General features: G+C 30.2%; 2 protein-coding genes and 2 non-coding genes across 4 annotated transcripts; 3 read left to right on the top strand and 1 right to left on the bottom strand.

Annotated features, from left to right (window-relative positions):
* Positions 1 to 1,183: 1,183 nt before the first annotated feature.
* Positions 1,184 to 2,520, bottom strand: Ktl (BTB/POZ domain-containing protein Ktl). The gene has a single exon (XM_075371440.1). The coding sequence runs from the start codon at positions 2,462 to 2,464 to the stop codon at positions 1,763 to 1,765; it is 702 nt and encodes a 233-aa protein (XP_075227555.1). The 5' UTR covers positions 2,465 to 2,520; the 3' UTR covers positions 1,184 to 1,762.
* Positions 2,521 to 66,323: 63,803 nt separating this feature from the next.
* Positions 66,324 to 133,483, top strand: LOC142327742 (kelch-like protein 5). Its single transcript, XM_075371046.1, has 13 exons — positions 66,324 to 66,457; positions 69,470 to 69,542; positions 100,349 to 100,527; positions 103,494 to 103,655; positions 107,422 to 107,618; positions 109,986 to 110,102; positions 113,013 to 113,108; positions 116,962 to 117,151; positions 118,768 to 118,995; positions 121,321 to 121,483; positions 123,371 to 123,583; positions 124,238 to 124,409; positions 129,769 to 133,483. Exons 2-13 carry the CDS (start codon positions 69,487 to 69,489, stop codon positions 129,838 to 129,840), a joined length of 1,845 nt encoding a protein of 614 aa, XP_075227161.1. The 5' UTR covers positions 66,324 to 66,457; positions 69,470 to 69,486; the 3' UTR covers positions 129,841 to 133,483.
* On the top strand, positions 95,491 to 95,572 carry TRNAL-AAG (transfer RNA leucine (anticodon AAG)). The gene has a single exon. It is a non-coding gene; the product is annotated as a tRNA-Leu (tRNA).
* LOC142328495 (small nucleolar RNA U3) lies at positions 97,210 to 97,425 on the top strand. Its single transcript, XR_012757290.1, has one exon. It is a non-coding gene; the product is annotated as a small nucleolar RNA U3 (small nucleolar RNA).
* Positions 133,484 to 144,179: the final 10,696 nt, after the last annotated feature.

Below are 144,179 nucleotides of genomic sequence, written 5' to 3'. Positions count from 1 at the left end.
AATTTAAAAATAATAAACAGGGTATTATATCCGTGTTCAATACAGAGAAATAAAATTATAGAACAAAACGTTATTAAAACGTTTGTGACAATTGACAACAAATTTTATTTCAGAAATTACATCAGTAAAATTTTTCTAGTATTTGTTTAAAAATAAAACCAATTTTATGTTAGTATGTTTAATTTAACAAAGCTTAGATGATCTTTATTAATGATAAAATCAGCTGATGTATAAAACCTAGACAAAAATGGTAAAGCTTACGCAAAAGATTATTCCTTTCCTCACCACATAAGTACTAGCAATTATTTATTAAAAAAAAAAAAACAAATACATAAAAGTTATGAAACAAAATACATGAGTTATGAAACAACGGTATTCATGATCTAGTATTCAAATTCGAATAAAAGTAAAGTACCTTTATTAGGATTTAAACCTGAGAACTTCGATTCTAAATCAGTTGATTTACGACGACGAGTAGACCAACCCGGTTGTTAAATTTAACTAAATTTATTAATAACAGAAAAATTATGTATTTATAATAATATAAATTTTTAATGTTAAGTCGGATATTTTGTGTTAAATGTAATAACGAAAATTATGTTATTACATATAACGGCTTAAAATAAATTTGTCTTAAAAGGCAATTTTTTTTCTTTTTAATTTGCTTCCATTTACAAATAATAAATGAACTCTCCGTAAATAAATTATATAAAAAAAAATAGAAAGTTAGAATAATAAAAATATGATTATTTTCATACAATTTTTTTTTTTTAATAAAATATGTTTACATCATATTCAGACTTGTTGAATAAATAGATTTTTTGTAATTTTAGAATCTTGCAATTTAATAATGTAGAACTTTTTTATGTTATATATCCTTTTTTCAAATGAAAATTTACTAAAGCACAGTATTTTATTAAATATAAATATTTTATATTAATATTTTTAGTAGTTTAAAAATTATCTTACGTATTTATTTCATTTATTTTTTATATAAATGTTTCCGTGAAATCTTAAAATAAGTTATCATCGGAAAATTTTAGTAATTTTTCCAACGATAAGATAAACAAACAAAAGTATTTTCCCCTGATTATATTTTGTAAGATTAATAACAGTATTTCTTTATAATTCTTCATTTTATTTAAACTAGAATAATAAAATATAATAAAACTAAAAACGAAACGTAAATTAATTATTCATTATAATAAAATATTTTTAAATATTTAAATATTCTATTAATTTTATAAACATACTTAATCACTCTATATGTATTTTATTAAATAAACTATTAATTATTTCTATAAATTAGAAATAGACTTACATTTCTTCTCCATTTTTTTTTTAATGATAAACTTGTTACATTTCTGTAATTCGTCGTGATAAAGGTGTTTTGACCGTTTTCTCTTTCTTCATATTTATGTGTAAAAAATTAAAATAATTTTACGTATGTGTAAGTAGTAACATTTTTATTGTCATATTATATGTACGTGTATGTGTTTTTTTTTTTTGTTAATAAATGTGTGTTTTGTTTTTATAAATGATAATTTATAAAATATTTAGTTTAAAACTTGTATTAATATGTTTGTAGATAAATGTATTACAGGAACACATCCATCAAGTCGTGTTTTTCACATTTCTATAAATATATATAATTTTTTTTTATTATATAATTTTATTTGTTAATTTATTTATCCATTTTTTATTTACTTATTTTATTTATTATATTCATCCATACATTCGTTCAAAACAACAGTTAATTAAATCAGTCACGGACGAATACAAACTCGTTGTAATGATTCCAGCGACTTTCTTCGGAATCCACTCCTGGTTTAAGATCGGCTTGCGAACCTCCGGCCGTACCGGAACCGCAGCTTCCGGCCATGTGGAATCCTTGTTCTTGAAGCATATCGAACGCCTGTTCGATAGATGAATGTTTAAGGAAGAATCGAGCAGTATACCTATCGGTCAAACCGTGATCTGGATCGCGACTTTCATTCAAACTTTCACCGAAGACATCTCTACAAAGGGTTACGCGGCCGCATACAAGAATTCTTGTAATTTTACGGAATTTAACGTCGGCGAGACCATCTCTTCCGAACGCAAAACTACCGCGATAACCGATCGTTATGTAACCCGGTTGTCTGTTGGGTGCGGAAACCGCGTCGACCATTCCCGGTAAATTATAATATGTAGCTTCTTGACGAAGACGTTCTCTTTCTCTGAAGCTTTCCGGAAGAACGAGCGCTTGGTTCCTTAAATAATCCAAAACGTAACGAAATAATACTCCGTCTCTATCGATAAAATATTTACCTTTCGAATCTTTCGGCCACGATGACGAATCGTTTACGATGCCGGCCAATACCGAATCCGGTTCTTTGGCTAAGGTTTTCGCGGCCGTCGTATAGAAAACGCCGCCGACGTTGAGTTCTACCACAGCTGCGTTACTGTCCGCCATCGCCTGCATCCGCGCCTCGACTGGACGGATCAATAGCGCACTATTTCTGAGCCCCCATATTTCTCTCGACGCGCCGGCCCGGTATCGCCGCGCGCCGCGCACTCTGTTCTTCGTTCTTCCGTCGGTATATACGTTCGTTATAGAACCCTCTCTTTCCAACAGTTCACTCGATTCAACTCGCCGGATACTAATATTGTTTTTTTTATACAAACACCACACATCACCACACGCTCTTCTTTGACTAATGATAGACCCTTTCAGTCAGTCATACCGTCGTACGGAAACCCCCCTTCATTTAACAACAAACCCGCCTTAACTTCCTTTTACCGCTCTCCCCCCTCTTACCGTGCTTAACTCACGAAAAGTCATAACATTCTTTGTCCGATGTGTACGCGGTGCATTCTTTACTTCCTTTTCTACGTGTTATTTTTCATTAATACAAAACATTCCTTCTCTGTCTGCTTGTGATGAACAGAAAATAAAAAGTTTCATTAAAAAAAAAAAGAAAAAAGTTTTACGTACTTAAAAATTTACCTAATTAGAATAGTTACAATGAGAAATTTTTTAATTATTTTTTTACTTTGTTGTAAACTGTTATAAAGAGAAGTAATAATGATGTAAATAATATATAAAATTCTTTTTACACACATGTATTCGTTTGTAACGTAATTTTTAGTCGGATGTGGTATTTTTTACTTTATCAACTGTTAAAATACTTCTGGATTTTTGTATTCCTCAACTTTTCTCTTACGTCTAGAGATATTATTTATGTTTTTTAATCTTTCTTAAAAACGTTTGTTCATATGCCCGGGTGTATTCGTTTATTTATTTTTATGTTGACCGATGATTTATACCAGAACTATCTTATTATTTTTATTATTATTTATTTTATTTTTTTAGCTTATTTCTGTACGTAATCATTCTTAACATTGAGGTGTTCATCATAGTGATCCACCAGCATTAAAATACACTCTCATAATTAATCACCACAAATTTTTCGTTACTTACAAATCGTCTGCCGCGTAAAAACGTTAACTTTTTAAACGAATGGAACTCGGTTAGACTAAACCTGAATTGTACAATTGTTGAATAAAAATATCCATTTAAATTACCTCAATCAACGATGTATTAAAGCTATGTATATGGATAGAGCGTTTATAGGGGGCTACAGAACACCTTATTCAAACGTCCGATGTTGGAAAACGTGGCGTGTGGTATTTCATAGTAAGTTTATAAAATAGTAGTTGTTGCTTATAGCATTAAATCGATCAACAGGTGATAACTGAACATTAACCTGATTTCTCTTATTAGTTTCTTTCAAACTTTCCGAAATATTTGAAAAGATTTTTTTATATATTTTTTTAAGTTCACAGCATTAAATCATACATCGTAACCGGTGTTTATAAATTTCAGCCTGTGACATATTTTTAAAATTCTCGTTTAAATTTAAAATTCGGTGATAATTTCAAATCAATTGTCTTATTCATTTTAAAGCTACGATTAAAATTTAAATGATTTTTAGAAAGCATAGCAAATAATAGACTACAACAAACTAAACCAACATTTCATCATGTAGGTGTGCCATCTTTCACAAAAGAAATTACTGAAGGGATTTCTATAAAGTAAAAATATTTTTCTCTTATTTCAGATAAAATCTAATTACAAAAAAATGTGTGAAGGACTTTACATTTTATTAGGGTGACTTAAAAGTCTAATTAAAAAAAAAAAAAAACACGCGTATGATGGAGTAGGATAATACTGAAGAAAGAGAATATGTTGAAAAGATTAAGTATTATTGAAAATTTGACTTCTAAGTGATTTTCATCTTTTTACATTTGATGAATTTGTTAATAAAATCAAACATTTTTGAAAAAAAAATGTTCAAAAATGTATATTCTAGCCTGAAAACATTTAATTTTATTTATAATATTTATAAGCTTTTAAAATGGGTTGATAAAATGATGAATGAATAGGTGTTCCGGCAAATTGATGAAGAAAGAAGCATTTGGGATAGTCGCTTTGATATTGGAGGGACAGGTAGGTGGGAAAATTTGTGCAGGCAGGCAACTTTTGGAATATGTAAAACAAATAGTTAGAGGTGTAGGATGTAGGGAGTATACCGAAAAGAAACGACGCATTAGAAAGGGAATATTGAAGACCTGCATAAGACCAGTCAAATGACTGATGGAAAAAATGCTTTGATTGTTTGTTTGTTTAGGATGAAAATGTTTTTATTATTTGTTTTAAGGAAAATTTTTAATTTATGATGCGTTAGGTTCCAGTTTGAACGAAAATTAACTGTTTTTTACCCGGTAAAGAAAAACATTTACTATAATTCAATCTTTTTAGTTGATATTCACTAAGACGTCATCTTCCTTTTTATCGATCACCATCAACAGTCAATTAGAGTTTTGAGTTATTTTTTAAAAACACTTTTTTTAACATGATACATTATTGTGTACGTTATCAGTATTTCAGTTATAAAATGTTATTATTATAAATAAATTCGGTTGTATCAGTGATAATATGACTCATTTCATTATTTAATTATAAACTGATATTCGTTAAAGTTTCTTTAAAAAAAAATTCATCCGGTAATCAAATAGTTATTATTTACGTGTATTAAGATCAATTAATTTCAAACAACATGAGAACACTTTTTTTACATAAAATATTATTACTTCGATAACTCAGGCTAAAATAAAAATTTACTCTCTCTCTCTCTCTCTCTCTCTCTCTCTCTCTCTCTCTGTGTGTGTGTGTGTGTGTGTGTGTGTGTGTGTTTTATAAATTATTATTTGCTAATTTTTTTAATGTAATATCTGTATACTCCATTAGATGAAATGATTTTTTTAAAGTATACAATAGATTTTTATAAAAATTTAACCTAATTCTGATTTATCATAATGTTTTGTTCTTTTGTTATGGTTGATATGTAGATTAACTTTCTTCAGTCCTAAGCCGCACATCGACTTACACAAATCTGTACATCGAATCCAGTTTAATTCCAAATAAATAAAAAGTCGAATTTTGGGATTTTTATTGACAATTAATCAAAAATAAAAAGTACCATAACTGAATATGATATAATCGACAGTATAACGGAAGTAAATTAAAAAAAATTGGAACATAATCAAAAAAAATAAATAAATAATTGGATATGACATTAATATCTTGTCAAAAGAATTGAAAATAAATATCAGAGATAAAAGTAAAAGATGGCATTTTTCATACCTTAAAAAAAGTCCGTATTATAAAATTTAAGCTTAAATATAAGAATAGAATTAAAATAACTGTTTTTTATTATTTTATATATATGTTTTTTATTACTTTATATATATATATAAAGTAATTTTACTGTAATTACTGGTATAGTAAATATATCCCAATGAATCCAAGGGTAACTTCATTGGAAGAACTAGCAGGAAAAATAGGCCTAAGAATATCATATGAAAAGACTAGAATAATGGCCATAAATCCCCTGGTATTGAACGACGCAATCATAAACAGACACAAAGTCGAGGTAGCTGAACGGTTTAAATATTTAGGACAAAATATCACACATGACTTCAAAGAAAAAAATAAACTGGAAAGAAAGATCGAAAAAGCTCAATTATCCATAAAATATTACCAAGACAACATATAATGATAGATGCATCTCAATAAATACCAAACTTAGACATTACAAAATTGTAATCAGACCTATAATATCATATGGAAGCGAAACACCCTTCAAACTAAAATCCAACATTTCCTACTCAGCAGAGAAGCAAAGAATCGAAAGAAGAATTCTAAGAATATGCATACATAAAAGATGACTAACTGATGGGAGAATGGAGACTCATACTAAACCAAGAGGTACATAAATTGGTAGAACCAGCTCTAGACTGCTTTAGAAAGAAAAGAATCTCCTTCTGTGAACACATAATAAGAACAGAACCGAACGGCTAGTCAGGAAACTGGTCGAGAAATAGTGGGAAATGTCCAAAACACAGACCTGGATAACCGAAATTAAACAAGATATGCAAGAACTAGAAATCACAATAGAAGATTTACGAAAGAAAACTGACAATATAAAAATACTAAAAGAAACAAATTCCTGATTTAAAATTAAAGAAAATAAAACAACAGCGGGGGTTTGATCAGAAGAATTCAAAAGAGCATGATCTGACAGAATGAAGAAGTATTGGGAAGCAATCAAGAAGAAAAATAAAAATAAAAGACGAACCAGAGTTGACTAAAGTGATCTACTGTGAACTGAAAATCCTCAAAAAAAAAACATATTCTTTTTCTAGTTTTAAGTTTAAAAACGTTTTTTAAAATTATTTTTCTTATAATTAAGCCAAAATCAGGCATTATAAAACAGTAATCAAACCAGAAGGTCTGCACCCATCAGGATGGATCTTCAGTCTGAAATCGGGTAAAATAAATGCAATAAAAAGGTGGATAAAATAGGTAAACTTAATTTTTTACAAACACAAAAGTAAGATAAGTTCCCTTTTGAAAACTCCTCATTTGAGGCATGGCATTCAAAACCGAGATCCCGGCTGCCTTGGCGGGGCCTTGCGTCCTTCCGAGGTAGTTTGAGGCGAAGACACCCCCCCCCCCCCGGAGCAGAGTTTATGCTTAAATGCGTGTCCGGCCCCGGGATTCGGGGAAACCACAGATGTATTGGTTTGCTTGGCATTTCTCCCGCCACCACTTCATTCGGTCGGCCTAAAGCACAAGACCGAATGTCAGTGCCACAAACGGCTAATGAGCCTCGAAACACTTTTGCTACAGTGTCCTAACAGAGCTACAGAGCTAACCTAACAGCGTGAGCGGACTTAGCGCGGTACCATACACCACCGGCTTGCGCGTCCTAACCGCTCACTTGTCATATATTTACTAAAATGGCTAAAATGGGTAGGCGCATCCCGTCAACTATTAAAAATATATATGACATCCATAAATTAAAATTTACTTCATCTAGACAGCAATTAACTGCCACATCTAGGTCGCTGAATGCCAGCAAGTACCTGTCCACCATATTAATGCGCTTGGAGCCTTAATTGGTTAGTAGTCAGCCATATATATCTCTAGGTTAGCTTCACACAGCAGTGCGGTAGAAGTCTTTTCCCTTAGGTAAACTACTGATATCGGTTGAACATAGAAACCGCATCAAGGAACTCCCATACGGTCCGACAATGCGACATTAATTCGCCGCTTGTGAGTGGTCAATTTTCCCCTTGACCTCTAAGTTCCAGGGTGGACCGGTCTCTGACCCCCCCCCCCCCCAGAGCAGGAAAGTCAAACATCAGGTGTTCATTTGACTGAGCCTCCCCGTAGACGCACAACTCATCAGCTTCCAGACGGAACCCAAACAGATATTGATTTAAATTAACATTGGTTTAACACGGAGGAACCACAGATGCATAAAAAACAAAAACAAAAGTAAACATAAATCCGGTTATCGTGTATACATATGGATAATAGGCTTTTGCTTCAGTTTCGTAAGAAGATCGCATTGCAATTTTTATTAATTTACAAATATCAAGATTATAATTATTAGACCTTGTTAATAAAAGTTAAATTACACATTTTATATGAAAATTGGGAAAAATTAAATATTCTATTAAATCTTTATAAGTCTCTCCTATCACAATTATGTTAATTAAAAACAAAAATAAGTCGCGCTATGTTGTAAATTTCATTTACAAGATAAAATAAGCTAAATTCTAAAAGACTTAAAATTACATCTTGAAAATACTTTCTCCGTTTAAGCTATACTGATCATCCAGTTAATACGATTTTCTGAATTTTAAGAAAAATTAGTATAAAACTGGTATCAATAAATATTCTGATTTATGTAAAAAGTAGGATAGTTTTAGCCTTTTTAATTTTTAAATAGCTCGTAATCACGTTTAAAATCATTCATTCTTTAGTATTATTAAAGGTAATGGATTTATTACACTGAATTCTTTAATACTTTTGCAACAAAGGTAATTTAAATGAATAACGTATAAGACACTAAAACAATGGTTTTTAAATATTAAAAACAATGGAAGTACATTTTGTAGTAGATAAAATCAATAGTTTTAAAGTAATAACATTATGAATGAAGTTTTTCTTAAAAGATATAAAATAACATTCATTTTTAACTTATTTTTATAAGAAAAATTCAGTACATCATAGAACGTCATTTATAGGAAAGTAATACACATTACGAACTACTTTTTGTTTTAAATTTAGTTCATATTATAACTTTATAACATTCATACATTTAATATTTTAAGATGAAATCAATTTTCTTTTTACAAGTAGTTTTAAAAAGTATTACATTTTCATACGTCCGCCTGTAAGTTTATTTTATAAATATACGTTACTATCTTGAATTATCCGTATCAGTTTATCGGTAAGAGGAGGAAATACCTGATAAAAATTATCGAGCAAAAAGCTTTCCCTAGAAAGATGATTGGATTTTACTTTCTCATATCGGTTTATTAAAGTACATTCAAGCGATAAAATATAATAATTAATTTTTATCACATATTGTTCTTACTTTCACAAAAATATCTACTTCTATAACTAGGTCTTTTTTTAATGAAACTATACAGCTGCCCTTCTAATCTATTGAAGATAATGATTGATAGACAGGGAATTTTATTTCATTGACTAATATATATATATATACATCCTAATTTTTAATTAATGTTTTAAATCACTTTTAACTTAAAAAATCTTATGTTGACACCACATAACTTCCTTGTACGCCTATTAAATTACATATACACATTTTTTTTAAATGGAAATTACATAAAATTTTATTTCATTAATAGCTTCTGACATATTTTCAAACTTTTTTTATTATTATTATTGAATTATTATTTATTGTAATTTTTTTTACAATAGAAGGTTGATAATTATTAATAAATCAATATATTTAAATTAATAAAAGAGAGGAAGTCTAATTCGAACCGATGTACGCCTAATCCAAATATTTCATTAATTAAACTTTTAATTGGCTATAACTCTGGAACCTATGAAAATAAGTACCACTTATGATATATCGTTGAAAAGATCTTAATGAGGGCTTATTACTGCAGTAGAAAGAAAAAGTCTAAAATTTAATTTTTTGGGGGTTTTGAGCTTTTTGGACACTTTTGGTTCAGTCGATTACAATGAAAAGAGAAGGTGCATAACTAAATGTTACAACAGCCCTAAATCCAAAATTTCAACATTTTTCGGTTAATCGTTTTTGAGTTATGCGAGATGTATACGTACGTACGTACGTACAGACGTCACGCCGAAACTAGTCAAAATGGATTCAGGAATGGTCAAAATGGATATTTTCGTTAAAATCTGAAAACCCAGATTCTTTACAATCACAATACTTCCTTTCCTTCGTACAAGGAAGTAAAAACCGTTCCAAAGAAGTAGAGATCTCTGGGAAAATGCCTGCAGAAAGTAACAAAAAAAAAAAGCTGACATCACAAATTAATTTAAAATATTTATCATTTTTTTTAGATATAATATTTTTTTCGTTTATTTAATTCACTGATTCTAACTAAAGCGCGCGCGCATATCTTATTTAATTGGTGTGGGTGTGCCGGTACTAGCGGCGTCGGTGGCATTAAATAAACTAATGTAATGTCACAACTTACATAGAACAAATATTGCTACCGTACAGGTCGGCAAACTGCTGTAACCGCGAGATTTAATGCACCAGGTGCCGAGTCAACACAGAGATCGAGTTCGAGACTCAGCCAGACCGATTTACTGTTTTACACTTTGAATATTATTGATTTATTTAATTCTACCGCTCATCTGTAGCAACACAACATAACAGATGACTACAACAGCTGAAAATCAGTGCTACCAACCTTTGAAATATCAATTAAATTAAATAAAATAAATGATAAATATTTAAATAAAAAATTATATGGTTGGCAACCCTGTGGAATATCATTTTTCCCGGTCCAAGAGGACGAGGGAAAAGTGAATTTCCAAGATGGCAGAATTCAAAACTAGCGCTCCATGTGGTGACAGGGGGAAAAATATTTTAAATATTTAAAAACTGAATTTCTTCTGGGTGTTTGTTTTAAAACGCAACCCAACCAAAATACTTTTTAGAAAAATTAATAAAATAATTTCGGATGAACATGTTGGCAGCACTACCTATTGTTGTCGTATAAACAGCTGATATAATTTTTTATTTCATTTTTGCGAATAGATAGTTATTTTTGGTTATCTGTGTGTTTACTTCCTTGTACGAACTAACGGAAGTATTGTGATCACGAAAAATTTCGGTTTTCATATTTCAATGGAAATATCCAATTTGACCATCCCTGAATCCATTTTGACTAGTTTCGGCGTGACGTAGTACGTACGTATGTATCTTACATGCCGGCCTCTGTGGCGCGAGTGGTAGCGTCTCGGCCTTTCAACCAGAAGTTCCGGGTCCGAATCCCGGTCAGGCATGGCATTTTCACAACAGCACACGCTACAAATCATTCATCTCATCCTCTGAAGTAATGCTGAACTGTGGACTCGGAGGTTAAAAAAAAAAAAAAAAAAATGTACTCAAAAACGATTAGCCGTAGATTGTTGAAATTTTTGATTTAGGACTGATGTACCATCTAGTTGTGCACCTCCCTTTTTTATTGCAATCAACTGACCGAAATGAAATTGTCCAAAAAATCCAAAAAAACAAAATAAATTGGATTTTGGACTTTTTCTAAGCTATAGTAATAGTACCTCATTGAGAGCATTTTAACGATATATCATAAGTGGGTAATTATTTTCACTGGTTTAACATTTATAATCAAATGAAATTTTAATTAATGAAAAATTTGGATCTTACAAGGGCATATCGGTTCGTATCAGACTTCATCTCATTTTTTTTAACTCTTTTTTTTTAATTTATATATAATGATTTATTAATAATTATTAACTTCTGAATGTAAAACATTTTTACGATAAATAATAATTCAATAATAATAATAATAATTATAAAAAGAATTGAAAAAATTTCAGAAGTTATTAATGAAATAAAATTTTACGTACTTTTCATTTTAAAAAAAATGTGTATATGTAATTTAATAGGCATACAAGGAAGTCATGTAGTGTCTACATTACATTTTTTATCTAGAAGTAATGGTTTTGAACACGAAAGAAAGAATTTTTATTATGGAAATTTAATTAACAAGTAAATCTTTTATTTTTTCGCAAGAAGTTTTTCAATTGCAGTTCCCGGGTAAAAATGTACCAAATAAATCTTCAGTTAATCGTTTGATAAAGAAATATAGAGGGACTACTTCTGTTTGCAATCAGAGACATAGACAGAAATGTTCAGTATTTAATGGTGAAACTTTGGAAGATGTTAAACTTGCTCAACAGAAAGGAATTTCTCTGTATAGTGTCTTTAAAGTTACTCGGCTGCTTAACTTAAAGCCATATCGAATTCATGTATGACATGAATTACACCCAATTAATATGCTGCTGGGCTCCACTACCGTCAATGGTTTAATCAGTTTGTTCATTAGAGTATTAGAGTGTTGAATAATGTATTCGTTACAGATAAGGCTTGATTTCATTTGAATCGTTACGTTAGTAGTCGGAATCATCGCTACCAAAAATCCTCACAACGTCTCCATCCACTGAAAATTGGTGTTCAATAACCAGGCGAAGAATAATTGTCTCCATGTTCGTTGAAAACATTCTTAATCCATACCAATATCGAGAAAAGATTAATGCAATTTATTGCAAAGTTAGAATGAAATAAAAGAGATTGTGGTTTCAGCAAGATGTGGTCACATATAACACAGCAAGAGCGACAATGGACCTTTTGAGGGATTTCTTTGGTGAAAGAATAATATCGACTGGCTTATGACCAGCTGTATCACCTGAGCTTTCTCCTGCAGAGTTTTTTCTCTGAGAATATCTAAAAGATTGTGTATTCAAATCCCACACACGATTTTAAAAACTGAAAGCCAACATAACTTAAGAATTACGAAATACTGGAAGAGGTACGCTTCGTAAGTTGCACCCCGAAATATGAAAAAAGAGGGTAAAGGCTTGTACTGATGAAAATGGTGAACACTTTCAACGTTAGTTATAAAAAAATCTTATCTCAATATTGTTTTGCACAAATACACTATATGTAATATTTATAACTAATCACATTAAATATACCACATTATTTTTGTTTAAATTGGGTTGACTTTTTTGGATTGCGTTTGAAAATAAACGTTATTCTGTAGTTATGTGATAAAAATAACTGTCTGATTAAGAAAAATAATAAAATAAAATTCTACTCGATAATCTGAAGTAGTAAAAAGTTACAAAATTCATAAAAATCAAACTTATGTAAGAGGACTTATGATACGTAGACTTATGGTTTGGGGTTATTTGGATACAAAAAAAAGACTTTCTTTGTTATTATTCCCATTGTATTTGTGATTAGACTAATCTTAATAAACTAAAAAAACATACGTATAAGTAAACTTTCATTGAAATATGACAATCTTTAAATATAGCACATAATAAGCTGAATTAATCGGCGACTTTTTTTTTTAGAAGGAAGCTAGTCATATTGAAAACAGAAAAAAAATTCGTATGAAAATTGCTTTGAATTGTATTTAAATATATCTTCAGTAAATATGCCAGCCTCCGTGGCGCGAGTGCTAGTGTATGCTCAGCATTTCATTCAGAGTTCCTGGGTTCGAATCCCAGTCAAGCATGGCATTTTTCATACGCTAAATTTCCATATCCCACGCACAAGCTTCAAGCTTATATGGTGGTATCAAAGAAAATATAAAAAATAAATAAATAAATTATGAAAACATTTCCTACAAAATTGATGAAAGGAACCCAATTATGTATTCTCTGTTTACGGAAAACTTGTTCTTTGCTTTAATTTTGATTTCTTGAATTTTTCATTAAAATACATTTTTAGTTGATAACTGAATAAAATTTGTTTTGCTAATAGGGTAAACATCAACTAAAAAAAAAAATTGTTGTGGACATCACATAATTTCATTGTTCGCCTATTAAAGTACATATACAAATTTTTTGCTACACTTCATTTAAACTTATTTCGTTTGAAAGTGAGATGCAATCCTCCAGTTTTGTAATAAAGTGAACGGTTACACAATTGCATTATGGTGGAAACCACATTGCATCACATATTTTGTGGTGTCCGTATCACCATTTTTATAGTTTATATATAATATTTTTGAATTAAAATGAAAAGTATATAAAATTTTATTTCGTTAATAACTTCTGATTGTTTTCATTTTTTTTTTATTGTTATTGAATTATTATTTATTGTAAAAATTGTTTACATCAGAGGTTAATAATTATTAATAAATCAATATATTTAAATTTAAAAAAAGGTAAAAAATATATGTATATGAAATCGGATTCGAACCGAAGTGCCTTCCCCTTGTTAGTTCCAAATATTTCATTAATTAAAATTTTATTTGCCTGTGGTCTGGAACCAATGAAAATAAGTACTACTTTTGATATACCGCTTAAAAACTCTCAATGAGTGCTTATTACTGCAGTTAAGAAAAAGTCCAAAATAAAAAAAAAATTGAATTTTGGGCTTTTTTGGACACTTTCGGTTCAGTCAATGCAATCAAAAAGAGAGGTACACAACTTGATGGTACAGCAGTCCTAAATCCAAAATTTCAACATTCTACGGCTAATCGTTTTTGAGTTACAACGTCACGACGAAACTAGTCAAAATGGATTCAGGGTTGGTCAAATTCGATTTTTCCTTTGAAATATGAAAACAAAAATTTTTCGAGATCATACGTCCTTTACTTCGTACAAGGAAGTACAGATAACCAAAAATAACTAAGTATTCACAAAACAGAAATAGAAAATTATATCAGCTGTTTGTAAAACAACAATAGGTTGTGCTGCCAATTTCATCCGAAATTATTTTATTAACTTTTCTAAAAAGTATTTTGCTTTTGGGCTGCGATTTAAAACAAACACCACAAGAAATTAATTTTTTAAATATTTAAAATATTTTTCTTCGCGAATATCTTAAAATAGATTTGTGATATTTACATTATTAAAAACATAAAAGATTTTGTAGAACATGTCTCTTGGAAAATTCTTTTAACATTTACTCTGTAAAATGAAGAATTTTTTCAAAATATTTCAAGAAATAGAACTCTAAAAGATTAAAATTTTTTACGGATGTTTATTTTTACATTCTTGCATTTATTTGGCATTCACATTCATATATATCATCCTCATTCATCCTCTAAAGTAATATCTGACGGTGGTTTCGGAGCCTAAACTGAAAGAAAAAAAGAGGAGTGGGGATAAAAATCCAATCTTTTTGAGAGTTTCGTAGGCTCCACGGTCTCAAAATTTTACTCGAAGAGTAGAATTTTTTTTTAACATATTTCTATATGTCTTAGATGCTTATACACTTTTGGTTGTACTTTTTTTTCCACAATATAAAAGGATATCCATTCTGTATGAAAAGAAAATACCATTCGTAAAAGTTTTTTTTAAAGAACCAAATCGTTGGCGATCTTTTTTTTCTGAAGAAAAAAATTCCGCTTTTCTTATTAATCATTCTTTATTTATTGCTCGATTATATCTTTATCTTAAATCTTCCATTTCAAAATTTCGTTAAGAAATATACTTCGATCATTTCATTGCCATTAAGAATACAGAATGTCCTTTAAAAGTAAGGCCAAACTCTAGGAAGTGACTTTACTTGATATACTGAATAAAAAATGTACACTGAACATAGATCCGAAAACGCATATTTTTATGTCTGTCCGCCATTTTATGTTTTTTTTAAGAAAAAAATATTTTTCAAGAACGGTTGGAGATAACGCAGTAAAATTTTTTTACTTCATTTTAAACTAACATTTTTTAATAGGAAAAAAAATAACGATACTCTTCGTTGACAAATTTCAAAATGGCGGTCGTGTCAATTTTTCATTCTTAAATATTTTACGAATTATTGCTTTATCAAATTGTCTTACATTGTAAAAATTATGAAGGATATTTTTGTGAACTAAACAACAGCTTAGTCGTAAAAATCCGACGACAAACAACAGAGTTATTGCCAGAGGTAAGTCTGAACCGATATGGCGGCCATCTTGTGATTTGTTTGTTATCGTGGTTCCTGATTAAAATTACTAATTTTAGTAATTTTAATCGGATAATTTGATTTAGTTATCAAGTGAATCACGATAATAAGACAAGATGGCCGCCATATCGGTTTAGGCCTACTTTTTGCATTAACTCTGTTGTTTGTCGTCGAATTATTACGACTGGGGTCATTTTGTTATTAAAAAAAAACATGCTTCATAATTTGTATGATACAACACAATTTGATAAATCTAATAATTCCTAAGATATCTCAAATGAAAAATTGACTCGACCGCCATTTTGAAATTTGTCAGCGAATAGTATCGTTATATTTTTTTCCTATTAAAAAATGTTAGTTTAAAATAAAGACCAAAATTTTTTTTGCGTTATTTCCAACCGTTCTTGAAAAATAAGTTTTTCCTAAAAATCACAAAATGGCTTGACAGAAAAATATGCGTTTTTGGACCTATGTTTACTGGACAGTTTTTCTTCAGTATGTTAAGAGTTTGGTTTCACCTTTAAAGAACACTGTTTAAGTTTCACAACGAAGTTTTTTAATCTATATCCTGATTTTAGTTATTTTTTTTACAATTTTTACTTAATTTATTTTAAAGTCTTTATCATTCCCTTGTGTATCACTTTATTACCGAATTCATATTCGTTTTTTATTTAATCTTTCTGCATTTTTTCTCTTAATTTTTCCAATGAGAATCATGCAAACCACTTTGCAATTAATCTACTCGATAACAGCAGAGACGTCCGACGGTTGAAACGAACCCATGTACTGTACTTAGGGTCTGCGTAACAGTTTGGAATCTAACACCGTCAAGTTTAGTGGTGTCGTATCTAATTTCTTGTTACTTCTCTTTCTTTTTCTTTTTTATTTCTTATTAATGTTTGTTTTGTGGACTATATAGTGCTGAAATTAATGGTTTGTGATTTATGACTGAGCTTGAAATTTCACATTTGACTTTAAGTTTGCTTGCAACTATTTATTGTGTATTATTTATTTTGGGGGTTCCTTAAGGACCTTCTTATCACGTGCTATTGTCAGGAAACTTACTTATGGCTCCGCAGGAGAGCCGATTGTAATTATAATTGTTATTGAGCAAAAAAAAAAATTTCCATTGAGTGATTTTTATTCACCTGTTTTCATTGTTGTGTTTCAGTCAGTTCCCTTTAAAATATCTAGAGTTATTTCTTTATGTAATGAATAATGTTACTTGAAAATTTATTTATGAACTTTTTTAAATATTTTTTTCTCTTTTGTTATATTTTCTAAATAAAATTTTTATTTATTCTTTTTTCTTTATAATTCAACATAAAATATCTGTTCTGGTTTCTACGATTCGGATAATAACGTTCTTCTTATTCATTAAATTTAAATAAATAAATGACTTGAGTTTTTATGTAATAACCGTAGCTTATTAATACCGTTGAAAGATACTGGAAAATGAAATACTTTTAAATTCATTTTTTTTCTTTTTCGTTTTATTTAAATGAGAAAGGAATTAATGACTGTGCTTGAAAATAATCCCTTGCTCGACGATTAATTGCTAAAAACAAAAATTTAGTAGGAAGAAAAGAGTTGACAGAAAGATAGATACAGAGATAATTTAAGAAGATTAATATTAAATAAAGTTAATAAATATTAAGTACTATATTTTAAAACTGAATTTAATTTCATTACTGAATCCGATGATTTAAAAAAAAAAATGACTGAACTAAAAGCTAAGAAAGATTAAAATAAGAATAATAAGAAAGAAATAATGATAGAAGTAAGAGGAAAGGAAAATCAACGAAGAGCAGTATCCAGTTTAAAGTATAGTAATATAGATTGATAGGGTGGTGGGTAGAACACTGTCGGTTTAAGGGGAGTTTTATTCTAACGGGAACAACTTGTAGAAAAGACTGTTAGTTGTTACCACCCCTCCCGTACTTCTACGTCCTTCTATTTCCCATCTTTCTCTCTCGCTTTCCCCCCTTAACAAATCCGGATGGGCAGTCTTTAATGAAGTTCACTGATTACTCTGAAGTAGATAACATCTGGTACAGTGCACAGTAAGCAACAGCAGGGACAAAGTAATGTCATTTTGATAACGAACCCGTTAGTTAACCTTTATACTAGTGGTTTATTAAACCGTTACTTTCAACTATATTCGTCAGCAGAAAATCGATTTCGTTTTCTTTATTAACTAAATATATGTTTATTCCAAAAATTGTCTCTGTAGAAATAAAGAAATACATATATTTGTAACAGTAATTCTAATAAATTAAACGATTGAATACTGATTAATTAAAAATTTAGTGAAATAAAATAAATATAATTTCTTTTTTTTTGTTATGAAAGAGTGGATATCAACAACTACGGTCATTAGCCTGGTAGAAATTGGTAGCATATAAAAAGATGCCATGCCTGACTGGAGGATTCGAATCTAGGACCTCCGTACGAAATGCCGAGACGCTACCTACTCAGCCACGGAGGTCAGCGTAACTAAATAATATTTTTATATTAAGTTATTACAATAATCTCTTATTTTTACTTCCTTGTACGATGTAAAGGAAGTATTATGATCGAGAAATTTTCGGTTTTCAGATTTCAATCCATTTTTACCATTCAAAATATCCAAAACAATTGAGTCCTTATTGAAAGCTTTTCAACGATATATCGTAAGTGGTACTTATTTTCACTGATTCCAGAGTTATAACCAAATGAAATTTTAATTAATGAAATATTTGGATCTATAAGGGGAACCCACATCGGTTCGAATCAGACTTCATTTCCGTTTTTATTTTTTTTTTATTTATTTTATTTTTTTAACATTTTTTTTTTTAATTAAATATATTGATTTATTAATAATTATTAACCCGTGATTGTAAAAGTTTTTGCAGTAATAACAATATAATAAATCAGAAGCTATTAGTGAAATAAAATTTTATGTACTTTTAAAACTGTGTATATGTAATTTAACAGGCATTATTACCATATGTGTATATGTAATAGATTTGGTGAAACATCGAATTATTTAACATTATTTAATATTAATTGAAAATTAATTTGTTTTTTCTTACAGTTGCATCAACAATTACAATCATTAGCGACTAAAGTAACACTATAATGTAGTGCTACATAAAACAACAAAAAGAAACAGGAACAATAAAGAATAAACGTAGACAAGTAACAGCAAAAAATACAGACTACATAAATCAGACCAAAAAAAAACTAAATTGTATTCTTTGTTCCACTGTGGAAGAGGAACCGCAACAGACGTATTATACCTTCTTTCCGGTTTAGTAGAAATTTCATATCTGAACCCATGTCTAATTTTTGTCGGATGGTTCCAAAGATTGGGCGATCAAAGAGCAGATGGTGCACGGAGCATTTTACCTTGCAAGCCTCACAGATTTTCTGAGAACAGCTAAATATATGAACGTGGGTAAGCCTGGTGTGTCCAATCCTTAGTCGAGTTAATATGACTTGGTCTCTTCTCTTGCTCGGGGAAAGAGGTTCCTCGAGCACTTTCTCCCCTATGTTACGTAATGTCGTGGGAGGACTCAGCAGCCAGAACCTATTCCACTGAGCCCGCAATTTTACACGGACCGATCTCACGAAGTCTCTCTCACATGTCGATTATACTCGGATGCCATTTATTGCAGCTCTCTCGGCAGCCTCATCGGCTCGTTCGTTCACCAGGATGCCAGAATGGCCAGGGACCCATAGCAGTACCACAGTCTTATTTATCTTTGAAAGGATATCATTAATAATCTGGACAATGGATTCAGAACGGTTGCATTTCAAGCTCTCAAGTACACTACTAGAATCGGTAATTACTAGGAAGCTGTCATCGCTACAAGTTTCGATAACTTTCGAGGCGGAGTAAACTATATGGACCTCGCAAAAGAACATAGAAGAACAGGCATTAAGCTTATATATCTCGGTGTCACAGAGTACAATAGAACAGCCACATCCGTCGGCCGAGACAGAGCCACCTCTGTAGATGAGAGTGTACCCATTGTACTTCTTAGCCATGTTGTTAAATTGCTCTCTAGCAGACTGAAAACCAGGGTTCCGTTTACGACTTCCAGATTGTAAGTATACACCCACCGGGTTGGTCTAGTGGTTAACGCGTCTTCCCAAATCAGCTGATTTGGAAGTCCAGAGTTACAGCGTTCAAGTCCTAGTAAAGCCAGATATTTTTACATGGATTTGAATACTAGATGGTGGATACCGGTGTTCTTTGGTGGTTGGGTTTCAATTAACCACACATCTCAGGAATGGTCGAACTGAGAATGTATAAGACTACACTTCATTAACACTCATACATATCATCCTCATTCATCCTCTGAAGAATTATCTAAACGGTAGTTACCGGAGGCTAAACAGGAAAAAGAAGAAAAAGATTGTAAGTATACGACAAATTATAATTTAGAATCATATTATCTTTGGATTTTCTACTTTAATTTCTGTTTAATTTTATCTACATTAAAGTTAACTACAGAGTAACGAAAAAGATCCTTTTTCCTGTTTAGTCTCCGGGAATCACCGTCAGTTATTTTACTTTAGAAAATGAATGAGAATAAAACGTATTACAGTAAGTGAAGTATAGTCTTGTACAGTCTCAGATCGACCATTGCTGAGATGTGTGGTTAATTGAATCCCAACCACCAAAGAACACCGGTATCCACGATCTAGCACTCAAATCCGTATAAAAGTAACTGCCTTTACTAGGATTTGAACCTTAGAACACTCGACCAACTCGGAGTGTCATTAGCGACTTATCAATGTAATATAACTGTACAGGTAAACGAGTAGTCTTAAACAAACTCAGGCCAACCAATCCTGATACGTGTTATTAATTGAAATCCACCACCAATGAACACCGGTATCCGCGATCTATTATTCAAATCCGAATAAAAGTAACTATCTTTATAATGATTTAAATCTGAGCGACAACGAGTTTACCTGTGGACCAAGCCAGTATGTTTAAAATAAATATATTTCTATTTATCCAGTTACAAATAAATTTCGCTTTTTGTTCGTAATAGTAATATTTCAGAAGAATCGATAATGGCAGATAATTTATTCCCTTCTTTTTTTTAATTTTATTGTTTCCATCATATAAAAATTAAGTAATATTAAGTAATTATGGATAAATTACATCATGTATTTTTTTAAATATTTTAATGTTTAAAATAAAAAAACAGATATTTTATACATACATATTCAAATTTGAAAATAAAAAAGCTATATAACTACTATTTATTTTAAATATAATTAAAACCGAAAACTAATTTTTTTAAATAGCACCATTAAGTAAATAATACTAGGAAAAATCCATCACCACTAGGAAAAAACTACTACACTAGGTTAGGTATAATAAAGAGACCTCCGTACAAGATGTGATTTTTCAACAGGTTACCGCACAGTTCAAACGATCTGAAAATAAAAAATTTACTGCGGAATTAATATCCTTTTTTATTTCAACTCTTTTTAAAATACTTTATTTATTACTATATTTCTATTTCAGCATGTTCTTATGTTGACATACTTAAAGATTGATTAATCTGCTGTTTCCTTCTCTCTGTCTCTCTCTCTCTCTCTCTCTCTCTCTCTCTCTCTCCCCTCTCTCTGTCTGTTGCAATATACTAAGTGTAATAATAAAATAAATCGTTCATTGTGGTTAAAAAAAATGTATTGTAGTGGTTTAATAATGAACAATAAGTAATCAGAACTTTTCAATATTGATACTATATCTAAGAAGATTTGATATTTTTCACGTAGTTCAAAAAAGGTTCTCAACTTGACCTGTTCATTTTTCTTTTATTTGTCCGAGCAAACAATTTTTCACTAAGTATATCTAGTTCCTTTTCTTTAAACAATATAGAGTGATCCCACAGTTGTTCCTTGTCCATAATAGATCTAGTTTTTTTATTAATGATCCAGGAGTACTGAATCATTGTAAAAAAAAAGACAGCTGGCAACACAGTTGTAGGATGCTCTCGGGAAGGTTCCACTACTGTAGGTTGTTTCTGATGCATGGCTTACGCATACACATACACATACAACTTAACTTAAAATATTTATCATTTTATTTAAATAGAATATTTTTTCGTTAATTTAATTCAATGATTCTAACTAAAGCGCGCGCTCATACCGTATTTAATTCGGACGTGTGTAGTGGTACTCATAGCGACGGTCGGCACTAAATAAATTAATGTAATTTCAAAACTACATAGAACAAATTTCGCTAGTACGGTAGGCAGACTGGTGTAGCCGCGAGATTTAACACCCAGGTACCTAGTCAACTGGGCGATCAAGTTGGAGACTCAGTCAGACCGCGTTACCTTTTTACACTTTAAATATTATTTAAGTACTGTTTAAAATATTTTAAATAATATATAATGTAATATAGTATAATACAGTTTATAGTATTATGTTTATTAATATTATTTAAAGTACTGTTTCTCTGGATATGGTACCGGTGGTGGCGGGTCTTCCGCTACTGTCACTACTGGTAGAAGAAATAAAGAGCATCGCGAACAATTGCTCAGAAGTAAGAGGAATGCTACTAAGCAGCTGATAGGAGAGGTGGGATTTGTCAAGCTGTGGTAGATGGACATACAGGCTCATTCCTGACATCCGGGAGTGGGTGCTCAGGAAACATGGGGAAATAGATTTCTGGACGGTCCAGTGGCTCATGGGCCACAGGTCGTTCGGGAAATACCTGTCTTTTGTAGGAAAAGACCTTCTCCTGAATGTTCGTACTGTTGCAGGGATGATAATGCGACCCATACTTTCTTCGAGTACCCAAGGTGGGAGAGGTTTCAACCGATTAACGAGGATCTTGACTCACCGGGAATCAGTCGTTCGGATTATGTTGCAGGGCGTGCGCTGTGGAGAAATTTCCACGAATAGTTTAGGAAAGTTCTTAAGCAATAGGCCTTGGAGGAGAGAATGGAAGTCGGGAGGGATGGTGAGGGAATAGCCCGTGCATGGAGGTGGTGGGGGCCTCCGGATCTCCAACATTTATGAAGTGTTTGGAACTTCTCGATCCACCCGCTCTCTTGATCTTCAATGAGCCCGTTGTTTGGCATCACCTAGTGGTATGGGGTAGAGCGGCCTGTCTTCTACATCTCCCAGAGTGCTTTGTATGTAAAGAGCAGAGGATACATCCAGAGCAGAGATCCTGTCCAGCAGGAACATCAATGGAAAGGACAGCTCGTATAGGGAGGTTGCGGGATTCCTCGGATCGCTGCCATCGATGGGCTATGCGAGACTCCTGACCCGGTTTTCAAGTGACCCATGTGGTGAACAACGCGTCCCGCTATCGAGGCAGGTACTGGGGCGTGTTGTTTCATACGGGGAGCTTTTTTAGTGAGTCCCCATCTCTGACGAGAACCTCACACACCCAGTAGTCCAGGCTGCTGGGCGTCTCGACGCAGATTTTTCCTTCTCCTGCGAAAAAATAAAAAAATATTCATTTATTTAATTCTACCGCTCACCTGTGATGTCATAACATAAACTATAATAGCAGTTATTCGGGTGGAGGTACGGTTTTGCAAAAATTTCTTTTGCAAATATTGTTTTTTTTTAATTGTTAACAAATGTGCCTAATAAAAATATGACCTTATTTGAGCGAAATCTCGAGATACTGACGATGACCTTGCTCTACAGTCTCACTTCCTTGATCTTTTAAGTTGAAAATCTAATGTCATCAATGCCCCATATGTAGAAGTAATCTGACCTAGTTTGGTCAAAATCGGTCCGGTACTTCTGGAGATTAAGGTTTGGAGGTCAAAACCGAACACCTATACACACGAACATTAACATCTGGAAAATTTCCATCCGAATTTTTTAGATTCCTTAGATGTCAAAATGTCAATATCAGTGAAAACCGCCAATGCCCAAATTGGACCGATTACAATACTTTCCCTTCTAGAGATATAGCTCTGCTATAACGCTACCTAGACGGAAAAATAAAAGAAAATTATTGGACGAAAAACTCCAAACTAGACAGTTATTAATTAAACATTTTATCATGTATGATCAGTAAAATCGTACAATATTTTTTTCATATTGAACTTATAAAAGCTTCTGCATGAATTAATTGACTGAATACGTGCCTTAGATTATTTAATACTTTACGCAGTCTCTATTAACGAATTTATCTTTCATCAGCTCTTCCGTTTCGTAATTTTTCAGATTGATGATCACTTTTACAGTTGATGAACGTTCTTCAGGTATTTCATTACAAGTAAGTTTATGAATACGGCGTAATCTTTGTTCTTCAATTTCATTTGACAGGTTCTCGGAGCTCTAATCATGTCGACATTCCCTTTTAGACTACGTCTCTTTTAAAAACTTACACGTCATGAATTCCTGAATTAAACAGCCTCTTTTCACGAATATTATTCTCTTTACATCAAATCCTATACATTCTTTCGCTAGAATCTTTAAGTCGTTCTGAACCAGTCTGTTTTTTGTTTCAGTTTCAAAAGAATTTTCTTTTCTATTACGAGCAGTCTCTTTTATAGCCCTACCCGTATGTCCATTTGGACGAAGTTACAAAGCTAAAAAGAATAAAATAATTTTTTTTTAAATGAACCGACTCCAAAAAAAAATTAAATTTAAAAAAATTAATATTCCAATGAAAAGAAAAAAATAATATTTCTGCTATTAGATCTCCAATACAGTCTTTTAAACTTTAAAAGTGGCCCCAAATTTTAAATGAATTACTACTGCATGAGATACGAATTACGAAATTTATTTAAATTCAGCGCCGACTTCAAAAAATAACTTTCAAAAATTGTATTGAGGATATAGTAGAACATTTTTTTTTCTTTTCGGTGTAGGTTCAATTTTTTCACAATTTTTTATTGTGTATAATATTTGTACCAGTTTATTTTATTTTAATTAAGTTCTAATTTTTGTAATGTTTCTTTGCCAATAAATAACAAAAATAAAAATATATACCGAATGATTGGTACTAAAACTAAAAATTTATATAAATAAAAAAATTCGTTTTCTACTGTGTTTAGAAAATAAAAATCTGATGTGGACACTACATGACTTCCTTGTACGCCTATTAAATTACGTATACACATTTTTTGCTGCGCTTCTTTTCTTTGCTGTCCTCCAATTCTTTAATGAAGTGGACAGTTACACAATTGAATTGTGGTGGATACCACATTGCATTACAATTTTTTATGGTGTTGGTATCAACATTTTATATTAGTTTATATATTAATTTTGTTTCACGTCGCTCAAGTAGTTATGTGGTGTAAGTGGCATCGTATCGGATCCATAACCATGCACACATCGGTTTGACTCCGACTTCGTATGCATATTTTTTTTAACCTTTTTTTTTAATTTAAATATATTGATTTATTAATAATTAGTAACCTCTGTAAAAATTTTTGAATTAAAATGAAAAGTACATAAAATTTTATTTCACTAATAACTGTTAATTATTTTTTCATTTCTTTTTTTTATTGTTATAATTGAATTATTATTATTACTTATTATAAAAAAAATTTACAATCAGTGATTAATAATTATTAATAAATCAATTTATTTAGATAAAAAAATAAGTCGGATTCGAACCGATGTGCCTTTCCCTTGTAAGATCCAAATATTTCATTAATTAAAGTTTTTTTTGGCTATAACTCCCAAACCAATGAAAATAAGTACCATTTACGATTTATCGTTGAAAAGCTCTCAATGAGGGCTTATTATTGCAGTTAACAAAAATTCCAAATCCAAATATTTTAAATTTTGGGCTTTTTGGACACTTTTGGTCAAAAGCGGTGCACAATTAGATGTTACTACAGTTCTAAATCAAAAATTTCAACAACCTACGGCTAATCGTTTTTTAGTTATGCGAGATACATACGTACGTACAGACAACACGCCGAAACTAGTCAAAATGGATTCAGGGATGTTCAAAATGGTTATCTCCATTGAAATCTGAAAACCGAAATTTTTCGCAATCACACTACTTCCTTTACTTCATACAAGAAAGTAAAAATAACTGTTAAATTTTATTTTTGCAGTATATTTTTATATACTCGTAGAATTCTAGTTGAAAGCAGAAAGATAGCCTAAAAAATTTCCTTCCTTTTCACCCTTTTATAAACGGGGTTTTCCAAAATCCTTCCTTAGTCGGTGCCTACTTTATAAAATCAATATACCATCTGAAATTAAATCGGTCAGGACAGTTTTGTATCAGATATTATTCTTCTCTCATTTAATTATTTTTGTAAATATTTTCGTGATTACGTCATGTAGATGACGTATCATTATTGTAACTTTTCTAATTACTTTATAATATTTTTTTTTATCGGAATAACATTGAAATTTTCTTTTCAGAAACTATTTTATATCCACTTTAGTTAAATTAATTGTTTAGATAATTTTGATTTATTATTCTTAATAAAATAAATTGTATATAATGTTCATAAATTTGTATCTTCACATCTGCGTGCATTTATATTCAAGTATTAAGAGAAATCGTTTGATGTCTATTTCAAGAAAATCGGTGCTGCCGTTCTGGAATAATTACAGGGACACAAATAAATATACCATCTAAACATATTACCGTTTTACATTCCTTCATTAAGATAAAAATAGAGCGATCATAATATTTTTAATTTAAAATTATTACGTAAGGCGTTCTCGTTGGAAATTTTGATTCACATTAAAATCAAATTATTGCTTGATAAATTAATAAATAATATTCTATAGGCAAAGGTTAACTTAAACAGCGGGAATGTTCTATTCAATAAATTGTCAACAAATCGATATGACATTGCCGTAGGCTTAAATAATTAATATGTTCCTATAAACAATATCGATTACTTTACTTTATTATTGTCGTTAGAAAAACACACCTAATAATGTTCTTTACTATACTGTCAAATAAATAATCCAGAATAACAGTTTTTGTTTCGGATTTCAGGAATCAATTATTCATAAAATCGTAGTAATTTTTTATTTCAATCGAGAATTGACGATAATAATAATAATAATGACTATTCTGGTGTATTTTATTAGAATAATAATAATAATAATTTTCAAAAGAATATTTATGAAGCTTTCAGCGTTTCAAAAATTGTTTGTACACATTTATCATCAGGAAAGAACCATCCAGAAATTTTTTTTTTTAAATTTATTCATAAGTCCAAATTTATCCAACAAAATCCTTTATTTTTATCCAACAAGATTCTGCTTTACAGCCTTTCTTTAAACTGGTATGGATTTACGGAATTGAACTCTGGGGCACAACCAGCAATGTGGTGATCATTCAACGGTTCCAGAATAAAATAGAGTCCGGCAGAAATAACTCCCCGATTTGAAATGTAAATAAAATAGACATTACAACAAAATTATAAAAAGGTTAAATATATTCTGAAAACCAGTCTGACATTTATTCTCACATAACTTTTATTAATTTTTTTAAAATTATGTCGTTCATATGCCGATTTCACTATCTATACATTTCTTTAATCTCTCCCTGAAATTCCGCACTGCTTTTCTTGTCATTGCCAATGATATCAGAAAAGATTTCAGCCTTTAGCTGTCCCCAGAGAAAAAAATCACATGCTGCAAGATCAGGAGATCGTGCAGGCCATAGGGTATATCCTGGTTGTGAAATAAGATGTCCGGGAAACATTTTTCTGTGGAAATTCATCGTCTTGCTACGTGAACAGTAGTCCCATCTTGTTGAAACCATAAGTTTTCGGCATGATTTCCAAGTTCATTAACTCTTGGTAGAAAGAAATCCCGTAACATTTTTATATTAAGTTCAAAGTTACTATAACCGATTGCCTTTCTTCCTCAACAAATTATGCCCCTATTATTCCAAATTCAGCAACCGCGCACCAAACAATAACACGATTTAGAGTGCAGAGTGGTGCTCATGAAGTTGTAAGGGATTATTTTCTGCCCAGTATCGGACGTTTTGACGAAGCCCATTTACATTTTTCGGGTAAATGTTAAATAAAAATAAAAAATGGGCTTCGTTACTTTCACCTGTGAACGTTTTGTTTATTTCTATGTTGTGACTACCCTACTTGAGCAAAACCATTCTTTAAGTTGTCTGTGATGTGAAGTAATTAAGCAAATTTCATGTTGTAAATAGGGTTCTGTGAAAGTCTATTTAATTTATTATTACAAAATCATATTTTTTGTTCCGTGTGTCTTGAATATATAATAATGTACACAAATATAAGAAAGAGTTCGAAAATTGTTTCTCTTTCTGAGCATATCAGTATGATACAATGAAAAAGAGCTTCTGAGTATGGTGTTGGATTAGGGACAGTGAATCTTATTTTAAAACAATTTAAAGAAATCGGTTTCATTTCACCTCAAAGTAAAGGCCTTTTTAACTACTACTACAACTCTAACACATGATAGGTTATTAGTGAGAAAAAGCAAACTTGATACAAAATTATCTGCTGTGAACTTAAATTGAGAATTATCAGCCAGTGGAACAGATTTATATGACAACTGTTAGATGTCGACTTCTTGCAGCTGGATAGAAAACTCATCAGCCAGTTAAAAAGCAGCTTTTAGTACCAGCAATGTGCATAAAAAAAGGCTCTTGTGGGTTAAAGCAAATTCTAACTGGACCGATGAAGACTGGAAGAATGATATGTTTTCCGATGAGTCATATTTTCATTTTCAGGGACAAAGGGTTCTATGCATTAGAAAAAAATCAGATTATAATACATCACCGGTTCATTTTCAACAATCAGTTAAACATACCCAGAAAAACAAAAATGTTGAGATTGTTTCATATTTGAAGGCTTCTGCTCTTCACTTCCATAGATGGTATGTTGAAAAGTGATTGATACGTCAAGATTTTGAAGAAAATAGTTGTGACAAATTCCTACAAGGAAACAAAATGTTCCAACAAGATTTGGCGTCATGCCATACTGCTGCAAAAGTGGAAAATGTTTCCATTTAAACATGTTTCCACTTTGAAGAACAAAAGATTAAAGTGTTTCCATGGCCAGGGAACTCCCTAGACTTAAACATAATTAAAAATGTTTGAATAATAGTCAAAAAACAACTCTCAAAAATGAATTTTACCATAAAAATTGATCTCATTAAAGCAATAATATCGTGTGGTTTCATGTTGAAGAAATAAAAAAAAAAGTTGTATACGTGTTGAATCGATGCCAAATTGTGTACGTGAAGTGATTAAGAATAAAGGATAACATATTAATTATTATTAGATATTCACAAGTATGATTTTTTTTCTAAATAAAGTTACTTTTTATTAAATATCATTTGTGTGCAGTTTAATTTGCACACAACTGTATAAATAGTATACAACCAAAGTATTAACCACGAGTGTTTTAGTCTAATAATATTCATAGAACTCATCAAGAAGAATTTCCTCAGTAACATGAATAATTCAGAAAATATTTTCTGAATATCTACAGCCAATATAAAATTTAAAATCATGCCACTATTATTTTTTATCGTTGGTAAAATATATTATTTTTTGTGAAGTGATTTTTCCCATAATCTTAACTTTATCCAAGAAAATAATTTTTTCTCTGTTTTTAGCTCGGTTGAAGTTACTGAGGCAGTTATTTGAAATAACAGGTTTTCTAGAAAATTTGATGTTGCACCAGAGTAATTTATTTATTGAAGTAAGGATTGTAGAAATGGAAGATGGTTTCTTGTTCTTCTAAATATGTTCTTACATCAAGTGTTTATATATATATATAAACACACACACACACACACACACACATATTATATATATATATATATATATATATATATATATGTGTGTGTGTGTATACGAAGACGCGTGTATCAATAATGCCCTTCATTTGTCAATGTCTTCCTTTAATTATTGTACCTCATTTCTCCTTTTCCTTACTCTTCTTTTATCTTTACTATAAACGGTATATACACTATATATTATGTTGCGTTTCCTCCAATTTATTTACTTCATCAAAACTTACTTTCCTATTTATTACAAAATTGTTCCTTATTGCGTTATATTTATTACTATTTCTTTCCTCTTATTTCTCTTACACACATAATTTCAAAATGTTTTCGTTTTTTGTTGAAATGGATGACTACTAAATATGCTTTCGTGTATGCACTAATAAAAAATGTTCCAAGCTCGAGCCAGGAATCGAATCCAGGACCTTCAATATACCAAATAATTTTTCTACCAATTAAGCTACTATATGAATTTAACTACAAGTAGATAAAAACAACTAGAAAATTTAATTGTATGATTTCTTTGTATTTGTAAGAAATTGATTTTCTTAAAATTTTTGCACTCATACATGTAATAAAGTCTTAATATTTGAATAAATTTAATCTTTGAGAACATAAAAACAATGGAATAAATCCATAATCATATAATCATTATGAAAAAAGGTACAAAATAATGTAAGTTATTACTTTTATACTAATGCACTGATTATATTATTATAAACTATTATTTATACTAATATATTTAAACTTTACTAATATATATATATACTAGCAGTCAGGCCTAGCTTCGCTCGCCCTTCTAGCTAGAGGGCGACATCTAGGTAGGGTGTTTTCATTATCCTCACGGTTGTAAGAATAGTACTGATAATTAAAATATACAGACTTAACAAATTCATGAAAAAGAAACTAAATTACAAAAGACAGAATTGTAATACTATAGTAGCTAAGGTGCACAGACTTTAGAAAAACTTCACTCCCAAGAGGGCTACGTCCTAGATCTATGGCTTAAAACCTTCGCAAGGATAACACAAAAGTATCCTGAAAATTTTAAAGCAATCGTTCGGTTGATTCTGGTGTGATGCTGTTGCAAACGGACAGACAGACAAAAGGACCCGCGATAAACTTTCACTTTTACATGTATACTTCCAAATACATTGTTTGAATTTTGAAAATCAGAAGATTGGTTGCAAAGAACAACATTTCCGAATAACCGTTATCTGTTAGAGGGAGAGTGTACCTGATGCATGTAAAAGTTAGCGTTCAACATACTAACAAACACCCCAGTTTAAATAAAAAAATTAGATTGTTTACAGAGATATTATAAGAGTTCCTATTGCATCTTCCAAAACAGTGCCCCCTAGGGGTGCCCCGTTTGTTACCAGCTGATGTTGATGATTGGTCTGGTCTCACACAAAGTGCTCGCATCACAACACCACTCTAGCCTCACACGCAGTCCCCATGGGAAGCCCATTATTATTAAGCAGTAATTATTTAAATTTATTTAATGTTATTTAAAGTAAATTTAATTCTATAATTTTTGTAATATTATTCATTCGATTGATTCAAATCACTCCGTTCAAACTCAGCTCACACAGTGATAGAGGCTCACTCACAGTTCATTAATTCAATTCATTAAAGTTTGTACCAACATACTAGTATGCAGGCATTGAAGCATTATCTTTTTAACGTTGTTTTTTTTTTTTGTTGTTGTTAACGTTTGTTTTTATATTTTTTGAGATGAAATATATGTAAAAACCTTCTAGGTTATTTTCAAAAAAACATGGGTAAAAATTTGATTGCGATTGATGGAGTAGTTTTTTTATTTATAACAAACAAACAAAATCCCTCTTCTCCTTTATAGAATAGTGTGTATATATATATATATATATATACGTACATATACACACTATATATAAAGGTAGTTGCTTTTATACGGATTTGAATACTAGATCGTGGATACCGGTGTTCTTTGGTAGTTGGGTTACAATTAACCACACATCTTACTATACAAGATTACACTTCATTTTCATTCATACATATCATCCCAATTCATCCTCTGTAGTAATACCTTACGATGGTTCCGGAGGCTAAAACAAAAAAAGAAAGAAAGATATATACATAACAAAATGATTGCTGATAACAAATAGGTTGAACACGACAGACGCATTTTTAAGTTTAACAGGTATACCAAGATAGGCTTACTTGAAAAAGGAAATGACTTCACGTTACCTTCTTTATTTTAATATACGCTTGCCCATGTGTATGCCAAAACTACTTAAATAAAGGTAATAATCTGCACTAAATACATATACATGTGATAACTTCAATCTGTTCACCACAAGAATTTATTAAATCGCGGTCGTCGTTACTTTCAGAGAAACCGATTCTGACGTGTGCTGTTTTTATCACAGATTCTTTATATTCGTCGATATAATCATAATAACGACAAGATGTAGTGTAAGAACCCCTATTTAGTATACACTCCGCGTATACGGAGTGTATACTTCTTTCTCTTGAAAGAAGATATTTTAAATCTTCTCAATAGAGAGAAAAAGGTTCAACGTAAACAAATCAAGAGAAAAATCGAACCTACATTTTACTCAATTAAAACCCATACATAGACATTTAAACAAAAATTGGACTAACAAAATACAAAAACGATAAATAAAACTGAGAGTAGATTACGTTTTTTTTTTTTATAAACAATAACCAAAATAGCTATTATTGCAGGGGTTGAAAAAGTAACACAAGACTGCAGCACTTCAGTTTAATCTAAAAAAAATAATTCTACAAAAACACGGCAAAAAATCCATGTATTTTAAGTTTCGAAAAAACCTTTTAAAAACAAGATACAAGGTAAAAATGAAATAACGCTAAGGAGTTGTAAACGAACGCAACCGTAACACAAAAATAAATTGAATTTTTCATAAAAAAAATTAGATTAAGAAAAGAAAACAGCACCAAACTAATTTGACTTTTAAAAATGGCTTTTTAATAAATTTTATGAAAATAATGTGTGGGTTAATGTAATAGGAAATTCATAGATTTTAAGAGGCATTTGAGCAGAGTGACATCTTTGTTAAATGAAATATTAGACTGGTGAGCTGTTAATTATATTGAGGTATAAGAGATCAGTAAACTTTCTAGAAGGAAGTTTAAAAAATTGTTGAAAATTGAGACAAACATTAAAATATAAGTATCACAAAATTAATTGAATATGATGATGTAATAATTGAATTATGAATAATAACAACAAAAAGTTGAATGGAATTGATATAGAGTCTGCGTAAGACCATCCAAATTTTATGATGGAAAAAAATATTTGGACCGATTATGACGGAGTGTTATTACCTCCGCCTATTATCCAAAAGGTTCTGGGTTCGAATACTGATCAGGGTTGACATCCATCATACGTTAAAAAAAGTATTATTTCACAAAAAATATAAAAGGATTGCTGTATTTAGACGGTGTTCTTTACTGTTGTCAATCTAATTAAACAAGTAACTATAGAAATGATTTAAGTGTTAGTTTAAACGTTACTTAATATAAAGGTTAAAATATAAATAAGTAAATTCAAAGATAAGTCCAAAGAACATTAGTAAATTACAGAATATAAAAAACAAAGAAACCACTACAAAAATCCCTTTCGGCATGCCGGAAGGAGGAGGTAGATTTCACCAGTAGGGGATAAAAAATATTTTCACTTTAAAGTTAAGAAAAACTTCAAATTTATTCAATACGACAGTAGTTGCATGTGAAAAAAGTTTCACATATTTAGCATACGACAAGTCCCATCTTACAATTCCAGCAAAACTTTGGTCATCCCTTGCGGTTAGGATTGGTCATATCAGAAATTATTTCAGATAAAAGTTTTAAGTAATGTTTAGAGGGCTAACGACTACTTTAAACCGATTCGATCCCGTGCCTATTAAGGGAGGTATGATTTTTTGTCTTCGAAACCCGACTTTTTCCACCCCCTGGGCCGATTGTTGTTGATATCAAAAAACTTTACTTAGATAAGTTTTAGGCCCTTATCCAAAGAATGGCAAAAACTTTAAACGAGTTCGATATTTTACTTAATAAGAAAGTTATAGCGATATTTTGTTTTTTTCTGAAAAGGCCCTTCAAAGTTTCAGTAATACCACTTTTATCTGTAATGCTTTACATGTTTAATTCGAAATATTATTATATAAAAATAACTGTTTGGTGATCGTGTATTTAGCGGTTTAGTAATTTTACACAATTTTTTTTATATTTTTACTTCCTTGTACGTCGTACAAGGAAGTATTTATTATTATTATAAATTCCTTGTACTTCGTACAAGGAAGATTGTGTAATCGCGAAAAATTTCGATTTTCAGATTTCAACAGAAATATCCATTTTAACCATCCCTGAAACCATTTTGACTAGTCTCGGCGTGACTTTGTACGTACGTACGTGAATATGTATCTCGTATAACCCAAAAACGATTAGCCGTAGGATATTGAAATTTTGGATTTAGGTCTGTTGTGACATCTAGTTGTGCAACTCCCGTTTTGATTGCATTCGACTGAGCCAAAAGTGTCCGAAAAGTCTAACATCTAAAATAATTTGGATTTTGGACTTTTTCTTAACTACAGTAATAAGCCCTCATTGACAGCTTTTCAACGATACATCATCAAGTGGTACTTATTTTCACTGATTCCAGAGTTATAGGCAAATAAAAATTTAATTAATAAAATATTTGGATCTTACAAGGGGAAGCCACATCAGTTCGAATCAGACTTCATTTTTTTTTTTTTTTACTTTTTTTAATAAGCTTTTATTTAACTTGCTTTAGTTATAATCAAATATTGCAACTGCTATATTTTTTTTCTATCTTATGAAAATCAATTAAATTTGGTACACGTATGTAACTTCGATGACAATACAATACTACGGTGTTAGAATTTGGATATGGAAACAATAAAAACTGCGCCACGCTTTTATTTAACTAAATATTTTCATTATTTTTAATTTTAGAATTTAATAATTATTACATTTATTTATTTTTTATTTATTGGTTATTTATTAGATATTTATATAATTTATTTTTTACTTTTCAGTGCATTTTTATATTTGTTAATATATTATATTTTTTTATTTAAAATTCTCAATTTGATTTAATTCTTATTTTTTTACTTTTTAGAGGGTTTTTCTAATTTGTTTCCTTTTTTTATTAATGTTAATATTAATATTAGTTAAACAAAAGCTTTTTTAAAAAATAATTTTTTATATGTTATCAAATATGTATATATATATATATATATATATATATATATATATATATATATATTTTAAATATATTGATTTATTAATAATTATTAATAGATTATTAATAGAAGTCATTAATGAAGTAGAATTTTATGAACTTTTCATTTAAAAAAAATGTGTATATGTAATTCAATAGCCGTACAAGGAAGTCATGTGGTGTCCTCATCAGATGTTTCTATAGATAATTTTAAATTAAATATCATTTATGATATTTATTTATGTATTGTATTTGCTCTTAGCATGTAAATAAATGAAGCATGTAAAATTTAATAAAAATCCATTATGTAATGTAACATAATTACCACTGATTTTTTTTATCTTTCTTCCTCACATGCAATAAGTAAGTTCATTAAAGTACGGAGGAAGTTTTAAGAAAATTACAAGAGAGCTCAGAATATGTAATATCTACATAACATGATGTCTTAACTATTACAATAATTTCATTTTGAGATTCTCTTCTCATCATATTACCAACTTATTAGTTTTAACACTAACTTCACTTATTAGTTTCGTCGAATAACTTTGCGTAGATAATAATTTTCAACAACTTCTACTGATATAGAATCTTAAAACATGGTAACTCTTATCTATTGGTAAGATTAATGAGTTGTAAAGTGGTACGTAAAAATTAATAACATTTTAACCTAAAACATCTTGCCGTTCAAAAAACCTTTTTAAACCGAAAAATTCTATAATCTAATAGTTTCTTACATAAAAAAAGATTTATGTTGAAAAAATATTTAATTTTTTTTTTTACTATCCGTTCACTCGTTTTTCAGATAAAGTTATAAATTTTTATTGAATTTAATAACTGATCTCTTACACCAGTCCATTATTGTACAAATTTAAAACTCTGGAAAAAAAATGATAAAAAAAAGGAAATCGGTTTTCAAATTATTTTCTAAAATAGACCAGAAAGGTCGTTCGTTTAGCAAATTTTTTTTTCTAAAACTACAAAAGATTGAATGTCTAGCTTTTGTCGATAACACTCTTTGCAGAATCAGAAAAAGAAGTAATAAACCAAATTAGCCAATTGAAAAAAGTAGCTGAAAAAACAGGCTAGCAGGTCTCCTTTTTAAAGACAAATGATGATAAGTTCCTATAAATATCCAAAGACAATAGATACTAAGTGTAGCAAAATTAAGATCATAGATAATTTTAAATATCTTGGAGAAATAATTAGCTGAAACAGAACAGATAAACTAGTTATTGAGATCAAAAAAACACAAATTAGAACAAATAAACTTTTTTTACATAAAAATATTTATAATAAAATGGACCTTTCTATTAAGGCATTACAACACAGTTACAAGACCTATCTTATACGACATGGAAAGTATAAATATAACTGGAAATCTACTCAAGATAGAAAGAAGAATTTATGTTCCATGAAGGCCACAGACTGAGATCAAATAAAGAGATATAAGATAAAATTTAAGATCTGGAAGTAACAATAAGAAAAATGACAAAAAAACCACGTCTCCACGTGTTTTTTTGTCCATCACGTGGTTCATTGAAACACAATCGACCACGTGTCCATTGAAAATTCTATGACACTTGGTCCGAATGATCCAGTCAAGGGTAAAACAGATTTTCAATAAAATCTGAAATTATAAAGGTCTAGATGGTTATGTTAAATAGATAAAAGAAGAGCTCAGAAAATTCAACATTGTAGAAAATGACTGTCTAGGTCGAAAAGAATAGAGAAAGAAAATTTTATTTTACTTTATCGTCTATATAGTGCTATAGCTCTAGAAGGGAAAGTATTGTAATCGGCCCAATTTGGGCATATGCGGTTTTCACTGAATCTTGACGTTTTGATACCTAAGGAATCTAAAAAACCAGATGGAAATTTTCCGGATGTTAATGTTCATATGTATGTGTGCGCGTTGGGTGTTAGCCTCTAAATAACCTTATGCTTCCGGAACTACTAGATTTTAACCAAACTTGGTCAGATTATTACTATAAATGAGACATTGATGCCATTAAATTTTCAACTTAAAAGGTCCAGGGGATGAGGCTGTAGAGCAAGGTCACCGTCAATATCTTTAGATTTCGCCTAATTAAGATCAGATTTTTGTTAAGAACATTTGTTAACAATTAAAAAATAACAATATTTACCAAAAAAATTTTACAAAACCGCACCCCCACTGCAAAAAATTCTGCTATGTTGTGACTTCACAGATGAGTGGTAGAATTGAATAAATGAATAATATTTTAAGTGTAAAAAAGTAACTCGGTCTGGCCGGGTCTCGAACTCGATCACCAGATTGACTCGGTACCTAATGCGTTAAGCCTCGCGGCTTTATCAGTCTGCCGACGGTAGAAGTGAAATTTGTTTTATTTTAGTTGTGAAATTACAATAGTTTTTTTAGTGCCGACCGTCGCCATTAGTACCACCACTCCCGCGTGAATTAAATACGGTATGCGCGCGCGCTTTATTTAGAATCATTGAATTAAATAAACGAAAAAATATTATATTTAAATAAAATAAGTATTTTAAATTAAGTTATATGTGTAAGCCGTGCATCAGAAACAACCCACAGTTGTTGGGTAGGTAAGTTGTCAAGCAGCTAAAGCCGCGTTCTGGGAAAGTCCTACAACTGTGTTGTCAGCTTTTTTGAATTAAAGGTTCCTCCTGTAGGTGAAAACAGAAAATTTAACAGTAGAGATGAACTGAAGAAAAAAGCGCTAAACAGTCCGAAAGAATGAAGAATTTCTGGAAGAAAAAGACAGAATTTTTTTTAAATATATAATCGAACTTTTATTGTTTTTTATTATTATTTTGACATCATTGACCTTCATCTAACAATATGTTTTTTTCTTAATCTATTTAAACAAAATCTTTTCTTTTTGTTCCTCTTAAACATATAACTATATTTTTAACAACTTTTAATATCTATCTTCAATTTTTTTTAGTTCTGCATTTAAAAATGGAGAAAGGAAGGTTGTAAAAAGGATGAAGGATGATGGTTTAGAGTAGAAGCCTTAAGGAGAGAGTAATAAGTAAAATACCTCTGGAAAAAATGTTTAATAAGGTAGAAGGATTACTTTATTGTATGGATTCTTTTATCGATTAATCTGAACCGTGGACGGTCAAAAAGAAAGAAGAGAGATATTTAGATGGTTTTGAAATATGGTTATTGTAAAAATCATAAGTATTCAGAAGAATAGAAAACGAAAGAATTTGATGAAAATTATTAGGAAGAAGAAGAAAACAACTCGGAATGTTTGTAGTCATTAGAAAGAGCTCTAAGGAAATTTAGGAAGATGTTGAGGAATCGGAGATTACTAATGATAAATTTTATTCACATAAAATCTTAATATTTCGTTTCTTTTTTTTATTCAGTTCATTTTAACTTTTCTTTATATTCACATTAGAAAAAAACTCTGATGTGGACAATACATGACTTCCTTGTACGCCTACTAAATTACATAAACAATTTTTTTTTTTTTTTAATGAAAAGAACATAAAAGTTTATTTCCTTAATAACTTATGATATTTTTTCATATTTTTTTTATGATTATTATTGAATTATTATTTATCGTAATTTTTTTTTACAATCAGAGATTTATAATTATTAATAAATTAAAAAAAAAAAAGGAGATGAAGTCTGATTCGAATCGATGTGCCTTCTCCTTCTAAGATCGAAATATTTCATTAATTAAAATTTTATTTGACTATAACTCTGGAACCAATTAAAATAAGTACCACTTATGATATATTGTCAAAAGCTCTCAATGAAAACTTAATACTGCACTTAACTAAAAGTCAAAAATTCAAATTGTTTTGGATTATGGGCTTTTTTGGATACTTTTGGTCCAGTTTTGATTGCAATCAATAGGGAAGGTGCACAACTAGATGTTACAACAGTCCTAAATCAAAAATTTCAACATCCTACGGGTAATCGTTTTTGAGTTTGCGAGATACATACGTACAGACGTCACACCGAACCTAGAAAAAATGGATTCAGGGATGGTCAAAATGGATATTTCCGTTGAAATCTGAAAACCAAAATTTTTCGCGTTCGCAATACTTCTTTACTTCGTATAAGAAAGTAAAAATACAATTTTCCCAACCAACCACCTTCCAGATCGATTCTTAGAAAAATAATCTGAGAACAAATTCGTGTTTTAATAGTCACATTTTTTTCTAATTTGAATTAGTAAAACAATGAGCTAAATAAATTTTAAAATTCTGTATTTCAGTTATAATGCTTAAAAAAATAAATGATTTTTTCATAAGAAATTGAATGGAATGTAACATTTAAAGTATTTTTCGTTCGTATTATTAGATTATTAGGTTTAAGAAAGGTTTTAAGAATGGAAAATTTTGATATTTAAATTAAAATTCAATTAATTCTAATATTTAATTTAAATTTAATGGAATTTTGAAATAAACACTACATTTTTCCTATTTGTTGTTTCTATATTTATCACCTTCAACTATAAAATAATCGAAACTACCAAGTCTCTCCAGAATGTATTATTCTGGAATGCAGATGTAATCATTTATACTGATAGATCTAAGTAGGATGAATGCGTTGGGTGGTCCTTTGTATTTGATCACAAAAATCTAAACGTTCGATCGTATTTGCTAAATTGTATATTGCACAGTACAGTACATCTATTTCAAAATTGTATACTACACGCATGGCTCATTTCCACATCACAGGCGAATTCCGATTAAATACTATTAAATACTCTTCAAGCTTTGTATAACATTTACTACTCATTTAATACATGCAGAAATCGATGGCATAATCCCAACTGTCTTTGATACTCTGATTCCATTTTCGTTTACAGCTGTGATAAAACGATTTTTTATATACTTTACAACTTTTTATAGTTTATTATACTATTCTTTTCATTCCTCACCGTGACGATCGGTTGGCCCAAATCTACAATATTATGTTAAGGTGTTGAATACGATATTATAAAAATGTTATTGGTTTGAAGAATTATACCATATTGTAATATTTTCTCTACAGTTGAAATAAACATTTTTCAATCGACAGACAAAACTTTTTTTTTCGAATTTTTTTGCATATTTAATGAAACGAATGTAATTTTATTTCATAGTAAAATAAAATCTGATGTGGACATAACATGACTTCCTTGTACGCCTATTAAATTACATTACACATTTTTTTAAATGAAAAGTACATAAAATTTTATTTCATTAATATTACTTCTGATAATTTTCCATTTTTTTTTATTGAATTATTATTTATCGTAAAACGTTATTACAGTCAGAGGTTAATAATTATTAATAAATTAATATATTTAAATTAAAAAAAGCAGATAAAGTCTGATTCCAACCGATGTGCCCTTGTAAGATCAAAATATTTCATTAATTACAATATTATTTTGTACCAAATAATTAGATATAATAATAATATTATCTCTAGTACCAATGAAAATAAGTATCACTTATGATACATCGTTGTAAAGCTCTCAACGAGGGCTTATTATTGCAATTAAGAAAAAGTCCAAAATCCAAATGTTTTTGGATTTTAGAATTTTTTGGGCACTTTTATTCCAGTCAATCAAAAGGGGGGGTGCACAACTGGATGTTACAACAGTCCTAAATCCAAAATTTCAACATCCTAGGCTAATCTTTTTTGAGTTATGCGAGACACATACGTACAGACGTCACGCCGAAGCTAGTGAAAATGCATTCAGGGATGGTCAAAATGGATATTTCCGATGAAATCTGAAAACTGAAATTTTTCGCTATCACAATACTTCCTTTACTTCGTACAAGGAAATAATAGTAAGGAAAATTCAAATCTATTGTTCGAGATTTTCAGTCGTTTGAAAATAGTAATTTTACATTACGTCAAAATAACAAATGATAGGTTGTTATAATGGTTGTCCGAAATATAGTTTATCGTTTTACTTTCTTCAAATTTTCATGAATAAATATAACGTTTTATTCACAGTGATACACAAAGAATGTAGCAAATTTTTAGGACATGCTCTGCTGGGGAAAATAAGGAAGAAAGTACATATAAACATACGTTCGGAAACGTTTCGTTAGCGAGTGTTGGCTGGCGAAAAATTTCGCCCTGATTTCTTCAGAGTAAAATTATACCAAACTTTTCGAAAAATTAAGTCAGACTGTAATTTTCAGGATCCAAATTAAGGGGTATATATAATGGTTTTATATGAAATCTAACCTGAAAAACTGAAAAAAAAAATTAGATCTCAGATTTGTTATTTTAACAGTTTTCAAGAAATTTCGAGTAAAATACAAAAGATTGCGGAGTCATAAAACACAATATTTTATGTTTGTTATTGAATAACATTGTTAAATGGGTAATACACACATAAATATTTTAAATAAAATTTGTAGAAAATCTGATTCTCAGTAAAATGGTATGAATAAAGTTCACAAAAACTAAATACGAACATAAGAATTACGGAGGTTATTAAAAACAAAACATATCAAAATGTGGCAGATTTTAATTAGCTATCAGTGGTGGCTCACGTATAAACACTGTAGAACTGCAACACCCCTTATTTCTACTTAATATTATCGATAATATCAAGAAAATAAGTCATATAATGAGTCAGCCGGCCTCCGTAGCGCGAGTGGTAGGGTCTCGGCCTCTCATCTGGAGGTGCCAGGTTCGAATCCCAGTAAGGCATGGCATTTTCACACGCTGCAAAAATTGTCATTCATCTCATTCTCTGAAGTAATACCTAACGATGGTCCCGGAGGTAAAAAAAAAAGTATATACATCTAATGAGTCCTTTTTTCTTTATACTTGTACAATATATAATCCCCAAACTTAATGTCACTGGCCATCCCCCAGTTTATGAAAAAAATACAAAAATCTTTGTACGTAACTGTGCGCTTCACAGTTCTAGCGGTGTGGTGTTGTGCGCATGCGCACATAGAAAGATGTATGAGAGGCTTTGAGGGAGAGAGAGCACTGTCGCTCTCGCAGTTCCGACCCTGGCTTGTTGAAGGTAGTTTTTTTTTACTGTCTTGTGTTTGGAACGTTCCTTGTTCGTTCCCTTTTCTAGTTTAGTCGGTGGAAGGAATATGAAAGCGGTTTAGATGTTTTTTTTAGTAGTAATCGGAAGATGGCGGAAAGCAAAGGCTCTTTGATTGCCAAATCTGTACAAAAGTAAGCTGGAAGGACAAAAGAGAAGGTAATTAGTAGAAACTAATTATGTAATTGTTTCTGCGTACGTAGAAATTTAAATTAATCACCATTAGACTATAGTGTTTTTTAAGCGGAACTTTTATTAAGTTTTTATCTAATAATAATAACAAAATATTATTTGTACTGACATTTTATTTTTTATTCGGTTAAACCGTACAGTTTTTAAGCGCGGGTGCTTAAAAACCGTATTCAGTTTAACCAAATACTATACGGTTTTTGTGCTTAAAAACCGTGTACAGTACCCTTGAGTGTGATAAAGTGTAGAATTAGATTATTATCCTGCTTCCAGCTTTTATTTGATTCACTTCTTTTTCGGTTCTTTTATTTTACAATAAACTTTAACAATGGCCTTAAAAAGGCCCAGAAAAAATTTTCTGGAGCAGCACCCCCACTAAGTTTAGCTACGAGCCGCCATTGTTAACTATTACCCAAAACAAAATACGTTTTGGTGACTTTCCACCATTAACACCACACATCCGTCGACAGGGTTGTTTATTATTAGCTGTACAGCACCTAGAATTATAATATTTTACAGTAACAAAAATTTACACGTACAGGAAGATCTCCGGGAAATAAATTTTATTCCCTATGTAAATTAAAAGGATGGAGTTCATATTTCGAAGTATTCGCCACACCTTACTTTGTATTAAACCAATGAAATAAGAAATTTTTCTGATACTGGTGTCCCGGGCTACGTTTAATATGCTAAATTACCTTTTTTTATTTTCCGAAAGGATGATCTTCTTGCCATTCAGCAAGAAGATGGCAAAGATCCAGTAGTACGTAACCACCAAAATATCGAAGCAAAGACTGTTGATCTGAAATCCTTCTACTCGGAAATTTTTGATGATATTCTAGCTGTGCAACTCTGTTGCAGAACCCATAAATAAAAATGAATCTACATATTCTTCAATCGAAAATTTATAAGGTATTGTTAGGTAATGACATACACCCACTGATCTCTATGTAACTGGATAGAGGATCCTTATAGCGTAAAATAAAATTATGTGTTCAATATTGAAGCATACTCCAGCGCTGCAGAATAAGCGGCTGGGAACTAAATAAAACCATTGTACGCTTGCGCTACTATAATCATAATAGTAGGGATGTATTTTTTCTCAAGTCTGATAACCAGATGGTAGCGTCTTGGCATTTCCACACGCTACAAAAATTGTAATTCATCTCATCTCTGAAGTAATACCTAACGATAGTCCCGGAGGTAAAAAAAAAAGAAAAAAGCCAAATAACCAAAAGAACAGTCATTTTTTCAACATAAGCAGACAGTTGTAGAAAATTTGAAATTTTTTTTTAAGCAATTAAATAGCTGATATTTATACAGAGCTAAAAAAAAATAAATATATAAGCAATTTTCAACAAAATCGGAACACATCTACTGCATCGGTTTAAAACGTGGTTTTATCCCTACTCTTACACTTTCCTCTGCGCATGCGCCGTTTCATTTAGTTCTAGCCACTCATTTGGTAGCGCTAGTTTATGCTTCAAATTTACCATTTCCTATGCATAGTATTTACCATTTCCTATACATACTTATTTAAATATTTGTGCTTTTCTGTTGTGAAACAGAAACTTAATTAAACTTAATTGTGGGAATCAGCTGTTAGTATTGCCAGCTTATGAAATAAATTATTTTTTTAAAAATTGAGATAAAATTAATTTTTAATTAGATTTAAAGATGGGTATTTGGTGGCGCTAGTTTATGCTTCAAATTTACCATTTCCAATACATAGAATCTTCTATCCAATTACATAGAGATCAGTGCATCCACCCCTTATTTCATTCACTTATTTAAATATTTGTGCTTTTCTGTTGTGATACAATAAAGTTAATAGCGGGAATCAGCTGTTAGTATTGCCAACTTATGAAATAAATTATTTTTAAAAAATTGAGAAAATTAATTTTTAATTAGATTTAACGATGGGTAATAAATTGTTTTATTTGTTGTGTTGTTTTAAATTATTTTATTTTGTAAAAATTAAAATTTTGTTTCATTAAAATCCTGCCACATTTTGATGTATTTTGTTTTTTAATAAGAGTTCAGAATTCTTACGTTTGTATTTAGTTTCTATGGACTTTATTCATACCATTTTATACACACAATCAAATTATCTATAAGTTTTATTTAAAACTTTTCTGGGTTTATTAACCATTTAACGAAGTTACTTTACGCCAAAAAAAAGTAGTGTGTTTTTCGACCAAAGTATTTTATATTTTACCCCAGATTTCATAAAAAACTATTAAATAACAGTTAAGAGATATTTTTTTAATTTTTTAAGTTATATTTCATATAAAAACCGCTAAAGTTGTACCTTAATTTTCCTATAAGAATTACAGTCGGCTTAAATTTTTTCGAAGGCGCAGAAATTAGGGTGAAATCTTTCACTAGTCGACAGTCGCTGACGAAGCGATTCAGATTCTTTGTTTATATGAACATTGTTCTTTATTTTCTCCAGTAGAATATGTCCTGAAAATCTGTTACAATCTTTGTTAATCAACTGTAGTTGGTTTAAAATATATATATATATATATATATTTTTTAAATAATTAAATCGCATAAATGAATAAAACAAAAACCGATTAAAAAATAAAATACAATAATTTTTCGTTATTTTATGTTTATTCTGAAACAATTTATTAAGCTATAAACCTCATCTACTAAGATTTAACTGTTATTTAATAATTTTCTATTTACTCTTGCACCCTTTCATTGTAGTCATTATAATCAATACTTTTTCTCAAATTAAAAAAAAAAAATTAAATTATAACACTGGGTAAAAAATTAAACACTTTAAAAACAAGAATTTATTTTTCTAGATGTAGTAATTAACGATTATATCGAATTAAATTTTTTCATGGTATTAGTTCTAAAATCACACATTTAGTTTTACTCACATACACGTACGGTAATAATACATTCTACCTTGTCTCCCATTAGGCACACTGTAAATGGTGCATGAAAGCTGATAAAAGCAATTGTTTCGGTGATACAGTAAACTGCTGATCTATCTACAGTATTGTAACAACTCGACTACGCAGAGATCTCTTAAATTAATGGAAGGGGTAATAAAATAATACAAAAAAGATAATGCTTACAAAGGCTATCTCAAAACTATTTCTGATTTATATTTTTATTTTCAGTTCATATCGACTCAAAAACCGGCATTAAGTAAAAAAAAAATGTTAGTTGATACAGCACAGTCTCAGAACATTACTTAGTTATAGGTAGTAATTTAGTTAAAAGAAATTAAAATAAATGAACTGATTTAAAGAGTTTTACAGTATAACCAATGAACTCTCACTTCAAATTGCTGTCCATTCGCTTAACCGGAGAAATATGTACAAAATAAGTTTTAACAAATCAGAATATACACAAAGTAGCCGGCCCGTGTAGCCAGAACCTGGGCTCAGGTCAGCCCAGGTGAATCCCGGAGCCACCTGGGCCAAGGGGCTTACCCCATGGCCTAAAACCTCGCTTCGCTCGCCATTCCCAATTTTCCAGGGGACCGGCGCCCTTGACATTGCAGAGCTTGCTAAGGTCGCCATTTTCATCAACCCGGAGGGCCCCCTTTCACCCCCGCACTGACCGTTATCCTCATGGTTGTGAGGATAATACCGATAAGTAATAATTACAGTACAGTATTCAGGCTTTATAGAAACCTGAAAAATAAACTAAATTACAAAAGATAGAATAATAGTAACTATGGTAACTAAAGTACACACTTTTAACGACGAAAAATTCATAACTTATTTCTTTCTGTTGTGGCAGAAATATAATAAAGAAGTAAGAGGATTAAAATATTCTCTTCTTAATGAATATCTTTTAGTCAAAACTTCATCCTCCTTGGGGGCGAAGAAATAAATATATTTTTAATATCTTAACCTTCAAGGAAGATAGGGCCTCGGTCGAAGGCTTAAAACCTTCGCTGGGGTTACAGGAATGTATACTGCAAATTTGAAAGTAATCAGTCGGTCGATTCTTGCGTCATACGATAACAAACAGACAAATTTTATATATATATATATATATATATATATATACATATATATTCGTAAATACATGTCCGAATAACCTTGATCCGTTAGATCGAAAATGTACCGGATAATGCAAAATTTAGCCTTCAACCTTCTAACAAATATCCCTTTTGAATTCTGAAAATCGAACGATTGTTTGCAGAGATATTGGAAGAGCAACCCATTGCACCTTCCAAAACACTTCCCCAGGGACACCTTGTTTATTAGCAGTTGCTGTTGATGATTGGTCTAGTCTCCCACGAGGTGCTCGTGTACCTCACCACTCGTGATGAGGTACGCAAGTAACACGCAGTCCCCATGGAAAGCCCATTATTATTAAACAGGATTATTTTTTTTTTGTCTTCAGTCAATTGACTGGTTTGATGCAGCTCTCCAAGATTCCCTATCTAGTGCTAGTCATTTCATTTCAGTATACCCTCTACATCCTACATCCCTAACAATTTGTTTTACATATTGCAAACGTGGCCTGCCTACACAATTTTTCCCTTCTACCTGTCCTTCCAATATTTAAGCGACTATTCCAGGATGCCTTAGTATGTGGCCTATAAGTCTGTCTCTTCTTTTAACTATATTTTTCCAAATGCTTCTTTCTTCATCTAGTTGCCGCAATACCTCTTCATTTGTCACTTTATCCACCCATCTGATTTTTAACATTCTCCTATAGCACCACATTTCAAAAGCTTCTAATCTTTTCTTCTCAGATACTCCGATTGTCCAAGTTTCACTTCCATATAAAGCGACACTCCAAACATATACTTTCAAAAATCTTTTCCTGACATATAAATTAATTTTTGATGTAAAGAAATTATATTTCTTACTGAAGGCTCGTTTCGCTTGTGCTATTCGGCATTTTATATCGCTCCTGCTTCGTCCATCTTTAGTAATTCTACTTCCCAAATAACAAAATTATTCTACCTCCGTAATCTTTTCTCCTCCTATTTTCACATTCAGTGATTGTTATTCTACATTCATCTTTGTTATTTCTACTTCATTTCAATTACTTTTGTTTTCTTCTTGTTTATTTTCATGCGATAGTTCTTGCGTAGGACTTCATCTATGCCATTCATTGTTTCTTCTAAATCCTTTTTACTCTCGGCTAGAATTACTATATCATCAGCAAATCGTAGCATCTTTATCTTTTCACCTTGTACTGTTACTCCGAATCTAAATTGTTCTTTAACATCATTAACTGCTAGTTCCATGTAAAGATTAAAAAGTAACGGAGATAGGGAACATCCTTGTCGGACTCCCTATTACGGCTTCTTTCTTATGTTCTTCAATTATTACTGCTGCTGTTTGGTTCCTGTACATGTTAGCAATTGTTCTTCTATCTCTGTATTTGAACCCTATTTTTTTTAAAATGCTGAACATTTTATTCCAGTGTACGTTATCGAATGCCTTTTCTAGGTCTATAAACGCCAAGTATGTTGGTTTGTTTTTCTTTAATCTTCCTTCTACTATTAATCTGAGGCCTAAAATTGCTTCCCTTGTCCCTATACTTTTCCTGAAACCAAATTGGTCTTCTCCTAACACTTCTTCCACTCTCCTCTCAATTCTTCTGTATAGAATTCTATTTAAGATTTTTGATGAATGACTAGTTAAACTAATTGTTCTGTATTCTTCACATTTATCTGCCCCTGCTTTTTTTGGTTTCATGACTATAACACTTTTTTTGAAGTCTGACGGAAATTCCCCTTTTTCATAAATATTACACACCAGTTTGTATAATCTATCAATCACTTCCTCACCTGCACTGCGCAGTAATTCTACAGGTATTCCAGGAGCCTTTCTGCCATTTAAATCTTTTAATGCTCTCTTAAATTCAGATCTCAGTATTGTTTCTCCCATTTCATCCTCCTCAACTTCCTCTTCTTCCTCTATAACACCATTTTCTAATTCATTTCCTCCGTATAAACAGGATTTAGTAATATTTTATTTAACGTAAATTTTATTTTATTATTTTTTGTGATATTATTCATTCCATTGTTTCGAAACATTCAATTCAAACATAGCTCACACAGTAAAAGAGAATCATAGTTCATTAATTCAATTCATTAAAAACTGTGCTTCAACCGGTAAATCTCCATTACTACATTTTTTTTTTTTCGAGATGAAATGTATTTTAAAATCTTCTTAGTTAAGTCAAGAAACATGGGTAAAATTTTGGTTGCGATTGATCGAGTAGATTTTTGTTTATCTGAAACAAACAAAAACCCTTATCCTCTTTATATAGATATAGATATTGCATAAAAAAAGATGTAATATGAAGTATAAATCCTGTTGTACATATATTTGTAACGGTATTTGATTAAAACTTTAAAACAGCTGAATCGAATGAATAATTCTTTTACCAATATTTTTATTGAATTTTATGAGAGTTATTAATATAAATTTATCTAGATAACTTATCAAATTAGCTGTAAAGCTTAAAAAGAACTTGTCATTACAATATACAAAGTAATTCAGGAGAAAAGGAAAATAATTTGGCAACTGGTTCTAAGGCTTGAAATAAGGAAAAACGTTCATACAAATATATGTTCGAAAACGCTTTGTTACCGAGTTGCGACCAGCGAAAAAATTTCGCTCGAATTTCAGTTCCCTCGGTGAAATGAGGTCATACTGAAATTTTTAAAGTGTAAATTTTATAGTTTCTTATGTTTTATGACTTAAAACATCAAATAAAACAGGTCCCAGAACTGTATCTACTATGGGTTTCATGATAAGTAACTAAAAACAGAATTCGCTTTTTTTAGGTTTGAAGTAAAATAACTTTGTTAAATTATTGTGATCGCGAAAAAATTCGATTTTCAGATTTCAACGAAAATTCCATTTTGACCATCCCTGAATGCATTCACTAGTTTCACTAGTTTCGGCATAACGTCTGTACGTACGTATTGTCGCCGAATGGCTTCGACGGCACGTAATTCATAACACATGAAAAGGGCCGTTTTTTAGCGTTAGCTCTGAGAAGAGCTGTTGAGTCCGGAAGATGGACTCCGGCGAAGTCGGGAGTTGCGGGTCGTCCATTGAAATCCGACCGGACTTTCCCTCAGCGGCAGTCGGGTCCCCACTACAGCGTGGCAGTGGTGGCCCCCAGAGCACCGCAGTGTTGGGTCGGCGTCAGTCGTTCTTCGCCGGCGCGGCCGAGGTTGTTCTCCCCGAGCGCTCCCACGCTAGGCCGGCTCCTTCTGCTGAGTCCTCCGCCGCCAGGGCGATTGAAACCCGGCGAGCTGGTGCGGGAAGGTAGCGTCCGCGTCCAGCGGCTCCCACGGTGGGCCGGCCAGGCCTGCTGCTCGGGCGGGGATGTTGACATCCGCCTGGAGGTTCCACGTTGAGCCGGCCACGGAATTTCTTCCATCTTCGTCATCTTCAGGTGGTGGTCAAAGATGAATTGCCAATTAACTCTCGTGCACGCTATTTTATAGGAGCTTGAAAGTGGTGGGACTGCAGCGCTGCTATGGTGGGAGACGTGCGCGGTGGGAATGATGCTTGTCCGAGCGCGTCCGTGCGCTTGCTCCATCGTTGCTACCGTTATTACCCGCCGATATTAAATTAGGCATATATGTGGTAACAGTATGTATCGTGCATAACTTAAAAACTATTAGCTTAGGATGTTGAAATTTTGAATTTAGGACTGTTGTAACATTTAGCTGTGAACCTCCCCTTTCTGATTGCAATCGACTGAACCAAAAGTGTCCAAAAAAGCCCAAAATCCAATTTTTTTGGATTTTAGGCGTTTTCTTAACTGCAGTAATAAGCCCTCGTTGAGAGCTTTTCAACGGTATATCGTGTGGTATACATTTTTATTGATTGAATTGTTATAGCCAAATAAAATTGTAATTAATGAAATATTTGGATCTTATAAGGAGAAAGCACATCGGTTCAAATCAAACTATATCTTTCTTTTTTTTAACCTCTTTTTTTATTTGAAATATTATTTTATTAATAAATAATAACGTCCGATTGAAAAAAAAATCAGAAGATATTAGTGAAATAAAATTGTATACACTTTCCATTTTAGTTTTTACAGAGATTAATAATTAATTATTAATAAATCAATATATTTAAATTAAAAAAAAAAATAATAAAAAATAATTTAAAAATAAATAAATATATGTATATGAAGTCGGATTCGAACCGATGTGTGTGCATGGTTACGGATCCGACAAGTTCTCACTTACACCACACAACAAATTGAGCCACGGGAAAGAAAATTAATATATAAATTCATATAAAATCATATAAAATGCTGATACTGACACCACAAAAAATGTGATGTCCACCACAATGCAATTGTGTAACTGTCCGCTTTATTAAATAATTTGAAGATCGTATCTCACTTTCAAATGATTTAAGTTTATATGAAGTTCAGCAAAAAATGTGTATATATACGACTAATTAATAGGCGTACAAGGAAGTCATGTTGTGTTCACATCAGATTTTTTATTATCAAAAACAAAACAGAATAAAACTTAACAGATATAAATTTGTAAAAATTAAAACAGCTGATTTTAGTATAATACATTTAGTTCTTATTAGCTTGGCAATATTAACTGTTTACTTCGACATTAATATTTATACTACTCATTGTTGTCACAAAATTGTGGTTATATATTAATAATAAACATTAGGTAATTGTTTTTAACATAATTTTGATTGTATTAATTATTTTTGAAAATCAAGTTATGTAGTATTTTTATGTTTTGTTGTGCTATAAACTGTACCTACATTTTTCTTACTGAATCTGAATTTAAAAAAAATAAATTCCGTTTTCATTTTTTTATTTTTTTGAAAAATGCCAGGTCTCTTTATTCGCAAACGTGCTGTTTATTATTTCACGGCTTTTAGGATGGACATGCTTCAGCTGCAGTGGAAGAATATCGATGTAGGTAACCTGGACGAGTAGCTCCAGACCGTAAAGTATTTTGTAGAATTTTTAATCATCTTCCTGAAACAATCCACTTTCCAGCGCTCAAGTTTCCTCTTTACGTCAACCGGTAAGTGGTGATGAAAGGGAAATCATTCTTCAGTTGGTACAGCTTAGTTCTACAACAAGTACGTAAAAAATTTCTACCCGACTCAACATTTTACAATATGGAAGACATTAATTGCTTACGATTGTGACCTTATCATGTTTAGAAAGTTCAACAACTCCAGCTTGATGACTTGGCCAGATGACTGCGGTTTTGTCAATGGGTTAAAAACAATTACCACTTAATTCCGTTCATTCTATTTTCGGACAAGCTACCTTTTCCCGTAATGGCGTAAACAACACACGGAATTCACATAGGTGGTCTTAAGAAAACCCACAAGCTGTAGTCGAATCAAATTTCAGCAACGATTTTCGGTTAACGTTTACTATGGCATGAGTGACAATAGGTTCTTTCATAGTATAAAAACATGTCTCGTGGAGAAAATATCTGGTATTTTTAAACAAGACTTTTTTACAGTGCAAGAAAAATCTCATTAACAAAATGAACTGAAATGTACTATCAACTTGATGGAACACCAGTACATTTCACGAATGAAGTAAGGCAATTCTTAGATGAAATATTTACTAGTAAATGGATTGGACTCAGAGGGTTGGTAAATTGGCCGCCTAGATTACCGGACCTTACTCTCTTAGATTACTGTTTATGGGGTTGGATGAAATTCGAGATACAAGCAAAAATTCTTGTTCTCTCAAATACTGCTGCCCTTATCAAGGAAGGCGAAATGTTTTTTTTACTAGCAAATGGACTGAACACAGAGGGTTGGTAAATTGGCCGCCTAGATTACCGGACCTTACTCTCTTAGATTACTGTTTATCGAGTTGGATGAAATGCGAGATGCAAGCAAAAATTCTTGTTCTCTCAAATACTGCTGCCCTCATCAAGGAACGTGAAATGTTTTTTTTTTTTTTTTTTTTAAGTAAATTTGAAAGTATTTCAAATTAAATATATTCGAAGATCTCTATATATATAAAAAAAACCAGTTATTTTTAATTTCTACAAATTCACAACATTTTTTGTTTTTTTTTTATAAAAACTGATTTTTTGTTTTTCATAGATATTCAATTTTCTCAGAATTAAATTTTCTACAAGTTTTGATAATAAACTTTATGCATTTTTTTAGTCATTTAACAAAGTTATTGTTTTTCCAACCCAAAAAAGTGAATTTTTCTTTGTTACGTAGGATATCATGAAAACTAGGGAATATACAGTTCTGGAATCTGTTTTATTCGATTCTTTATGTCAATAAACATAAGAAATTATTAATTTTACCCCATTTATAACGCCTTTAAAATTTCAGTATGACCTAATTTCATTTTACCGGGTAACTGAAATCCGGGCGAAATTTTTCGGTAGCCGTAACTCAAAAATAAAGTATTTCTGGACATATGTTATATGAACGTTCTTCCTTATTTCAAGCTCGAATCAGTTGCGATTTTCCCTTTCCTTCTGAATCACCTGTATTTTATAGCACCACTTTCTGGATGTAATAAGTCACTGATTAAATCATATTTGTAAGAGATTAACTATGGTTCCTGTAAGTGAAATTTAGAAAAAGATTGAATTTATTATGGTATTTCGTTTATTGAGATGTATTTAAATGCTCCCATGATATCATTTAGTTAATAAATTATTTAATATTACGAGGTTTTCGTTAAGTAGATGAGAAACGTAACTTTTCGTAGCGAGCGTAATCTGTGTACTGTATAAATAATTAAAATTATATTTGTAAATAATTTATAAGATATGATTTATTTTTATTCTATTTTTGTGTTTTCCAAATTAATTTTTTTTTCAATTTGTGCACTATTACTTCGATTTTATATAACTTTTGTATTTTACTGTCTATTTGGGACTTCTTACAAACGATATAACCTATTTTAAAATAAAACTTCGCTAAACTCCGTTGTATGGCCAGCAGACATTGTACTACGTCTAGACATTGTTGACGAAGTGAAAGTTATCAAGACTCGCTAGATGGTACTAGTAGTTTATACAAGCCCGCTATGTGACACCTCTATTTAAAAATATCTTGCAACAAACTAATGAAACAACGTGCAACAAACATGAAACAATAAAAAAAGTTTTAAACTTAAAAATTCAAATATTTATTATGAATTACTACAGATATTTATTTCACTATTACATTATTTTAAAAATATTTAAGTTAATTCCGTGTACTGAACTTCATACTGTACCAATATAACCTAACCAATTATAACCTTAAATGTCTGGGACCACCATTAAGTATTGCTTCAAAGGATGATATGAAAGGACAATTTTGTAGCGTGTAAAAATGCCATTCCTGGCCGGGATTCGAACCTGGAACCTCAGGATGAAGGCTGAGACACTACTACTCGTGCCGCAAAGGCCGGCAATCAAATATAATCTAACCCTCACCAACTTCTTCTTAGTAACATAATTTTTTTTTGTCTTCAGTCATTTGACTGGTTTGATGCAGTTCTCCAAGATTCCTTACCTAGTACTAGTCGTTTCATTTTGGTATACCTCGTACATCCTACATCCTAACAATTTATTTTACATATTCCAAATGTTGCCTGCCTGCACAATTTTTTCCTTCTACTTGTCCCTCCAATATTAAAGCGACTATTCACGTCGCTATTAGAAGTCGACAAGTCGACTTCTAAATCTTTGCTTAACCATCATATAATCTACTTGATATCTTGCAGAATCATGTGGCTTTTTCCATGTGTATATTCTTCTATTAGGATTTTTAAACTAGGTGTTAGTAATTACTAAATTGCACTTCGTGCAAAACTCTATAAGTCAGTCCTCTCTTTCATTCCTTTTGCCCAGCCTGTGTTCACCCACTATATTTACTTTCTTGACTTTTCCAATGCTTGCATTCCAATCTCCAACTATTATTAAATTATCATTCTCTTTTATGTGTTTAATTGCTTCATCAATTTCTTCCAATACACACTCTACCTCATCATCTTCATGGCCATTTGTAGGCACATAGACGTTAACAATCGTCGGTTTAGGTTTTTATTTTATCCTAATTACAATGATTCTTTTGCAATGAATTTTGAAATACTCTACTCTCTTCCCTATCTTCTTGTCCATTACAAAACCTACTTCTGCCTGCCCATTATTTGAAGCTGAGTTAATTATTCTAAAATCACCTGCCCAAAAGTCGTTTTTCTCTTCCCACTGAACCTCGCTAATTCCTACTACATCTACATTTATCCTATTCATTTCCCTCTTTAAATTTTCTAACCTACCAACCGTTTTTAGACTTCTAAAATTCCACGCTCCAACTTGTAGAAGTTATTTTTTAATTTTCTGGTGGCCCTTTCCTTAAGAGTACCCACCTGGAGATCCAAACAGGGGACTAGTTTACCACCGGAATATTTTACCAAGGAAGGGTCTCCATCTTTGTTAAATAAAAATGCAGAGAGCAACATTTTCTTGGAAAAAAGCAGCTGTAGTTTTCCATTGCTTTAGCTGCACAGTACTCAAAGGATTGAGTGATGTTGATATGGCTGTTTAAGTCATCCTGACCTACACCTTTAACAACTACTGAAAGAGCTGCTGCTCTCTTTCAGGAATCATTCCTTAGTCTGGCTCTCAAAGATATCTCTCCGTTATGGTTGCACCTTCGGTCTAGCTACTCTGTATCAGTGAGCACTCAAGCCGCCCAATCATCGTCTAGGTCTCATGATTCATAGAGGGAGACATTAAATACACAAATTATATAAATCAAAATTATATAACATCATTTTTAACAAAAAATTATGTTTAAACTAAATCAAAAATGGTATTTAATTAAAAAGTGATATTTAAAATAATAGTGAATTAACGAAAAGAACCAAAGTTAAATCTACCGGGTAAAATAAGAATCACTTATTAAGCTTGAATTACAGTAATTAAAACTTGAATTACTGTGGTAAAACGTGATAATGACGAACTATCGACAAACAAACGGTGAATTCATTACTGGACGACTCATGCCATCTAGTGGAGACTTATAAAACTGAGATGTGTTTGTAGCAGAAGTAGTACAATATCTGCTGCGCATAGAATGGTGTTAACCATAATTTTTTTTATTTATTTTTTATTTTTTTGACAATTAAATATCTACAATCTGTTTCCTTAGAACAATGAATAGATGTGTTGAATTTTTATAAATGACTTAAAGGAGAGAAAGCCTGGTAATAATTAATTCCTCTGTATTATTGAGTTGTATTATGTTAATTAAGTTGTATTATTCTAGCTGACGCTCTGAACAGCTAATGAATGATAATGATTTTTTTTTTTTTAGCATGTGAAATATACCGTTTCTGACCGTAACTCGAACCAGAACTTTCAAATTAAAGGAAAAGACGCTATCACTTTGCTACGGAAATCGGCAAAGGAGACTTAAAGAATGGATTTATTTCAATTATTCATAATAATTTAGAAGATTGAAATCATTACAGTGTATTTTATAATTTGAAATATTTTCTGTGGGCCGCTCCATCTTAACAAAAAATAGATTTTTAAAATTTTTACTTTCCCGTCTAGATAGCGCTATAGCAGAACTATAGCTCTAGTAGGGAAAATATTGTAATCGCTCCAGTTTGGGCATATGCGGTTTACACCAGATCTTGACGTTTTGACAGCTAAAAACCGGATGGAAATTATCCGGATGTTAATGTTCGTATGTACGTTTGTTCGGTGTTGGCTTCTAAATCACCTTATATCTCCAGAACTACTGGACCAAACTAATTTTGACCAAACTTGGTCAAAATTAGATTAGTTCTATATATGGGGGGCATTGATGCCATTAAATTTTCAACTTAAAAGGTCAAGCGGGTGATGCTGTAAAGCAAGGTCTAAAATTTTTGCCTAATTAAGGTCATATTTTTCTTAAGCACATTTATTAATAACTAAAAAAAAAAAAAAAAACAATATTTGCAAAATCACACCCCCCCATTCTAAAAAAATTATGTTGCAGTGCTATGTTGTGACGTCACGGGTGAGCGGTAGTGTAAAAATAGTAACTCAGTCTGGCTGAGTCTCGAACTCGATCGCCCGGTCGACTATTTACCTGGTGCGTTAAGCCTCGCCGCTACACCAGTCTGCCGACCATACAAGCAAAATTTGTTCTTTGTAAATTGTTAGTTATGTATGAAATTACGTTAATTTAGTTAGTGTCGACCGTTGCCGCTAGTATAACCATACTCTTGCGAATTAAATACGGTGTGCGCGCGCGCTTTATTTAGAATCATAGAATTAAATCAACGAAAAAATATTATATTTAAATCAAATGATAAATATTTTAAATTGTATGTGTAAGCCATTAATCAGGAACAATCCGCAGTTGTAGGACTTTTATCTTCTGCCTGCCTCTAATCCCCGAGAGAGAGTAATTCGGGCCCGACTATGTCGTTCTCGGGACCCCCCTCTCGGAGACCGGGTCTCGGTCGGTTCAATTTCGTGCCATTTGCCTCTAACCACTGAAGCAGGGGGAGTAAGGCTTGACTACGTCCCCTCCGGACCCGTACCCAGCGGCTGGGACTCGGTCTTTTGTTTACTTCTTGTACCTGTTAACTACCTAACACTCCCCCGGAGTACCCACCCGCTCATCGAAACCGGCTATACCTAAGCATGCCGATCCTCACGGATGGGAATGTCCGCCCAACTCCTATATTATACTATATCGATATTATTGCGATCGATTGTTTAAGAAATACCAGTGTATACTACATATGTACAAGCGTAATATAATGATTTGATAGCACTAAAGCAACATTAATAATAACAATTAGTCAATTTTTTTTCTAGGAAAAAGAAAAATAAGCGATTAAAGCTAAAAGTATTTTTAATGAAAGAAATGTTTTGTGATGTATGTTTTTCTCTACCCATTGAACGCTGCTTGAGATGCGCTGTTTTTGCTGTGCTCCTCTCAAAAACCGCAAATGAAGCGACTGAGCACTGAAGGTCAAACAGTTATACGATCTAATAATCTTCGGCAACGTTGACACCGAGTTGCTATGGAAACTGTCCCAACCAATTAGGAACCTCTGTAGTAGATACGTGTTGTTATAAATAACAGTTCCTGTCCTCTTGAGAGCTCTTCTCTTATTATTAATACTTTAGTAGTTAAATAATTTCAGTCTCAGGTCGACCTGAGGTGGCTGTATTTTGTTTAATTAAACCATCATAATGATTATGTTACATCAATAACATATTATATTCATTAAGATATAATTATGTTTTTAATTAAATTTTTAACCTTAGTCGTGTAACATTACAAATCATTTCTAATTTTTTTTTTCTAATTAACAGCTTATATAAAACAGTTTTCTTTTTAAGTGAGAACACATTATACAGAAGCGCATTAATTTGTGGATGTATTATATTATATTTCTTATAATTGTAACGCGTGTAAGGATTCTTGTGATGTATTGTACGACGTTCAAGGAATAGCAACTAAAATAGCTTTCTCTGATAGTAAAGATGATAATTATAATGCCACTACTTATAGCAAACTGAGGGTAAGTAGGATTATATGTGATCTGCAGTTTCGTTTATCAGCACTGCTGTACATCAATATATAGACTTCTTAAGACTCTTCGTTGATCGAATCTATATGAATTTGTGTATTTCCTTACTGGGGAAAACCCCATTTAAATTTTTAAAGGAAATTCTTTGCAAATATTGATTAATCTTCCGCCATTGTTATTACACATTCCTCTCCATATTATTTAACAATCAAGCTATTACTATCTCTCCCTGACCTTGCTTTAGAATCCCCAAGAATAATGATTTCCTTTCGAGGATTAATATCTGTGAGAACTCCTGTCAAATTTTCATAAAAGGTTTCATTAGTCAATTCGTCTACATCATCATTTGGAGCATATCTCCTACTATTAATAATGCACAACTAAATATGTTAAGCTCTACAAGTATTATCCTTTCCTCGGTTTCTTCCCAGTTTTTAATGTATTTCTTTAGCCTCTGATGAATAACAATAGACACTCCTCTCTTTGCTTTTTCATTCCTACTAACCCCACTGTAAAAGTTAATGTACTTTATAATTATTTCCTTCACCTTCTTCTTTGTCTCGGTGAGTACACACACATGTATCCGTGAGTATGCATATGTATATGTATAATTTATATAGTTATAGAATCGGACATAGGAACGCTTTAACAATCGAACAATGAAAACAGATGCTCAATTACAAGTATTTCTTGTAATTATTAATTTAAACTTATTATTCTTTTTAATTTTAAATTAGAAATTATTATTGATTTTAATCAATAATCAGTAACTTATTATTGATACTATTTGATAGCAATAAGTTCTATTATTGATAGAACTTGACGATATTAATTGGGAAATTATAGGATTATGTGAAGTATGTCGAAAAGGGCGAAGAGCTAGTTGTACTTGACACAGGGCATTTACTCTTCACCCGCGGAACTAATGATAGACGATGTAGTGAAATTGGATTTCTTGTCAGTTGGAAGATGAAAGATTAGAAAAATGTTTGATGAAAAGATAAGAGCAACGTTTGTCAGCAATGTTTTTTTTGTTTTTGGGCAGTCGTGTTTTTTTATTTTTGTATTTGTATTTTCTTTGCTTTCACAATAACGTTGTTTTGTGGATTTTTTTCAAAGATTTTTCTATTTTGGCAATCTTTTATTTCTATATTTGTTTTATGTGTGGGGGCGGAGATTTATATTTGCAGAATTTATAAAAAGTTTTTTGTTCAAATTATCTAAATCCATTCGAATCATATGTCTTACAAAATTTAGTCTTCTTTTTCGCATTGTGGTTTCTAAATCTTCAAAACCTTTTTTTCTTATTTTTTCTTTAATTTTTTAAATTTCGTTATTTGACTTCGTTTGTATAGTCGTTCGTTTTTCTTAGGGTATGGATCGTTCTTAAAATTTTCTTTTCAGATTTTAAAAGTGATTCTAGATTTGTTAGATTAGAAGTTTTTGTCCCATAAAGGAATACTGGTTTCAGTTTATTTTACGGTGTCTCAATTTTTCATTAATGGATAAATTTTTCTTGTATATATTTTTAGTTAAAAATTCCATTCTGTGAAAAGCTATTTTTCTCCTTTCAGAAATTCGAACCATTTCATGTTATTATTTCGCCTAGATATTTAAATTTTCCAAAACTGGTTTTTATACGTTTCTTATTTTATTTAGAATTACTCATTATTTTTAATTTAAAAAAGAAATTTGTAAACCAGTTTTTTCAACAATTATTTTCAAATCCAAAACTTGAAAAATTCTACTTTTTCTGAATTATTCGCCACTAAAACCAGATTTTCTGCGAAAGCTAAACAATTAACTCTTTATTTTCCCCCCTTTCCCTGCCTAGATTCCAAAAGTAGTTTTTTTAACATTCCAAAATGTTTTCATTATTTTATTTAATACTAGGTTAAACAGTAATTACCTAAGGTTAAACTTACTAAGATTAAAGAGTATGTACCTCTTTTGTAACAAGAATAATCTTTATTTTCTGTGCTGAAGATAGAGAAAATAAAAGGCTTGAGTTTACGTTATTCAAGGCCCACCAGGGTGATCTAGTGGTCACAACTCGTCGTCACAAATCAGTTATTAACTGCTGATTTTCGAAAATCAAACTTTTGAGGTTCGAAACTTAGTAAAAGCTAATTGATTTTATACGGATTTGAATACTAGGCAGTTGATACTGGTGACTTTGATAGTTGGGATTCAATTAACTATACGTGTTAGGTAAGGTCGGCCTGAGTCTGTAAAAGACTATACAGCTCATTTTAATTTTTTTTTTTTTTGGAAAAAAACATTTTTTATGTTATCATTGCCAGGAAAAAAAACATAAAATATAAAAAACAAAAATTAAAACAAAATAAAAACTTAAATTATAAATTTAAAAAGAAAATTAAAACTTAAACTAAAGTATTAAAAACAAAGACTAGATAAAAAAGCTTAAATTAAAATATTAAACACAAAAATATACAACTACTATCACAGATAAAAGATTTACTTATAAATAATATTAAAAATATATATATAAAATAAATTTAACGAATTCCGCGGGGAGTGTAAAAGGCTTCTTCTCGGATAACAGAAAAAATTAAAATTTTAAATGAAATTCATAACAGTAAAAAAAAAATTAACAACACTATTAAAATGTATGTAAAATGCTAACACCTCACAGAGATAAAAACACGAAGATTTCTTTATCGTTGTCCAAGATTTGACGAAAATTCTTGGGCAATTTAAATTTACGACGCAAGGCCGCATAACATATGCAATCCACAAGGATATGGCGCACAGTCAAGCGGCAGTTGCATCGTACGCATGATGGTGCATTTACTGCTGACATCAGGTACCCGTGAGTAGCTCTCGTATGCCCTATCCGCTATCGGCAGAGAACCACTTTCTCTCGGCGAATTATCCTGGGTTACAATAGGAGGAATCCCATGGTAACACACTATCTTTGACACGTCGAAGTATTTTATTTATTGTGACAGTCCAGTATTCTTACCATTTTGCGCGAAGTGTGAGTTTTATACAGTTAATAAAGTCGGATGTAGTAGCTCGAGTTATAAAAGAGAGTTGACTACATGCGTCTTTAGCAGCGGAATCTGCACGTTCATTATCCGGAATCCCGACGTGGTTAGGGATCCAGCAGAAACTCGCTTGTATGTTGCGATGGTTCAACTCGGCGATTGCGTTGTAAATTTCGATGACGATAGGATGTCTGGAATAAAAGTTTTCTAAGGCTTGAAGAGCAGTACACGAGTCGCTGCAAATAAAAATGTTTCGGTACTTAGGGTTAATAATATTCCACAGCCTTATTTATAAAGTATAATTCAGCAGTAAACACACTTGTAATACCATGTAGACCAAATGTATAAGTTCTATCATTGACAACAAATGCGCGACCAACGGTATCGTTTTGTTTCAATCCATCTGTGTACACTACTATGTCCGGGTTTGTCTTAGAGAGAATGTAGTGAAACGTTTGCTGGAAGACAGGGATTCTTTCTAGAAAAGGAATTATAGAAAAGCGTATAAGGTGCAAACATCCCAACCCCCGTAGGGGAAGATACCCGCCTTGTGGCGCTTCCGGTCGCCACCCCCCTTCCACCGTTACTAGCCCTGATGGGCTTTAACGGGAGTCCTCTATCGCCCTCTAACTTTTTACATCTCACAGTAACAAGCCTGGCCTCGTTGGGATGCCACCGATGTTAATGCCTCGGTAGACATTTATATCGGTGATTTTCAAACTCAGCTTTTGCCCTTCGCTGTAGGCCTCGTCAGAAAGAAGGTGCGAACATCTCGATTCCCCACCCACCCCCCACCAGAGGAGAAGATCCCGCCTCGTAGCGTGTCTGGTCGCTACACCACCCCCTCCGTTCCTAGACAAGTGTAGCTTAATCGAAGGTCATTTTCACACCCTCAAACTGATCACATTCCACAGTGCTCAGTCCGGCCTCTTGAGATGCCACCAATGCAGATGCCCCGAGGGTCGTCAACATCAGTAATTTTGCCCCAGTAAATTTGTTTTCAAAGAAGACATCAGACACCTAATACTACCACGTAGCCCTCAGGAACTAAGCTAGAAGCCTACACGCGGAAGATCGAAGACCCCGCGCCTGTCACTACTTTTAATTCCTAAACTATAAGTACCCAGTACGTACAAACGCAACAAGTATGCCACAACAGCATATCAAACAGCAAATTCAGTCTAAATCACCGCAACGACATATCGTCAATTAAGCGATTGGAGTGCAGACAGCATAAATAAGCCCCAGAGGACCTCAGATCTGGAGCTGAGTATAAACTCTAGTCTCCCACTTCAGCTCCAACTTTGAGGACCGCTCGGATAAGCACTAAGTTGATCGCAACCAACATTTATAATGTGCGAACATCCCAACCCCGTAGGGGAAGGCACCCACCTAGTGACGTCCTTGCCCTGTTGGGCTTTAACGGGAGTCGTCTATCGCCCTCCGACTTTTTACATCTCACAGTAATAAGCCTGGCTTCGTTGAGATACCGCCGATGTAAACGCCTCGGTATACATTTGCATCGGTGATTTAATAACTCAACTTATTGTTTTCGCTGTAGGCCTCGTCCGGACATCTTGAATTTCCTACAACTTCTCCCTCTGAACTAGCCAACCGAGCTCGCGGAAGCGCGAACCCTGCGCCTAATTCTACTTAATATGAGCCAATTTCGTGAATGCCTCGTAATTCGAGGCAAAACAACAAACAACACAACATACCACCAAACATGTTGATCGCAACAATAAAATTTAGACCTAGTTCTCTTAGTGAATCTCAGCTTACGTAGAAGGTGCGATCAATGAAAATTATTAGTTTGAACAATCAAAATGACGGGTCGGGTACTGGTACTGCAGGTCAGGAGATATAAATACTGCCGGTGACCGGGGGAGTCACAATTCTTTCGAGTTCTGTGCAGGGGGCGATTAAAGTGATCACAATCAGTGTTTAGTAACAAACGAGTGAAGAGTGTACCACAAGTATTCTTTTCTGAATAGTGGTTGAAAACAAGAAACCGTTAGATGAGTTATTTTTGTACAAAAGTGAAAGTTGACAGTATTCTATTCATTCATAAAGTATAGGGTAGCTCTTTTGTAATCAGTAAAAGTGAATAGTACGTACAGAAAGTGGCCTGTAGGAATCGTAGATTTTTCTATTGTTATCCTATTGTTAATTCAATATTAGTTTGTATTACTTATCGTAAAGTGTGTAGTAAATCATAGTTGTACTTGTTATTTATAATTTAATTGTTATTAAATTAGGTTTGTTTTTAATTTGAATTACTATTTTATATATTATAAATTATTTAATAGTAGTAAATTCCATTTACAAGAATTTTTTACGTGTTTTAATCTCTCAATATCCTTGCCGAACATATGACAATATCATCCTCTTCTAAATGGCCCGTGCGGGGTTGTTTATTGTCAAATAGTTTGCGACGTAAAAAATATAAACGAGAATTATCCAAGTATAAATTGAACCATTCTTAAATGTATATTCTAAATATTTTATTTTAACCTTAATTAAAATGTAGATTATTTTAATTTTACCCACCGGGTTGGTCTAGTGGTGAACTCATCTTCCCAAATCAGCTAATTTGGAAGTCTAGAGTTCCAGCGTTCAAGTCCTAGTAAAGTCAGTTATTTTTACACGAATTTTAATACTAGATCGTGGATACCGGTGTTGTTTGGTGTTTGGGTTTCAATTAACCACACATCTCAGGAATGGTCGAACTGAGACTCTACAAGACTATACTTCATTTACACTCATACATATCATCCTCTTAAGTATTATCTGAACGGTAGTTACCGGAGGGTAAAGAAAGAAAATTATTTTAATTTAAAAACATGCACTTACATCCTCATAACAAAAAATAGTTTGTTACTTTAAATTTGCTCATGAAGCGGATAATTAAAAATTTAACAAAAAATAACTAAAGCTATCAAAAACTTTTAATCCAATAAATATGAAATTTTTTAAAATGAATGTGATATACACATTTTATAAAATTCATTCTCTTCGATTCTCTGTACATTGTTTTTTTCACTTCCTTGTACGAAGTAAAGAAGTGTTGTGAACGCGAAAAATTTCAGATTTCAACGAAAATATCCATTTTGACCATCACTGATTCGATTTTGACTAGTTTCGACGTGACGTATGTGGCTCGCATAACTCAATAACGATTAGCCGTAGGATGCTGAAATTTTGGATTTAGGACTGTTGTAAAATCTAGTTGTGCCCCTCCCCTTTTGATTGCAGTTGACTGAACCAAAAGTGTTCAAAAAAGCCCAAAATCAAAAAAAATGTGGATTTTCGACTTTTTGTTAACTGCCATAATAAGCCTTCATTGAGAGCTTTTCAATGATATCATAAGTGGTACTTATTTTCATTGGTTCCAGAGTTATAGCCAAATGATATTTTAATTAATGAAATATTTGGATCTTATAAGGGGAAGGCACATCGATTCGAATCATCTCCTTTTTTTAACTTTTTTTTATTTTTATTTTATTTAAAATATTTATTTATTAATAATTATTAACCTGCGATTGTAAAAAAATAACAATAAATAATAATTCAATAAAAAATATCAGAAGTTATAAATGAAATAAAATGTTATGTAATTTTCATTTTTTTTAAAATGTGTATACGTCATTTACAAGGCGTACAAGTAAGTTATGTGGTGTCCACATCAGATTTAGTGAAACATCGGATTATTCGTTTTTGTTTTCATTTTGTTGATGGTTACATCATAATAATATAAAAAACATAGTTTTAGTTATAAGACACATTTATTTAAACAGTATTAATGAGACTTTTACTCCATCCTAATATTTCACGTAAGATTGTTGAATTAATAATTGTATAAATATTTGATGTTAATAACTAATATTTTAGCAATTGTGTAACTGTTCACTTTATTAAAGAATTGGAGTTTTGTATGTCACTTTCAAATGAAATAAGTTTAAATGAAGTGCAGCAAAAAATTGATATATGTGATTTAATAGGCGTTCAAGGAAGTCAGTCATGTAATGTCCACATCAAATTTTTTTTTAATTTGTATTACAAAATTTTATTATGGACAGAAAATATAATAAAATTAAGATAATAAGGCTTAAATTTAATTATATAGTAAACTATGTAGTTTTATTTAAACTTTTACTAGGTTTTTTATTTATTAATAATTTTCCTTCTAATATAGTGGCCGTTCTTCACTTGCTTATTATTTTAATGGCGCGCTCTATCTATAGACAAAATAATGTAACTACTACGTTAAAGTTGACTGATAACTCAATAGGTTGCGTATCAATCGCATGATACATTTTTTAGTTGTTCTAGAGCGAAGCCATCTATTTTTTCATTAGTTATTTCACTGAGTTACATTAAAACAGATTCCTATCCTGTTAAAAACCCATATTACCCGGTAATGATTACCTATGTTAGTAAGATAATAATAAATAAAAATTAATTACAAATTTTCCCCTTTTGAAATAAGGCATCATATCTAATTCATTGTTCTGTAAAAGGATAAAATATATGTTGCTTTATAAATCTGTTCACTTTTTCTTATGGTATGATATGTCAATATAAAGCAACCTATATTGAAGCATCATCAGTTAGAACACTTTCTATGAAAGTAATGGTGTTACTCTATGATCTCTATAATCATCAAAATGAAGGCATCACTTACAGAACTGAATATCATTTGCATTTTGGTGAAATTATGTTGATTTGCTACATTATATTTAATACAGTGTAGAAGGCAATGGAAAACTCCCTTTGCTCTTCACAATTTTCTAGTAATAGAAATTTGCTTATTTAGCGAAAAATTTAAATTTTTACAAAAAATAACTTAAGTTATCAAAAACTTAAAATCCAATAAATATTAATATTTGTTAAAATGAATGTAATAAACACATTTTATATTACTGTGTTCACAAAATAGTGAGTGTACTTTTAATTTTCATGTTTAGAATAGATTTTAATAAAAATGATATAGGGATAAGAATTATGCCACATAACTCAAATTCAGACACCAGTAATTTCAAGACTGTTAAGCAAAAAAAAAAAAAAAAGAGAGAAAGAATGAAAGATTATTGAAAGATGGTCAATTTAAAGTTAGATTTAAGAGATTTACATAAGCAATGAAAGATAAACCAGCCAAAATAGGAATAATTTTAAAAAAACTATTAACAGATATTCTCATGATTGGTTTCTTTTTTCCTAGAGAGAGACATTTGGAATTACCCCAGAATTCCTACTGAAATTATTATTTTATCATAAATGTTACTAAACTGAAACCACCCATAATTTGGCTTTACAGTCTATCATGAGATGTGTGTAATTTTAATTGAACAAAAGTAATATTTTTTCAGATAATACACCTAGAAATAGTTAAATATTTTAATCAGATTTTTTTGTGCTTAATCATTATTTATTAGTTAGTCAAGTAGCTTGTCAAGACCCAAAACAACTCTGATTTCATGAGACAACTCCTCATCAACTGCTTGTATCCTCTTTACCTACTTTCTTTAGCTTTGATACATTGAAGACGATGAGACATATGTCTTCTTGCTAGATGATGATTTTGTGGGCTTGTCCAGGTGTAACAGTACAACATTTCCTATTTCGTAATTACACAAAAAAAAAGGTTAGTTAGGTGCCATTAATTAATTCAGACTTATCCTTTCAGTATAATTAAAGAAAGAGTCTAATCCGCTAAGCTTTAAGATAAAGTTTTACCACATTTGACTTAAGATATCACTAACTGGTATTTATAAATAGGAATCAGTATATTTTAATTTATATATCTGCTGCCAAAATAATTATTAAAAAAATACAAACAAAAAACTAGTTTAAAAACATTTACTGTTGGTGTAAATGTTTAAAATGGCGGTTTACTTTGGATCAAATATGGCGGACAATATGTAGACATACTCTATAATATAGCGTAACGTTCACAACCCAGACAGTAGACTAGTCCACACGGGCAAAGACCTGTCGCTGTCAAGCGTCTGTCAGTGTGTGAATTCTGCTTGTTTGTTGTTTTCTTTGTTCTTTAACATAACAGCTCTGATAATTTCATAATTTTCATTAAAGGAAGTGTCTTATGATAGATAGGTAAGCAATTAATCCATTTATATTTAAGTTAACACGTTACAGTTGGTTCTTCGCGGGTATATTGTCAAATTTATTAACGAACTTGAGGTTATGATTGACTTCTTTGTTTTCTAACTGTCATAACATTGTTTTATTGCCGTGTAGTTACGACTAATGATAACTAATTATTACACTTGATTAAAACTTATGACAAAAATGAACTGAAACGTAATTCAGTATTAATGTACCACTTTGTATTTAATGTTTACGTTTGTTTGTAGTTTAAGAATATATCGATTGTTTATCTTTAATATGGGCGAAGAAATTAAAATTATTTAATCATTTATAACTTAAAACTTGAATTTTAATTAGTCGTAATCATTAATATGTATTATTGTTACCTTAGTGTTATTACTTTAGTTTATTATTTATTTATTTATGTTTATTGTTTTACTACTGGCACATTTTTAAGTAATGAACACGTTATTTCGACTTATCATTTGGTTAATTGTTTAGTTACATAAATGCGAGTATATTATACTACATTAAATTAATTGTTTTTATTTTTTATTTTAAATCGTGATTTTCTGTTAGTTAAAAGTTTAAAATTAATTTTTATTGTAAAATTATTTTCCCATATTGTTTTAAAATATTGTAAACTGAGAAGAAATATTAATTGATAAATATTTTACCATCGTTTGCAATAAATAACGGGTTTGTATTTGTTGAAAATATCAGTTAAATAATGTATAAGTTAAATTACATTATACAACATTTTGTGATGATTTTTTATTTATTTAATGCTATTAAGATTGTTGTTAATCATTAAGGAAAATATGAAGGATTTACAAATTACATTTAGCATAGTGTAGCAAGTATATGGTGCATTTTATGTACAGTAATACTATGTAGTTACATTAAAGTTGTTGAATAATTAATGCTAAGGCATTTTTTTTTAAATTGAAAATTTTAAAAAAGTGGTCAAAAATGTTATTAAATAATGTAATATTTTAAACAAAACCTCAGATATATAGAATTGATGTTATGTAGACCAAAATTTATTTTTATTTTTGTGTTTGTAAATTTGCCCAGTTCTGTTAAAAAAATTATAGGATTGCATCATAAAATATTTAGTTGTAACATTTTTTGACCTCGTTAACATTACATTTTTGCCTTATGTAATTGTAAATAAGCCAAAAATTATAAAATTAGTATTACAAAAACTAATGAAACATAAGCCAGTAGTATACAAATTAAACTATAGTGATTTTACTGAATGCTAAGTGGGACAGATCGAATTAACATATGCAGCCACTATACTCAACATAATCAGATGTTGTTGATCATCTAATATAAACAGAACTACTACAAAAATATTAATTACAATATTCAAATTTTACTCACATCTCATAAAAACAAAGCTCGTAATAATCTTGAATGATATGAAATTTACATATTCACAAAATCGGACAAAAATTACGTATTAGAACAGACACAACATAAAACAAATATCTTGTTCGATTGCACACTTGATGCTTTCTAATTATTTTTTAAGACTTGCATCATTACAAACAGTGCCACCAGATTCTCCACTAATAAAGTCTAATAAAGCCGATAATTAGTCTCTAAAGTCCCCATGAAGAAAAATTTCAGATATTTTGAACCTAGTTATTTCATAATTTAAATTATCATGATGTTCATAGACCGATATATTCTAATAGGACTTGTCTTCTTTCTGTTTGTGATAGTACTACTAATCTGATAGCTACCTTTTGTTTAAATATATTAATATAACATATTTAGCTTAATTTATAAACCAAGAAGTTAACAAATATTTTTCTTTTATTATTTACATTAGATTAACTATCTACTACTTCCTTTATATTAATTAGCTTTGACCGCACTATAGCTACCTGGATTTCTGTCATCTAGTCAGAAAAGTTTTAATATTCCATATAATAATATTAATATTATATATTAATATTCCATATAATAATATTAATATTATATATTAATATTCCATATAATAATATTAATATTATATATTAATATTCCATTAATATATTAATATTATATATTAATATTCCATTAATATATTAATATATTATATATTAATCTAGTAAAATCATACATTGTTGTTTTTTCATAATACACACAACCATTTGTCATTATATTTTAGATCAGCCATAATATATACACAATATGGAGAATAAAAATAATACATATAGTATGAAAGAAAATATATGATACCGGATGAGGACTACACAAATAATACGTTACTGCAGATACTGATATATTCAAAATTTTGTTAATGATGCTCTAATCAAAGTTTTTGTTTGATTTCCCCTAAGTCTTCCAGATAAATTGAAGGGCAGGTAAATGCAATTATATACAAATATAAGTATTTAAAACTATCCAAATTATGGTTTTGGAGATTAATATTGTTCTTAAAACCTTTATCTGGATAAATTTGAACTATGAACAATGAAAATCACATTAAAATGTAACATTAAATATGATTTTAAGAAAATATATAAATTTTAGTTTTTCTTTTCTATGGTGTTATAGAAATGGAAGTTGTTTTAAAGTTAAACTTACAATAAAAACTGCTAATGTTTATAATAGTATTTTCAATTTGCAACATTTTTTTTAGGTTCTGTACATTTCTGTACTGTAATTAGTTATGTAAAACATGACATTAAATCACATCATTAAACTTATAGGAGTTTGGGTTTGCATAAAACGCCTATGTATTTATTTTGTCAAAGAGCAACCTAACAAAAGAGAAATTTTGATTTTTGAAAATTTATATTTCTTTAAAATGATCTTTACTTACATGAATATAACTGAAAAGAAGATAATGTTCATGGATTGGAATTAGAGATCAGCCTTGGAAAAGATGGTACCACTAATGTTAAAAGTGATTACCCTAAATTAGTATTACTATAATTTTCTTAAATTACAAGAAAATTCTGATAACATAATTTTCAGCTTTATAATAAATTTATTTTCATTATATCCTTTTTATTTCAGGTGTTTCCTTGTCAGAAATGGCAAGCCCTCATCGTGAAAAAAAGGATTCTATCGCAAATGATGAAACATTGAGGTATGAAATAATAAATTTAAAAAAATTTATGTTCAGTAAAACTCAAAATAAGGTTTTTTTTTAAATAAGTTTAAAGGAAAAAAATTTTATAAGCTTAAAAATACTTAAGTATGGATTCAGTGAGGATTTCACTAGAACTCTCAAAATATCATAGGGAAGAAGGGACCGAACATAATAGTCTGGAATGGATGATGAGAAACATCTGCTTACAAAAGAACTGTTAAATGAAACAACCAAACCGTCAGAGGAGTGCTTCAGATCTTTCTGATATAATATGCCTATCTTGCACACAATTTGTAGAAATATATTTTTACCCAGGATGGCAGGCTTGAAGTTTACTTGTTAGTGATCGTTTACTTCTATGATTTAAGTCACTTTATTGAACAGAAGCGTGTGTGTATTTGTATATAGTATGAAAATTTTGTAGCATTTGCCAAACTTGGTCAGGATTTGAACCCGGCATTTTGTTGTAAGGTTTACAAATTGGATATAAGCTGCTTACATTCTAATTAAATTCATTTTGCTCCTGTAATTTTTTTTCACCTTTTTTAATATTATAAATTAGGAGTTGGGTAATAATTTGTTATTTATGTTTTATTTCCTAATAGCTGATGTGTCGTCCTGTATTTTGTTGTTTATGGTGAGATGGATGATGTATAGAATTTGTTCCAGTATTCAAGCCCTTGGTAGTGGCATGTATATGACTTTGTTTTCAGAGGTTCTGAATTCAAAAACCAGTCAGTTTTTACATATTTTTCACAAAATTTTTAATTCAAAGTTTGTGGAAGAAAATTATGGTAACTGTAATTGGAGATCAGCCTGTGGTAGCTAGTTTGAATAAATAATGTAATGATATAAAACTACTTAAAATTTATTACAAATTGTTATGATGATACCCTTTTACAAGATAAGATTTACATTTACTTAATTTACTTTAATTTCTTATGTGGTGTCTGAAAACGGCTTTTTGACAAAATTTTTTTAATTGTCGCTCAAGAATTTTAGCAAAAAAAAACGACAGATAAAAATTGTAAATAAAATTCTAAGGATCTCCTTTTTATTTTTCAAACTAGATTTTTTCATCTGATAGTAATATTTTTTTTGGGGGAGATTTATTGATCAGAACAAATTTACATCAAAATTTTTTTTAAGGAACAAAAGTGGAAGATTTAAAGTGCATATCATAAAGGTTTTGTAATTTTTATAATTATATATGTATGTTAAATGCCATACCCAAATGGTTGTAGGCAACCTAACAAAAGTTACAAATCATTTTTGAAAATAACAACCACCCTGAAGAAAAAAACTGTTTCCAAATTTATTAGAAAAGCATAATGAAATGGTTTCCTACTGCCTTCTTAATGGAGCATAATATATTGTTGCATATCAGCATGCTGAACCCACAAAAATTCAATTCATATTCAGCTCTACAAATAATGCCTTCATTATAAGAACACACTACATAATGAACATCATTACTATCAGAGAAAGAAATTCTAACTGGTGTCTAATGTACTTCAGCTGCTTTTTATATAAAAACTGGGAGATATGTAGTTTAAGGTACAAATTAATGTACCCTTTTTTATTAAGACGTGGTGTTATATATATTGCCTACTTAACATGGGATTTATTATCAGTAATTATTAACTATTATCAGTAATTATTAAACTCATATTATCTAGACAATAGTAGAGAATTATAACCATCATATCTGTATTAAGATATGAAAATAAATTATGGAAATCTCTCTCTCTCTCTCTCACAGGCACTCTCTCTCTGTCTATGTCTGTCTGTCCGTCTCTATCTCTCTCTCTCTCTCTCTCTGTCTATGTCTGTCTGTCCGTCTCTATCTCTCTCTCTCTCTCTCTCTGTCTATGTCTGTCCGTCCGTCTCTCTCTCTCTCTCTCTCTCTCTCTCTCTCTCTCTCTCTCTCTCTCTCTCTCTCTCTCTCTCTGTGTGTGTGTGTGTTTTGTGTGTGCACCCATAATTTATTATATGCATGCATTTTTTTTATATAATTGATGTTTGAAGTTTTAGAACTTTCACATTCTAGTTACATTTAATATTTATCAGACATTCAGTAGCTGTATTTAATATAAATTTATTGATGTTTTTTTTAATAATAGCAGTATATTTCATTTCTTATTTTAGTTCACTACCTCAGTAATATCAAGGTCATTCATTTAATACTACTGTTTTTTTATTGGTTTATTACTACTATTATTTAATCTAGTTGGATTAATTGCATCAGTCTTATCTATTGACCATTTTACTTTTCTTTTGAATATTTTTAATTTTATTTTATGCTTGATAAATGTATACTAAAAACATAAATGGCAAGTAAATTATATTGCCTAGCAACCAACTTCCTTATTTAATTTTTATTATTTGTTTTACCTCTTCTCTTAGCAGCAAATAATTCTTTGGTATCAATATGGATAATAATTATGGACATTTGCACGTACATCACAGACACAATAAAAAAAATTTGTACATCTTATTGAAGAAGAATAAATTCTAATTAGAATTAATACTTACATTACAATAAAATAAAGTTATCTGAGTTAGTATAGGGTGTAAATAAAACTAGGATGTTATTTGTTCAGGATATTAATTTAGATCTGTACTATCATATAAAGAGGAGAGAGTTTTAGTTTGTTTGGGACAAACAGACAAAAACTAGGTATATTTCATCTTGAAAGTATGAATACATATATATTAGTAGCGGAGATTTTCCGGGGTTGAAGCACAAACTTAATGAAGTGTTCACTGTGAGCCTCTATCTCTGTGTGAGCGGGGTTTGAACTGAATGATTCGAATCAATTGAATGAATAATATATAAAAAATAAGAGAAATAAATTTATGTGAAAAAAAATTAAATAATATATTTAAAAAATATCTGTTTAACAATAATTTTCTTCTCATGGAGACTGCATGTGAGGTATGTAAGCACTTCATGGGAGACTAGAGCAATTGTCACCATCGACTTGTAACAAAGGGGGTGCCCCTGGGGTGCTGTTTTGGAGGTGCAGTGGGGTGCTTTTTTAATATCTCTGCAAACAATCGCTGACTCTCAAAATTCAAACAGAGTATTTGTTAGTATGTTGAAGGCTGACTTTTGCATGCATCATGTACACCCTTGATCTAACAGATCACAGTTATTCGGTAATATATTTATATATAAAGTTTGTGTGTTTGTTTGTTAATGCATCACACGAGAATCGACCGACCGATTACTTTCAAATTTGCAGGATTTATTCACGTTATTCCAGGGAAGGTTTTTAACCATCGACTGAGACCCTAGCTCACTTGAAGGTTAAGATATTAAAAATATTCATTATTTCTTCGCTCCCAAGGAGGGTGAAGCCGTGAATTAAAGATATTCATTAAGGAGAAAAGAGATTAATCCTTTTACTTCATTATTATATTTCTGCCACCAAAGAATTAAGTTATGAATTTTTTGTTGTCAAAAGTGTATGTACTTTAGTTACTGTTATTCTATCTTTTGTAATTTAGTTTCTTTTTCAGGTTTCTATAAAGCCTGAATTTTATAATTATTATTTATCAGTATCATTCTCACAACCATGAGGATGACATACAGTGCAGGGATCCAGAGGATGGAGCCCTCTGGGTAGACTGTAATGGTGACTGAAGCAAGCTCTGCAGGTGTCCAGGGCACCAGTCTCCCTCGAAAATTGGGAATGGCGAACTCTGCAGCCATGGGCCCGGAGATAACTCAGGTGGTCCTTGGGACCCCCTGAGTTATCTCCGGGATTTGGCTGGGCTGACCTGAATCCTGAGGATCCAGGTTGTAGTTAGGTGGGCTGGCCAGTATTTTAATAATTGTAGAAAACAAAATGAAGTATAGATATTATGCTGATGTAAAACACATTTTATTGTTATTTATAATAATTTTCAAAGATCAATTATTTTTCCCAGTTAACTGATAATTACTTTATAGATTTGGTTTCATCTAGGTGAATGTGAAAAGTTTTTATAGATTAAAGTGCATCCTTTAATAGAAAACATTATGTGTCTAAAATATATTTTTAAATTAATGCAGTACATTACATTTTCAGAATTATCCTAATAAACAGTTGATTAACAAAATTAATGATAATATAACATGATGAAATACAATTAGTTTTAAGCTTTTAAAAAATAGACAACGTTTTTCCAAAATAATAGATTTTTTTATCTTATAAAGACAATTAGTAGCACCTGTTTCCTTGATATTACTATGATATTGTTAGTGGTGGCCATCTTAAAATGGTTAGAAATCTTAAGTAATTAATAATTGCTAAAATAATATGTTTTGATGAACTGAGTGACATTTGTTCATTACATAAATTGTTTTTGTATAAAATTTTATGCATTTTATATTGTTCAAGCATTTTTAATTTTTATTTGCCACATTCAAATGTGCATTGTGTGTTTAATATCTTTGTTCTTTTTATGTTCTGTTTCTATGAGGAGATGATTAGCACAGTTTAATTCCCCTTTGCATTTATTATATTATATATATTTGTTCCTTGTATCTGAAAATGTTGATAAGTTACTTTTACTACTGTCAATAAATTATTAATGCTGTAGTTGACACAAGCTAAGAAAAATGTAAATTTAAAGATGGTGTAAAATAGGATTAATTTATTCTTTATAGAGATTTTTTTGTCGGTTTAATTTTTTTAAATTTATTCCATCTTGTACTTTTTTGTTTCATTTTTCTTTTTTAAAGCATAGCCACACCCTTGACAGAAAACACTAAAGTAAGAAAACTAGTCTATTGATAAGAATAAGAAATTGAAATCTGAGTAAATGTCAAATAATTAGAACTGAACATTAAGAAAGGTTGTCTGCAATAACTGTAGGAATATATATAATTTTTAGTTTTCAGATCAATTTTCTTATAGTTTCTTGTAAATATATTAATCATCAGAGTGACTTCAATTTATATATATCGTTATTCCATAATAATCTAGGTAATGACTGCATAAAAAAAAATCTTCTAATTGCCTATATCTGTAATTTTTCATAAAAAAATTTCTATTAATGTTATCTGGAAGAATTCCAACATAGGACCAAAGGGACTTTTCAATAATTTTTTTTATAAATCACCAAAATCGATATCGACATCTTTTTTGTAAATTACAGTAAAAAATGGTATATGAACTTTATTTGTAAACTATGTTTAATCTCTTTTTAATTAGTATGGAACTGTTATCATCTAGTTGTTAGCCACATCAGTTAATTATAACAGCATGTAAGAAAACTGCACCCCAAATTTTTTAAGTAAAATTGTCTGCAGCCAGTTCATTAATCACAAATTATGCCCTTGACATTTTATCGTGATATCACATCCTTAATTTCAAGATTATTTTGAAGAATCTTGAATCAGTTAACAGTTAGGTTGTAGATTACTATGTTACCCAGGACTCTGATATTATTTTTTTTTACTTCTTCTTAAAGACAGGTTGACACTAAAATTTCCTCCTTTTTTTAATGAGAATTGAGTTTGTTTGATATCATTAATTTTATATGTGAATCATTAATTTAAGTAATTTTTTTTGGAGGAGCATTTTATTTTATTGGAATTATTTTACAGTAGTTTACATAACATCTCGACTGAGGTTGCAATAAGTGGAACAGGTGTCTTTAATGTTAGTAGGGATTTGGGGCTTGTGATGATAGTAAACCAGTAGGCAAAAATTGATAATGAAAAGAATTCCAAATAATTCAAGTAATATTTTTAAATTTTGTGTATATTATTTTTCTTAACTTGTATAGTGACTTGAGTCTTATTATTACTATGGAGGTATAACTGATCATACATTAGTCATAAGTAAAAATGAGGAAGTCATTCTCAAGAATAAGTATCTTGTACCAGGTTTATTAGCATAAGTAGTGAAGTGATTTCCCAGATATCTTCCTCATGGAACCAAATATACTGTTGTATATCACAGGGTTTCCCCAGGCTGAAAAATCACCAGTCAGGGAAATCTATTGAAATTTGTAAAATGTCAGGGAAAACTTGAAAAATTTCGTTTTAGCAGAAAAAATACTAAAAAATAACAACTAATTGTGTGTTTTCCTCACTGAAGAGGATTCGCTCATCGAAGAAAAACAAAAAAATCGTGTAGAAACTCTTATTGTAAATTATACATTTGATTCAAGTTTGAAATGTTCAATAGTAAAGTGTATATTTGAGATTGAGCTTCACACACAAATTTGGATTCTTCAGTGATTTTCGGACATCAAATCTCAACTTTTTAATTTATAACCTATATATTATTAGTGTGAATGCTACAAATTAAAAGTTCCACTCGATAGTTAAAAATATCCATTGAATTCAATCAAATGTTATTGAAACCTCATTGAATTGGACAATTTTCTAGCCAGATCCTATTCAGTAATTTTTCAAAAACATTTGGCTGGATTCATCGGCATTCTTCAACAGGCAACCGATTAAATCCAACCAAATCTTATTCAAATAAAAATAAAGGTCCAGCCAGATCCCATTAAAATGAAATCAATGGATTTTTTTAAGCAGGGATGCAAATTTTAAATATATATCTAACAATTTGCACAACAAATAAGTAAGTATTCATAATGATATTATGGGTGTGTGAGTACTCGAAGTTTTCAAGTAATTTTTGAATCTAGTGAGTATTTAAAAATATTTTTATTGATAAATATTTTAAGATTCATATATTCTCCAACCTCAGTTATTTTTTTTTGAATTAGATTAAAATACTTCTACTATGAAATATATTTTCATATTACATTGATATTAATTTTATATTGATGGTATTGGAAAACATCACTATTTCATGAATTTTCAAATTGAAAAATTATAATATTATGAACTATTTTGAACGTTGATTGGAAAAATATTGTTAGCCTTCATCTTTTATATCATGGTTATTTTATTGTCAGGGAAAATTCTGAAAATAGTCTGGGAAAGTCAGGGAAAAACACTTTCAAGTTTTCCAGGTACCCTGTATCAGTATACCAAATTCACTAAAAGTGCTGTTATTATTCAGTACTTTTTGCTCTGTTCACCAGTGGGAATAGCAATAACATGAATATCATTACTCTCAAAGAAAATCATTTCACAGGCATCCCTTGTAGTTAAATGCTTTTCGTGCATTACAGTCATAAGACTTAATACATTAATTTGATTTTTAATGCTAATGTTACTATTCCAATATACTGTCTAATGAAAAGAAAATCTTTTTTTATAGTAATATCAAATTTTTAAGATAATTGGTATACACTGCTAGATTCTAATATAATTTTTTTATTTATTTACAGTATGTTATATGTTCAGATCGCTAAGTAAACGATATATATGTTAGAAATTCATAAAAAAAATACTGTCAAGGTTGTTGTTTTGCCAATTATATCTTTAGTTGTTATAAAATTAAATATGATGAATATTTAAATTCTAATATGTAAATTTATGAATCTACATAATTTAAATATAAATTGAAATTACAAATTAAGAGCTGGTTTAGTTTCTAATCACATTTTCATGTACTGCAGTGTACTCCCAAATCAGAATTGATAATTATTTATTTAAACAATTGCTTATATCTAGGTTTGGTATTTTATTAATTATTATTTTTAAATATACTTAACTGAATAAAACATAATTGTTACAAATAATTTGGTTACACCCAAATTAAAAATTAGTAAAGTTGTTCAATAATTTATGTCCATCTTACTCTCTCTCTCTCTCTCTCTCTCTCTCTCTCTCTCTCTCTCTCTCTCTCTCTCTCTCTCTCTCTCTCTCTCTCTCCCCATTGGTTTATTTAATTTATTATCATTTGTTTGCTGTTCTCTCCCTTTTTTCACATCTGATTGCAACAAGTCATTCAAGAGCTGCCATTATGTTGATTCATTCCTGACCAGTTTTTGAATCATTCTTCTTTTCTTCTGGTTCTTTTATCATCTCACAAGAATTCTGAGCCGTTTCTAATTTAAATAAAACAATTTTTATTGAAATAATTAATTTTTACTTTCATTTACTCGTATCATTAATAATACAAAAATAGCATATTATATTTATCATAAATAAAAAATGTTTTAGTTAATTTTTTCATAATTATTTGTCTCTCTTTCATTACTGTATTTATCCTTTCTTTTTATAACTTAACTTTATAATAAGCCAGTAAGTAACTTGTAAATCTGCTACCTTTATGATTGACTTACCTTTTTTTTTTTTTTTTTTTTTAGTAACAGTGTGTTTTCCACAAAACCCTTCTTCTGTAAGACCACATTATGCATTCTTTGTCTTTCAGGCTTCATGTCATCCATTGAATCCTCTATCCCAGAATTTTTTTCCTCCAATTTCTATGTATATATTTGATGTAAATTCTTTCCTGCATGAAAGTTCCACCTTTTATGATGTGATTTGATTGTAATTTCCTTTATAATTTTATTGCCTTATAAGAGAATAAAATTTCTGTATTAGCTAATATGTGGATGTTTTTTTTTCTTATGTTACATACTAGCTGTATACCCTATTTCACCCAAATCGGTCCTTTTCCCTCATAATAGGGTGTATCTCAATCAAATTATAGATGGATAGTAGAAATAATTGTTAAACAGTCTTGACTCATTCATTGTTACCACTTTTATAGATGACACAACTATGAATTACCTTCATTATTAGAAAGTAATTATATAAAAGGAATTGTAAACTGTACGATAGCAATTCAAAAAATTATTTGCTAGTGGATTGTTACCATCTAGCCTTATATATATAGATAAAATGTTGCATTATGCTTCTCAGGAGATGTAACATTACTGATCGCATGTATAGAATTTCCATTAATGATAGAGATAGTATTTCTGTTGCTCTGGATGTCTTATTAAACAATAAGTTCTCTTGAGATTATCAAATTGATTTCATTTGTAATAAAATCAAACCATGCTGTTTTGCTTTTACACATAAAAATATTAGCTTATCATCATAACTAAATATTTATTATGCATGTATGTATTCTTGTCTAAAGTATATTTTCTTTTGGGACTCCCCTAAAAAGTCAGACTGAGTTTTTAAGATAAATAAATGGTTTGTCAGATCGTCATCTGGTACCCATTAGTATGAATTCTATAGGTCAATTTAAATAATTAAACATGTTAACTTATCCTTGTATATGTATTTATGAATGTACAAACTTTGCTAAAAAAATTTAAAAAAAATTAGTTATTTATTTCTAAAAAGATAACAGTATCCACCTTTACAAACCAAATGATGGAACTGTTTTCTTATAACTCAACACAGTACTTTGGATTATGTGAAAGGGGTTTAATCATTTGAAAAATTGCCCTACAATTTATTTTAAATTCAATTAAAAGATTTTTTAAGAAACTATATTACTCGGTAAATGATGTTTTTTTTTAATAATACTAATAAAACATTTTTAAAGAAAGCTTGATTTTTGTGACCCATTCAACATGTATGCAGTAGGTGCTCAAAATAATTTTCAATAATACCTTCCGAATTGTGAATCGTTTAGTAATATCTTTTTTAATGTATTTACCATAATATTATTTACATGTTTATATTTTAAATCATTAATATTAACTTAAATCACATCAGTTTTTTATCTTAAAATTTTTGCTTTTATATTTATAATATATCTTTAAATTGATGTGAGCTGTATAATCTATTAATATATATATAGATTAGAATAAAAGCTATTTTTTTTACTACCCTTCTTACTTGAATGATAGCAGATGTATGAGTAATTGGGAAATGTTTTTTAATTTTTATAAAATGTTGCATTAAGTCTTGCTTTTGTGCAGAATAATTATTTTTTAACAATTTTTTGAAAAATTTTCTATTTCAAAGTGGTTTCTGCTAACTCTCTTCTTGGACAGCTTGAGAAGGAGATGCACAATGGAAAGGAAGTTTTTGTTATCAAATCATCACTGGTAATAGTAGACTGAACATGTGATCTCCCCTCCATTTCTGATGTAATCTACTACTGACTTTTCTACATTTCCAGTCTATCTCTCATACAGGCTGCATGCAACATACTTCAACCTTTCACATTTTATTATATGAGTATCTTTAACCTAACTTTTGTCTCTGAGATCATTGTCCTACTGCACAGCACTGTGTCTTTCTAAGTATATTATTAAATTTATAATCCTGTGTTGGTTCTATCTTTCACCATTACAACACCTTATTTACTAAAAAAAATATGGAAACTACCATAAATATATATTAAAAAAAAAACCATGATTTTATAGTGAAAGTACCTACCTAACATTAATCAATCAGTTCATGTATGTGTCCTTGGAAACAGTTCCTGTATGTTCCTAATATTATAAGATTATTTTTAACACTCATTAACTCCCTCCCATAATCAATTATTCCCTGTTTTGTATTTTATTTTATTTTCACTTTATTAGTTGGATTTCTGTGTGGAGTTCAATTTTGTTAAATTTATTACAAATTAACAAGTTGTATTTTTTACAGAAATAAGGATTATAGTGGCAGCTAATGTTATAGGACATTATATAAGCCTTTAAGTTGTGAAATATACAAGTGTCTCACAAAGAGACAGAAAGAATTTCAGATCATGTTCTACAAGTAAAAATAAAGAAAAAATGTTGTTTAATCTTTGGCCCAAAAATGTTTCCTCTGTCAAGTTAATCTTGTGGAAAATGATTTCAGCTTAGATTAGCAAGTAAATTTTATTGTTTTTGACTGAAAATTGAATAAAATAGGTCCCATTACTGTGCCTAAAATAATTTTTTTTAAAAATTTACAAAAATGTTTTAATTATTAAAACATTATTTGGTTTTATTTTATTTATTATTGGCAAATTGGTAAGTATGGTGATCATGTCAAAAATGAGGTATCGTGTTTTTTGCAATTCTTTACGTTTTAGGGTCTAACTAGTTCATCTACATCAAAACTACAGAATGTGCAGACATTGTGTTTTTTTGCTCTTAATTGTTATTAATGGCTGGGAAGTCATTTAGGGAAAAAAGGTAATTAGTACATTTTTTGCATCATTAGAATCTTAAAGATGATCTGTATCGTCTTGTTCATGTATTGTAGCGAAAAACGAACCCTGTTACAGGTGAACGGGCGTTTTGTAAAACCTAGTTTAGTCTTCGTCTGAAATACATTTATACGGATTTGAATACTAGATTGTGAATACTGGTGTTCTTTGGTGATCGGGTTTTAATTTGCCGATGCAAACGAATTAAATGTTTTCATGCTGTTCTAATTGAAGATAGAAAACAAATTTTTAAACGTTTTAATGAGATGAATTAATAGTGACCAACAGAATTTTTATTTATGTGGGTTAATAAGTTCTGTTATCTAGCGAAGATGTAATCGACAATGTGCTCCAAATGATGCAATTTTTAGAGATACAGAATTTCGTCATAAATTAAGATTTAACATTGACAAATAGTTTAAAAGATTAAATTCTTTAAAAAAACCTGTTTATTTTTATTAATGGAATAAGCCGGAAAAATTGAATTCTTGTAAAAATCGATTAATTTTTCCGGGACATTTCGTTAAGACCAACGGAGTAAACAAATTGTAAAACACCCTCGAAATAAGAACACTATTGCTGTTGTAAAAAATCATGTTGCATCATTTAAAGGTCGAATTAGTCGACCTTTTAAATTACATTGGACCGATTGAATCACGTACAACCATACGCATTATTGAATTAACAAATCATCTATCTCATAGTATGACGTACACAAGATTTAACTTATACATACGTACATATATTTCACATATGAAATATAATAATTATAAACTAAAAAAATGAAATTTATAAATACACTAAATTCGACCTAACCGATAAATGATTGTTAAATTGACCGGCATAACACATACATACATCATCTATTCAATTCATCCATTTACTAAAGGGAATATTACTACTTAAAGAATGATGTTCTAAACATCAGTGCCACCTACAGTAGGTGGAAGAAACTGCTGCTCAATAACTGAAAAAATGTATGAATGCCTACTTCCATTTAAAATATAATTAATTTTCTTTGTTTGGATTGAATTTTTTATATATATACATATATATTATTTATGAATATTCTATGTAAATATCATTATCCATATATATTAAACAAAAACACAAAATATTCAGATCCAAATAATACACAAATAATAGAAATAAATATAAATCAAAAACATTCCGTATTATAATTCTTCAGGTAAAAACTACCATTTTACAATATTATTAGGTAAAATAAAATACAAAAGAATAACAAAGTTATTATTTTTATAAGGGCCTATCAAGTGCAACTGATAACTAGAAGCTTTAAGCTGATACTTCATCATTTTCAGCGCAAAAAGTAAAATTGCAACAAAATAAAAAGTATGTGCAATATTAACAATTTTTTTGTTGAAGTTTGTACCATTACATTATGTTCGAAAACCATTCATTCATATGGCCTCCTAAGCATTGCTAAACATAACCAAGCCTATCAGCAAAATTTTGTTTGACACTTTCGCATGAATTAGCGAAACTGTCACGACGAATATTTGCTTTCAAGTCACCAATCGTTAATGGTTTGTTGTTATAGACTTATGACATAACATAACACCAAGAAAAAAGTCTATGGGAGTCAAATCATTTGATCTTAGTGGCCAGTTGACATTATCATTTCGTGAAATTATCGGATCACCAAACTTTTTACGCAACTGAATTGTTTCAGCAGCTGTGTGGCATGTGGCACCATCCTGTTAAAACCACATCTCATTCAAATCAAAATTTGCCAACAAAAAATCACGAATTTAGTTCGGTAGCGTCACCATTTACTGTAAAAGTATCACCTTGCTCATTTTCGAAAAAAAAATAGTCCAAGCAGGTTCAGTAAGCTACACCAAACACTTTTTTTCGGATTTGATGGTTTCTGTTGAATCATTTGTGGATTGGAATCATTCTAAATATAGCAATGTTGCTTGTTTACAAAGCCATCAAGAGCCTCATCTGAAAAAAGGATTTCTTTTTATGTAAATTTGGATCCACTTCGAGCCGCTGTGAAGTCCAATCAAAAAACATTTACGCAAAGAATGGTCCCGTGACTTTAATTCTTAAGTTAGTTGAATCTTATATGAATGTAGCGTAAAATTCGCCATGTTGTTTAAGAAAATACAAAATCTTGTGAACGATGTGAAACCCATAAATTTTGATTTTCACGAACACTTGCACTTACAGCACCAATATTCTTTTGATTGTTTGCATTTGTTTTGTGAATTAGTGTTCCCAACATTAAGTAGAGAAAATTCTCTTCGAATTTATAACCAAATTATAAACCCTGCTTTCGGGTCTGTATACTATGCAAATCATAAATATTTAGAAGTGCACGATACACAGCCGATATACAGCTGAGCTGTAAAATCAGTATTTCGATAATAGGTTTGTATGATTTGTAAACGTTTTTGAGGCGTGATGAATTGTTATAATGATTTGTCAGAATAGATAAATATTAGAAATTAAAAAAAAAAAAACATTGCTGACAAACATTGACTCTTTTTGTTTTGGTTTGGTTCCATCGTGATTTTGTATTATATTAGCAAATACCCCATTTAAATTTTGAAAATCGGAAATTTTTTTGCGAAGATATAACTGCATTTCCGAATAACCGTGATCTGTTAGATAGAGAGTGTGCCTGAAGCACGCAAAAGTTAGCCTTCAACCTACCAACAAATACCATGTTTGAATTTTGAAAATCGGATGATTATTTGTAGAAATATTATAAGAGCATCTGCCATTGCACCTCCCAAACAGGAGCACCCTGTTTGTTACCAGCTGGTGGTGATGCTTGGTCTAGCCTCGTACAAGGTGCTCGTATCTCTTCGCCACTGTAGCTTCACACGCAGTCCCTATGGGAAGCCCATTATTATTAAACAGAATTTTTTTTTTAATTTATTTAATTTTTGTTTTATTTAACGTAAATTTAATTCTATTATTTTTATAATATTATTCATTTGATTGATTCGAATCATGTAGTTCAAACTTAGCTCACACTGACAGAGGCTCATAGTTCATTAATTTGATTCATTATAGTCGGTGCTTTAACCGGCAAATCTCCACTACTACATATATATTTATATAGCTTATGACATTTCCGGTAATGAAAGGATTCCAACGCGGGGTCATACATCTAAATCGCTTCAGTTACTATGGTGGAACAAACACATATATACATACACCGTAAATACATTACACTCCTTTTATGGCAGTCGTGTAATAAACTACTAAAAACAAATTGCGCTTGAAAATTTTTAAAGAAAAATGAACTTTACCACCATAATTTCAGTTTTTTGCGTTTAATGTGAATAACCCCATTTATATTAAATAGTAAATAAAATAAAAATAGTTGTTGTTTTAAGTTAATATAAATTATTTCAGTCTTAAAAATACGTTAAATAAAATTAACACTTTTACCTTTTTAAATGTTAGTGTATTTACTTAAAAAAAAAAAAAAATACCACAAAATAATTCACAATTCGGATGGTGCTATTTAAAATTATTTTGAACACAATTATGTCCAATTTGAATGGGATGCGGAAAAATAAGGGATTTTTTTAAATAGTATTATTTAAAAGTTCATCAAAAGAATAATATTATTTGTGTAAAAAAATCTTTTAATTGTGTTTTAAATAGATTGGCCGAAGATTTTTCGAATAGTTTGGCAGTTTATTAAATACGGCAGCGAAAGCGTTATAAGACCCTTTCTTGTAAACCAAATTATTGTGTTGAGTTACAGGAAAATAGTTCCGTTGTCTGGTTTGGTATAGGTAGATATTGTTATTTTTTAAAAATAAGTGACTGTGTTCTTATTAGCAAAGATTGCACATCAATAAATATAAACACAAGAATAAATTAACTTATTTAATTTTTGTAACATCTGTCTACATGTTTCATAAATACTTACAAATGGCAGATAATAATCTGGCATTCCATTTTTATACCTTATAAACTTTTTATGATTTTTGAGGGAGTCCCAGGAAATGGGCTCCAGATCTCCAAGAGATGGGGACATTATGTTTTATTATTTCCATTTATGAGGCTTAGTAGTCTTTGCCGCTTCCTTTTATAAACTTTATTGTAAATCCGTCGCCATCAAGTGTTTCCTTTCCCAATTCGGAAACAGAACTTACAGGAGATGACAGCCAAATCGCAATTTTCCTGGTTTGATAACCGAGGAAATTTCTCCAACCCGACCGCATCCAACATTCTCTAGAGAGCTGGAGAATTTATATTGTTAAAATAGTGTGTTTCAGAATGTACATGAGGGTTTAAATTTATGTAATATTTATTAAATTTTATTTATATTGATAAATTACACATGAAATTAAAGAGAAATTCAAGAAGTTTTTTGTATAAGTGTTCAGTGTCAGCTCCATTCGTCACACGGCACACATCCAGACGATAGGAGAGTTCATCCCATACATAATCAGCAAGTCTGAAGTAATTGAGGACACCTGTTTCAATCCTGTGATTAAAGTTGGGTAGGTCAACTGGTAATGGTGGCACATAACAACACTTGATCCTTTATAAACTCCATAGAAAAAAAATCACAGGGTTAGGTCAGGTGAAAGTGGAGGCCACGGCAAACCCACCGGGTTGGTTTAGTGGTGAACACGTCTTCCCAAATCAGCTGATTTGGAAGCCGAGAGTTCCAGCGTTCAAGTCCTAGTAAAGCCAGTTATTTTTACATGGATCTGAATACTAGATCGTGGATACCGGTGTTCTTTGGTGGTTGGGTTTCAATTAACCACACATCTCAGGAATAGTTGAACTGAGAATGTACAAGACTACACTTCATTTACACTCATATATATCATCCTCATTCATCCTCTGAAGTATTATCTAAATGGTAGTTACCGGAGGCTAAACAGGAAAAAGAGAGAGGAGGCCACAGCAAACAAACCCCAGTCATGTGGTCTCCTGAAACCAATTAGAATTTCATTTAACCGATCATTTACAGTGTTATGCCACTGAGGAGGCGTGCCATTTCTTGGCAAATAAAGTGCTGTAGTTTGTATCACAGTTGAAGAAAGAGCCATAGTTTTAGCATATCAAGACAATTCGTTCTAAACAACTTACTTCCATGAAAAAGAATGGCCCATAAACTTTCTGTCTGAATTAGGCCTAATAAACATTCAGTTTTGGGGAGTCTTGTTCACGATGCATTATTTTATGAGGATTTTCTGTTCCCCAATATGCAGATTGGAAAAGTATTTACTTTTCCATTAACATGAAATGCTGATTCGCCACTGAATACGACACAATAAAGTCTTCATCATCACGGTGCATCATTTCATTTGTGAAGCTAGCATGTAAACCATAATCTGTAGCTTTAAAGCTTGTAACAGCTGTAAACAAAGTGTAAGTGTTTACACTTACAGCTGACACAGTTGTAACTCGTTTCCTTAAACCCCTCTACACAGACATCACTGGAATTGCTAATTCGCGGCTAGCATTCCTTACAGATTTCCTAGGACTACACACAAAAGACTGTCTTGCACGTTCAACATTGTCTTCTGACACACTCCGTCGCCCTGTACTCATCATTTTATAAATACAGCCAGTGGTTTAAAATTTTGTTATCCATTTATGATTGTTATTATCACTCATGGAATCACAATGGAACTTCAAACAGAACGTATGTTGAACGGTAAGTACAGATTCACACTTTACAAACTCCAAAACGCAGAATGCTTTCTGTTCATGGAGTCGCCATCTTTGTTACTAGCGCTTTCAGGCGGAAGGTAGGAGAAACAGGGCTTGCACACTGCTAAAACTGTGCTGCTTATACATTTCATGCATAATTTAATCAATGTACATGAAACTTGAGAAATATTCATAACTTTAAAACCCTAATATTCATTTTGAAACACACAGCATAACATCTAATAATGTTAAAAAGTAATGTGAAAGTATAAACTTGTTACTTTTACTGTTCTTTGACTATTACGGCTTCATATCAAACTCAATCTGCTTACTGTTTGAATACAAATTAATATAAAGTGAAGCTGGTGGTTAAAAATGATTGTTTATTAACATCTGTATTTTTAAGTAGGACAAACATTCATGATTCTTAAATAAATTATGAACCTACAAAAGATAATTTTTTTATACTAAATTGCCAATTTATTTTTTATTATATGTAGGTTATTCTAATGATAGTTTGCTATTAAAATTTACCTCCTCCATAATTCTATCCCACAATCTAAGTTTGATAATTTAATTGAACTATTTTCTTCCACTATATATGTATATAATTTATATATTTAATATATGCGTATGCATATTAAGTAGAAAAGTGTAGATTTTCTTTTTTTTGTAATTAAATTAAAACTTTGTATATCATCTATTATTTTTGTGGTTGAATGTTCAGGATTTAGTTTTATACATTACAAGTTAGTAAGCACGTGGTCAAAATTCTGAAATGAATGCTAAAAATGAATTGTATTTACCCTTATAATAATGCTTTCCTTTCAATTACTTTTTTTTAATTTTAAATAATTTATTTTTAACAAATGAAAAATAAAATCATCAAAATGTACATATATTCATCACTGTATTAATATAATTCATCTTGAAGTGTTATAAATGTTTAAAACTTCTCAAATGATAATATTTGAGATATTGAACCAAATGTTTGTTAATTTCTTTTTTATATTAACCTTTGTATGTATCCCTATGATAAAATTTGGAAGCTGTTTTCACTATAACGCAAGAAAAGAATTATTTCTGAAAAAATAATCATTAGTAAACTAATACAATTTTTTTTTGAAAGTTCATATTTTTCTATTTTAAAAGATATATAAGAATTTAAGCTCAGATTTTTTTTCTTTCTTCTGTTTGCTGTTTTTCACAGCTGTTGACAGATGTAAACCCAAGATGTCACCTGTGCCATAAAACTGAAAATACATGATGTATATTTTATAAATTTTTATTTAAGTGGGGGAAAGTAAGATGTGCAAAAATTCATTACACGTGTCTGTTATGTAAGTTATAATCCTGTACTTGTAAAATCATCTAGCAGTGAAATACTGTCAAGGAAAAAATACAAAAACCTGATGTAAAATGAACTTATATATTTAAAACTTTTTATAGGTTTGAAGAAATTAAAAATTAATGTAAATGTTGTAGTTACCATATTTATTGACAGTTCAATAGAGAAAGCCAATAAGATAAATGGCAAATATCACTGGAATATTATTCTGTTGAAGGACTCAAAAAATTGTTACTAAATCAAATAAAGAAAGCTGTAAAGCAGTACACTTTTTATAAAGCAGTACATTGTGCATGTTCATTGTGATGTGCTTTCTCAACCCAACTAGAATTTCTAACATATTGTATGCCTTGTTAAGAAAAAATTTGTCTTGAAATTTTTCATCAGAAATATAAAAAAAAAGAAAAATTATTTTTAGGATTTAGTTGAACATCATTTATAATCTTTGTTCAATATCTTCTTGAAAGCCTGCTTAAAGTATTAATGAAAATGTCATAAATATAAGTTTATCCAATCTGAAAAAGTGTACGTAAAGAAAAGCCAACTCGCATATAATATATGTAATGAAAATTTTTAACAATCAGGTTTACTTAAAAGCAAAAGTTAAACAACTTTACAAAACTAAAATTTTTAGATGATGAATACTGTTTATGAAATCTTTTTTCAGTAATAAAATTTCAATAAAATATTAATTCTCATAAGTTAACATCCACTAAGAAAATTTCTTCAAATTTTCCAAAAATTTTATGAATAAGGAATTTAATCGTAACAAATTTCAGAATTGTAGATTAAACAGTTTCTCAGTTATAAATCTAAGTAGTACCAACACACAAATCCATTTTCATAAATATAACACAAATTTTTTAACAAAATTTTTGGACAATTGATGCTCAAATCATTGAGAAATAAAGTAATCCTACAGGAAGATTACCTTGATCATAATGTTTTCCCATTGTTGTATATTACAGGAGCTAAGGAAGTAAAAAATATTCTCTAGTAATACTGTTTAAAATTTTATCTACCTAATTTTCAATTCACTGAAATCTTTTTGCAGACTGGATATCACAAAAAAAAACTGACAACACAGTTGTAGGACTTTCCCATCACACGGCTATTTATAAATAAAATAAATATAAATTAATGACATACTGAAAAAATAACACTTTATAATTACAATATATTGGCTTGAAGTTAAAACTGCAAATGTCAAATTGGTATTAAAAAGTTTCTATTTCAGCAACTTTAAATATTAAAATTGTTTTCAGTACCCTTGAAAATTTATAAATTGATACCTCACACGACCATGTTTGTTACTTTTAGCACGAACCCAAAAGTGGGAGTCAAAGTTAAATTTGATAAAAAATATTTTTTTAAACCAGTCTTGATAACAATAAAAAAAAAGAAGAAAAATGTATGTCTTTTGGTTGGGTGTGGCTGCTTGGTAGGGTTTGGGGCCCCCAATTTAGTAAAGAATAATTTATATGCATCATTAGACAACTGAAAAAATCACAATGCAAAACAACCTTCATAATAATAACAAAACTTCAAAGTTTAGGGCATTTTTTGGGATGGGGATTGTAATTTTTTGATAATATTGTTATTTTTTAATCATTAACAAATGTGCCTAAGAAAAATATGGCCTTAATTAGGCAAAATCTCGAGATACTGACGGTAATCTTGCTCTACAGCTTGACCTTTTAAGTTGAAAATGTAATGGTATCAGTGTCCCATATATAGAAGTAATCTAACCAAGTTTGGTCAAAATCAGTCCAGTAATTCTGGAAATATAATGTGATTTAAGGCGAACACTAAACACCACATACATACAAACATTAACACCCAGAAAATTGTTGACATTTCTCAAAACATCAAGAGGGTGAAAACCATATATGCTCAAATTGAACTGATTACAATACCTTCTAGAGCTGTAGCGCTATCTAGACAGGAAAGTAAAAGATAAAAACGGTTTTACCAAGAGAGAAGTTCAGTCAAAATTTAACAAAAATAAAAATCAAAACATTTCTTAAAGCGTAATCTTATTAAAAATGAAAAATCTTATTTAATTAATTTTTTTTCACCTGAAACGGTTTGCCATAATCAATTCTGAACAGATTTAAGTGAATAAAAGAGATTCTTCAAAAATCTTTGTACTACAAATTTAGTTGTCAATTTAGTTATTCTTGCATGATATTTATAACCAACAAACAGATATAGATCTTAGTAATAAAGGGCTAATCTGTCCAAGTTTTGTATGCGATGTAAAATTATCATGAACGCTCATTTTTCTTTGTAGCTTACAGACAATATTTCATTCAATTTTATAAATGCTGATTCTCAATTTATTTTCCTCGTTTCTTTAAAATATTAAAAAATGTGTGTTACCTGGTAACCAAAACGTTGTACGCGATCTTACATGATATATAAGTAATCTAAAACCGTAGTGTATTTCAAGGGAACCAAACATCCTATAGGGGTCGTACTGACAAAAGTGAGGAATGAAATTGTTGCTTCTTGCGAGTCAAGAAAACCATCGTACATTCACATGTCAAGCTCATTGATGATGGAGATGTTTGACCCTTCTAGTGATTACTATTCTTTCCAATATATAGCCATAAAGTTGTATAAGGTGCATTATACGTAAAGGTTTTAAATAAAACCTGTAAATACTAAAACTTGACCTGTAAAATAGTTAAACATTTATTTTGTTTATACAGTTATGTTAACAAGTAGAGTTACAATTCATGTCAAATTTTTTACTATGTGTTTTTTATTACTTTCTCATCAGTAGTTATATCTAACCTTGATTTTCTTTGTCATGGTTGTAACACTTTCATAGACGTACAGCGCTAGGCTTTCACAAAACAATACACAGTTTTACAAATGTTATTTTCTTTACAGTTGTTTACATGTACTGTAAATGTAAAATATAAAATTTTATAAAATAAAAAAATTCTTTACTTTGGCAATTTTTTTTTGTCTTCAGTTATTTGACTGGTTTGATGCAGCTCTCCAAGATTCTCTATCTAGTGCTAGTCGTTTCATTTCGGTATACCCCCTACATCCTACATCCCTAACAATTTGTTTTACACATTCTAAGCGTGGCCTGCCTACACAATTTTTTCCTTCTACCTGTCCCTCCAATATTAAAGCGACTATTCCAGATGCCTTAATATCTGACCTATAAGTCTGTCTCTTCTTTTAGCTATATTTTTCTAAATGCTTCTTTCTTCATCTATTTGCTGCAACACCTCTTCATTTGTCACTTTATCCACCCATCTGATTTTTAACATTCTCCTTCTGAAATGCGGTGCGCATTTCAGAAGCTTTTCTTCTCAGATACTCCGATCGTCCAAGTTTCACTTCCATATAAAGGAACACTCCAAACATATACTTTCAAAAATGTTTTCCTGACATTTAAATTAATTTTTGATGTAAACAAATTATATTTCTGTCTGAAGGCTCGTTTCACCTGTGCTATTCGGCATTTTATATCGCTCCTGCTTCGTCCATCTTTAGTAATTCTACTTCCCAAATAACAAAATTCTTCTACCTCCATATTCTTTACTCCTTCTATTTTCACATTCAGTGGTCCATCTTTGTTATTTCTACTACATTTCATTACTCGTTTTGTTCTTGTTTATTTTCATGCGGTAGTTCTTACATAGGATTTCATCCATGCCGTTCATTGTTTCTTCTAAATCCTTTTTACTCTCAGCTAGAATTACTATATCATCAGCGAATCATATCATCTGTATCTTTTCACCTTGTACTGTTACCCCGAATCTAAATTGTTCTTTAACATCATTAACTGCTAGTTCCATGTAAAGATTAAAAAGTAACAGGGATAGGGAGCATCGGTGTCGGACTCCCATTCTTATTATGGCTTCTTTCTTCTGTTCTTCAATTATTACTGTTGTTGTTTGGTTCCTGTAAATGTTAGCAATTGTTCTTCTCTCTCTGTATTTGAACCCTAATTTTTTTTAAATGCTGAACATTTTATGCCAGTCTACATTATCGAATGCCTTTTCTAGGTCTATAAATGCTTTAGACCTCCCTTCTACTATTTTTGTTTAAATGGTAGACTTTGTCTACCATTTAAGTTTTTGTTTAGTCTTCCTTCTACTATTAATGTGAGGCCTAAAATTGCTTCTCTTGTCGCTATATGTTTCCTGAACCCAAATTGGTCTTTTCCTAACACTTCTTCCACTCTCCTCTCAATTCTTCTGTATAGAACTCTAGTTAAGATTTTTGATGCATGACTAGTTAAACTAATTATTCTGTATTTTCACATTTATCTGCTCCTGCTTTCTTTGGTATCATGACTATAACACTTTTTTTGAAGTCTGACAAAACTTCCCCTTTTTCATAAATGTTACACACCAGTTTGTATAATTTATCAACCACTTCCTCACCTGCACTGCGCAGTAATTCTACAGGTATTCCGTCTATTTCAGGAGCCTTTCTGCCATTCAAATCTTTTAATGCTCTCTTAAATTCAGATCTCAGTATTGTTTCTCCCATTTCATCCTCTTCAACTTCTTGTTCTTCTTCTATAACACCATTTTCTAATTCATTTCCTCCTTATAACTCAATATATTCCACCCACCTATTGACTTTACCTTTTGTATTATAAATCGGTGTACCATCTTTGTTTAACACATTATTGGATTTTAATTTATGTACCCCAAAATTTTCCTTAACTTTCCTGTATGTTCCATCTATTTTACCAATGTTCAATTCTCTTTCCACTTCTGAACACTTTTCTTTAATCCACTCTTCTTTTGCTAGTTTGCACTATAGTATTTCTTAATTGTCGATAGTTCCTTTTACTTTCTTCATCACTAACATTCTTATATTTTCTACGTTCATCCATCAGCTGCATTATATCATCTGAAACTCAAAGTTTTCTACCAGTTCTCTTTGTTCCGCCTAAGTTCGCTTCTGCTGATTTAAAACTTACCTTTTTAACATTATCCCATTCTTCTTCTACATTTTCTACCTTATCTTTTTTACTCAGACCTCTTGCGATGTCCTCCTCAAAAATCTTCTTTACCTCTTCTTCCTCAAGCTTCTCTTAATTCCACCGATTCATCTGACACCTTTTCTTCAGGTTTTTAAACCCCAATCTACATTTCATTATCACTAAATTATGGTCGCTATCAATGTCTGCTCCAGGGTAAGTTTTGCAGTCAACGAGTTGATTTCTAAATCTTTGCTTAACCATGATATAATCTATCTGATACCTTGCAGTATCCCCTGGCTTTTTCCAAGTGTATATTCTTCTATTATGATTTTTAAATTGGGTGTTGGGAATTACTAAATTACTTTGGTAATATATTTCTATATTCTTCAACTGTTATCAACTAAATAAAGCTTAACAAAAAGTGTATATACTCAATCAATTTTTATCCTACATATGCCTCAATCATATCTTATTTTTCACATTAAAATATCTTTTATTTAATTAGATATAATATAATAGTTGTCTTAAGTTGTTAATATTATATCCATTTCCTGGCTTGAATTCAAAATTTTTTCTCTGCTTTATTTATTGCCCATTCTTTATTAAAATACACATACTAAAAGAAGCTTGAGTTTATAATGGTAATAAAAGAAAGGTTTATTATTTATGTATTATTCCATCATTTGTAAACCGCTATGTAATATTTGTTTGTTTTCTCTAACTAGTTTTCCAGTTGCTTGTGTCTAGTTTTCCAGGGTCTGCTTGTGAGTATATACGGACAAATCCAATTACTGTTACTGGCTTGCCAGGCCTGATATAGCTGCAGTGTAAGTGTAAATGTACCAGTAAACATATAATCTGGAACAGACTCAGGTCGATCACTCCTGAGACGTGTAGTTAATTGAAACCCAACCACCAAAGAACACCAGTATCCAGAGTCCAGCATTCAAATCCATATAAAATTAATTGCTTTTATGATAACTTGAACTTCAGAACATTTGACTGAAAATTAGCTGATTTTGCAATGACGAGTTCTACTGTGTAATGTTTAAAAAAAAATAAAATAAAAAATTTAATTTTACATTTTTTGAGATGCTATGTAGTGGCAGAGTAGTAATGTCTCAATCTTTTCATCCAGAAGGTCCTTTATGTGGATCCCAGTTGGCCTTGGCATTTTTCATATTTAATAAGATTTACATTTCATATTATCATACTGTCTTTGTGATGAATTAATTATGCAGAAATCAAAATTCTTCTTTACCTTTCATAATCTCCTAGATATTGTTTTTTAGCATTTCTTGGAATACAAATTTGATTTAAGTTTTTTATTTTTTTAATTGTTTCTTGCCTCTTTTAATTCCCAATTTACTTGAAAAGTTACTGAACCAATTTTTATAAAACTCAAGATTTTTTTACATCTTAACCCAAGTCAAAACTATGCAGTTCTTTACCCAAAAATACTGTTTGATGTTCTTCTTGCTGCAAAGACGTTTTTTGTGTTTTCCTATGTAGGATGGTCTTGAACAAAAAATCTTATTAGAAAAATAGCTAGTCTCATATAATTTGTAAAGTTTTTCTCTAAAACTATTTTAATTCATTGATCAGATGCCTATCCATTGTCTGAGTTGAAGTTGGTCATTTTTTAATGATTTTACACTCTGGAACCAAAACAAAAATTAAAAAAAAAAATTTCATAGCAGGGCCTCTGCTTCTACCTTATCACCAGATTTTTTTTTTTTAGGTAAAATAATTATTAATAGATAGTCAAAAATGTGTTTATTATTTTTTTAATGTTAGATGGGTTCTCTTACCAACAACTGTGAGTATTGACTATCCAAGCGTTTTCGGATTATTCCTCCATCATCAGGGATTACTGATTTATTATGAATATCATAGTTTTGTATATAAATTTTTATAAATGGGAATTAAAGTAAAAATAAATTTTAGAATTTTTAATAACAGTAGATTGATTTTAGAATAACAGTTGATTATCAATAGTTAAAATAAGTCAATGTTAAATGAACAACGTCTTGTCAATAAGATTTTTACAATTGTTACCTTCAGATTATCTAGTAACATAACAGTTGTAAACATCTTCAACTTCAATCAACTTTATATATATATATATATATATATATACTAAAAAAATAAATAAACATGTTTTCAGTTATACGTGAAAAAGCCTCCCAATTTGGAATAAAACATTGATTGTGTCTATTTTTGTGTTATAATATTGTTAAATGGTTGTTAGCCAAACAATTTAAAAATAAAATATTGTCTACACAACCAAGAAGTTTCTTTTATGATTATTAATATACATATATTAATTTCAAATGCATTCTTAATTTATTTATAACGAACCCTAATAAGTACAAAAAAATAACAAAATATTTAGGTGTAATCAAAATTAAGGGGGCCAAATTCGAATTTAATAAGAAAATATTAATTACAGATACTTTTTAATGTTTATAAAGTAATGCGTTCTTCCTACATTCATAACTTATTTGTGCATAGAAAGAAACTGATGTCAATAAGAATTTATGTATAAAAAGCGACCAGAGTAAAAATAACTTTTGAATTTGTGATTTGGCCAATTGAAGGGAGGTTCTTGAAGACGACGACAATAGCAACAATATAGAAATAAATACTAAATGTTTTTCCATGTGTGATTTGGTGAAAAATTGTTGTATTAGACAATAATAATTATATGAAATTACATATTGCTTCTATTATATATTTCAGTTGGTTGTTTAGTTTTAAAGTTATGAATGGCTGAAGTTTTAACTTTTTTTTTATCGTCTATTAAAAAGATGTTTCGTTTAAGTTAATTCATTTTTCAATGGCGTTATCTTTTTATCTTTATTTTAAAAATAATATTCAAAGTGAAGTTCGTTCAAAATATAATAGTATTATGATTTTTAAATATGAGAATTTTTGTGACTTCGTTCAAGTGGTAGCGTGGCCGAGCGGTCTAAGGCGCTGGTTTAAGGCACCAGTCTCTTCGGAGGCGTGGGTTCGAATCCCACCGCTGCCAAGTTTTTTTTTTTAATGAAAATAGTATTTATCTACTCCAAACAATTTTTATTTGATTTTTAAATGAGAGTTGAATCGAGTTGTATTTACAAATTCTGAAATGCACATATGAATCATTTTTATTTTATGCTAATTAAATGTAAATTTATTTGTTTTTATTTAATTATATTCCTTCTTTGCTTTTAATGTAGGTTGTTGATGTTGTTGACTCATTCTTGGTACAATAATTTTTGTATTTAGTACAACGTATTAATGTCACTTTAGGTCAATGAAACCATTGTTTGCTTTCATTTTTATTTTATGTATTAGATATCTTCATATGATTATTTTAAAAAATACGCAATTCAAGGAATTTTTTGGATAGTTATATTAATTCTTTAGTACACTAAGTTTTGCCAAAATTCATGTATTTTTCAAATTGAGTTGGAATTAATTATATGAACCTAAATCTTTATTTTAAAAGTTTGTTTGTAGGCGATGAAAATAATACGTAATTATAGGAGTTACACAAGTTAAAATGTTTGAAGAAATTTAAATACAAAATTTGCGAACTTTGTTTTCCGTGTTTTTAATTTTACTGTACCAAATAAAATTTTCTTACCACTTTTTATTAAATATTAGATACCCACTGTAAAAATTTATGTACATGGTTTATAATAATGTACAACAAACTGGAAATATACAAAATAAAAGGAAATTTTTGGCAGCTAACAAAGTGAATTTAGAGGTCATCTATCATAACGTTTCTTTGAATTTGTTTTTTAATGTATTTTTTCAACTCATTCTTTCGAGATGTTTCATATTTTTTATACTCGTATGTCTATTTATTTGTTGTTGTTTTTTTTGTTTTAAACACGGATGTTTGGATACTTGCATTAATAGAAGTTGTTATTTTATCGGTAACCTTGAGGTTTATAAACGATTACAAGAACAAGGTTTTTGATACTTAGACTTCTAAAAATGTATTGTCTAATTTTTATTATAATTTACTCGTATAAAAAGACCACGCGCAAGCACTGTGAAAGAGAGTGTGAAGCAAAGTTACAAAATGCACTTTATTTAATCTTTATGGGAATAATTATTGCAAAATGTTTTTTTTTTATTTTTTCTGCTGTTTCACCCTTTTGAATTAGTATAAAACTATAATTTTATGTTATCCCATGAGGTTGTTTATTTAGATTAATAAATAAAAATGTTTTACTCCCATTAAATCAGGCTAGAAAAGTATTAATTTAGAATGATTTTTTTTTACCGGGTTAATTCTGGTATTGGTTGATTTGTAATATGTTTACATCTTATGAGTAGTATTGTACTGGATAAGTTTATGTTGTTTCTTTCTATCCCCACATTTGATTATATAAAATGACCTTAATTCCGATTCTGTCATTACTTTTAAGAATATATATAAAATTAACTAATTTTTTATTTTACTGCTTTAACAAATATGTAATATAATACTTAAAATACTAACACATAAAATAGTTTTGTAATTTTATTTAATTAAAAAAACTTTCGGTTTTTAGAGTTTATTCTTATATTAGTTGTATTACACTCTGGTAGATAGCGGTAGCGTCAAACTTCTCAAAAGTGTCTTTGCTCAATCGATAGACAACTCTTCACGAGTTCCAGCTTCGTGTTGAAATCATACTTGTCAGGATCTTTTCTGCAGTATGTTTTTCCTTTCTTTTCCACCTAATCTTGGGTGTAGGGAAACCACGAGGATGAGTTGTGGTGCCATTCCCTGAGCGTGAGGCAGACATGAAGATTATTGTTTTAGTCTTTCATGTCATCGAAGATCGTTCGCTTCATCCTTGGTCGAGGATGAAGAGAGGGGAGTGGTGCTCTCTGAGTGGCCATAAAATTTATATATTAAATTTTAATAGATTGTTTATTGAGGTTAAATTTTTACTTTCTTTATAATGTATAATATTGATTTAATTTTTAAAATATAATTATTTTCAAAATTTTATTAAAAATTTAACGGTAATTTAATAATATGTATCTTCAGGAAACAATGAAAATTGTAAGTCATATCCATACTATATTTATGGATAAATTAATTACCCATTATAATAAAATAATACTGGTTAAGCCCAATTCCTGAGTAAATTAATTAAAATAGTCTGTCTACAACAACGCCTGTGTTGGGGTACATTTGTTGCTCAAATATATAGTTGCGACCATGATGAACGTAAAACATTAGGGCACAGTATTCGGCGCGCATGCGTATACGCTCGTCCTAAAATCTCATTTTAGTAAGGGATTTTGGGAAAAAAGTTTTTAAATTATGATAATGATATGAATAAAGGAGCTTAACAATTGAAAATATTATTATAAAAAAACCTTTTTTTGATCTCAGTAAACATAATAAACATTTTATACAAGTCTATTGATGATTCTTAAGAGTATTGAAATTGATTGTTAAATTAGGTAAAATTTAATGAGAATGGAAACCTAAACAAACAAGGGGCACAATATATATACAGATTTTATGAAGTGCAACTGACACAGTCTTCGGGTTCGGTATCGAATCACACCGATAATTTTTTTTTATGCTCATAAAATAATTTTTTACTAATATTATTTTCCATTTATAATGTGAAACTAACTATTTAATGCTGTTAAAATGGAAAATCAACTAAGTGGGAGATAACTTATTTCAAAATTTTATAACTAAAAAGATCTGATATTATTATTTATTTGGTCGACCTTCGGAATTGATGATTTTTTAGTTTAATTAAAAATATTATCGCAAAACAATTTTTGAAAGAAATTGCTTCTAATAATCTAATTTACACGGGAAAATGAGTATTACTTATTTTTTTACGGATACCAAACTGAAATAAAAATAAAAAGATATTGTTGTTATAGTGAAAAATAATTTTATATTCGATGATAAACATATTTTTTTAATGTGTCAAATGAAATGCAAGGGATTTTCTAGGTTAACCATTTTAAACCGCCTGCAATAAAGAGAACAATTTTTTGCATTCAGGTTTTGATATCTTAATCGGTTTTGTTTTACATGACTCATTTTTTACCTGGACAAAGCAGAAAAGAATTTTCTCTCTAAAGACACAATTCTGTTTTAGCTAAAACACGGATAGTTTGTATCTGAATTTTCTCGATTTTATAACTACTCGCTTTTAACAACAGTGTTATTTTTTTGATACAAATGTAAAATATGCCGTCGTGTTATTTCCCCAATTGTTTGAGCAGAACTAATTCGCCAGCGAAAAAAGAACGTGAAATATTTTCCGTTCCCAGAGAATGAAGCATTACAAAGTGTGTGGCTACAAAAATGCGGAAAATCACGTGATAATATAAAAATTGAACATGGTAAGTTCAAAAGTGTGTTTTTTATCTGAATTTAAATTTTTATGAAATAAATATGATTAAATTTCGAATTCAAATGCCTGTATGGGAAAAATGAAAAGAATATATTACTGGCTAATCGATCAATGGAATGACATTTTCTCTGAACTTATTGACTTCATCTTCAATTATTATTAAATTTTAAGTTCTAAAATTAATTAATCTAATAAATTATATGATTTTATACAAATTAAATGTTTGCATAGATGAATTGTCCCCTTCCCCCTTGATAATTCTGTCTTTAATCACATTGATGCCTTGCTTCTGTATGTGCGCCAACCGCATAAATGAATTTAAACATCATGGCTGGAAAAGGATTTTGGGACGAGCCACTGCGCAACACTGGGTGTGCGACACCTTGTTACTTTCATCATGGTTGAGACATGCTCATTGATTATATGCAGCCGCAGCCCATTTACCAAAATTGTCAATTTCGAGGAGAAACGAATTTGTGATAATATTTTTTTAATGTTCCATAATTATACATGTAAAAAAAGTTTTAGAAACACAAATAATTCAGCTAGAAATTTTATAGCCATTGGGAACAGTGACCATTATTTTTTATTAATAAAATGAAAGAAAGGGATGGGAGATTAAAAATTAATTTTTATCAAAATAAAAAAGAGGGAGAGATTTTTTTAGTTCTTTCAGAGTAAATTCAGTTTGATAGAAATTTATGAACTGAATTAAATTCAATTTAGATTTTTGTTTTTATATGTAACTAATTTTAATAAACTTGGGAAATAGAAAATATTATTGTCAATATTTTAAATAGATTCTGTGCTTATGTATTGAACTTATTTATAATGTATAATATTTAGTCATTATACGAATAGAAATATTAGTTATGAAAACAACTTTACCTTCATGTTCTGTTATAAATTTATTAATTGCATGTAAAACAAACATTTATCTATATATTTCTGTATCTATATTTGTAGAAGGAAAAAATTGTGTAGGCAGGCCACGTTTGGAATATATAATATGGAATTTGTAATATGTAAATTGTTAGGGATAAAGGATGTAAAGGGTATACCGAAATGAAACAACTAGCACTAGATAGGGAATCTTGGAGAGCTGCATCAAACCAGTCAAATGACTGAAGACAAAAAAAATCTATATTTGTGTTTTTATTCCTTATAAGTGTACATAGAATCTTTCAGTTCAAAACCATATTCTTTTAAATGGTTTTTGTTCTGAAAAATATGATAATATTTCCAGTGTATCTCACTGGAGCACCCACAGTAATTTATGTAAGCCTTCATAAGTTTTACCTATGTCTTGATATGTACATTTTACAAATTTTTATGTTTACTGCTGAAATACCTTTCCTGCTGCTTTAGTTTTAAATCATATTTCTCTTTATATATAACTGCTGTTTAAATAATTTTTTTTTTTTTAGTGGAAGCGGTAGTGGTAAAGAAGATGAAATGCCAAGCAGTAGTTATTCAGAACATAGTTTATCAAGTATAGCATCACATGATGAATGTTTCAGATCAAGGAAACATGCAGAGACTAGTCTTAGCCATATGGAAACATATTTGCTCAAACAGCAATTAACAGATGTTGTACTTATAGCAGGTAATTTATCGTACTTTAAAATTATTTAATTTTGCATTCCAGATATCCTCATTTATTAAGTGAGAATAAATTTTTGTTTTCATGGTCTTCAAAATGATACTCCTATAGAATTTGTTTGTTCATTTTAAATTTCAAAGAATGCAGTTGTTGTTTTTTTTTAGATAGTGTTATATATTAGGTATTGCAGTATCTTTTTACTTTTCAGGCAGTTGCTAGAAAATTGCAGCTGCAGCAACATAGCTAGAAAGGGAAGTTGTAGCTAAAATTTAGATTATCAAGGTTTTTCAAAATCTTTCTTTTTTTCAAAATTGTGAGTACTGCTATGTCCTCTGCCTGATTGGGTAAAAAATCAGCTAAACCTAGATGTGTATAAAAATTTCAATGTTTGAGAGTTTTCGAGAAATGAGGCAAAAACTACTTAGAATTAGTGTTGAATATTCTCCATTCCTAAATCCAATTGAAACTTTGTAATTTTAAGAAAATAATATGTGCTTTCATCATTCCAAAGCTCAATTTTTTTACGACTGTACAAAAATTAAAAATGGCAAAAACTAAAGGGATATTGAAACATTGACATTTGCAAAGTCCCTTACACCCAAAATTTTTACTTACTGCTATACTTTTACTTTATAGCTATGCTGCTGTTACAGCAGTAGAGCTATAGACAAGAAAGTAAAGATATAGATTATTGGAAACATCATATACTGGTAACAAAAAATGGACACAGTTGTTCATCACAACATTCCTAAAGAACCAAGAAAAATTTCACTGTGGTGCAATCACAATGTTGAAAAAAGTGAAAGGACACTTTTAAGTGGCCAGGTTGTTGATAAAGATAGAAAAACCTTTTTAACTTTTTATTGTTCTCTACAAACACGAGAAGGAAAGAAATCACAAATTAAAATGCTTGTAATTAAATTCTTTTCTCACTTAGAATTACACAGGGCTGCAATAGTGAAATTGTTTGGAATCTGTCTAATGATGTCAATAGATTTTTTGGCTCTGAAAGTGGTAAAAATATTTTAAAAATTCCATCACATAAGGTTTTTTTCATAATTTGTCGTTTTTTGTTCTATTTATGGATTTTACCCTATTATAAAGGATCATTGTTAAAACAAACATACATAATTTTTTTATACATGAAAATGCAAGAAGTTTATATTCTGAATAAAAGTTTAATGGATTTATGATAAAAATGTTAAAGATGTAATAAATCTAATTATAACAGTACATATTTTACTGTACTTTGGTGTTACTACATGTCTGTTCATTTTCCTGTTACTTGTATCTGCCACCTCATCACCCTATCCACTATTCTAAAAAAAAATTAACAGTACCTTTTCTACAACTATGTTGTGCATTTGTGTTATTGGTTTGTGAAAACTTCATTCATTTAACTTATAATTTTGTTAATAATTTTTTTTTAATATGAGAATATCATTTTTTATTTATAAAAAAGTATATATTACAAGTAATTTTGTTTAACTTCTATTTTAAAAGTTTTTTTTAATTTCCAATGGCATCAAGAGACTCTGTCAGTGCGCTTAACTTTTTTTCCTATATTTATGGAAACTACTGACAAAAACAGCAAAGAAATATAGAATTCGTAAAAAAGTACATTTTGCATATTTTGGTGTGAAATTAGGAAACCAAGACTTGGGTCCTCATAAGCTTTGTTCAGTGTTAACCAAACGATTAACTTTTACAAAAAGTAACTAAACAATTTTTAAAGGTTACTTTCTTTTTAGACAAATTCATGTACAGCATTGACTCTTTTCTTGGAAATCCATAGCTTATACTATTATTCACATGTTGCCATGAACCATAAAAAAGTGTCAGTTCTACTCACTTACTGCCTTTTTAACAGAAACTAAGTTTTCTGTTATCAGAACCCAGTGTTCTGTTAGTGATGCTTCATAATGGATTTATTTAGAAATAACACTGTGTTTGCTGTATCATTCTAGGTTGTTAATTTTTAATCAGCAAGTATGTAAGTGAAATTATGCTTATGGTGGTTTTCTGATTAAAAAAATGAAGTTATCTTGAAGAATCATGTTTTCATGAAATTTTGTTTCAGATCAGACAAGACATTAAGAAACTCTGAAGATGTTGTTAGAAACGTATGTGAATGTTTGACCCATATCTAGTATTCTAATTTGTATCTAAGGTTCAAATCGAGAATACCAAAGTCACTCAGATGAAAATGCGATGTTGTGACCACTTTTATCTGAATGGTTTTGTTCATTATGAGTATATCCCACTCAGACATAACATCAGTTAAGTTTTTTTTTAGAATATAATATATGAAGATTGCATTCAGAAAGAAGTCTGAAGTGTAGATTTACAAAACATAGATGTTACCTTTACGACAATTTACCTGTGCATTCAAGAGTTTTGGTACAGCATAACTCAATTTTTGTTCCTTTTATGTCTGCTCCTCTATTTTCCTGATTTTACAGCTCTAAACATCTTTCAGTTTCTCCAGGTGAAAGTGTACTATCTGGCCAATAGAAGAGATCAAGAAATTTTGCTACAGGATCACAGGTTATTTCACCAAATATCAGAATGCATTCAGAAAACATTGAACAGTGAGAATTTCAGCGGAGGACACTTCAGCAAAGGGGATAAATTTAATTAACTTTTACAAAAAGTAAATGAAATCATTTTCAATAGGTGTAGTTTCTTTCTGGTTCAGCAACAACTCATGTACAGCATTGAATCGTAAAGGTCAATTATACTCACATACTGCCTTCTTACCAGAAACCAAGAAATGCTTTCCTAAGGGGCTTGAAAATCATTCTTCTTGTTCAATAGGACTACACCAAGAATAATTAATTTATAAATATTTTAAACTTGAATAGTTTAGTATGAAAAAAATGAATGTAGAATTGCATCTTAACCGAAAAAGAAGAAAAATTGCAATCTTTTAAACATGCTACATGTATACATATTTCATTTGTTAACAGGTAATCGCAGAGTACCTGCACACAGATTAGTATTATGTGCTGGTTCAGAGTACTTTAGTGCAATGTTTACTAGTGATCTCAGAGAAGCTACTCAGAATGAGGTTGTTCTTCATAATGTTGATGGAGATGCATTGTGGTCTTTAGTCCATTATTGTTATACAGGTTAGTATGTTACTATTTTTATGTTTCATTTTTAATATAATATATTTATTTCACTTAAAATTTTATTATGATTAACTTTTGTTATGGAAAGAAATGTTAACTGAGTTAAAACGTCAGCCTTCATGGCACAAGTGGTAGTGTTTCAGCCTTTCATCTGGAGGTCCTGACTTTGAATCCCGGTCAGGCATGGCATTTTCACATGCTACAAAAATCGTCTTTTTTTCAAGTTAGGCTGCTTTGCTTTCTATCAACCAAGCTTCCATTTTTCTCAGTCTGCCAGTAATTCTGTTAGAGGTCTCTTTATTCAGTGCTTAAAAATCTTCCATCAGGGTCTAGGACATCCTTTCTAGACTCTGCTTCTTTGGAGCAGTCCGCAGCTTCACATCTTCTATGGCCATCTTGTGTTTGTTTACAAATACCTCTTATGCACGTACCAGTTCAATTTCTTGCCTTCTTAGCATGTCAGTGATGTGTTGAAATACCCATCTTCTTTGTAATGCTTCGTTTCTAATCAGTTTATATCTTCATTTAAAAAAATAAACCACTTCCACTGCTTTCAACATATTCTCATTTCTCATGGGTATATTTCACACTTTACCACCATATGATGCAGTTCTTTCCTCAGTAGTTTTACGTGTATGAGTAAAACTACTGAGTAAAACTACTGTAAAACGTGTATGAGTTTTACATTATATTTGCATCCCTTTATGGATGGATTATCCATTATGGATAATAAAATATTCAGGTTTTTAAGTTTATCTAAAATCCCCAGTTTCTGTATTAATCATTTAACTATCTCAGCCGTAATATGAAACATGTTAGGAAAGAAATAGGGTCAGATTTTAATTGATTTTTATATTTGTGGTTGAATGGTGTGATTGAACTATTTTGATGAATGGTTTTTCTATATAAATATATATATGTGTTTTATTTATATTTTTTTAAGTCAGAAAAATTACCAAAAGAGAGACCAAGAAAAACGGCATGATGACTGTCAACCAAGTAATCTAAAACTGAATGATTTTTATCATTCATATACTTTATATATACTATAATGCTTATTAGTAATGTAGATTCCTGTTTCATATGTCAGCGATATTTATCTGCCCTGAGGCAAGTTCTTTGCATTATAACCATCTCCTGTGTTTTATTTAGAACTAAATTATAATATTATTTTTCAACTGTTAATAATTTTTGCTGTCTATAAACCTGAAGAGAGAGACACCCAATGTCACGACACAGCTCATGTTGTGCAACCTGAAAAAAGTTAAAAACTATGTGCCTGAAAATTAGCCCAACCCTCTTTACCGATCGATCTATGAAAACATAATTTTTATTATTTTTCTCACTTCTGTCTATCACTGTATTAATTAAACTTTTTTTTAACTCCTTGTATGAATTAAAAGAAGTATTGTGATCATAAAAATTTTGGTTTTCAGATTTTAATGGAAATATCCATTTTGACTAGTTTCGGCATGACATATGTATGTATCTTGCATAACTCAAAAATGATTAGCCATAGAGTGTTGAAATTTTGTATTTCAGATTGTTGTAACATCTAGTAGTACAACTCCCGTTTTGATTGCAATCGACTGGACCAAAAATGTCCAAAAAAAGCCCAAAGTCCACAAAATTTGGATTTTGGACTTTTTCTTTACTGCAGTGAAGCTACCCCAAAATCCAACTTCATTAATTAATTAATTAATTAATTATGTTATTAATTAATTAATTAATTAATAAAAAAGGAAAGGATCAAATTAACAAATTAAAACGAACTTACCATAATAAGCCCTCATTGAGAGCTTTTCAACAATATATCATAGTATAAGTGGTACTTATTTTCATTGGTTCCAGAGTTATAGTCCAATAAAATTTTAATTAATGAAATATTTGGATCTTATAAGGGGAAAGCACATTAGCAAGAATCCGACTTCATTTCCCTTTTTTTTTTAATTTTTTTTTTAATTTGTGTTTGTAAAAAAAATTAACAGTAAATAATAATTCAATAACAAAAAAAAAATATGAAAAAAATGTAATTATAATAACAATAGTAACTAACAATAATAAATGTAATTTTATAGATGTACACGGAAGTCATGTAGTGTCCACAACAGATTTTTACTATTTGTAACATTCTCAACAAATGAACAGTTCTTTATTGAATTCAATATGTATATTTGTGAACACCTTCTGTGTCAGGTTTTGATTTTTGATTGAGATTAAGCATCATTAGATTACAAAAATACACAAATGGTCACAATCGGTCTTCAGGTTCACTTCAAAATGGCCACCAAAATTAAAATTTTCTAATTATTAAACAATAACAGTATAAGCTATCAAATTGGTTCAAATGCAATAATGTAAGATTTATTAAAATATATAAATATCAATTTTTTTAAATCAAGTGTAAGACCTCAAAATGGTGGTAAAACTTTAATTTTACTTGTACTTTTTAACTTTTTAATTTTTTTTATTTATGAATTAATAATTGAGAGAACAGTAATAATAATATTAAGAAAGTCTGTTCATGAAAGTCTTACTAGATTTTTCATTGATTACTGGTTTCAGATTGTATCTTTGTTATTTATCCATTAATTTCAGTGATTTTTGAAATGTGTTCATGATTTATTTAACTCAAATAATTTATTTGAAAGTACAACAAAAAATAGACGATTTTATATACCTTTTTTTAAAAAATGTTATTGCTTAGAACTGCATAATAATAAAACCATTTATCATAAAAATCTATATATTCATGAAAAGCAGTTTTATTCTTATGGGTACAAATTTTTCATAAATTTATTTCTAAAATAAAAGATTTATGTTTATTTATTTTTTGGTTTAATGAAATTAAACAAAAGCTTTGAAGCTTTTACATAGACTATGGAAATGGAATTTTTTGTAGCATATGAAAAATACCATGCATGACCGGGATTTGGACCCAGACCTCTGGATGAAAGGCCAAGATGCTGTCACTCTGCCTCGGAAATCGGCAAGTTACTTTCACCAAGTTATTACTTCAAAAATGTTTATTATTCTTGAAAACTGATCTGTAATTTATCCTTGCCTCAGCTAAAATTTATAATGTAATTTGTCCCATTTAAAGAATAGTGGAAATAAGACAAGGTCAAAAAATATTTTACCGATTTCCTTTTTTCTGCATGTTCATAAAAACAGATATTGGTATTTTAAGAACAATCTCTAAATACCCGATAAACAGTACATTTGCTATGTACTGTTACATGTGTATTGTCTTTCATGTTGCCAATTGGTGAAAGTTTTTTTGTTATAATAGTAGCACAACAGTACATGACTTCAAATTATTCAATTTTATAATCAATTTCCGGACTTGATTGCTTTTTTTAGTACACATGTGTACTTGATGTAAAGTCAGACAGATAGAAGTGAGGAGACGGCATAAACTATGTTTTGCTGCATATCACTTTATTTAAGATTATTGATCAGTTCCACATATGTAGTAACTTTACAAATAGGGGAAAAAATTGCAGATTCTAAAACTGAAAGATGTTTTTCTTGGGAAAAAAGTTGAAACTGTTAACTTGACAATTTGAATGATAGATGAAGTGCAGAATATGGATGGTCTTAAAACTTGAGGAAGAAAATGAATTACTGTAAACCAGCTGTGTTCAAATGTAACAAAGAATTATTATTTATACTTTAAATAGTATCAGTATGATATTATTATTTTTTTATATTTAGAAATTTTTCTTACTCAGCTTGGTATTAATTTATTTGTATTTTTTAGGTCGCATTGAACTGAGAGAAGAAACTGTAGAAACATTGTTAAGCACTGCTTGCCTTCTTCAGTTACAAGAAGTAGTCAGTGCTTGTTGTGCATTCCTTAAAAAGCAGTTGCATCCATCTAATTGTATCGGCATAAGTTTATTCGCTGAAACATTAGGTTGTATGGGTTTACATAACGCTGCACACTCTTATATAATGGTAAAATTCTATTTAATTGTATTAATTATTATTGTGTAATTTTAACACTTTTTCATACCAGTTTGATATATATATATATATATATATATATACTAAAACTAAAAACAGTGCCACACATCAACTTCCTTAAGCTATCTAAATTTACTTTTGCCATAACTTTATTTTGTATATATTAAAAGAAATTGGCTTTTTTTTCCAGTCAGTGTGTTTTTATGATTTGCTTATTTTTAATATCTTAAGAAAAGGAGGATATTCTCAACTTTTGTCATTTATATTTATTTTATGTATACTTAAGCCTTTTATTCTTAAATAATAGACTGCTTTGATGATTCTTTTTTTATTCTGTAGAGGAAGATTCTCAGGTGGTAGTCCCATTGTAAGTTTTTCACATCATTTAGACGGGAAATTTTTTTATGTAAAATTACATCATCTATATGGATATTTTTTAAGATCTTAAAATCTTTTTGTTGTCGTCATTCTTTAGTATGGGTTTTTATAAGCATAATCATATATTATGCTATGTCTTATGCTCTTTTTTTTTTATTATGCTCTTTGATGTCTTATATAATGATTTGATGTCTTTCTAATAATATATATTTTCACTTGAAAATTCAAAAAAATTAGTAATAACTAGAAAAATTAGGATAGAAGTAGTATATATTCTCGTATTCTGTAGTCTTAAGTCATATCTAGTGATAAATTCTTTAAATTGTTCTGTGTATTCCTTTTCTTAGTTTTAATAAAATATGGATCTTGTGACTAGATTTTATTTTTATTTTTCATTCAGGTAACATTGTTTTGCATGCATATTCATATCCTAAATAAGAATATTAATAAAAAAATGCGACATAAAATCAATTCATAACACGTAGAAAAAGCACTAAAAATTAGAAAAACAGCAATATTTTTTTTTATTACACTTTAAGTTTTTACTTTTATAAATTAGTGCCAGTCAGAATTAGAAACTCTAGAAGTAATTTTTAATTTTCCACTGATTTCCATTAGTCAAAATTTAAAGAAAAATTATGAATTATAACTAATTCTTAGTTCATCTTTTAAAGTAAATTTATACTGTTAATTTATTGTTTTTTAACTGTATTTAATTTATACTGATTCTAAAGGAAATTATTTAAATAATTTTTTTAATTTTATTTTTCATTCAAAATATTACAATTAACAAACAAATTGATTAACAATTACAGCAATTTTTTTTAATCCATATATTTCTAAAAGTAAAAACATTTTTTTGAAATAATTTATATAAACTTTGGAGTATAAACATCTTATTTCAATAGATATATAAATTGGTTTATTTTTATGATAAAAATGAGTAATATTTTACTTGAGTTCTGACACCTGCAACTTTAAATTCACTATTTTTAGAAAACAACTTTTCTATTTTAAGATCAAAAACCATTAAAATGTTTTAAATCATTAGTTGTTAACATATTTAGCAAAAGAAATTAGGTACAGTTTTTCTTATCTAAAATTAAAAGAAATAAACATTAGTCACAGTATTACAATTGAAAAAAGTTTTAAAAAAATAGTGACAATAATTCATATTTTAAAATAATGAAAACAAATAAATATTATCTCAGGTTATATATATGGAACATCAGTTTAGAAATTTAATTAAATGTCTACTATTTAATTAGAAAAAAAATTTTCTGCTGGTAATGGTTTATACATAGTCCACAATGTTTTTTTTTTTTCAAGAATATTAAATGTTGATTCCTTAAGTGGCAAATAATATAATTATTTAGTTTTAGTGATTTTTTTGTGGTACATCATCACTTTTAACCTCATACTTATTAATAATTCTCTCGTATAGATTTTTGTAAATTTCTGTATATACAGGTCATCGAAAAAGGTTACAGCAATTAAAAAAATCATATCTCTGAAACTACTAGGTATAATCAAAGGAGTATTTTTATTAAAAATTCACCAACTCAAAAAGATTTTTACACACATTAGAATGTTTCAATATGAGCTCTGTTGGTCACTTTGCAAACATCCAGTTGATTGTCGGCTATTTCTGAGATTGTCTGAGTTTCTGAGATACAATTTTTTTAAATTGCTGCAACCTTTTTTGATGACCCTGTATTGTAACTAAAAACAGTGATAATTGTTAATTTGATTGAAAAATTGATTTTTATTAAAAATATTGAAAGTTTAAGATTCTAAACCCTCTTTAGTTTTTCACACTTATTTTTTTGTGATTTAATAATTTTAATCAGTAATATATACTAAACTTAAAATGTACCTCTATCACCAATCTAGTTAGTGTTGTTTTGGACAGTGATGTATCTGCTGTTTGATTGACTATTATGTTAATGTAATCTGTCACCTTTACTTATTTTTTGTCAGGATCATTTCATGAAAGTAATTCGTAATCAAGAATTCTTATTATTATCATTAGAAGAAGTCACCAAATTACTTGCATCAGATGATTTAAATGTTCCTTCTGAGGAGGCTATGTTCAGTGTAAGTTTTAATTACTTAATATTAGCAAATAAAGATTATTTAATTTATTATATTGTCAGATATAAATTATTATCTAGACATCTATTTTCCATTAAGTAAATAGATTATATTTTTTGAATGATGTATAGTAATTGATTATATATAGATCGTATCAGTTGAAGGGGTACTACCCCTTAGATTAAAGAACTGTTCCAGCATTTGCCTGGAATGATAAGGGAAAACTTTACACAATTATTTATGTGCATGAAAAAATGAAAGTAGTTAGGCCCATATTAATATATAACATAATAAATAATGAAATAACAATAGAAAAAATACACAAAGGTTCTAAATAAATAAAATAAGTGCGAATAAATAACAATATGAAAGACATTAATGGAAATTATTTGAGTACATACTTAAACTCGTGCAGAAAATTCAGGAGTTTTTTAATCATCAGAATTTGTTATAAGAGGCAATAAAACTGTTATAAGGTTCTTTTTTAAATGCTGAAGAGTTCTCAAAAATGGTCCATTTTTCTAGTTTTATGCAGGTAGGTTTTCTTTCAACTCAACTTCAACATATGTTTTCAATAAAAAATGAATAAATATCTTTTAAGTTACCGAACTATTTGACACTGAAGTACTGATTAATGGATCACCTTCTTCAAATGTTAATTTATTAAAAAATAAAAACTGCTTTGCAAGTAACAAAGACATTACAGAACTTTTCCAGCATTACAAAAAACTTAAACTCCATCCCACTGATAAATTGGAAGTTTTTTTACTCATATGATTGAATTTGTTTTTATGATTTAATTTTCTCTTATCAAGAAAAATAATTGTAAAATGTTCTAGATTGATTTATTATTGTAGTAAAAGTTTATAAATATTTACATAATTCAGTGTATACTAAAATGTAGTTTAATGCTTCAAATGGTTATATTTTAAACAAAAGTTATTCAAATAATTCTATGATAAGGTTTGTAAACTACTCCTATACTTATAATCTCGCAATCAGAAAAAAAATAATGAAAAGAAATAATAAAAATGATAATTTGAAATGATAAAAACATAGAAAAATTTATAACATTTAAGTTTTCAATAGTAAGTGTGTTTTTTTTAACTAAGAAAAATGCTTCAATTGAAATTATTTTAAGCGTTTACTTCCTCTAACATATAGCATAACTCTAATTATCTTCCTCCACTCTCTTGTCTGCTTTTTTTTTTAAATAACATTTTATCCATTCTCCAGTATGCAAACTGTCTAAGTTAAACCATTTCTGAGATATAAAACTAATATATATATATATATATATAGTGTGTATATGTAGGTATGTATTGTACTCTCATATCCATAATTACAATATTCTGAATTAAAATTTTGGTATTATGGTATTAAAGTACATCAAAATGTTGAGAAATATAAAAATTTGTGAAGAAATTTAAATGATTTACCTATAACAGCACTTTTTATTATCCCCCTTGTAATATCCAGAAAAGTAAAAATACATTAAAAACATATTGCAATAAATATTTAACATTTTTATAATAGTAATATTTTTTGAAAAAATTGCTGATATAAAGTGCGTGCAAATTATCTGAACAAAGATGTTATTTAATAAAAAAAAAGTTAATCCTTTTGCTTAATCATTCACATATGCTATTTGCCATTGATTCAACAAGTGTATTACACATTTTTTTGATTTTTTTATCATGAAACCATACTAATATTATTGCTTTAATGAGATCAATTTTTGTGGCATAATTCATTTTTGAAAGTATTTTTTTGACTACTGCCCAAAATTTTCAATTAGGTCTAGGGAGTTGCCTGGCCACAGGAGTACTTAAATGTATCATTCTTCAAACGTTTTTGGTAGTATGGCATAACATCTTGTTAGAACACTCCGTTGCCTTGTTGGTATTTGTTTTGAAGTTAAACAGTTTCCTTCAGAAAATATATTCATCACTTTTTAACATACCAGCTGCTGGAAATAGTGAATAGGGGTCTTCAAATATGAAACAACCCAAAAACGTTTTTTTTTGAGGGGGATGTTTAACTGATTTTTGGTTATGAGCCAGTGATGTATTTTCATCTGATGCTTCTCTAACGTATGGAACCCTTTGCCTCTTTGCAAAAAAATGTGTCTCATCAGAAAACATAATGTTTTTCCAGTCTTCTTTAGTCCAGTTAGCATATGCTTTAGCCAACAAAAGCCTTTTCCTGCACATTGCTGGTGTTAAAATCTACTTTTTAGGTGGTTGACGACCTTTCAGTCCAACTGAAAGAAGTCAGCATCTAACAGTTAAAGTTATCATCTAACAGTTAAGTCAGCATCCAACAGTTAACAGTTAGTCACATATAAATATTCCACTCACTGCTAATTCTCAATTTAGGTCTTGGATCACATTTTATCTAGGACCAAATTTAAATTTTGGATCAAATTAACTTTTCTCAATAATAACCAATCCTATGTTGGGGTAGTCTTTCTTTTACAGCCACATTTGCCTTTCCTTTTGAGGTGAAAAGGAACCAGTTTCTTTAAATTATTTTAAAAGAGCATTCACTATTTGTAATCCAACATCTCACTCAGAAGCTATTTGTTGTGTCCTGTTTTGCTCAGAAAGAGAAACAATTTTCGTCTTTCTTGGAGTTATGACCTCTAGACACACAAAGAACAAAATTATGATTTTATGATAAAAAAAGAAATAAACTTTCACAAAACACTATTTATAACATGAAGATTGCTAAATAACCAAAGAACAATAACCTCACATTATACAGATAACTAAAGAATGGGTGTGGTATTATTGTTATAAGAATGAGTGTGTACTATTGTTTTTGTGGATTATTTTCGAAAGATTGAGATGATTCACCAAAATATTTTGTGGTTTGATGTGTCATTCATTATATTGTAATTTTTCTTTACAGGCTCTGATGCTATGGTTGAATTTTGAACTTGAATCACGGAAAAAAGGAATTGGACAACTCTTATCATTAATTAAACTGCCATTATTATCAGCTTCTGTAAGTTTTTAAATAAATATAATTTACTTATTAAAATTTATTTTCATTAATGACCCTCTACTTTTTAAAAAAATTTATATAGATTCATGAGCCCTTTCATATTAATTGCTGTTAAATTGGACGAGTTTTCTGAAATACATTTAAAAAAAGTTATTTTTTTTAAATATTGAGAAATACATGTTCTTCCAGTCATTTGATAAAAACTGATTTTCTATTCTAGTATTCAAATTGTTGGAAATTAAAGTTTTTTTTTTATGTATTTTAATTTATTTTAATAAATAAATAACTAATTCATAATAATAAATATTCATTTATCTAAATGAATAAATTTAATTAAACATGTAATATCTCTGATTCTGTTATTTGATATAACATATCATATTTATATTATATCTTGGTTTTCATTAGGAGGTCCCAGGTTTGAATCCCAGTCAGACATGGCATTTTTCACATGCTAAATAATTCATTATTATCCATTGGTAAGGGTTTGTAAGCCTGTTACTATATAAATAAATTATCAAATTGCAGTCATTAATCTATAATATTTTCATTACCGTTTTTTTATTGTGTATAATTTTCCCAGGGTATGACATTTCAAATTGTTCTTTTTACTTTTATTTCGGCTAACTGTGACCACATATACATTTTCTTATATCCCTCTTCTTCATTCCTGCCAGTACTTTTTAAATCTCTCACTGACCTTTTCCTTGAATTCTTTTGTTACTATTTTTTTTTTTTTTGGTTTTTTTGTTTAGAGCTTCTTCTTATTCGGATTTGTTTTCATTTTTCTTCAATTAATTCCTGATTTTGTAAGTCCAGAAATATCTATTTCTATTTTATTTAAGAATTTCTTAACTGTATAACAATATATGCTTTTAGTTTTTCTTTGTAGATAAAAGAGGATTTTGTTGAAAATCCTATTATCACACATCCATAAAATATAATAATAACACACACATAAAATATAATTTATGAAACTCAATCTCCTCTCATGCATTATATCTTTAAAGTTGTGGTGGAGCAATTTTTGGGGGTAGAGTTCATATATATTAAATATGTGGTTCTTTATAGGACAGAATATTTTCTTTTAAAATCTCTTTTCATTCTTTTGGATTTCCTTTAAAAGGGCCATATTGATCATCGTTATACATTCTGCAGCGTAAAACATTTCTGGATGAATCACTGTATATAAATGCTGTGGTACAGTATGTAATGCATTTATAGTAATAGATTTTCTGTGTATATGTTTTGCATTAGAAAATTGTTCAATCCCATTTTATTGCCTGATTACTTGGGCCATCTGTCTTGATCTCTCCATTATAATAATTATATTTTCTCTAAAGTATTTAAACTGTTTTACTTTTCTACTTTCCCATGCCTGGTTTTTAAAAACGTTGAACAATCCTAGATTTTTGTTATATATTACATTTTGTAGTCATGTTATTTCTGCTGTTGCTTGTTAATACATTATACTTTTTAACTAATTTTCAGAGTTTTAAATTACTGTTTTTCCTTTCTTATAATCTTTATTGAGTATTTTCATGGAGATTCAACTTGAGAAAATTTTTTTTTATAAAGAATAAATCATAATTTTAAATTTGTGGTGTAGGTGCTTGCCATCTCCCAGTCATATAAATTAAAATATCTTTATTTAATAAATTTATTTTTATAATTATTTATTTTTTATTTTAATAACTTATGTCACAGATAATAATTAATGTTGTTGATAAATAATAAATAATTATCTATCACTATAACTTTAGAATTGTATTACATTTTTCATTAAAATAATTCATTCTGAAGAAGTAGATCTCATCAAAAGAATTTTATGAACTTTAGGAAAAGTAGAAAATACTGAAAATTAATTTTATTTAAATAATTATAAGATGTATTTTAATGTTATTCTGCTATTACATTCCCAGATGCAATTTGGAAAGTATATATATCTACTACTTTTAATGATATGGGACTATATTTACTTATGACTTAAACAGAAAACAAAAAACCTTACCTTAGTGTAATTGTTTGAAATCTGTTTTAATTAATTTAAAATAAGTAATATCAAATTCAATGCAGGTGAAAAAAGGTAAAACTTGAGCCTGCAATCTCTTGGTTCAAGTTGATCAAGCCGAGTTCAACGATCATCATTAGCAATAAAGTCAATAATTTATATGGTTGCTTGCCATTTATAAGGTAATCATATTTTTTATATTTGTAGTAGTTGTAATGTAGATGGATGTGGGTACTTGAAAATTGTAAACATGAATTTTTAATTTGTAGTTTATACCACTCAACTGACTCAGCATCAGCAGATTTTTTTATCTGTTTCCTCACTTAAAAAGTGATTTGAAGGGAAAAGATACCAAAAAAGCCAATGTTGTGATGGACAGTATGAGCCGCTGAGAATGATATCTCAAAACGGGTAATAGGAATTTTTTTAACAATTGCATAGATTTAAACGAAGATGTATAGCTGCCAAAAGAAATTACTTTTAAGAAATCATACTCTAAAATTGTGTCGTGTAAGCAGTTTTTGAAAAATACATTAATTCTGGGAACCTTTGAACCTACCTTGTATTTTTATTTATTTATTTACTTTTATCAAGTTTATTTTAATAGCCATTGCATTTTTATATGATTGTTTTAATAAGTATCCTTAATAACACCAGAGCAGCATACATTTAGAATTTTTTTATCTGTTTTACTTTAATTTTCACTTTCAGGAAGAATGTGTTTCAGAATTATTCTTTTCAATCTCAATTTTTCCTTATGTTAGAATTTTTAATATGACAAAATTGAATATAGACATTATAAATTATAAATACATAATTATAATATCCAACACTGTAAACGGATTTTAACAATTTGTTATACTGTAAAATTTGTAACATCTGGAAAAGAGAAAAGGAATGAAATTGGGAATAATTTACAAAGACATGTTCCTCCTGGAAGGAGAAAAAATACAATCTTACTTCATACTACTTAGGTAGAATTGATTGATTTACAATGTATTTGTCAAAGTTATTACAAAGTATACACTATAAAAAGATAGATTTTAAATACATAAACAAGATATGGTTGCAAATAATAATAGAAAGAAAAAATAATTATTTTTGACATCATCAGCACATGCGAGAACATTGCGCTAGCAGTAATACAATAAAAAAGTATAAACAGTATATATTTTTTAATATGTCAAAATATTATAAAGCAAATAAAAAATAATAACTAATATATAGACAACATTTCAGATAAAAAATTTTAAATTTGATAAAAAAATACAAGATATTACCAAATATTTAAAATAATGAATTCAAATTACCTATGTTCAGCTATTAGACTCCTATTTAAATATTTATAAAGTAGGAGGTACCTGCCTATCATTTCAGTAAATTAAGATTTTTTTCTTTGCCTCTGAGAATGTTTTAAAATGTTTTTTTTTTATCTATTTATAATTACCTTATAGCCAATAAATTGAATTCTTTAAAGCATATGAGCTAGGATGGTATTTCTTAGCTTTTTAAAATTATTTTTATGATCGATTTTTGTGTAAAAAGGGATATGGTAATCTAAAACACTTCCTCAAGCAGTTAAACCATAATTTAATATAGATTGAATTAAAACAAAGAACATTATTTATAAATCTACAATATCTCAAATTTTAATTATTTTGTAGAATCTGTTTGTCCATAAATTTTAACTTTTTACCCGCATACTCTTAATATAAGGATCCCACTTTAAATTTTCATTCACACTAACCTGTAGATATTTAATATTTTTTACCTTCTCTAAAGTAAATAATAAATTGTACTGTCTTTTAATTAATAGAATTATTTCTTTATTTATCTCTACAGTTTATAGCAGATAACATAGAAACAGAAGTCATATTTAGAGAAGATCCAATTTGTCAAGAACTAATTATGGAAGCATTAAAATATCATTTATTACCTGAAAGGCGACCCACACTACAGTCTGCCAGAACACGTCCTCGAAAATCTACTGTTGGTATCTTATATGCTGTTGGTGGAATGGATGCTAATAAAGGTAATTATCAACATAATTATTCAATTATGAATTGAAATCTATTTACATTTACATTAGATATTCCCTTCAACTAGTCTGTCCTTAATCATATGCTGTAAGGATTGAAGCAACTGTGACAGTTCAGATGCTATCTTTTAATAAAATTTAATCACATCAGGCTTCTTCTGAGACCATGATGAATTTCCTTGATATTCTAAGGAAACATTGCTAAAATGGTAAATTGGAGCCATAAGGTTAAAAACCTTATGGCTCCAAAATGCCTTATGCATCTCAAAATTGTTAATTTTTATCAAAGTTTCACATTTTGCAAATTTCCAAATTACAAGTAAATTTTAAGAAACTGGCCAATGGAAATCGAACCACATCTACATGAATAAATACATTAAGAAAAAATATATAGAAGATTGAATGATTATATGCTATCCTTTATTAAATGTTTATCTTAGATCTATCCACCGTGCACTCTTGAAGATCAAAAGTTTTGAAGTTTGAAGCAGCCTTCTTTTTTCCCTTTTTGTAGGATCGTAAAACATTTGTTTACAATCTGGATTTCCAAAAGCCTGTAAAGCTTGGTAATTCAGTTGCCAGTTTCTCATAAACTAATGTCAAATGTGATACATACATAAAATATTTTGTTCATTTCTTTTCATGTCAGTTATGACATGACTTAAAACTTCGTGCAACATAGTTTTCTATCTACACAGTATAGATTTTCTGGCAGTAGTTGATACTAGTTCCAGCCTCTCAATATTATTGAGTATCAGTGAAGTCCAGATGCTTTTGATTACATAAAGTATAATTATGATGTCAGCTCAACTTATTATTGACTAGTCGGATTACTCTGTGTTCCTTTGGGAATATGTGATCTGTTATCTATTTTAACTTTTACCTAAGAACAGATCCCTATTTAAATTTTAAAAGAAGTTGCTTCTTGAGAATTTTTGCTAAAATGCTTCATAATCAAGTAAATTACAAAAAAATATTTTCATTTGAAGGGAATCAGAGCTCCTGTTCAGAGTTTAACAAAAAGAAATAAAATATTTTTGACAAAACTTATAGAGCAAGTTTTATATACTATTAAATCTTTGATAAAGTATGTGTATAATGAAACCAACTAGGCAAACAGTTAATCAAACCTGCAATAAGGAGGTGCTGAAAAGGTTATATGAAAAACAAATTAAAAAGCACAAACATTTTGCTAGAAACTTATAGATCACACAGTACTGTCTGTGAGAGAGTTTTTAGCAGGAAAACAAATCACTATGTTGGATTACCTATTCCTTTCTCTGGATCTGCCATGTTACTTTTCTATTTTTCCAAAGATAAACACTTGCTGAAGGCAAAAACTACCAAAGAACTGTTCTGAATGTAATTTCTCAAAACCAGTTATAAATCTGTTTTGATGGGGTGACACTGATGTATAGTTTCTTAAAGAGATTACTTTGAAGTAATCACATTGATTTTCAGCATTACGGTTTGTAAAAATTTTATGACAGCAAGTACACAAATTTTATTGTTTGATTTTATACAAGAACCAGCATTTAATAGTTTATATATTTAAAGTGATTAATTATGATTTATAAATTTAATAATTTTTTCTGTTTAACACATTACAGCAGGAGCAACCAGTATTGAACAGTATGAATTAAGGGCTAATAAGTGGAGTCATGTAGCAAATTTAAGCGGACGAAGATTACAATTTGGAGTCGCTGTTGTTGATGGGAAATTATATGTTGTTGGTGGAAGAGATGGATTGAAAACACTTAACTCAGTCGAGTGTTTTGATATTCAAACAAAAACATGGACAACATTATCTCCTATGGCAACTCATAGACACGGACTTGGTCAGTTAGGCAATATTATAAAAAATATATTGGCACATATTCTAAGTAAAAATATTTATTCAGCAAGCACTCTTTTTACACTGAACACTTTTATTTTCTTCTTGTAACAAAAGAAGGTATAATATTGTTGGTGTTGATATCTAGAATTTCCAGATTTTTAGAGTAAGTGATATTTTTTCTAAGATTGTATATTAATAGATATAAACACATGGATAAGCTAACACCTTTAATTTACTGAATATCAAATTACATCACTCGTATTCATAGATTCCAAAGAACTGCTTTTATTTATATCTTGAAAACTTGTTTATCAATATTAATTTCATATTTCAGTTTAATGAGATTTTACAGGATGATATGAACTTAAAAAATACTATAATTTCCATTACTGTTATCACATGTAATTTAAATAGGCATGATTTGTAAGGTCCTCCGTGTAATCCCATGCAAACTAACAGCTCGCCTCCATAATAACATGTTGAATGACAGAATGTTCCAAATTATCATGGTATCCAATATAAGCTCACCGAGGAAACTCAAGAATGGTCTACCACAAGGGTTGGTACTTGCGCCTCTGCTTTTCAGCCTCTATGTTGTGGACATGTCAGAGACAAGATCTAAAAAGCATGACTAAAATGACTGGGTGCTAACAATAAAATGTAGATCATTTGAAGAGTCGGAGGAGGTCCTGATGGTTGACCTGGAGAAACTGGGAAGGTACTTCTGGAGATGGCGCCTCCAATCAAATGCTAGTAAAACAGAGGTGTCATGCTTCCATCTGAGTAACAAGTTCACTAATAGGGAACTTAAAATTCTATGAGGATACGTGGCTCTTTCACAATAAGACACCAAAATACCTAGGCATGACACTTGATAGAACGCTTTCATTTAAGGAGCACCTAATGAAAACTGCAAAGAAATTGAAAGCGAGAAACAACATTATGCATAAACTCTGTGGAACAATGTGGGGAGCATCGGCTTCCACTTTCCGCACATCGGCTCTGAACCTGGTCTTCTGAATATTGTGCACCAGTGTGGCCTAACAGCCCTTATATTCATAGATTGATGCTCAACTTAATAACACTCTGTGAATGATTGCCGGGGTTATCAGGTCTACTCCCGTGGAATGGCTCCCGGTATTGAGCCACATACCACCCCCAAACCTGCGCCGTATGAACGCTCTTGTAAGGGAGTACAAAAAGATTATGGACAATTGAAACCTACCAATACATGAGGACGCCAATTGTGGTCACCTTCGATCTAGAAAGCCACCTATCAAAACAGCAATTGCTGCCACAGAAGATGGATTTAACCTAACTGACACCTGGCGTCAAGAATGGACAACAAAGCAGAACAACCAAATCCCATGTATTACTGCCGCCAGGTTTTGACTTGCCACATAAGACATGGTCAACACTAAACAGAATACGAACTCAACATGGTAGGTGCGTTTTATATAGGTATTTCCTATATAAATGGAGTAAAACACTGATGCCCCTTTGTGAGTGTGGTGAAAATCGAACTGTTAGACACATCACAGAAGTTTGCCCTAGGACAGCTTATGAAGGGAATCATTTCCTAATGGCGACTCCAGAATCAGTAGCATATATTAGTTTGTTAAATCTTTGTTTGTAATTTTGACTGTAATTGGTGTTGTGTTTTGGTGCCATACGCTAAATAAATAGAATTGTTAAAAAAAAAATTTATTTTACTTTGAGAATATTGCACAAATTTTTTCAACTGTAATTTATACTAATTGAATTATATATTGTATTTAATTAAATATTTTCATCAGTGTACTCACTACTTTGTCATACGTTAACAGAGGAATATTACATCACCAGAATGCACTGTACACTGAATAAATATTACATTATGTATTGTGAATTATAAAACTTTAAATTAATTTTACTAGTTTTCTCATCTTGATATTGATTATCGCAGAATATTGTTTATTCATGACATTGTATGATCCAGCCTTTTCCATCACTTTTACTTAAATATAAATAAAACGTAAATATATAATTATATTGGTATTATTAGCGGTATGTGTGTTGGCTTCTACATCAGTTGATCTCAGGTTTATTCCCAATGAGAGACTGGAATTTTTTTTCGTACGACTTCATCTTTATTAAAGTACATATAGAAGCATGTCTTAGAAATAAAAATATTACATCCATTTTATTATACAATATATATTTAATTTTATTAGTCTTTTTAAAATTCTTTATTAAATATCTGTTTAATCAAATATTAAGTCAAACAATTAACTTTGTCAATCACTTAACGATTATAATCATAGTATTTTTCAATTGTTTTATTTAGGTGTTGGTGTGCTAGGTGGTCCACTATATGCCGTTGGAGGACATGATGGTTGGAGTTATCTTAATTCTGTTGAAAGATGGGATCCACAAGTTCGACAATGGAGTTTTGTTGCTCCAATGTCTACTCCAAGATCAACTGTTGGAGTTGCTGTGTTAAACAATCGGTATTCATTTCTCTATGGTCATTTGTTTTCTTTTCTTTTTGCTTTCACTAAAACTTTTGTAATCATATTAACAGTTAATAAATATAGATTACTTACTTTATTTTTAGACAGGTCTTCTAATTAGTAAGGCATTTTTTGCATTTTTTTTCCAAGCCTCTGTATCGATTACATACTTTCTTTTACGGAAAGAAATATACATAAATGTGAGAATAAAAAGCTTTGAAAGTTGATTATCTTAACGTAGATGCTTTATGACCATCAGCAAACATCCTTTTGCTAAAGTGTATAAGGTCCGTTGGAAGATACATATTTCATAATTTAGATGTTGCAAAAAATGGAAACTTTTCTTTTTGTTTTTCACATAAACTTAGATTGGATAATAATTCCTCAAAAAAATTGAAGGTGACTAGGTTTTTTTACAGTGGCCTTTTTTATTAGCATTTCAATCACATGTACTAGTTAAACAGTAATTCTTTAAACTTAAGTAAGGAGAAACCTGCATTGTCTTAATAGAAAAAGTAAAAACTGTAAGGTTTTATATGAAAGCTGTCCTAAAAATTTTGCATTCTTTAAATTTACATAGGTAATATTATAATATGGTGTTTCTTTAAAAATCATTCAATAATTACATTGATAAACCAGAATTATTTTGTTTAATGGAAATTGTTTCTATCTAGACAAAAGAAGAATCAGATGATATCAGGTGAATGTTGACTTAAGACTTCAGCTAACAAATATTCAGGCAAATTAGACTTTTCTGAATTTCTTCATAAGTTCAAAAAGTTTTAAGTAAAATTATTTTAAAGCATTAATTTTTCTGTAATTTTTTTTAATAATATGTATATAAATGTTTGTTATGTTTACTGGATGTACTTTTAAAAGATTCTTCCCTTTCTACTGTAGATGTTTTTTGTGTACCTGATGTTCTATCCAATAGCATCGAACAAATATAGGAAAAGTTCCAAGTGTTTTCTAAATTACTAAAATTAGTTATTTTTATATTCAGCTATTCAATAAAAACTATATATATGTCGATTTATTAATAAGTATGTCGATTACTTTCATAAGAACTCTGATCTCATATCGACTTTAGTGGATGATTCCATAGCTGATTGCACTTTTTCTATGATTAAGAGGAAGTAAGTATACCACTTCCTCTTTCAGTTCAAAACCAAGTTCAACACCAAGAATTATCTGTACCTTAGATTATATTTTATTCACCTCGCTAGTATGTTTCCCAATATTGAGTTCCATATGAATTATATGTATTGTTCACACAATGCAATTCCCCATTTTAAAATATATTTCCAAAATGAATGCATTATGTCTTTTATCCCATTGTACTGAAATAACATAGAGTGAATTGTCTTAGGTCATTGCTCTGGCTCACCCCTCTTAATTGCTGATCTGTGTGGTGAAGTGTTAGTGTTGCTGCATTTTATCTCCAGTTTCAAGTTGAATCCCAATTAGGCATGGCATTCTTCCTTCAGTAATCATTGTAGTGCTTCAACCTATTGTTGTATATAAGTTAATATATAGGGGAAATGTATATTCTATTCTAAAACCTATAAAAATTGGTTTTCTGCTGGTTCCCCCATACTATGATAATTTATCAGAAAATGATGGACAGGAATAAATAATGAGTTACTTTTTCTGAAGTTAGATTTCAACAAATTCTGATTTTTTTTAAAGCAAAGTGAAATATCATGTGAATTTTCAGTTATAAAATTCTAAAAAAGAGCCTAGTAGATGACTAAAATGAAAAATGTAACCCAAGTTATTGAAAAGTAGATCATCCACCTGTAATTTAGATTATGCATACATTCCACTTTATAAAATGGTAGTACAGAAAAAGTTAATTTACTAAATGAATATTTCCTATTATAGATTATATGCAGTTGGTGGACGTGATGGCAGTTCTTGTTTACGTACGGTTGAGTGTTACGATCCCTATACAAACAAATGGACATCTTGTGCTTCAATGAGTAAAAGAAGAGGTGGAGTTGGTGTGTCTGTAATGAATGGTTATCTTTATGCATTAGGTGGACATGATGTACCTGCTACTAATCCACTTGCTTTGCGATTTAACTGTGTTGAAAGGTATCTTCATAACTTACATTATTTATTATTACTAAAATAAATATGAGGTGTATAATATTTAACAATGCATACTTTCCTTCATAATAGTCAAGATAATAAAAATTGTATAACTTTGATAATTAAAATAAATTCTTCATCCAAATAGATTTTTTGAATGCAAGTAAACCATACGTCAATTTTTAAAAAATATTTCAAAATGTTTTTGATTATTTAGTATTTGTGAAGTTCCTAATACTTTTTTAGTTAAAGCGTAGTGATCCTATCAGTAAAAAATCATGTGATTTTCTTTTACCTCTTCTTACATAAACATTTTGTGTACTCATAATTAGAATATCTACATCTGTTGAGTAAAATTCAAGTACAGTTTACAATTTTACTAAAAAAATGTTCTTTATTTGTTTAATTTTGTTTTGGTTTCTTATTTGAAATGTAGTGATGTACTTTATTATAATTTATGATTATTAATCTTGATTTGCATTTCATATATCAAAATACTTTTTTTTATTTCAGATCATTGCAAAAGCTTGCAATTTTCATAGGTTATGAATTCTGACAAATAATGTTTTAAAAATTGTTTTCATTAGACATCAGTTTACTTGTAATTTAGTTTATTTTTATCAATAAAACTGTAATATTTATATTGTATTATTTCAGGTATGATCCGAAAACTGATTCGTGGACCACTGTAGCAAATATGAGTATTGGACGTGATTCTGTTGGTGTTAGTCTCTTGGGTGATTATTTGTTTGCTGTTGGAGGTTATGATGGTCAGAAATACCTTCAACTTGTTGAATCTTATGATTCACAAACTAATGAATGGCATCAGGTAAAGATATATTATTTAATCTTAAAATGACAAAAATTATTTAGCACAGTTCTAATAAAAACAATGTATTTTATGTAAATTTGCACATTATTATCCATTATTAGAATAATTATTTATTCCTAAAAAGAATAATATATCCACCATTATAAAGCTAGACTACAGAACTGCTGTCATGTAGTTTAGCATAGTGCTTCAGTCCTGGAGAGTTTTTAAGCTTCTGTTGCTTTTTTAATAAATTACAAACTCATTTAAAAGATGTTTCTAACAATTGATTTTTAATAAGATTAGAATATTTTCTACAATATTTATTATTTTATCATTGAATTTTTGAATAATACTAATTTTAAAGAAAAAATTGAAATCTCTAAATTTCTTTATATCTTTGTTTCACACGTGCAAGTAATATGAAGTCAAATAATTTTCATTGATACCTTCTAGATTATTATTTATTTTATACTTATTTTAATGGTTAGTATCAAGTATTAATATGGAATTTTACAAATTTCTTTACTGAACAACAAATTTTACTTATACACCTGTTTACATTATTCAAAATTTCAAAATATAAAACATAATTTCAAATAAAATGACAAAAAATTAAAAGAATATGTTTTAATGTAATAAAATGATGTAGAATTTAAAACCAATTGAAGATGTGTGATATTGGAGATTAATATGGTAAGTTTAACTTATTTGATTACTGTATTTTGGTAGTTTATAGTTCACTAGCATCCCCATTGCGGCTTCACCCGCGCTATATGGTTACTTGGGTACCTCCCCGTCGCGGTCAGGGGATATTTAGTTGGTCATGGCTTGTTTCGCTCTCCCTTCCCTACCCTTATAGCCAGAGGGCTCTGCCCCTTGGACTCCGCTGTGTTCATTAAATTCGTGCTTATAGAATCATAATAATAAATAAAAATTGAAGTCTGTTCGATTTATAAAAATATATCAGTGTATTGTAATTCCTTTAGAGCAACAGTTCGGTCAGTACAGGACCAGAAACTTTGAGTGATCCAAGAATGTTGGTTTCAAAACAGTCGGCCTCCATTTTAAAAATATTAGTTATAACTGCTTACCTGTAGTTCGTACGGATAAAAATATTTTTTCCCGGTCCTTAGCGTTACTCAACAAACACCACTTAGAGGTGACCCATACTTCGTTTTCCATTTTTTTAAAAAGTTTTTAATCACTTTTCTTTTATGGTTTTTAGTCAAGTAACCGGAGGCGGGTGTAGCCAGTCGCGTCGCACATACAGTAACAGTGGTTGTGTTGGTTGAGCCGCCGCACCGTACACTGTCGCACCCATTAAAAATCAAAATTCAAAAATATAAATAATAGCCGTGGCCTGCGACTTCGTCCGCGTGGGATTTATTCAATCGTTACAAATAGTACTTCATTGTGAAAATTGATTCGCAAAAATTAACGACTATATGATACATAGCTGAAACCCGCGACTTCGTCCGCGTCGGAATCACTTAATTTATTGAATATAGCTGCCCGGCCCGGCTTCGCACGGTTGGTGTACCCATTTAAAAAAATAAGATATTTGTTTCAGTCGTTCAGAGTTATGCGCGTATCTACAGTACAAATATTTTTGTTATATTTGTAATTTTTTTGTGCTTATCAATGGCTACTATTATATACTTACACCTATTTTCATTCTCTCAGTATATTTTGTACTTTTTTTTTTGTTTTATGTATTATTTCGTTTTTTTTTTAAATTATTTACATAATACATACACCCTTCTTTTTGCACTGGAGGTTACTAAAAAAAGAGTATATTAGAAGGTTTGGATATAATAAATTTGATGATTATTTTATTATTTGTATCCAGCTAGTATTCTATACACCTATTTTTATTCTCTAAGTGTTTTTTTTTTTATTTTTTGTTGTTTTACGTATTTTTATGTTTTTTTGTTGATTTATGTTTATTTTCACATTTTTTATTTAGATACATATACATATATACATCACATATACACCCTTATTTTGCATAGGAGGTTACTAACAAAAAGAGATACCTAAATGAAAGCTAGGAATTTAAATCTTTTTTGTTACTATTTCAATTAGGTATTTTTAATATTGATTAAATTCATTCATTTTCAGTTTCTGATGGAGATTCTCTATCACGACGTATTTTTATTGCCCTAGCCTGAAAAGTATTTCTAGAAAGTTGAGATCTTAATCTTTTGGGCATTTTGAAATGATAAAAAAAAACTAAATACTACATCAACTAATACTAAATTATTTGCATACATGTTGAACAGGAATTAGCCTGTATATGAAGTGGTGATTAAAAAATTCAAAATATTTTCAAGGAAAAATATTCGATATCGCACACAACCGCTGCGTAGTAAGCCGACCGCACGAATGAGCCACGCGGCACTTTATTTTGTGACATTGACTCCCCTCCTGCACTGCAGTGACGCTTAGGTCACATGCTGCTGCCTAGCTAGCCAAGCAGGGTATGGGCGGGGCGAGGGAGTAGAGGCAGGCGGTGGTGTGGACGCGAGCGTCAAGAGAGACACGACGACGACGGACAGTTGCTAGTTATTGAATTACAAAGATAGAAAAATTAAAATATGTTGCTTAAATAACGCGGTAAAAAAATATGTTCATCAGGGATAATGTCGACTTCTAATGGAAAAAGAATTTTTCAAATCGGTCCAGTAGTTTCGGAGCCTATTCAATACAAACAAACAAACAAATCTTTCTTCTTTATAATATTAGTATAGATATAATGTTAAAAATATATGTATTTTATGACACTGTTTTGATCAAGATGTTATCGTGGCTTCCCTTGATTTCTTCAGATGAACACTAGACACTGGGATCCTTTTTTCTATTTGTGAAGTAGAATATCTACATATTCTTGACATGATCTGTATAAAATAAAACAGAAATTAAACTTGCAATTACATAATATCTAATACAAATTATAAATGAGCATGTTTATGTCCAATGCTGTGTATAACCAAATGATTGAAAACCTGACAAAAGAAAAGATATCAGGCACTTCTGAAAATGGTACTGTAATCCTGAGTAGCAATGAATATCCTACAATTGGCTTACTAGAAAAAGTTAAGAGTATAGTGATTTCCTCGTTTATTTACAACATTACTATATTCAGTTCTAAAGTCTTACCTTCACTATTTACCACATAGATTAGATGTATAGGAAACATCATTACTCTCAGAAAATGCTACTGTAATCTGCACTGTTTGCAGCTCATTTGTTTTAGATACATCATACCCAACAGAAAGACTGAGCAGATACTGTAAAACAACAAATTATTTGCTCCTGATTATGGGAAATGATGTATTTTATATAATGTCTCTACTTAGTAGGCAAAATTAACATAACTAATGCAATAATCAGACTTTTTAACTTAATGATAATTACTAAGAACTTATCTTTCACCTTTTTGAGTGACTATATTACAAGTTTTGTACATTGTGTACATGCTTTAAGAGAGGTTAAGATGATTTAGAGAGGCAACAATGATTTACCACATAAACACCTCAGCCCTGAATTGCATTGTTCATAACATATTACTAGATATGAAATATATTCCCATACATCCATTACCACAGTTATCTACCACAAAACAATGCAAATGCCATGTATGTAATAAGTACAAAGGTTTCCATGTATAACTATATATCAGATAAACATCTCTTTTTTATTCTTCTGTTTAGCCTCTGGAGCCACTGTAAGGTATTATTAAGTGTAGTCTTATACAGTCTCAGGTTGACCATTCCTGAGATATGTAGTTAATTGAAACCCAATCACCAAAGAACACGAGCATCCATGATCTAGTATTCAAATCATTTTAAAAGTATCTGCCTTTATTAGGATTTGAACCTTAGAACTCTCAACTTTGAAATCAGCTGATTTGCGATGACAAGTTCACCAAACCAGTGGATTATCTTATAAGCATCCAGCTAAAACCCAAAGAACACTACCAGGGAGGACAGTATTAAGGGTAAAAAACAAAGTGTATTAAAAACGTAAAGATGTTTGCAGATGAACCATGAGACAAGACAATCACACCTTTATTAAAGTGCATAGTGCTACAGGTGCTACTACATTTTTGAGATAATATGCATCCAATTGTACACAATCTCCCAGAAGATCAGACTATCTTTATCCAGTATGGGAACAATGGATCACTGACCAGTGATTTTTCATCAGCTCAACAATATATATGGGAAAAAAGTAAAGAGCCACCTGAGGATTTGCCCAAATCTCCTAAGGAAAACAATCTCTCATCCTCAAAATTATATGGGCGTGTAAAATATATAACTACAGAAAAAACTGATCATTTATATCCCCACTATGTTTTAGTGTATTTCAGTGTATACTTAATTTTCATTTTGTAACTTTCTTTAACTTCTATACATATATTAAAACCTATACTCATTCTGTTTTCAATTATTTAGAATTTGAGAAACTAAATAACAGGTGTTTAAAAAATGATACCACCCTTACAATTAGGATATATCAATTTTTCATGGCTAAATTTTAGGTTATCTATATATAAAACAGTCTGCTAAAGGTACTCATTCACTGTTGGCTTGTAAAAATATACTATTTACCACCATCCACATGTGTTTTTTCAGTATCTGTTCCTTATGGTTTTCCTTAGGACAACCATATAATTTTACAAGGTTGATTGTGTATCTATTGTAGAAATTAATTTCATCTGAAAGTCTTTCAAACATAAGTGAAAAAGTAGTTTTGTTCTAAATTTCTGAATAAGTTTACTATACTACATGTGATCTGTGATCATAAGGTTTATGATCCATAAAGTTTTTTACACTGTGATTGTATAAACCACAGACATTCTTGAGACCTGGAAAATATTTAACTCATGTGCTCAGAAAATCTCAAAAAATCTATCTACTGCTACTGCTTTCACACCTCTAAAAAAATTTTAATTTTCAAAGTTCAGATTCCAAAGTTTTTTCAATTTCTGAATATATATATTCCAGTACTGGACAGCAGAATCTGTGTATATTCATAATAAATTTCAACATTTTTAAAAAGAAAACAATTTTAACAAATTTGACAAATTATAAAATAAATATATTTTAATGTAATTATAGAATTTAATAGCAACTTTATATGCGATATCCTGTGAAAATTGGATCTTGGAATTAATATGGAAAGTTTAACTTGTTTACTGTTTTTTGGCGGGTTATATCTCTAAAATATATATATATATATATAAAAATAGATTACAGTATCTCTAAACATTAATATTACCATTTTTAGCTTTTACCAAAATCAATTTTACCTATTGTTTAGTTATTGAATTAATTTTGTTACAGTATAATGTGGTTTTCTTTATTTACAGGTATCTCCTCTAAATACAGGAAGAGCTGGTGCATGTGTCGTTGCAATACAGCCGGCTGTCAAAAATTCTTGAGTAACTTTATAAAAATTATTTCCTATTTTTATCTGTGGTGTTATTTTTAGGGTTGTAGTTTTAAAATTATTTTTCTTTATATATATATTTTTTTTTATTATTATTTTTAATATGAATGTTGTCTTTATTTGAATTTATTTTTATAATAAGATTATAAAATTTAAGTATTATTCTTTTATTATTATTTTTTAGATATCACGTATAATCTTAACATGTATAAATATGAATGATAAAATCTTCTGTATTTGGTAAAAATAATTCTTTTAAGCTGTGATATATATATATATTTTTTACTCTTATGATGTGTATACTGTTTAAAAGACGTAAAATTGGTAAATATTCTTGATATGAACGATGAAAATGAAAGTACTTTTCTCATAAAAACCACCAATTTCATTGAATCATTTTATTTAGTATATATTTGTAACTATTCAAACAGTGGAGGCGAAAGGTCATGTTGAACAGGTGGAATTTTTGTATATATATTCATAATCTCCTTTTTTGTAGGTTTTTTAAAATATTATATATGTTATATTCCATATCACATTCCCTTGTCTCTGTATATTCATCTCTGCTTGGGTTTTTTTTACTAGTTTTATCAGTGATCCTAACAGATAGAATACACCCAAAAACATTTGATACACTATTTACTTTTACATATAATTACACTAATTTGGAAATGTTAATTGTTATATACATAGAGTTAAAGTAGATTTTTAAAGTATGAAAACAAACTGTGTATTAGGAAAATTTATTTTGTTTATTTAGAGAACTATGGTATATAATTTGAATATTATTTACTTCAGATTGATATACATAATTTCAATTTGTTTATATCACCTATCCCCTAACCTGTGTTCTGTTCCCCACATGGAATTCTTCATCCATGTTTCTAAACATTAACATCTAGAGTGAAATAAACCTATTTTGTACTCTTGCTAATAGAATAGCATAAGGCAGTGGCTCCCAACCAGTGTGTCACTCAGTCCCCTGAGATGTCATGAAATTTTAGAATTTTAAAATAAGTTTTTTGTCATTCAGAAAGTTTCTATACGACATAATTTATACTTACAATGAAACCTTCGATACAGTAAAATTTATTTGATACAAACTGTACCAGTCAGTACATGCAATAATGCTGAGTTTAATTTTTCTTCCTATCATTAATTTTGAGTGAAGTGAACACCTGCAACAATGCTTGGTTTACTCGTTCCACTTATAATAAACAAAGTGCTCACATTGAGAAATAAGAAGAATGCCTGAAGAAGTTAATAAGAGAACATCTATATGCATTACAGACTTTAGTAACAGATTAGTTCCCACCTTGTCTCTTTCAAAGTTAGAATTGGCTATTTCTCCTTTTCGTACATCTAGTGAGATCAACACACAAATTCCACTAACCTAACCGTCATTGAAAAAAATGTTAAACTTGTCATGTGCTTCTACTAAGAAAATAAAATTTCTATATACTCTACTACTTCCTTTTGGACATATGCACCATGTCAGTATCCCACAATCACAAAGAGAGCCATAAAAGTTTCACTGCCGTTTTCATATTTGAACAAATCAGCATTTTCTTCAATGAAAAATAGTGAAATTTAAAGAGAGGATAGACTGGAACATCTTTAAGACAATTTCCATGTTGGTCTGTCAACCATAAGAACATGTTAGGACTAACTCTGTGGAACACAACTAGTGCAGACTTCACATTAATTCTGGTGATTAGTTTTCAAAAAACATTTTTATATATATAAATATATATATACATTTTTTTTTTTTTTAATCGGACTTCTGGTATAGATAAGTCATTATTCCCGGCTTTACCTTTGTCTTTTTCTAACACCGCTCGACATGCTGCTTGTTGTATTTAGAAGAATCTGCTGCCTGCTTCTATGTTAATATCTGTACACTGGATGTCTGATTCTTAGAATTAAATACTACAGTACATATTATCATCAGTATCATCATTGATAATCAAAAGCAAATAAGTATGTTATGATTTAGTCATATCATGGGCATTCCGTGAAGTGTTTTGCTGGTCAAAAAAGATTGGACACTGGCTTAAGGTGGCTAAACAGTTCAAAATTGATTATATTTAAAGAAATAATGTTGCCTTTAATTTATCATCAACATTGATTATGAATTCATGGATCTAGTCTTTTTAACTTATTTTGAGCTTGTCTTGTAATTTCAGCATTGTACCTGTTGATCCAACTTCACAACTTATCTTCATACTTTCAAGCTTCGTTAGAATTTTTACCTTCTGAATATCATTTTTCTATAAAATTATTCTTAATAAATTATTTGTTCACCTTGTTCTGTAATTTATTTTAAAACATTTTGAACAATTTCAATTATTTAGTTTAAGAATGAGATCAGTTAAATATCAATTGAACATTTGTTGCCTTTTTTATTCAGTGGATATTTCTTTACATAACTAAAATCTTACTTCTCTATATAAATCAGTTTGTAATTTTTTGATTTCCACATCACTGATATAGAAATGAAGCCTGTTCAAATCCAATCCACTGATTTGTTACTCTCAGGTCATTGCCTCTTCAAGCAATCCATGCAAGTAGTAGATACATGGCACTGAGTCAAGGCTTTAAGAGAACATTTGATTGTAGTGCAATGCATTTGAGTCAATGTTCGATTACTGTGGCAGTGTGTGGTCTAGGATTGTCAAATAGGAACAACACGTTAATCGGAAATCTACATCTTCAAGGATCTGGTGTCAGACTTTGATCACAGTTCATTCACTAAAGTATACAGCATTTATTGTTGTCTTTTCATGGAGAAATCAACATATATAACCATTTATACTCCTAAAATACTACGGCAAGAACGTTACCTGCGTTCGTGCTACAAAAACGTTTACCTGTGCTGGCCAGTTTTGTTTATGGCATGTAAAGATGCACCCAGGTTTCATTGCATGAAAGAATACAATTAAAAAGTTAATTCCCCTTTGTTCATACCATTACAACAATTTTTGGTTAATTTAAACACAAGCAACTTTTTATGTGTCTTTACACAACAGTACTAGTTGCTTCTTGTTCGCTCATAGTGCTTGGTACTACAGAACAGAATGCAAGCCAGTGAGGACTGGTGAGTAGGGAGTATAGTCAAGTCTATTAATATAAACTTTAGTCATATACATTCTCTTGGTTTCATTTAAATGTTCTCTTTAAAAACATTTTATATGTTAAGGAAAGATTTTAAGGAACAAAATCTTCTTACGTCACAGTTAAAAACTGTTAATTTGAGAATTAAATATGACAAATTTTTTTTGGTGAAGTAGATCTATTTGAATTTGGGATATCTTTGTGAAGTAATGTTTCTTCTTTGGAATAATTAACTTCAAATTTTTTTCATGTAATTTTTGTTATAGCTTACCTTCCTATGACTGTGTAGCATTTTTATTTTAGATGTATTAATTTAGTAATTTTTATTTACTTATTTTTTTTATTTTTTAATTGTGCATTTCTTCATATTATTTTTTAGTTATATTTATATTTCTAAAATACTGGCAGTTTTTTAAGTTTTAATTTAGAAGTGTAAATTTAACTAACATTTCAACAGATCCTTTTTTTTATTCATTTTCTTTTTTATTCAACTTTGCTAATATGAATTTTGAAGGCTCTATTAGCCCAATTATATATATATATATATATATATATATATTTTTTTTTTTTGATTGATAGTTATTACATATATACATATATATATATATATATATATATATATATATATATATATATATATATATATATATATGTATATAACAAAAAAGTGGGCTGAGTTAAATCTGGACTAGACAATATGTTAAAAAAAATAGCATTAAACCAATGGTTGTTATAGCAATAATTAGAATATTTTAACATTTTTTAGGTAGTAATTGATAAAATGCATTTATTACAATTTTTTTATATTCTTAGTGTAATTTAACCTGTATTCATACTTATTTGTACTTTTATATAAATAATAAAATTTTTACTTGTTTCATATTTTTTAAATGATGTTTTCCTAATGATATTTCACTTTATTAATAACCTTTTTACCGTATTTATGTGCAATTTTAATCATAATCATGGTTTGATCCTATCTACCTCAGATTTTTAATGAAGTATAAAAAAATTCCATTGGAAGATGCAGAGTTCATTATATTGTTTTAAATGGGCTTACCATATTTCCTAAAGTGGTATTTTTATAAAAGTAATTTTTAAGGTTGGAAGAGGTACAGTCGTCTAGATTTTATCAACTTAAATTATTTTAACATTTCAATCTGTTTTTCTTACTTATAATTTTATTATATTCTAATTATTATTTGATTATAATGTATATTTAGTATAGCCCAGATAAACTTACAAATGAGACTTGCTTTATTTGGTTTTACATATTTAAATTTAAACTCTTGTAGCATGATCCGACCAGACAATTCAACTAGCTTTATATAAAATAATCTACTTAAATTATATATTTAACACTCATTACTGAGGAATGGTTAGAACCAGTACTGGTAGCATTAGAGATGTGTGTGTTTGCTTTGCATTCACATTTCAAAAATATATTTTGAGGTTTCATTATGTAACTACTTTTAGCCTACACAGCTCTTTTAATTGAGGTGTATGTTAAAATGACTTTATTCCTTTAAAATGGATACCTATCTTAAGATTTTTGGTAACTTTCTATACTTGGTTGGTCTTTGTATGTTGGAATTGGCAGAACCAATTCCCTAGTATGAATTCTTGGCAGTTGTATGCTTTCTTCTATTATATGTTTTTAGAAAAATTTTCAGCAAAATTAATTTCATGTGAGCACACACGTGTATGTTTATCCACAACCAAATATCTTGCACACTAATGTATAAATATCAAATATGACTTTTCTATTATAAATTATATATTTATAAAATTAGCTATCTTAATTTAAATAGAAGAAAGGTATAAAAAATATTACTTATTTAGAGATAATTAAATTTCTATCCCTTTCAGTTTTAATTATCTCCTTTATTTTCCTAATGTGTACGTTGCAATCTGTTTAACTAGTGAACATTAAGCAACCTGCTTAAGGTTGGAGCTGTAGGATAAATCCTACAGCTCAGTGAGATGAGGATGATGTGTATAACGTGTAAATGAGGTGTATGAGGCTTGCTTATTTTTTTCACTAGTTGAACAGATTGCAATGTATATATTAAAAAATAAATAAATAAAAAATTGTAATCTGCATAAAATTTTTTTAAATGTTATTATTTCTGTTTTATTTCCAGCAAGATTTTTAGTACTTTAAATATAAGTTTAAATGTTTTCAAAATAGCAAATTACAAGTAGATTCTAATATATTTATAAAAATTATTAATTAATTGGAAAAACCCTTCTGATAATTTTTTTCTTTTATTTATAAAAATTAACTTTTGAGAATGAATTTTTACACTCAAAGCACAAAGAAGTTAAAAAAAGTTTGTTCGTAATATATTTACTTAAAATATAACTATTTTTAAGAAAACATAATATCATTTTCTTAACATATAATTATCACATCTTACATTTTTGATTATGTTTTATATAATAAAATATTTATCTTTCTTTACAGTTTTTATTACTATGCCATCCTCTATGACATTTGTTTTCAAAGTGGGCGATAAAACCCCTTTGTGGGTGCCACAGGCCTTCAAGGGGATGGTAGAAGCCCCACAGAAAATTGGGGGCATTCAGGCAGTTTAGGATCCTTGATGGCTAATTTAAAAAAAAGGCAAAAATTATGTTTTCTGTATATTTCAAACTAAAACTAAATACCTACTACACTAGTACAAAAAATTAAAGGAACACACCTACTACATTCTATGATAAAAACTTGTTGGTATTCAAACTACTTTATTTTTGCAACCAAGAGGCTTAGAAAGATGAATAAAGAAAAATTAAAGCTTGAATACTCTACTTTTTGACAGTATAATTCATATTTTAAAAATCATCAAATCAAAAAAAAATTAGTGAAGAAAAGTCTTAAAAATTTGAAAATTTTTCTTTGTGTTTGATTGTGCGCATGGGAGAAATGAAATTTTTTCAGTAAACTGCAATTAAATCATTTCAAAGCTTAAGACTTTAGCTTTAATTTCTTTTTATGTATGTGTCTCTACAATTTTTCTGAACCAAAATATTCCACTTTAAAGAGAAAAGGTTACTTTTGTCTTTAATGCTGCATATCTTCCGATCTAAGCTACATATTAATACAAATAAATATGGAAATTAAAGGGTTTGATCCAGCAGCTAAATCAAAATTTTCAGTTTTTAAAAGAGCATCTTAAAAACAGCAATTGCAATTATTTTTAACAAATGGTAAGTTTAAAAATTTTGGGGGGGTAGAAAATTGTTAAATCTCAATTTGAGTGGTGGGAGAAAAAATTAGAGAATCAATGCTCTATGACCAAATTAATTAAAACTAGATGGGGTAGTATTTGGCCATCCAATCTAATTCATTGATTTCTAAAAATCTTTCTCCTCATCTATTCTTTTTATTATTTCTTGATTTTGTATTTTGTTCTCTTATTTTCTACTTTTATTTCTTTATTTTCTAAATCCTCATTTACAGCACATTACAAAGGCCTCATCTTTTTTTTTTGTTTCTGCCTTTCCTCTTGCCCATGTTTCACTAGCATAAAGCTACCCTTCATACAAATGTTTTAAGGGATATTTTTCTAATTTTTAAAAACATATCTGATACTAGCAAATTTAATTTTTTCATGAAAGCTTTTCTTGCTTTTTCAAGTCTGTTTTTGAAAACTACATGCTCCTTTCATCCATTTATTCCTTAAGTATCAAAATTCTACAACTTCCACTATATTGTAATCTATATATAATCTATATTGTAATCAGCTTAAGAATATTGTAAAAGACAAAGATGCTGGACAAGCACTACTGTGGAAAGCCAAAATCAAATGGCAGAAGATCATCAGAAGTAATTAATGCACTTGTCAGTAGTTTATAAATTATTGAGCATTCTGGTATGCTTGTGCAAAGAAAGTACCATACAGATATTATCAGTTAAATATTTTATCAAAATGCATCCTAGAAGCAGAATAATTAATAAATGTTTTAAATTGCATGTTATAACATTTTCTTAAATTTTACTTCCTTTCATATTACATTAGTACTTAATCAGACATTTGATTTTTTTTTTTTTTAAATTATAAATATTAAAATAAAAAGTACATTATCTGAATGAATATTGTTTGATCTGTTGATTATTGCATCTGTTTATTTTATTGTTTGTGTATCTTCCTGTGTCATTTTTTGATTAAAAACTGTTTGGTTATCTGATTATTCTGTATTACTTAATTTACTAATCATTGTTTACATAAAATAAGGCTTTGTAAATGCTGAATTGAGTAAAATATTAAGTTAATTATATAATTTTTCCGAACCAGTTGTCACTTTTAAATTATAAATGTTCATTAAATTCTATTAATTCCTAAAATTGATGGCATTTTCAAAAATTTTTTTTTTCTGATTTGATTTATGTAATTTTAGTTTATTACATTTATAAACTTGTGTTTTTGAAACAATGTTTAAAACTTATATTATCGCTAAACTTTTTTTGAAGTTTTTTTTATCACATTTATTTTATATACATCTGTCAGATTTTTTTTACTTTCAATGAATTTTTTTTTAATTTTTTATTTTAAGCATCAGTTTTGTAAAAATCATTTGATAAGCAAACTCTTGTCACAATTAACTCTGGAGTGTTTTATTTTATTTTTATCCTAATAAAATAAATAATAATTATTAGTGTTCTATCCTAATTACTAAAAACACTTATATAGTACAAAAATTGACAAAAACTGTTTATTCTGGAATAGATAGATTTATATTTAATCTATATAATAATAGATAGAACATTTATTCTGGGTGGGGAAGAACAGTGATCAAGTGTTTGGCCAAAAACTCACGAGTTCTGAGAGCTGAATGAGCTGAAGTGTCGTGATGAAAAAAAACCAGTCACCACTCTTTCCCATTTATGGCCTTTTCCGCCGGATAGCGTCCCACAGATGTCTGAGAACTTCAATGTATTAAGTCTGGTTTATTGTGGAGCCTTGGGGGAGGTAGTCAGGGTGGACTATGCCCTGAGCATCAAAAAAACTGTCAACATAACCTTCACATTGGAACAAACTTGGTGAGCTTTTTTTTGGTTTGAAAGATGTTTCACCCACCCACTGGGACGATTGAACCTTTGTTTCGATACCCATAACCATACACCCAAGATTCATCACCTGTTATGATTCTCGACAAGAACTTTTCATCTTCTTCTGTATGTTCAAGCAATTCTTGACAAGTCTGGATGCGATGGGCTTTTTAGTCATCCGTCATCAGGCGTGGTACAAATTTTGCAGCAACGCAATGGATCTTCAATTTTTCGGTCAAAATCTCATAACATGATCCAACTGAATCCCACATTCTTCAGCAAGCTCTCTGAAGGTCAGACTTCGATTTGCCCATACCAAGGTGTTGATTTTGTCTACTTGTGAGTCGTCAGTTGACATGGAAGGACGTCCAGGATGCTCATCTCCTTCAATCGACTGATGACCATCTTTAAAACGTCCATGCCACTTAAAACATGTCGCACACTTCATAGCAACATCGCTGTAAGCCGTCTTGAGCATATCAAAAGTTTCACCTGCAGATTTTCTGAGTTTAACACAAATTTCACAGCAACTCTTTGCTCGTTCAAGTCACTCATTCTAAAATCAGCCAAATGAAAAAAAACACACTTCACAAACAACCGCGTAGCTAAGCAACCAATAATGATATTTACAATCAAAAAAGTGCGTTGTAATCAGCTGATCTATACAAACATAGCGACTTGAAGCTGATTTGACTGGACCCGACCAATTCAAACAGTCTACGTGTTTCTTAAACAGACTTAATACATTGACACATTTGCTAACTTAATTTAAAATTTTCAAAGATGACTCATTAAATTTATTGATGTTTTGAAAGATACAGCAATAAATTATTCATGATGATATTCTCTAAAACAATTTTTAAAATATAGTTATAACATTTATAATTTTAACTTAGTTAAGTGAAAACTACACACCACAGGCAATTCTTCTGTTTCAGGCAGGTGAAAATTATTATAATTAATTTTTTAAAAAGCCGACCTCCATGCTGGAATAGTAGCTTGAAAACCTTTCATTCGGAAAGGTTCAAATCCCAGTCAGGCATGGTACTCTTCATATGCAACAAAATTTCTATTCCATATTATCACACACAAGTATTGAGTTTATATGGTAAATTGGTACTTGTGCATTTACCAGCATATTTTTTAGATGGTCAGCTATTATATACATATATAAATCTATTATTATTATATCTCTTTCCTGGTCCCCCACATCAATGATACGCTATGAAATGATCTGTATCTGTTCATTTAAATGTCATTATGTGTTGTATTTTATAATGCTCAATTATTTTAAGGTGTGATCCTTTCTTTCTCTGTCTACAATATCAAGGGTATATAGTCAATGCTTGGTGGCCTTTAATTTGTGTGTATGAGATAGTTATCAATATAATTAAATAATAATTTTTTTATTACAATCATTGTAAGCTGTAAAATGTATAAAATAGAGAATAAAATACAATACAAGTAATATAATACAAAACAATAAGTTATACAGTTTTAAAGTTATAAAGTTTTCAAAGAAAATTAAAGAATATAAATAATATATTTTCTAATTGCTCTGTCTAATTCAGAGCTGAATCCAAATACAATTCTGTATTTTTTAAAGCGGTCACTTTTTCAGTTTCTAAAACATAAACCTGGCACTCTTATCGCAACCAGACAGAAGAATAGATTATGGCAAAAAAAAACGTTCATACTATATCTTAAAACTTTTAGTGTTGTTTAATTTTGGTTCTGAGAGTTAAAAAACTGTGTAACAAACCATCAGTTCAACTCAACCAAATCCTGCTCCATATTAAGTTTAATGGACTGTGCATCAGTAATATTAAAAAAGCTTATATCGTCAGCAAAGTCAGTAGCTTGACCATACAGGATCTGGATTACACAAGCTGTTAATACAAATAAGAAACAAAATGGGGTTTAAAACACAGCTTTAAGTAACTCTTTATTTTATCATTAGCTTTGAACTGACTTCATTGCCAACTATAACATACAGTCTACCAGTAAGATTTCTTTGTAGCAGTACATTCATCCACAACCTGAGGAATCTCCAGTTACTGATCATGGTCAACTGTATCAAATGCCTTCCAGTGGTTAGTTAATAATAAAAATGTAATCAACCATTATAAATCTTCCTCATTACATTCAATAATGTTATGCACTTAGACCCACAAAAAACGAAACTGATTCTTACTAAAACAAAGAAAAAAAGATATGATTGTTCAAGGACACCAGTATAGTTTTAATGCACTTTTCAAGCATTTTTTTAAATGTTACCAAGGAAATTGGTCTGTAATACTCCAGATCTTTCATATCAACTTTCTTAAACAATGTTATCACCGAAGTATGTTTAAGGCACAATGGATACTCCCCTACAGACATAGCAAAAGTTGAAAAGATATTCCAGAACATGAATTATGCTTGATTATAACCTTTTAACCATGAGATAACACCATCCATACCAGGCATCTTTCCATCTTTTAAATTACTAATTAAACAGCTTAATAAATCACAAATAACAAACTTTAAAAATATTATCTGTTCACTCACAGTTTGAAAATTATCATTCTTGTTGCATAATTCTTTTATTTTTATCAGCAATTTTAGTGAAATAACTATTAAATTCCCAAACTTTCTCTTTGGAAGAGACTATTAAATTAAAATTATTACCTATTAAAACGACTTCGTATCATTTTTTTTTTCTATCCATAAATTCATTTAATATCTTCCACTGTTTTTCTGAGTTACCTCTATTCTGATTCAATAAGTTACTATACTTAGCATTACATAGATCAAAATCCAACTTTTAAGATTTATAGCATTTATTAAGTTGGTCTTTCCATAGTTGCCCCTTGATTTTTTTTTTTTAATATAAATCATTTCTTTTATTTATTTTCACAAACAGTAATCTTTGATCCATGGCTTAAACAGCACAGTATTTTTTTTTAAATTTGTGTGTATCCTTAATATGACCAAAAAAAAAAATTATTAAAGCTATTAAAAGCTTCAACAAAGATGTTGCATAATATATTTTAAGAAACAATTGATTCACTTTTTAATTATAGTCACTTAAGTTTAATTGCAATCTTATGTGAGACTGTCATTTTTACTAAAAATAATAACTCCAATCAATCTACCATCATCTATCAGGAATAAAAACTTTATATCATTACTAAAGTTTACATAGAGTGAGGCAGAACAGACTAACTGGTTTGCAGGGGTCAAAGCTGATTTGATAGGGTGAGGGGTAGGTAATGTGCATATGTCTCCATCAGTGACACGATTTCAATAGCCAACATGCTTTGGACTGGAGCACATTGTGGCTTTGCCAAGCACACATATTTTGAAAACAACTGATCTGTGACCACAGGGCAAGAACTTTTCAGTGATGGTTCAACTCTCTGCACAACAATACCGTTCCTAAGATGAACACAATTCAGTCAGTCCTGGGTTAGGCAGTTGAAGGAAACTAATAGCATACTAAGAAGAGGTACACATCAAGGAACTCCCACACAGTCTGACAATGCGGCTCTCGCCACATTGACTCGCCGCTTGTGAGTGGCCAATTTTTCCCCTTACCTCTAAGTTCCAGGGGAGCCTGAGTTCTGCTCCCCCCAAGAGCTGGTAAGTCGAACATCATGTGTTTGTTCGACTGGACCTCCCTGCAGACGCACAGCTCATCAGCTGCCAGGTGGAACCGAAACAAATATTGGTTTAAATTTACATGGTTGGAGAGCATTTGGGCTCCCACTGCCCTTAGAAATGAAGGAGAGGCATACAATCCTCCCAGATCCTGTATAAATCTATACAAAGACCTTCCTTTAGTCATGGCTTACCATTCTTGCTGCCATGCTTCCATCGCGAGGCTGTAAAGCCCTCCTCCACAGGTGGGAGATGGGCAACTGTTCGAAATTTAGAACCGGTGCATTGAGATCACCGTTCCGCTCCGTTACAGGTCCGGCTCGAAACCGTATCCTAAATACCTCGGCTTCCCTGCCTCTTCGCAATTTCCACATGGCCGCCCGAACTTTCACCACTAAATCGATTGGGAGAGCCTTTCCCGAATACAGTGGTAGCCTCGTAGGAGGTTGTTTTAAAAATACCAGTGCATACAATTAAGGCTCTGCGCTGGGCACTCCTTAACTTTTGAATAAGTGCTCAATTTGTTTCCAACCTATGCGCCCAAACGGACGCCGCGTAAGAGGTTATACTTGACAGCTCGGTACACCACATACAAATGACGGTCCGACAGCCCGTCGTAATCCTTTTGAGAAATCTTCCTAAGCTTGAGCATCACTGAGTCGGCGTCCGCCGCTGTTTGCCTAATGTAGTTGCTAAACAGCAACTTCTCATCAAACAAAACAACTAGGTACTTATGAACACGAACTCGGCTGATTACACAACCTTTGTACTTAATACGGAGGTTACGACTGTATGATAATTGTCAGCACCCTTGAGAAGCATAAACTTCGTCTTGGGCACAGAAATTCTTAAATTTTGAATGTCCATCCAGCCCTCTGTGGTTGACAAAGTCGCCTGCGCTCAGTCTTCTAGCTGCGGTCGTGAATTACCACGAACTAACAGGAGACAGTCATCGGCGAAAGCCTTGACCGTAACCCCTTCTGAGAATGTCAGTCCCAGAAACCCGTCAAATATCAGGTTCCACAGCAGGGAACTGAGAACAGAACCCTCCCGGCTTCTCCTAGGGACGGATTTTTCCTCAGCTAGATGCGCATTTTTAAACTGAGCCGTACGATTAGACAAATAGTCATGTACTACGGCCCGCGGGGCTACGGGAACATTGCGGCGTTCCAACTTATAGAGGAAAGAATTCCAATACAAGGAAGGAAATGCTGCCTCTATGTCTATAAAAATTACCAAAAGATACTTACAGTCGACGCTTTCCACCTTGGCAAGAGCATCAATCCTCAGTGCCAACCCCTTTCGTGAAGCCATACTGGCCTCGATTTAGAAAACCGTTCACCTCAATGCTTTCCCAGAGTTGTTCCACAGCCTGCCTTTCAAGCAACTTGCCGATTACCGGCAAGAGACTGATCTGCCGATAACTGCCGACCTCACTAGGATCCTTTCCTGGTTTTAAGAGCACCCTCACCAAAGCCATTTTCCAACAAGTCGGGAAGCAGCCCCAGCTAAGGCATCCCGTGAACAGCTTGCCAAGTGGCTCTCTTATAGCAGGCAGCAGATGGTAGAATATAACCGGGTCAAGTTGGTCAATCCCCGGGCCTTTTTCAGTCCTATTCGAGAAACCACTAGTCTATATCTACGGGATCCACAGCCCATACGCCAGGGACGGGCGTATTCCCCGTCCTAACGGCGACCTCTGTTTCACCCTCCGGAGCATCTGGAAGAAACAGAGTATCCAGGAACGTCTGGTAAGTCACCACAGTTGTTAAAGTGTGGTCACCACCACCAAATCCGCATCGAACACTGGACACCACATGCAATGGCTTTGGCCGGTAACATGATTTTTCCAGCTGCCAGGGGCTGCGCTGCAACTCGTGCATGGAGTCTTGACATAACTTGAGTCTGGCTTCCACGATGACATGAACATACTCATTAAGGGCGGGCCGGTAGATCTGCAGACGCTTAGCACGCACGTCATCAAGGATAATCCCCGTCAGGGGGCGATGCTGGTATCTTCTAGCGGACCTAACTCTTGCGCTCAGCACGCTAAGGTCAGAGCTCCACCCGTTTTCCCAGGTTTCCGCTTGCGTTTAACAAACTGCTCCCCGGAAGCAGCGATCATGACGGTTCCAGGCACTTCCCGATCTGCGGACTGGCCACTACCTAAGGGTCCGTCCATTGGCCGGGGCCGCCGTAGGTCCCTATCGCAGCCAATCTTGATGGCCCGGCCGAATTGTTCAGCCATCAATTCCACCTGCTCTCTGTGTTCCATGCGCCATTCCAATCCCTGCAAGGCAGCCGCGCACTCGCGCCGCAGCCTGTGCTGACGTTATAACCTGGGGGCCAGGCCCCCGAGGTTATAACGTCCTGAATCTGCCTTGGAGATGTCAGACCGCAGTTTGAGTAGGATTCTGCATATCACTTTGAATTTTCAACAATTCAAAATAATGATGTCTCAGGAATTGAGCCCAGCAGACTGCCAAAATCTGTGTGAGCAAATCCTTGGATAGATCACTCCT

This window comes from Lycorma delicatula, chromosome 7, assembly GCF_047948215.1.
Source record: "Lycorma delicatula isolate Av1 chromosome 7, ASM4794821v1, whole genome shotgun sequence".
NCBI lineage: Eukaryota > Metazoa > Arthropoda > Insecta > Hemiptera > Fulgoridae > Lycorma > Lycorma delicatula.
Note: the sequence above shows the minus strand (reverse complement) of the source record. Positions and strands in the feature narration are given on the sequence as shown.

Coding starts and splice junctions, on each gene's coding strand:
- LOC142327742 (XM_075371046.1), top strand. CDS start 69,487: ATGGCAAGCCCTCATCGTGAAAAAAAGGATTCTATCGCAAATGATGAA. Junction 103,656..107,421: donor AGTCCATTATTGTTATACAG/GTTAGTATGTTA, acceptor TGTATTTTTTAG/GTCGCATTGAACTGAGAGAA. Junction 113,109..116,961: donor TGCCATTATTATCAGCTTCT/GTAAGTTTTTAA, acceptor TTATCTCTACAG/TTTATAGCAGATAACATAGA.
- Ktl (XM_075371440.1), bottom strand. CDS start 2,464: ATGCAGGCGATGGCGGACAGTAACGCAGCTGTGGTAGAACTCAACGTC.